Genomic DNA, 144,179 nt, shown 5'->3' on the forward strand with positions numbered 1-144,179 from the left:
TAGGGCTCCCACACACTTGCATTTTTTTAACGCTGAAAAAAAAATACGTTTAAAAAGTTATGGCTCTCCGAATGCAGCAACTCAAAAATGTAAAAATTCCTGTGGCTCTGAAAGACAAAATAGGCTTGGTCCCGAAGGAGTTAAATAAAAATACTAGAAGAAAAAATAAATACAACAATTTTTTGCATAAAAAGCTTTATTTTGTAAAAGTGTTTAAAAAAAACAAACTACGCACAAATAATCACTGCAATTGTTGCTATTCGGTATTGCTGTAATCGTACAGACACTTAGAATAAAATGAACACATTAGTTATGCTGCAAGGTGAACTGCGCAAAATTTAAAATGCAAAATCAATGGTGGAATTTCAATTTTCCTTTCATAATCCACCTTCCTTGGACAAGAGCCTGATAATGTAAAAATTACAGAATTCCTGTGAGCCTTAAAGACAAAATGGGCTTGGTACTTAAAGGGGTTGTCTCGCGGCAAGCATCAAAATTTTACATTACCCCATTCCCCGTCACCCCCCTGGCATAAAATAGCAATTTAAAGCGGTTTTTAAACCGCTTGCTACTCACCGATCCGACGAAATAAGGAGTTTAAAAAATCTTCTCCCTAAGATGGCCGCCGGTCCTTTCCCAGGGATGCGCTGCGGTTTTCTCCCATGGTGCACCGCGGGTCTTCTCCCATGGTGCACCATGGGCTCTGTGCGTTCCATTGCCGATTCCAGCCTCCTGATTGGCTGGAATCGGCACACGTGACGGGGCGGAGCTACGATGACGATGCGGTGACCAGCTCTCCGGCACGAGCGGCCCCATTCACCAGCCAGAAGACCGCACAGCGCGAGCGCGTCTAAAAATGCAAGAAGCCAGCGAAATTAGACAGAGCCATGGAGACGGGGACGCCAGCAATGGAGCAGGTAAGTGGAATAACTTCTGTATGGCTCATATTTAATGCACGATGTACATTACAAAGTGCATTAATATGGCCATACAGAAGTGTATAACCCCACTTGCTGCCGCGAGACAACCCCTTTAAATGGCTTAAAAAATATGACTCAAATCGCAAAAAAACAAGTCTACACTGACGGAAAAAAAATCAAGTTTTGGCTTTTGGATTGCAGAAACACAAAAAAAGTTTTTTAACATGATAGTGCTATTGTGTAAAATTAGTAAACCACCCCAAAAACTACACACATTTGGTATCCTTGTAATCATGATATGTAGAATAAAAGGTAAGACTTATGTCGTACAGCAAGCAGCTGGCAAATGTTCAGGGTCATTCAAAGTCTGCTTTTCTAGTCTTGAATGCAATGTGCACAGATCCCAACTTCTTGAGGTGAATCTCGGATACACCTTTCACAAACAAAGGGCATTTGTATATTTATAAATATAGAAAGGTTTCGTCCTGTGCTTACTTCCCTTTTCTAGGTTTTTGTTGCATTGTTTAGCAGTTGGACTCGTGTTACAAGAAAAGAGCTGCATACACTGATCTATATTCTGTAGCGGTCCCATAGTTTATCATTACATTTATCTGGTAATACTCACACAGCCTCCGTGCTACAAGTTCATCATTCTCTTGAGGACATCTTCATGTATTGCTGGGAAGCATGTGGAAACCTTTTGCTTCGGTGATAAAGTTTCTACAGGCAGTTTACAGTGCTGCTAGATTAAATAGCCGCTCCTCTGTTAGCTTTTATGTTGCTGGGCAATAAGGAAGTACTAGTAGTAAGATTAAATACTTTCACTTTTAACTCCCTTAAAGGGGTTGTCCCACGCCGAAACGTTTTTTTGTTTTTTTTCAATAGGCCCCCCGTTCGGCGCGAGACAAACACAAGGGATGGGTTAAAAAAAAAAAACAGTTTAGTACTTACCCGAATTCCCGCTCTGCGGCGACTTCTTTCTTACCTTAGCAAGATGGCCGCCGGGATCTTCACCCACGATGCACCGTGGGCTCTGTGCGGTCCATTGCCGATTCCAGCCTCCTGATTGGCTGGAATCGGCACACGTGATGGGGCGGAGCTACGCAATGATGCGTAGAAGGGGGCGGAGCCAGAACGCCGCTCGTGCAGAGACCCAAGAGAAGGGAGAAGACCCTTCTGCGCAAGCGCGTCAAATCGGGCGATTAGACGCTGAAATTAGATGGAGACGGGGACGCCAGCAACGGAGCAGGTAAGTGAATAACTTCTGTATGGCTCATATTTAATGCACGATGTATATTACAAAGTGCATTAATATGGCCATACAGAAGTGCTTACCCCCACTTGCTTTCTCGGGACAACCCCTTTAAGTCTCCCTTCTTTTCTGATTTTTGGTTTCTCCTCCCCATTTTTAAGAAATCATAACTCTTATTTTTCCGTCGATGTCTATAGGAAAGGTTTCAACACAGATATATATAATAATAGTATGTAAGCCGAAAAGAGACATATATCTATCAAGTTCACCTCCCAATGTTGATCCAGAGGTAGACAAAAAAAAACCCCAATGAGGTAAAAGCCAATTTTCCCCATTTAAGGGAAAAAAATTCCTTTCTCACTCCAATCTGGCAATCGGAATAATCCCTGGATTAACCTGGACTTGAGGATTTTAGTTGTAAGGTTAACTGGACAACCAGTGTTAGGCAGCTGCTGCCAAGGCAAATAATAGGGTGGATCAAAAGAGGTGTGTGAGCACATGACCAAAACATTGTTCTTCCTCTTTACACGTCACTGGTCAGACCACACATGGAATATTGTGTACTTTTTTGGGCATTGGTACTCAAGAAGGACAGATCAGAGGTTGAGCGGGTACGAAGCGTATTTACGTTACCTTTTGTGCTGCGTATTTGCGCGATTGGAGTTTATTTTCTGTGTGCATCTGTGCACATTTTACTGTATTTTTTTGCGCTTGCATGCTCTGAGTATTTGCACATGCAAAAAAACACGCAAGCGTACTCTTTTTGATTTTAATGGCCAATTCAATTTAATATGGGCTAATTGGTGTATAATATGCACTAAAATAAGGCGTGCATTTTTTCTGTTTGCAACCAAATGTGTGCGCAAAAAATGCATATGTGACAGAACCAATTAAAAACAATAATTCTTTTAACTGCAGATTTTGCACACAAATTTTGCACTAATAATACGCAGCACCAATGCTTTTGTGTGAATAAGCCCTTACTAATGGCTGTACTCCAAAATTCTGGAGTAGAAAAGTCACACATTTATGTGCACACCCCATTTGCGCAAAAAAAAGTGTGTGACTTTTTTTTTTTACTTTCTGTGCTGGCCCACCACTTTTGTAAAAAGTGGAAAGAACTTGTTGGAGGGAGTGGCTTCAAACCAACAGATGTATGTATAATTTACAGCAGAAACTGGTGTACATTATGTCAGAAACCTGGCGTACATTTCCTTATACACTTACAGAGGAACCAAGATGCGTCTAATACATGAAGAGCCATGAGACTAATTTATTACATGCATTATGTGCCGAGGAAATTATACTAACACTGGTGTTGGAAATACCGGTTTTAGTAAATTTCCCCTAATTTTCTCTTCTCAAGGCACACACGGATATATTCCTAGATCTTTCCATCCTCCAATTCACCTTACGTTGAAATCATTGCTAATAGACTTTTCTGCCTTGTAACTCCTTTTTTAGTATTACAACATAAATACTAAATAAGGGAGATGGAACAATACCTCTGCAGCGCCACCTATTGGAAGGCAGCATTCCTGCGAGTCAATGCTAGATTCTATATACAAGCCCTGTAACAATGACTGGGAATCCATACACAGACAGCTGTTTTGGGGTGTTTGCTTCTCATCAGTGTGCAGTAGGTTTCTAGCTTGGCTAGTAAGAGGCCTGTGACATGATGAAAGGCAAACACCCCGAAACAGCTGTCTGTGTATGGATTCTGGCTTGGCTTTCAATTACCAGTCATTCCTACAAGGCTTGTATAGTCTAACATTATTTTGCAGGAATGCTGGTTTCCAATAGGTGGCGCTGCAGAGGTATTGTTCTATCTCCCTTATTTGCATATTACCCAGAGAAGCATCACTCACTCACTCACTTTCTAGGTGATCTCCATAGGGAGAAAAGATAGTGTTCCTGAACGACTTAACTGTAAGGTTCTGTGGAAGCCCAACTTCCTCCTTCCCGCAGGTTTGTTTTCCTGTTAGTCACTATTCTTTTTTTTTTTTTCAAGTTTAAAACTATATTTTTCTGTCATTCCTCATGAGCTGCTGTGATACATACCCAACTCTATATTTACTGCTATGCCAATGACAGCTGCCCTGTTGATGTGTATTTACGGTTCAAACCTAATAAAAAGATACTCTAAACTAATAAAGCTCTTGCCTGTTTTAGTAGAGAGTAATGTTTTCTGCTACTCACAAGAGATGCAACAAAGGCTTGTCATAATGTAACAACTAAAACATGTATATCCCAAGCCAAAAATTACTGCCAAATGTAGTGTTTTAAGATATTGATGTGTTTTAATACTACAAAGAACAGTGGAATGGGTATATTTATTGTGAGACAGAGTTCAGAGCTGCATGAATAATTGAGTAGGTATTAGCATAGCTTATAAGACTGAAATTTAACATATCATGCCAGTAGTATCAGAGTATGTAAGCCCCCCAAAAATATATATGTCCATTAGGGTGGCCCATAGAGATATGGCAAAAAATAAAGTAGCACCTATACAGCAAGACACCATCCCAATTTATTACATCTGCTAATAGTAATCTTAGGGCAAAGTTTTAGCTTTAAATTCCAACAGCAAGATGGTGCTCAAAACTGATGTGTATTATGTATTTCTGTCTGGTGATCACATATCCCTATAAGGTGCATCGCCCTACTTTGGCGTGTTAATGCTGTACCGAATGCAATAAGTCTTGAAATAAAATAAATAAATATAACCTACAGGTCATGACATAATAAGCAAATATGCATAATAAGAGAGGTACCTTGTCGTTGACATAAGAACCTGAAACTCTGCCCCAAATAAAGGTTTGTTGAAAGGAAAAAAATTAGAGGGCGTCTTGCTTTGTAGTTGAAATTTGAGTTTTTTGGGCCACCCTAATTGTCCATCCAGTTCAGCCCATTAACTTCCAATGTTGATTCATGTCCATCCAATTCATCCTATTACCTGCAATGTTAATCCAGAGGAAGGCAAAAATGGGGTAGAAGCCAATTTTCCTCATCTAAGGAAAAAAATACCTTCCTATCTTCAAAGCTGGCAAGCAGAATAAATCCCTAGATCCACCATTCTGTAGTAATCTAGTGATTATAATGTGTAATAAATAATACATTCAAGAAAGACGTCCAGGTCCCTCTTGAACTGCTCTATGTTGGTGTAGAAACCTTCTTTCCTCTAGAGATGTAGAGGATGCCCCCTTGTTACAGTCCTGGGAATAAATAGAGCATGGGAGAGATCTGTGTTAACCCCTTGTACATGTATACATACAGTAGTTACTAAGTTGTCCGTCAGCCATCTTTTTTTCTAAACCAATAACCCTTATTTCTCTGGGTATTGTAGTTCACCCAAACTATTTATAGCTTTGAAAACAATGGGTAATGCGTTCAAGGGAAGTCCCAAAGATAGAACATACTGTGATTTTGTCCCATGCCGCGATGCGAAAAAAACCCAAAAAACGCTTATATGTATGACCCCATCCAAAACAATGGGGTTGATATTTGTGCATTTTGTAACGCACAAATCGTGCACAATTTTCTCAGCTGTGTGAAAGTGGCCTAAGGCAGCACCGTGATATTTGAAACCAAAGTGCAAATCCATAGATGATGTTCATCAGCAAAAGACGAAGAACAGTCTGCAAAGTCAGAACTAAGGATATTGGTAAACTACTCTTCACGAATATTCAGCATTATTATTACTGCTGCAATTAAAGTTGGCATTTATGATAAATACAGTTACTATTGGTTATTACTGATTTGTCTATCCCTCAGCGATGCTTGGTTTTCATCCTTTATCTCTTCTCTCAAGCACCTTCTTATCAGCTAACTGTTTATCAGATAAACTTTGCTGTGATCATAAACTTAGCTGATAAGGAGGTGCAAGCAAGGAGCAAGAAGTGGGAAACTGAGGCCACAGTCACAAAGGCATTCTTTGCAACGTTTTAGCGGGTGTTTCAAACGCCCGCTTAAAACGCTGTTGTGAACCTCCATTAATTTCCATCTGACTTCTCAGACAAGCGTTTTAGCTGCATGTTCTACTTTAGTGCATTGCAGACTCTTGTGATCCAGCGAAAATCTAAACGAATACCATTCAGCGTAAAAGAGCCCTAAAAGTCCTTTTACACGCCATGAATATTGTGTGAATAATCTTTAGATCGGGTGATTTGCAAAATAACTGTTAGGTATAAACGCATGCAGTGAGCTAACAATCAGCGATAAATCGTTAGGTTATCACCGGTTGGAACTTTCATGTAGACCTAAAAATCATTGTTCGTATCCTGCAAATCCCTTTGTGTAAACAGGCGTCATAATGATTTCTTCAATAGAAAGCAGTATCAGAAGGTTGACTAGAGGCATGAATGAACAATCAAACCTGCCTAATTATTGTTCATAGTAAATGCATGCCAAGCGAACAATATAGGACCACAATGTCACCGCTGGTTGCATGCCCATTCCAATTTATTTTGTAGCATGTAAAAGGCCCCCAAGCTGTGAGCTCAACTGCACTGATAGTTTGAGGCTATTGAGGCTCCGACTGCTGTCTCTATCCATAGCGATAGGTAGAAGAGGCAGAAGATAAACGATGCTACATTTTTAATTAACCCCTTAGTGACGGCACTATCGTAAAACTACGTCCTGCTGTTGCAGGACGTGTATGGAGGGAGGTAGCGCTGCTATCTCCCTCCATACAGCGCGGTCGTCAGCTGTTTATTACAGCTGACACCCGTGGGCAATAGCCGCGCTCGGCCGACCGCGGCTATTAACCCTTTAAATGCCGCTGTCAATTCTGACAGCGGCATTTAAATCCCCCGTACACTGTTTGGGGGTCCCACACGGCCCCCCGCGGTGAGATCGGGGGAGCCGTGCAGGTGTCATGGCAGCCGGGGGCCTAATGAATGGCCCCAGGGCTGCCTTAGCAGACTGCCTATCAAGCCATCCACACAGGATGCCTGTAAAAAAGCCTGTAAAAAAGCAGTATGACGTAATGCTATAGCATTACGTCATACTGCAGGAGCGATCAAAGCATCGCATGTTAAAGTCCCCCAGGGGGACTTCAAAGTAAAGTAAAAAAAAGGTCAATAAAGTTTTTTAAATTGTAAAAAAAAAAGTTATAAAAGTTTAAATCACCCCCCTTTTGCCATATCAATTACTAAAAAATCTAAATCATTAAATAAAAATATGTATTTGGTATCGCCGCATCCGTAAAAGTCCGATCTATCAAAGTAGTGCATTACTTTTCCTGCACGGTGAACGTCGTCCGAAAAAAAAAATAAAGAATGCCAGAAATACACTTTTTTAGTTACCCTGTCTTCCAGAAAAAATGCAATAAAAAGCGATCAAAAACTTGTATGTATTCCAAATTGATACTATCGGAAACTACAGGACATCCCGCAAAAATTGAGCCCTGGCACAACTACATCGATGAAAAAATAAAAAAGTTATTGTGCGCACAAAATGACCGCAGAAAATAATTGAAAAAAATTAAATATCTTAAAAAAAAAATACAAGTACTACAGCAAAAATAAAAACTATATAAGTTTGGTATCGTAGTAATCATACTGACGCATAGAATAAAAATATCAGGTCGTTTTTGTTGCAGTTTGTGCGCCGTAGAAACAGGACGCACCGAAAGATGGTGGAATGTCGTTTTTTTTCCCATTTCTCTTCGCTAAGAATTTTTTAAACGTTTTTCAGTACATTATATGGTACAAAAAAAAGTGCCATTGAAAAATACAACTCGCAAAAAACAAGCCCTCATACAGCGACGTCGATGGATAAATAAAGGAGCTACGATTTTTTAAAAGGGAGTAGGAAAAAACTAAAATGGAAAAAAGCAAAAAAGCTCCGTCAATAAGGGGTTAAACCCTATTGCAAAAATGATTGCTTGTGCAAACTAAGTTATGGTTCCATTTGGAGAGAAGATGAGGAGCCGAGGGATGTATTTGTTTTTACTCATCTGCTCCCCCGTTCTGCCAGTAAAGTCGACGCATGGTCTGCAAATCTGATGCTCGGACCACTGTGTGCGCCTTCTCCCATAGACTTCTATGGGACAGTGTGTGCACAGCGCTCTGAAGAGAGTCAGATTTTCAGAACAGGCATGGAGTTTATAGGCAGACACTGCAGAAACAGGAAATGGATGAATATAGAAAATAAAAAATCCCCGTCTCCCTGTCACCTCCCTGAACAGCATCATAACTTGATTTATAGTGCTGTTGGAAGGTGACAGGTTCTGTTTAAGTATAAAAAACAATGCCCCCCAAAAAGTGTCCATAACCTTGAAGGAGCAAAATCTACTGTTTTCTCCATGTTTATTGAGAAAGGGAGGAAGCCAACTTGAACACCACATGGGGAAAATCTAACAACAACTGCTACGACTAAGGACAGGATGTCGAAAATGTATTAGCTGCTTCCTAGTAATTACACATTTGCTGGAATTGTTGTTCTAGTACATTTAATAAAGCTTTGCATTCTCTCAATCACCTGGATGCTGGATATGTAATTTTTGTTTTCTCCATGAGCAGTGTAAGGAGCAGTCTGTTAGGATTAGCAGCATCTGCACTTGCTGCTGCATGTCTGGGATCTGCACTCGCTGCCTTTTGCCTAGGTCTGGCTGCTGGCAGACTCCCCGCCCCAATCAGCTGCTGGGGCGGGAGTTCTGACAGCATTTAAACGTGCCTGTTTCTCTCTAGCATTGCCAGTGTTAGTTTTGGATTTCCTGCTACACCAGCGTACTGCATACTTCTGACTCCTGACTCCGGTTACTGACCTTCTGCCTTTGGACCTGACGTTGCCTTTGCCTGACCCTCTTGTACCGCGTACCCTCTTGTTGCTGACCCGGATTGTCTGACTCTCCTTGCTGTTGTTTGTTCCAGTGCCTGTCTGTTCGTTAGTCCCCGTGTCCCCCTTCCTTAGTGAGTGTAGGGACCGTCGCCCAGTTGTCGCCCTGGGGCGTAGCCCAGGGGGGCAAGTAGGAAGGGACAGGGGTTGCGGGTATTTTCAGGGACCTCCAGTTTCCCGGACCCCGCGTCCTGACACAGTCATTGCAGCTAGTCTCCACCCACCAGCTCAGGGAAGACTGAGAATTAGAGATGAAACCCACAAAGTGGAAAACTAGTGAAAAATGCAAGACACAAGTGTACAATGGCCAGATATAGCTTTACTCTTTTTGTACATACACAAACCAGCTTATTCTGAGCCTTCTGAAGGTGCGACTATGCTATAAAATCTTTCTTAGAGCTCTGTATTCTCTGAAATGCAGAATGATTTTCTTTCTTCTTTAGGCATGAAGCATATTGGTTATCTTTCCTGTGTTAACAGGGAAATTCAAATTGGATGGATGTCGTCTACAGAATTTCTGATAACATATGTGATACATTAATAAGTAATAGTCTGTTTTTATTGTTAGGAAAAAGGACTTGTGGCCTTAGTATTTGTCTCAATGGGCCAGAGATATAAACAGATGGAAGATCGTGTTTGGCATCAGCTTGGAATTCCTAAGTGTTGCTGATAGTAATTCCATTAAATATACCAGCTGTACGAGTGACCTGTATGTCATTAAGCTGACAGACACAGAATAAATGTGTTGATATCTAAAAAGTTCTTTAAAAATGTTAATTTAATTGCTAACTCCAGGCGAATCTTCTATAAATCCTGTCTGCTTTGCTTGTTACTTATTTTTTGATCAAATTAGCAGACATAGTGCTCATTTCAAAGCAAAGGTCTTCCATCTGTATAGATTCATATTAACTTTAAATATATATACTTGGCACCTGCAGTATACAGAGACTAAATGGTCCGAGTGAATCATAGCACTTTGGTCTCATGGATCAGAAATAAGGTGCCCATGGGAATCTGTCAACCCATGCTCTTAGTCCTTGTGCCTAATTTTACATTGAGGCAAATGATTTTTTACTCATGGATTGATTTGAATGTAATATTGCAAGCTGCATCACTGAGGAATGCCCCTAATCATACAGTGGTACTCAGAACCTATGGGTCCTCAACTCCTTAACGCCACAGGGGGTAACTGTACGTCCTGGCAGGGAGGTACTTGGCGCAACAGGATGTACAGTTACACCCTGAGGATAGCGCGAGAGCAGCAGAGATCCCTACAGGGACATAAAATTAATGTAAAAAAAAAAAATGTAAAAAACCCCATTTTTTTTTGTGCTTTTTTCCATATAAGCATAATTTTTTTTAAATTAACCCCTTAATGACGCGGCCATTTTTCTTTTTCCATTTTCGTTTTTTCCTCCCCCTTTAAAAAAATCGTAACTCCTTTATATATCCATCGACGTCACTGTATGAGGGCTTGTTTTTTGTGGGATGAGTTGTATTTTTCAATGGTGCTATTTAATGACCCCATACAATGTACTGAAAAACTTGTAAAAAATTCTAAGTGGAGTAAAATAAAAAAAGAAAAGTCATTTCGCCATTTTTTAGTGCGTCTTGCTTCTACGGCGCACAAACGGCAACAAAAACGACATGATAACTTTATTCTATGGGTCGGTACGATTACTACGATACCAAACTTGTATAGTTTTTTTTTTTACTATACTCCTCTTTTTTTTTTCAAAGACATTAAACTTTTTTCAATTATTTTCTTCCGTCATTTTGTGCGCGCGATAACTTTTTAATTTTTCCGTCGACGTAGTTGAGCAAGGTCTCATTTTTTGTGGGATGTCCTGTAGTTTCTGATAGTACCATATTGGAATACATACAAATTTTTGATAGCTTTTTATTGCCTTTTTTCTGGGAGACAGGGTAAATAAAAAAGTGCATTTCTGGCGTTCTTTATTTTTTTTTCAGACGACATTCACCGTGTGGGAAAAATAATGCACTACTTTGATAGATCAGACTTTTACGGACGCGGCGATACCAAATACATATTTTTAATTTATTATTTAGATTTTTTAATGATAGATATGGCAAAAGGGGGGTGATTTAAACTTTTACAAGTTTTTTTTTCAATTAAAAAAAACTTTATTGATTTTTTTTTACATTACTTTGAAGTCCCCCTGGGGGACTTTAAGATGCGATGCTTTGATTGCTCCTGCAGTATGACGTAATGCTATAGCATTACGTCATACTGCTTTTTGACAGGCAGTCTATAAAGCCACCCTGTGTGGATGGCTTGATAGGCAGTCTGTTAAGGCAGCCCTGGGGCCTTTCATTAGGCCCCCGGCTGCCATGACACCTGCACGGCTCCCCCGATCTTACCGCGGGGGGAGCCGTGCGGGATGTTCGGGGGATTTAAATGCCGCTGTCAGAATTGACAGCGGCATTTAAATGGTTAAAAGCCGCGATCGGCCGCTCGCGGCTATTGCCCGCGGGCGTCAGCTGTTATAAACAGCTGACGCCCGCACTGTATGAAGAGAGGTTGCATCGCAACCTCTTTTCATACATACCCCGCGGCCACAGGACGTACTGGTACGTCCTTGGTCGTGAAGGGGTTAAAATCCCACATATTTGGTATTGTCGTATACGTAACGAAGCATACAATAAATTGAACACATTTTATATCCTGCACGGCAAAAAGCGTAAAAGTACCCTCTAAAAAATGGAGGCAAAATGCTTAATTTTTTTCTCTTTTGCTACGAATAAAAGCTAGAGCTCGTCCTGCAAAGAATAAGCCCTCACAGTTATAGGACTCTGAATGCAGCGATTTAGAAAAAAATACTTTCCAAAAAAAGGTTTTTATTGCGGAAAAGAGGGAAAAAGCCTAAAAAAAAAAATAGAAGAATTTTGGTATCATTGTATTCATACCGACCTGCAGAAAAAAATGTATTGTGTCATTTATGCTGCATGATTAACCCTGTAAAAAAACAAAACCAAAAATCTATGGCAGAATTGATGCGTTTTCTCTCCCTGCTATCATAAAAAAATTAAAAAAAGTTTTACAATATAATGTTATGTACCCAAAAATTGCATGAATGAAAACTACAGTTTGTCATGCAAAAAACAAGCCCTTATACGGCCGCATCGATGGAAAAATAAAAAAGTTATGGCTTTTGAAAAATGGAGATGAAAATCCGCAAAAATTGTTGCGTCCTTAAGCCCAAAATAGGCCATGTCCTTAAGGGGTTAAAAGTGTATTCCCACCACAGAAAGTTATCCACAGAATAGGAAATAACTTGGCGATCTGTAAAGGTCCAACAGCTGAAACCCCACAAGCGATCCTGAGAATACAGCCTTGGTACATTCTGAAGTGTGGGTGATAGAGGATGTATGTGTGTACCTTCCGCCATTTACTTTAGTGGGACCACCAGACACAGCCGAGCAGTTGAACTCTGCTATCTCCAGCAGTCCCATCGAAGGCAATAGAGCAGAAGTGAGCATGCATATCCTCCACTGCCCACACGTTGGGACGTGACAAACCTCCATTCTTGGAATCATTTATGATCCCAGCAATTGGACCCTCACCAATTAGCAAGTTCTTAACCCCCATCCTGTGAATACGGGATAACTTTCTGTGATGGTAATACTTCTTTAACATGGATATATGTGATTTGTACAATGCCTTACTTTTAATGCTCACACATGTACAAAAATATGTAGTGGCCCAGAACAACGGGGCCCCTCCATAATGTCTGCTGTATGTTGTTTGTAATGTCTTGTCTATTGTCCTTAAATGAGGAAAGAATCAGCAAAATGTGTATTGGAGTTTGCAGCGCTGAATGGGGTAATGTCTGCAAATGAGCTGTCTGTCTGGAAATGTATCGTTTTGTGTTGTAATTTTGGAGTCCATGCTTAATATATGTTTTTACAAGTGGTTGTGCAAGAGAGTTGGGAGTCCTGGTTCCAGTCCTAGTCTAGCAAGGAACACACACAGAGACCTGCCATTCTGTGTGGGCCGGAATTGAGGAGGCTCAGAGACATCTCCAGCCTTCCCTGGGCCCATTACACACAGGAGATGCCAATGGTGTTAACCCACTGAGGAACAGCGAGAGAGAGCGTGAACCGCCATCGCAGTGTGGAGTGTATGCGAAACATGAGTGCAGACCAGTAAAGAGCTGGAGAGTAGAAGAGGTGTTTGTGCCGGGCACGGAGCCCTACATATAACTGGGACTGTAGGTTCCTCGGTGAACCCATGATTTCCTCCCTGCCGCACCACTTTGTGATTTCTACACAAATTGTCCTGCTGGTGTGAATTTAATTGTGCTTGGACTGTAAATAAGTTTCACAAGTAAAGGAGCACAGCCGTCCATTCCTGGCTTTGCTATTTAAACCTGCTCTGTAAGATTGGACCAGTTATTTTCATCATCCAGATGCACAGCAGAGGAAGGAACAGTGGCTTAACCCGTGACAACCGATGGCCAAGGTTACCCTTTTTGAAGGCCTTCCCTCAGTTACGTGGACGGGTCCCATGCTATCCTCAGAGCAGGAGATGGTAGAGCCCCGTAACAAGGCCCAAACTGTACCCCGCTGTCTCCTAAGCTGAGGGCCCGCTCCTCGGACGCTGCAAATACTATACAGGTCACTGTACCTCCAGACCCCAAATAATAAGTGAAGTATTTTCAACCATGTGAAATGTTTTGACTAAGAAAGCTTGTTTCCTAAGAACTCCATTTTTTTGGCGTCTAACTCCCATGTCTTTTACCACTGCAAGCAAGGTCAATAAAAAACAAGTAAATTCTGTTAAAGCAAACATTGCATGCTTAATAAGCAAGAGAACATAGCAATCCAATTAACCCATTCAGGATCAAAAGGTCATTAATGTCTTAAAGGTCACCATACTTGTTTTTTTTACAGTGACAATTAAAGCATTTTATTCTATAGTGCCGCTGGAGGAATATTTGCTATTTAAGCTTTGAATGCTGCAGTTAAAAATGACCATAGCATAACTTAGGAAGACTCCCCCCATCAATTGGGTCACCAGGGCTATCTGTATACTAAGTGGCATATTTACTTAGATTGGTGTTTCATAAGCTGGTCTAAGTAAACTAAGTGGCAGGAGCCTCATAATACATTTGGTGGCACCTCCATGGGCTAGAGTCTGAAACCTATGCCAAGTCTGAGCCGTTTCTAGAGTACATTATAGTAAATCTTACAGGCTGTGTACAGACATGCCCCTTAATGACCGACTTTTATATATCAAAATTTGGATTATAAAACCACTATATATGTCCCTAAGCTTGTTGTTAAGCTCCTGTAAAGGGGGTTGTTCAGTTTTTATTGGTTTAAAGAAAAGGAAATCAAGGTAGGCTACACACAAACAGGTCAGATTCCGCATGCTGGAGCCCGCAGCGGAATCCAACCCTGTGCCCAGCCGGCGTCTGTGCCTACTTGTCATTTAGCTTCTTTATCTGTACTGTGGATGGTCCACATTGCTTGCCGTTGGACTTGCGCAGCACATATATTTTTTTTTAAACCCCTGCTTTTCCTGTGTCATCGCCTAGCAATGATTTGGAATCCACGACTTTTCTGGAATGTCAATTGCAGAAGGGCCGCGGGCCAGACAGCTTCTATTGACTTCAATGGAAGCCATCTGCGTACAATCTGTGCAACAACAGAACTGTCCGCTTGTGTGAGCGAACAGGTTTGAATTTGTGCGGGATGCCACAGATTGTTCACGTGGGAGACAATCGCAGATTCCGTAATTCAAACCCAGTCATGTACAGGGGGCGGTACAAGTACTTAAAATTTTGTTCACATACTTTTCTTATACCAGTGCAGTAGGTCACCGTCTAGAAAAAAAGGCACAACCCGCAGATTAGTTAACAACAATGAATCCATTGGGCTAGCTAAATAAACTTAAAGGGATTGTCCCGCAAAATGAAGTAAAGGTAAACACTTCTGTACGGCCATATACATGCACTTTTTAATATACATCGTGCATTAAATATTGGCCATACAGAAGTTATATACTTACCCCCCTGTGCTGGCGTCCCCGTCTCCATGGCGCCGACTGAATCCTTCTCCTGGCTGGATTAGACGCGCTTGCGCAGTCTGCCTCTTCTGTCCCGTTGAAGGGGCCGCTCCATCGTGCTCGTGCCGCACAGCTGGTCTGCGCATGCGCAGAAGACCTCTGCGGCGCGAGCACGCCGCAGCGGCCCCTTCAACGGGACAGAAGAGGCAGACTGCACAAGCGCGTCTAATCCAGCCAGGAGAAGGATTCGGTCGGCGCCATGGAGACGGGGACGCCAACACAGGGAGGTAAGTATATAACTTCTGTATAGCCAATATTTAATGCACGATGTATATTAAAAAGTGCATGTATATGGCCGTACAGAAGTGTTTACCTTTACTTCATTTTGCGGGTCAACCCCCTTAACATGATGTAAGTCAATTTAATAAAAAGAAGAAAAAAAACTACATAATGTGGATATTTTGTATAAAATATATTGGTCCAAATTAAAACTGTCTAAAAGAAAAAATGTCTGATGCCTATAGCAACCACATAACATCGTTTATTTCTTATAATGCACTTGAAAAATGAAAGTTGTATTGTGTTAGTTGCTATGGGCAGCAAAGACTGTTTTTCTTATAGACAGTTTTGATAGATCTGCCCCATTTTCTTATGCATTTATATAAAACCCCCTAAGTAATAAACATGAATGATATAGAAAGTAAAATAAGAAAAAATTCGGAAAACAGCATTTTTCTTTATTCACGCTACAAGAAAATTTAGATGGCCATTCAGGCAGAAATATGTAGTCATTAAGAGGTTAAGGCGGTTTAAAATAATGCAATTTGAAAGTGAAAATTTGATCTTTTATTTTTTTTGATTCAACAACATTTTTAAAGACATATCAGCCTTTCTTATGGCATATCTTAATTAAAATGAGAGCCAATTTGTCATCAACAAGGCAAAGAATTTGTCAAAATGTGCGCTAAGAACCTCAAATTTATTTGCATAGTAAATAAAGCAATTCACATTTGGTGACAACAATGTGCTGTTACACCCTCTTTGCTTCTGCATTGCAGCCACAGTAACGTGCAGCAGCATACATTTATTGCACACCGTAGGGGCAAACCATGCTTTCAGCATTGCACATTTGGGGTTGTGGGTGCCTCCATTGTGAATGTCTCCCCTCCCCCTCACATCTGTCCAAGGCCGATTTTTAGTTTGAGTGTATTGAGACCAGGGCTTTGGGTGTAGTTAAAAACACATTGTTAGTGTACTTAAAAAACTTCACAATTTGATGCAGTTGAAAATCTCCTTAGTTTTTGTGTGCGTTTTTTATTCGGTCTTAATCGCACCCTGAATCTCCGGTCTAAATACACCCTTAGGGCTTATTCAGATGTCCGTATATTGGCCAGGTTTCATGCCCGGCCGATATACATTGTCTCTCTCTGCAGGGAGAGGAGGCAGGATGGGCCGGGAGCAGTGCACTGAGCTCCCGCCCCTCTCTCCGCCTCCTCTCCACCCCTCCCCTCTATTTGCAATAGGAAGAGTGGGACGTGGTCAGAGCGAAGTCCTGGTCACTTCCATTGCAAATAGTGGCGAGGGGTGGAGAGAGGGCGGGGGCTCAGTGCACTGCTCCCGGTCTGTCCCGCCTCCTCCCCATGTAGAGAGGGACAACGTATATCGCCCGGGCGTGAAAACCCGGCCGATATACGGATGTCTGAATTAGCCCTTAATGGGGAATTTCCAGAGACTGGGCAAAACTTTCAAAATTTTTCCTAACACTTCCACTTATTGCCATTATTCTAAATGTCCTTTTAAATTTTAAACTGAACTCCAATACCTTGTTCGCTGACCTGCTCTATCGCTGCTTTCCAGCTAGCTTCCAATTTCAACATTTTTATCTAAAATGGGCGTGGGGAGTACAAAAACGACATGTCCAACAATGCCTCATTGCCAGTTAGTGACAAGAGTGCATTCACAACTGTACAAACTATGTTGGCATTACAGACTTTGAAGGTGCTGAACATGCCTGAGCATACAAGTTGTAACCATTGGATACCAATGGAGAAGTAAGTTGAGGAAGACCAGGGGTTAAGCAATATCCCTGCAGCTTTGTAAAACAAGTTACAACATTGTATTGCAAAGTAACCTAACCTTATATCGCCTTATGAAGCATATAACTTCACTTTTAATTGCCGGAATACCCCCTTATGGCTGCTTCACACATTACGTAAATATTGTGGAATTATCATAGCAGATCTTGCTGTGGAAATTCCGCATCATTTACATTACAAGTCCTGAGGAGGAGATTTCTAAAATCACCGGCACATGGAGCCGAAAATTTTCACACCGAATCTGCAGTATTTCTAAAAAACACTGCATCTTCTAAATCTGCAGGGCGCTTATTTATGCTCTGGATTTCAACACTTGAAATACAAGAGATGAAAACCATGGCAGATCTGCAACAGAAACCGCAGCCTAATCCTCATTGTGAGAAGATGGCCTTAAAGGGGTATTCCCATTTCAGGAACCTAATTCCAAACTGCTGCAAATACGAAACTAAAGCACTTATCAATGATACGTCTCCTTCAAGCCTGAAGACATGCGAGTCTGTTAGTATGGAGTTGGAGTTAGAGTCCCCTTTTGGTGAAGTCAGAATCAGTAGAAATGTACCGACTCTGGTTTATAAAAATTATTATACATATGGTATAATTAATTCAATGTAGAATTTGTTGCATATTTCCTTTCACGTGAATTTAGAAATGTTTTGACATGTCCTATAAATATATGCTCTATTCATCTGAGCCCCTATTTATGAAAAACAGTGACAACGAGGATGTGGAAACAGCAATAGAATATCAGTTATTCACTTGTTCCGAGATTGTATTCCAGCAAATATATTTTATTCTTGATTATTGTATCATAATGATGATAAAAGCCCGAAGTTACCGCCTTATTACAGTAAATTATCACTTAAAATACTATTCATATATGAAGGAGTCGGAGTCTGGGAAAGCGGAGGAGTCGGAGGTTTGGCTTACCGACTCACAGCACTGCTTGCAGGGTGCATTTGCATCCTTTTGTGGACCTTTTCATGTTGCTACTATAGGGACACGGATGCAGTTATTTCAGTTGTTTGTCACATTAGTAGGATCAAGTTCTCACTATGACAGCCTGATCCGGGAATAGTGATGTGCCATTAAAAGCAATCAGCAATCAAACTGCCAACTTAAAGATACAGATTGTAGCCTTGAAGGAGTAAAGAAAAATAAATTAAGAGTTCAAAATCCAATCATGTGGAGAAAATGCTTTAACTGGTGGCTCAAACATTGCAGTCAGTCAAATCATCATTGTTTCCTTGTTTGGACATCTTTTCTGCTTGATTTACTCTGATTCAGTAGCTAAAAAGAGCTGTTTAATATCCACAGCACAAGTTTGGGATTATATGGACACTTGATGGATTAATATTTGCCAAATTTCTAGCGTTGAACTGGGCAGGAATGCTGGTTTTATAGAGCCACATAATAGTTTAGCTGCAAGGATTAATTCCTTTGATTTAGTGCATATGTGATTTTAAGACTGATTAAACCCTCTCTAATTAGAATTTCTGAACATGGCAAATATTTTATGTCAAATGAGGGATTTTATTATTGCCAGTACAGCAGTCACCCAACTTTAGCCTGTTCTCTGAATATCAATTGTGGTTAAATGCAGGCAGCACACTGTTTAATTTTCTCCTACTAATAATGCATTAAAATGATCACTATCTCTATTATTTCAGCAAGAGATACAGTCTGTACAAATAATACAAACTGTGCACATATTGGCTAATATATATAATTGGGCAGAAATTAATGCACAAAGAAAAACCATACAGTGCTGTAAGGATTTGCTCATTAATTCGGAGTAGGTCTCATGTACGCAACTGTACCATGGCTCGTTCCATCAGACTCCATATGTATGGAGGTATTCTCCCCCTGAAACATTGCTTCAGGGTAGAATATTTCTGTATATTATATTCATCCAACAGAACCTGTACAGCATAGTATGTAGACTTTATGGCTTGGTACTAAAAAAAAAACCCTTTCAAGCTGCGTGTCAGTGTGTACAAACCTTCAAACCCAGGGCAGTTACATTGCAAATTTTTCATCTGGTTTTTGCAACATATTACATTAGAAGCAAAGTGGATGAGACTTAACTAAATCTGAGGCTTTATTCCCACTAGCGTATATCGGCCACCATTTTCACAGCCGGCCGATATACGCGGTGATCTGATGCATTGGATTCCAATGCATCAGATCATCTGGCCGTATTCATGAGACATAAAAGCACCCGGCTAGGCCAATATAGCGCCGAGCATTTTTACTTCGGGCCCAAAAGATAGTCCTGGAACTATCTTTTGGACCGGAATATGTTGGCCCCTGCATGGGCTCCTATGGGAGACAATAACAGCCGCCAGAGGTGGGAGGGAGCTTAGCAGCGTGGCTGCTAAAATTCCCCCTCTCTGCTCTCCTCCCTTCTCGTTCTTTGCAATGGGAAGGGGCAGGGCTTTGGACGAGAGGCTTGACGGGGGGTGGGGGGGGGTGGAGCTAGGCTGCACTCCCGCCCTTGTCCGCAGCCAGTTAGCTCTGCCCCCTCCTATTGCAAGGAACGAGAAGGGAGGAGAGCAGAGGTGAGCCTGCGAGCAGGGAGGGAAGGAAAGGAGCGACAGCATGGTGACCTCGGCGTGCATGCGCCGAGGCCCATGGCATGTGAACGGGCACACAAACGGTAGATTTGTGTGACAGTTCATGAGCTTCTACGTCCCAGATGGTAGCGTATATCGGCCGCCCGTGAAAACGTCGGTTGATATACGCTCGTGGGAATAAGCCCTTATCCACACTGTTAAAAAATTTGCAGGTAATTCATATATGGTGTGGATTTCAAATGATCAGCATTTTAATTTAGCTTGTGGATTTGCTATGCAGATTTCACTCTTGTCAATGAGTGACATGAAATGCAGTGAATCTGCAGCAAAATCCGCACGTAATGCACGCACTGCAAAATCTACATATCGCAAATTCTGATTGTAAATTCTTTGCTTTAAAAGACGCGTTTTTCTTCCCACCAAAGTGAGGGGAAAAAATCAGTGCATGTTATAAAGCAAACGTGCCATCACGATCAGGCATTTGTGTGCGTGATTGCGGGTTTAACGCGCAACAGTGCGAACTAAATCGCAGTTGCTCAAACAAACTTGCGATCACGCGAACAAACAAGCGATCATTTAGTAGTTCTCTCTCCTCTGCATCGCCGCCCCTTGTACTGCTGATTGGTGGTGAGCGCCGGCAGAAACTGCCGCTGCTGCCCCACCTCCACCAATAGTCTTCTTCCCTTCCTCAAGCCGTACACGAGTGCTGCTGTTAAGGAGCTCCACTGTCTCAGAGCTCTGCTGCTTCTCCTGTGAAAGAGAAAGTGAAGGCATAGAAGTGGCCCTCCATCGGCATATATCTATATTACACTCAAGTTCGTCACTATGAAGCAATTCCAGCAACCTCATTGGTTCTGATTCACAATTCCAGCAACCTCATTGGTTGTTCGGCTTGTCTGATTCAACCCTCATTGGTTGTTTGGGTTCCCTGATTCAACTTGATTGGTTGTTAGTGCCGAACTTGAGTGTAATATAGATATATGCCCTCCATCGCCCGGGACTATCACCTGCACTGTCAGCTAAAGTCCCTGGGTGAGTTCTAAATATTTTTTCCATATTTTCCTCCTCTAAAACCTGGGTGTGTCTCATCACCCCGTGCATCTTATAAGGCGAAAAATACGGTAGTTCCAGAGGTATCCTTTTTCCAGTAGAACTACGCAGTGTGTAATGCATCTCCTTGCATATTGTGCGTGCATTTGCACTCTCAATTGACTTCTATGGGGAACTTTGGTGCGCAGTAGAAAATGCGGTGATTGTTTTTTGGCGTGTGCAAAATATTTAAAATGTGAATGAATGAACCGATTGAAATCAATCGGCTCTATTCTGTGTATTGCACGCATAAATTTTATGTGCGCAAATACGCCGCGGGAAGGAGCTTTTAGTTTTGTCAGGGCTTATTCACGCATTCGTATATCGGCTGGGTTTTCACGCCCAGCCGATATACGGTGTCCTTCTCTGCAGGGGGAGGAGGAGGGATGGGCCAGGAGCAGTGCACTGAGCTCCCGCCCTGGGGACTAAGTCCCGCCCCTCCCATTGCAAATCGTGGCTAGGGGCAGAGAGGGGGTGGGAGCTCAGTGCACTGCTCCCGGCCCACCTCCTCCCCCTGCAGAAAAGGGACACCGTATATCGGATGGGCGTAAAACCCGGCCGATATACGGACGTGTGAATAAGCCCTAAGACTGAGTTTAAACACAGGAGTGGCAAATATAAGAGGAAGGACTTCTACTTTTCGCACCTGGATCCACTTTTGACTTTGGGCCGAAAAAAACATTAAAAACTGATACAAAAACCTGTGTGAAATGTCACTCCAAATAACACAGACAGTGGAGCAATGCTAAGGATTCCAATACTCCTTGTCAGCCATTTCTACAGTGAAGAATCACCTATTTGGGATATGGCTGGTCTCCTCAAAGCTATGATCCAGCCCATGTGTTGCTTTAAGCCTGGCCTAGATTACCAGAAGTCTAGGAAAGTTCACTGATGCCGTTTCATCTCCCATCCTTGTCACATTTCTGGTGTTACTTTTAAAAAGGGAAAGAACAGATATGTCAAACAACATTTTAGAAAGATGAAGGTCTCAAACTTTTTTTTAACGGTCCTTGGACATGTCTGTGATGTCATCGGCAATCTACTGTGTAATTGCGGAGGGCTGATGCATTGCCATGACCTGTGATCGCTATTGTAATCAATAACACACTGCAGTACAGAAGTATTGCACTGCCTAATCATAGCAATCATAGCTTTTTTAGTTCAAATTAAAGAAAAATGCTAAAAAAAACAAGACGTGACACTAGGGTATATGTTTGGCTGGTATTGGGACTTCATTTTAAATGGAGTACAGTAGGGAACTGATGCAGATTCAATGCTTAGCTATTTAGACATTATTTACGACTTCCTGTAGATACTTGACACAAAGGCCAAATAGAGCAAAAGTCTGACTTGAAGAATAAAGGTGGGTAGGCTGAAATGGAGAATCAAAATCTAAATATTTCTCTTATTAGAATAAAATAAGACAGGATTCTGGCCCGGGCAGAAGTTTGGATAATGTTATTCTCTGGAAAAAGCACAGATTATAGAAAAATTTAGCATGAAGGCAAAGGGTGAAATAGGCGAGAGTGAAGCTGAAGATTATTCTATATTGAAGCTCTAGAAGCCAAGACCGTGGTGATGATGTGAGTCCAGGAGAATAGCAATGCTAATGGAAATATGAAGTCCGCTGAGGTACGAGATGCACAGAATCCTAAACTACAAGCCAGCGGAGGCTCAGTGGGCACAGGAGACAATCAGTGCAAGGGACAAGTGTTCCCACAACAGATCGGTAGCACATTGGGCAACTGGAGAATACTTTACCAGTAAGCATACAGGGTGCATTATCGTAGCACATCAATGTCTGTACATAGAAATACCAGAGTCATAGCAAGTGCCAAGATGGCCCTACTAGCTCCAACAACTGTAGAGTTATCGGGCCAGACGAATCAAGCAGCAGCCATACCAACTACATGTCACCAGCCACACTTCAATCAGTAGTGGTTGGTCAAGTTGGTGCATATGATTGCAGATTTCCTTCCCTCATAAGGTTATCTTCACATGGCGCGGAAACACTGCAGAATGTCCGCTACGGAAAATTATGCAGCCAATTCGGCGGCATTTCCGCATAAAACCCACATCAAAATCTGCACTGTAGGCATGAATTTTGACTAGGAATGAGTTGCGTATCTGCGGGATCAGTCCCCTGGCCAGCGGGTCGGTGCTCACTAGAGGGCTTGTGCATGGAGTGCGCTGATACCGTCATGTATTTCAATATAAAGGGGGGGGGGGGGGGTCGATGTAGCTACTATAGCTGGCTGATGCTTGCAGGACGGATTTTTATGCGGGTTTTAATGTGGAAATGCAGAGGAATTTGACGCAGAAATTCCAGTGTTCCTGCCCTGTGTGGACGTACCCTTAGCTATTCAATTCTGCTATATAATCTGTGTTACTACATGCAGTGGTTTCAGATTAGAAAGGGTTGATTGTCCTTGTTGCTCCCAGTTAGGCTACATTCACATGAGCTTGAATCTTGCTCGAGTTTTGTGCATTGAGAGATGCACAAAACTCGAGCAAATATCATCTCCATTCTTTTGAATGGAGTCATCCACAGGAGCGATGCTGTGAGGTCCCTGGAACGCATCACCTATTGTTTTCAATGGGACAGTCAAACACCTCGCATGTGAGTGCTCTGCAATGTTTCCCATTGAAATCAATGCAAACACTTGATGATCCTACAACAAGCGTGAAACACACGCCGGAGGATTGGAATTTCAGAGAAGTGATGCGAGGCGTTGTTGCATCTCTGTTGGTTAACATGTGCTCTGGTGTGATTTACTTTGTGTTTCTTACCTGGCCTCTTTTCAACTCTGATTTTGGATTTCTTCCCCGTGCTGTCTCTTGGGGTCCTCCTTGTTAGATCCTCTTAGTACCCATTGTTGACTCCTGTATACCCTTTGGCCTTTTCCTTTGACTACTCAGTACTGCCCCCAGCTTGTTCTCTGGTCCATGCTCTTCCTGGCTGCTTGGCAGTTGCTCTGCAGATGTAACCTTGTAGCCAGATGCAACCCCCTCCCTCCCCCTATCAGTTTGGTTAAACTGCGATTGGCTATTGAACACAGTTCAAGAAAGAAGTATTGAACTAATACTTTTTGATCTAAGATTTGCAAACCCAAGTTCACTTGATCTGCGAGGAGAGGTTCAACCTTGAAGAAGTGCATCACTCATGGAGTGTAGTCAGGTCATCTTCCCAGCATTCATAGCAATTGTAATAACATGGCCACTATCCTTTTATTACAAACGTTGCTAACAACAAATGATACGTTTGCTTATTGTTCAGTTGCTGCAGGCATTTAATCAAATGACGAGCGGCCTGTGTAATCAGGCTGTTTACAGTGAATGGAGGGGGACGGTCAGAGCGATCTCCGGTCCAATCTACCTCCATACACTGAGCGATTGTCCTCCGCCTGGGTGAAACCACAGAACTGGTAATTGTTGGGACAACTATCAGGCGCTTAAGCCCCGACAATCATCCCATGTAAAAGGGCCCTATGATGGGTGGTTTCCTTTAGTGTAAGTCTTCATATCATCTTGAAATATCTAACACAAAAAGTGTCCAACATGAAATATGCCATTATCTGTATAATAATGGAGGCTAGCTACCGTTATCATGAAAGTCCTGCACAATACAACTTGCTGTGGGATTTTATTATCCCTTCATTACTGTGAGGTTATTTCTGGTCTTGTGGCTCCCCCTGCTGTTTACAATGCAAAAGATTCTTCCCACGCTTTATTCAGGACCGGGGTGCACAAACGTTTGGATTGACTGTTATAGTGCCAGACTGTAAGACTTGAAAGCAACACAATTACTCAACAAACTTTCTCATAGTGTTTAAGTTTTCACTTTATACATATTTAATATATTTCCCTGCTTTATAGGCATTGTAGGTCACATTTTTAGGGTTAAAAATGAAGGATTCTAGTTTTTTGGCCAATTGATATGAAAAAGAATGTTTAAATTTACCCTATACCCAACCATTCATGCTATTAACTTGATGCAATTGTATTTCTATTTGTAAACACAATGAGGTGCAATAAAGAGGGAGCTGTAATATATGATATTCTATATCCTTGATTCATTGCCTCATTGGCAGAATCGAAAATCACATTTGTTTGATTATAGCATCCCTCACTCTCCACCTCGCCATACCGCGCACATCTCCAGCCTCTTTACCTTCTGTATCCCCCATTACTTGTAGTATGTAAGCTCATTGGAGCAGGACCCTCACCGCTATTGTTTCCATCAACTGATTACTATGTAACTGTGGTTCTGTAATGTTTGTACTTTTGTCTTTCTGTATCCCGCCTGTCTATGTAAGCGCTGCGGAATATGTTGGCGCTATACAAATAAAGATTATTATTATGCAACCAAAATGCACGTGAAAATGCAAAAGTGTGAACAAACCCACTGAACTTAATAGGTTCTACTCCCCGTATATTACGCGGGTAAGTTTTACATGCACAAAAATATGTAAAAGAGCCCTAAAAGGTGCCCTTACACATGGCAGTTTTTGGTGCACATTCTGCTACAGATTTCACCTTTTTATTTACAGATCTGCGTCAAACTCCACCATGTGTGAATGCACCATAAAGGGGCTTTACGACATTTTTTTTGCTTACAATTAGTAGGATAAATATATTCTAGAAAGGTAAAAAAAAACTATCCTCACCTTCTAAAGGTCTTGCTGCTCCTGCAGGGGTCATCATTTCTGTGCCTGCTGGCTTCGTGGCATCTTTTCTCAGTGATTGGCTGCAGTTGTCATGTAAACAAGGTATCGCTGCAGTGGCATGAACTGAACGAGTGGGTCATGTAAAATGCTGTATTTCTGTGTGATTGCTAATATACACGTATCTGGCCTCTGGCAATATTTTTAAAGTATCAGAAAACCTCTTTAGGGCCCTTTTACACGGAGCGATTATTGTTCAGTCTCTGAATTATCATCATTCTGTGTAAATGCTGCTAGTAAGTGGACGACGAGCGATAATTCATTCACTTAATGTTCGGGTACAGCAGGCATAAAAAAACAAGCGCCGATTGGCCTGTATTCGTTCATCTATGAATGACTGCCTGCTTACTATGAATAGAGGCGGATGGCTGGAAGCGTTCTCCAACCTGCTCCGCCTTCGTTCACCGAGCAATAATCACTGGGATGCACCCGACAATCAGCCTGTATATAAAAAGGACAATTAATATATTTGATAAACGCAAATAAAACCTGAATTATAAAATGCAAAAATCAATCAATCAATCTGATTATACCTCTTCAACCATATATTTTCTGGAAGTATAGACCAGGCCTGTTGTGAAATGCCACTCACACTTAGAAGTAAAACGGCCATGAAGACAGCCATGACTGGAAGGATTTTCTTTTTCTAATACTTAAGGGCTTATTTACACGAGTGTATATCGGCCGGCGTTTTCACGGCCGGTTGATATGTGCTTGCATCTAAGCAGTTCCCCCCTTCCCTTACCGGCTCCCTGTCTCTCTCCTCCCCTCCGAGTGGTTTGCAATGGGAGTGGGCAGGACAGGGGCGGAGCCAAGCTCCCACCCCCTCCCCTTATCCATAGCCAGCAATGGGAGTGGGCAGGACAGAGCGGAGCTTACCTCCGCCCCCCATTCCATACGCCCGACTGGAGGAGGGAGGCAGAGAGACGGTAAGGCGGAGGGAAAGGAGGGGGGGGGGGGGGGGCGCTTAGTTGGAGGCGCATATCAGCCAGGCGTAAAAAACCTGACCGATATATGCTCGTATAAATAAGCCCTAAAAACGTACAATACTGTGCAAAAGTTTTAGGCAGGTGTAAAAAAAATGCTGCAAAGTAAGACTGCTTTCAAAAATAGAAGTGTTAACAGTTTGTCAATTAAAATACAAAGGTAAAGCCACCTGCACACGAATGGGTCGGATTTCGCATGCAAGAGCCCGCAGTGGAATCAGACCCCGAGCCCGGCCTGGACTTTTCTGTACTGTGGCTGGTTGCAGTGAGCTGCCATCAAACATGCGCAGTACAGATTTGTTTTTTAAATGTTTGTTTTTCCCGTACCATCACTAGGCAATGATGCAGGTAACTGTGAACTATTCGCAATGTCAACTGCAGATGGGCCGCAGGTCGGACGATTTCCACTGACTTCAATGGAAGCCGACCGTGAGGACACCGCAGAAAAATAGAGCACACTGCGAAATTACTCTGCTCACGGAAATCGCTATTAGTTTCCCTATGTGTGCAGGAAGAATCGATTTTCCATAGCATGCTATGGACAGTATTTGCTGCGGATTCCACAATGCAAATACGTTTGTGTGCAGGGGCCCTAAATGAACAAAAGAGAAATGTAAATCAAATCAATATTTGGTGTGACCTCCTTTACCTTCAAAACATCATCAATTCCTCTAGGTACACTTACAGTTTTTGAACTTGACAGGGCAATTTCAATATTAAAGTTTTTATTTTTCTATAATGGACATAGAAAAAGGATTAAAAAAAAAATCATTGGAGTATCAGAAAACCCCTAAAGTTAGAGCTTCACATTAGGCTTTACTTGCAGCGAGCGGAACTTTTTTCAATGGGTAATGCCTAGAGATGAGTGAGCGTACTCCGAAAAGCACTACTCGCTCGAGTAATTTGCTTTATCCGAGTATCGCTGTGCTCGTCCCTGAAGATTCGGGTGCCGGCACGGAGCGAGAAGCTGCAGGGGAGAGCGGGGAGGAACGGAGGTAAGATCTTTCTCTCCCGCCCGCTCTCCCCTGCTCCCCGCTGCGACTCACCTGTCAGCCGCAGCGGCACCCGAATCTTCAGACCCGAGCACAACGATACTCGGATAAAGCAAATTACTCGAGCGAGTAGTGCTTTTCCGAGTACGCTCGCTCATCTCTAGTAATGCCATTTAAATTCAGCTCCCCTCTGCTGTGCACTCATTGTCCTTAAGTGCTGTCTTACTTTATCCCATAGAGAAAGATGAGGGACATTGGCATGTGACAAGAGAGCAGCCACTGCAGATTCTGCTGGGTAGCACTAGCCTTCTGTACTATTAAGGTTATTTATTTCAGATATTTTCATAATATCTTCCCCGATTTCTAAAGTTTTTGTATGCAATATTTGCTGTAGCTGTATTATGAGGAATGCGATCAAACGGTTCTCGGTCATTAAAACACGAATCAAACACTTCATCCACAGCCTTTTCTGCTGTCTCTTGACTAGATTTGCTTGAGGCCATTATAGAGCGAACCGCTCGGTCCCGCACACAAGTCTATTAAAGAAATAAATACAAACAATGCTTCATTTTACTCTGCTGTACATGAAATATGAAAGCAATTACACATACACCGAGTGTGGAATGGCAGAATACAAAATATTATACATATAAAAGTTTCCTTCAATTTTTTTCTTTAGTTGGTATCAATATTTTGAAGTAATAATAATAATGTCTGTGTGGGGTGTGTGTATGTGTGTGTGTGTGTGTGTGGGGGGGGGGTTGGGGTCGACGACGACACAGTAGCTCACTCAGTCCATGTAAAAGTCTGAATAACTTTATTTTCTTGAATATTCAGCAATAATACAGAAATACAGTGCAAACACAGCAGCCACTGGCAGCACATACACTTCGTGCTATGAACATAAACACTTGCCTGTCAAGATACTAACTAAACAGTAGTCCCCTCACTCACTACTAACACAATGGCCTAGCGCCACTACATGTACCCAACAGGGTGTTAGTCTGGGGGCGTCCTTCTCCATTAGACTCGTGGAGTTACAACAGCCTGATCTCTCACAGACGTCAGGCTTTCAGCCTCCTTTTAGCAGTCCTCTAAAGCAGTGTTCCCCAACTCCAGTCCTCAGGGACCCCCAACAGGTCATGTTTTCAGGATTTCCTCAGTATTGCACAGGTGATGTAATTATTGTCGGTACCTCAGACATTACCACAGGTGTTCTTACCATAGGATATCCTGAAAACATGACCTGCTGGTGGTCCCTGAGGACTGGAGTTGGGGACCCCTGCTCTAAAGGAGTAGCTTTAGCTCTTCTTCTCAGAGCCTGGCATGGCTTTCTGCAGCATCTCTGCTCCAGCTTTCAGCTAGGGACTGAATGTGTCTGGAGATTTTAGCTCCTCGAGACAAACACCTGCACAGCTGTCCCTGCTGATTAGCACACTTTCCAGCACCCTGCGTACAGCGTTGCCATATGTATTACCGCTTGCCACACTCTTGTTGTTCTACTTCATGAGATCTCCACCATGTGAATGCTTTTCCAAGTATTGAATGAGTTCCAAGCTTTACTAAGCACTAAAGATGAGCAAGCATACTCGCTAAGGACAATTACTCGAGCGAGGATTGTCCTTAGCGGGTACCTGCCAGCTCGGAAGAAAAGATTCGGATGCCGGCGGGAAAGAGCAGGGTGGGACGGAGGGGAGATCTCTCTCTCCCTCTCTCCCCCCCGCAACTCACTGCTCACCCGCGCTGGCACCCGATTCTTTTCTTCCGAGCGGGCTGGTACTCGCTAAGGACAATACTCACTCGAGTAATTGTCCTTAGCGAGTATGCTCGCTCATCTCTACTAAGCACTTGTCATCTGGTTGACGCTCTGATCCAGATCATGTATATTGGATTTAGGTCAGGGGACTAGCTAATCTGACAAAGCACTCCATTACTCTTTCTGTCAAGTGGCTCTAGCACATCCTGATGGTATGGTTTGGGGCATTGGTCTGTTGAAATGTGCAAGCCATGCTGGTTAAGTAAATTTATACAATTCAGTATAAATCTAAAATAATGTTACCAGCAGACCCCCTCCATTACAATCATACCCGCTACTCCATGTTTCACGGTGGAAAAGGAGCATCTGGACATCTTCCATTTATCTTTTCTGCACCTAACAAAGATGACTTAGAGCACTACGAAGAGTTTGCTGGCACTTGTGCAAAAGAACATTTAATGGTGGTTCTAAAAACAGCAAAGGAACATTTTGGGCACAGAGTGTCCTTTCTCAAGTCAAAGTGAGACTGGAAGCATGGCAAGAGTAGCCTTTTCACCTAGTCATTATTTTGTGGAACCACCATTAGATGTTTTTTGCACAACCACCAGCAAATCTCTTCTTAGCCTTGGCCCAGAGAAGTCTTTTCATCTTATTTGTCTCTTATTAGTTTGCTTTGCAGCAATTCTACCACAGAGCCCCAATTGATCCAGTCTCCTCTGAACACTTGATATTGGCATTTGTCTGCTGCTTGAACTCACTGAAGTGTTTCATTAGACAATATATTCGGCAGAGTTGTTAACTTCCAGTTTCTGAGGCAGGTGATGGAATAGATTTGTTATGTGCAGTAGCAGTAACTCTTGGTCTGACATTCTTCTGGTGATCCTCATTAGAACTTGTTTCATTAGAGTACTTAAAGTGCTTTTTTTGGCCCCCATCCTGCCTCACTTCACCCTGCCACATCCAGTCCCTACAAGGCTCCGTAACTCCCATAGAAGTGCATGAGAGTTATGTGAACAGTGTAACATAGGGTGTTTAGCCATTGCGAGTGGCGAGAGTGGTCAGCTCTCACCTGCTTCCTAGCGGCGGCGATCTGCTGCGGAATATCGCTACGCCCGTGGACAGGCAGCCTAAAGTGGTAAACCCCTGCTAGTGCCTGTGCTGATAAATCTGCACTGTTAGCCTTAATATCTGCTCAAGAAGTTAATCAGGAGGTAATAGGAGTGAAGGTAATAATAGATATACACACCAGTAGATGGCACCAACAGGCTGATAACAGATAGTAGACCCAGCCAAATAACAAAAGCAGATTTATCAGCACAGGCACTAGCAGTGGTGTATCTCAGACACAGAACAAAGACTATCAGTATGCATCGTTAGTAATAGGGGAGAACCTACCGAGTGTGTTTTATGGTTGTTAGCAAAGGCTACCAAGAGTGCGCTCTAGGGTAAAGAAAGAGCAGATACTGAGCAGATATTAGCAGTGGTTCACCTCAGACAGTGAGCAAAGACTATCAGTATGCATCCATATAATAGGGGAGAACCTACTGAGTGTCCTGTGGTGTAAGCAAATTGCTACCGAGTGTGCTCTGATATCAAGCAAATATCATTATATAAGATACCATCAAAAGTGAAATATCCATCCATCTATCTATCTATCTATCGTTCATACATCATGCACCTTTGAAAAAATCAAAGTGAATCAGTAATGATTTACAATTGTAACAAGAGTGCGCCCAGTAGGGGTGGTGATATATCTGGCCACTAACTTGGATATAGTGAGTAGTTGTGATGGATTATAGCCATTATTGCGGATACCACTCATTACAGCCAGCATATATCTAATGGCACAGATACCAAGTGGGCATTAATCGTCAGTTTTTTCCCTTTCATTATATCTGGAATCGAGAATCTCTGTGGTTTGATTCAATTCTGTCAACATTCATACGATTACTCTTTTACTGAGAGCATGATCGTACAGAGAGGGAAAAGAAAGTGTTGGTATACTGGAAATTACAGGATAAGAATTTATAGTAAAAGTCTCCTCCGTACGATCACCCAATGTGTATAGAGATCACAGCGTGAGCACTGCAGTGGGAATTACCAAGAGCCTGACTATATGTGCGACTTGTCTTTTTGGCCAATAATTTTACTGTAAAGTCCCCTACTTGCGAACAAGTTCCGTTCCAGGAGCCTGTTCGCAAGTCCAAACAAACGGTTGTATGGAGCGGGATCGCGGGTGGATCCTGCATCATACAACGTCGGGTGCAGGCTGTTCTTACAGCGGACACCCGGCGGTAGCAGTTCTGATGAGCCGCGCCGCTTGTCGGAACTGTTAACACTTTAAATACCGCTGTCAGAGCGGTATTTAAAGTGTTAACAGTTCTGACGAGCGGCGCGGCTCATCGGAACTGCTGCCGCCGGGCACCCGGCGTTCAGGGGGCCCGTATAGTGTCCCGCGATGAGATCGCGGGACACTGTGCGGTTGCTAGGCAGCCGGAGACCTCCTGAAAGGCCTCAGTGCTGCCTATGCAGAGTGCCCATCAAGCACACGGCCTGATAGGCGCTCTGCATAGGCAGCCCTGGGGCCTTTCAGGAGGTCCCCGGCTGCCTAGCAACCGCACAGTGCCCCGTGATCTGACCGGACAGGATTCTATCAGGCTTGATAGAAGCCTGCCCGGTCCCTGCACAGTATGATGCTGTGCAGAACAGATTGTTCGCATCTTGCAAAGTTCGTAAATCGAACGTTCGCAAGTCGGAGACTATCTGTATCCATTAAAAGTCCTATTTTAACAAGAGACCTTATTTCTGCGATTCCCAGTTATGTACAGGAGGGACTATCAGAAGAAGCCATGTTTCTATGATAGGTGCGCTCTATACATACCTGATGATGCTGCTTAATACCAAATCTGAACCGTAACATCTCATTGCTAAGGGAGCAGTCTCCACTCAGACTGGCAGCTCGGATCTAAAACACAAACCAAAAATCCACATTTAAAAACATTAGAGATTCGTCTGCGGCTCCTGCTCCCGGGTGGCGGTGCTCCGCCGCGGGATACCACAACGCCCGTGGACAGGGGGCCTAAAGCTGCCTGTCCGTGGGAGATGCATTTTTCGCTAGTGATTTACTGCTGCGAAATGACTGCGTTTTCAACAGAAATGTAATTGCGATTTAGTGCGGAATCGCGGTTTTCTGCAACGAAAAAACACAATTGCAGTGCATTTTTCGTCGCGGAAAAACGCGATCACACCCGTCTCCTAGTAACGCCTGAGCAGGGAGAACAGAATAACGCGATGAATTTGCAATGATATTTGCGATAAAACGCTTCCATTGAAGTCAATGGAAGTGTTGCCGTGGAGAACCGCACAAATTCGCAGCATGTCTCGTTTTTTACAACACGAGTGGGGATTTGCAATGCTTCTCCGCTCGTGCAATGCTTCTCCGCTATGGAAAGCGTTCACTGCGTTCCCGGTGGTCGGATTATCGCCGCAATAAACGCAATTACAATTCGTGGACAGGAGGCCTTACTTATCTTGGTATTATAGTCAGGTGCTGACATCAGAATGTGAGGGGTTACTTAAAATTATTTACAAATATATTAGTGGAAACTGTTAATTAAATGGAATTCTGCTAATATAATCAAATATGCTCATATCTTGTCTTACAAAGCCTCTAATAAATACTGATGTCCAAGGGGAAGTTTAACCCTTTCCAATCCACTGTCTGACGTCTAAAGGCATTCTGATTGAAGGCTGTACAGCTCCGATGTCGGAAGACGTCCGGCAGGATATTCTTACTGTAGATTAAAAGGCCGCTCTGTTGTCGGGGGCCTCTCCAGCATATCACATATCGCAGTACTAGCTCTAGCCAGCAGATGGCACCATTGTATAATGGCAGAAGGAGAAAGCCCCCTAGGAAACACTGAATCCAAAATTGGATTGCAAAGGGTTAAGGGTGCTTTCATTGCAGTCAGTCAGGGCCTTTTGGTCACAAGTCTTTAGCTTCATGACCAAGGGTCCCTGCTGCGTCTGTGTCCAGGTCATATTCTGAAGGTCTGGTATTCTCAGTTTAAAAAAAAAAAATCCTTTTTCATTCTTCTTGTGACATATCTACACGAGGGCTTTTTTGTGAGAAGAGTTGTATTTTTCAATTGTACCATTTAATATACTATATTGGAAAACTTAAACATTTCTATGTGAGAAATGGGAAAAAAAAACAAAAACAAAAGCACGCACACACACACACACACACACACACACACACAACCAAGAATGCAGTTTTAGGGGGAGTGTTCCTATGGCGTTCATGATGCAGTAAAAATGACATCTTTATTCTTTGGGTCAGTATGATTACAGAGATACCGAAATTTATACTTAAAAAAAACATTTCTGTCTGATGTCATCGATTGGGCTTCTGGAGAGTTGTTTTGTTTTTTTTTACGTGGAGAACTTTATATTTTTTTTCTACTAATTTGGGGGTGGGGCGGGTTTGTGGTGTTCAGGACATTTAAATCCCAATTGATTGAGACATTTAAATGTTAACAGCCGTCAAAGTTTTTTCTGATCATGACAGTTGGCTATCAAAGACCATTCATACACACCCACCCCTCCCATAGAGGGAGTGGGTTCAGCTCCCGAGCCCGCTCCATACACAGCATATGCTGTGGACGGCTATAGATGTCCTAACTGCCTGGGGCATGTGCAGTTAAGATGTGTATATGGGGTTAAACATAAAAAGCAGCACATTTACACTAAAAACTCACTAAGATAGTCTATAAAAAATTACATACCTCAGTGCAGGCCAAATGTTGAATATTGCCTAAAAAGTCAACTTGTGCGCGGCAGTGGTCATAAGCGTGAATCAACTCATGTGTGAGCATTTGGTTCATAATCTTTTGATGATTAATCTTGTTCTGACACATTACAATCTAGAAGAACGGTTAAAAAAAAATGAGATTAGCAGAATAAAAACATAAATATATATTATATGCAAAATATAGGATAAGCAGCACAGCTTAAAGGGGTTGTCCTGCGAAAGCAAGTTGGGGTATACACTTCTGTATGGCCATATTAATGCACTTTGTAATGTACATCGTGCATTAATTATGAGCCATACAGAAGTTATTCATTTACCTGCTCCGTTGCTAGCGTCCCCGTCGCCATGGATCCGTCTAAAATCGCCGTCTTCTGGCGATTTTAGACGCGCTTGCGCAGTCCGGTCTTCTCCCTGGTGAATGGGGCCGCTCGTGCCGGAGAGCTGGTCCTCGTAGCTCCGCCCCGTCACGTGTGCCGATTCCAGCCAATCAGGAGGCTGGAATCGGCAATGGACCGCACAGAGCCCACGGTGCACCATGGGAGAAGACCCGCGGTGCATCGTGGGTGAAGATCCCGGCGGCCATCTTGCTAAGGTAAGGAAGAAGTCGCTGCAGCGCGGGGATTCGGGTAAGTACTAAACGTTTGTTTTTTTTAACACATGCATTGGGTTTGTCTCGCGCCGAACGGGGGGCCTATTGAAAAAAAAAAACCCGTTTCGGCGCGGGACAACCCCTTTAAGGCCCCCTGTCCACGGCATTGTATTCGCTGGCGGTAAACCGCTGGCGAATCACGCCGCCCGGCGCTTCCTATAGTATTGCTATGGAAAGCGCCGGCACCTGTCCACGAGCGGAGAATCATTGTGATTCTCCGCTCGCGGCGGGCAATTCGCAGCATGCGATAGGGCTGACCGGCGGAGATTCGGAGGCGGCTCCTGTTCTCAGGTGGTGGCACCCGTGGCGGAGCTTCGCCGTGGGATACCGAATCGCCCGTGGACAGCCGGCCTAATGCTAACTATAAAATAAATATTAATATAACAAAAAAATTCTATTCTACAAACATAAAACTGTCAATAGCCTTTCTAGGTACAATGATTGACCATGGAATTTAAAGGAATTTAAAGGGACATTTTTTATTAATTCATTTTACCCTCCACCGCAGTATATATATATATATATATATATATATATATGAGCTAGTGTAACCTTGGTTAGTTATTTCCTCTATCTGAATCTCCTGGCCTCTGTTTCCTCAGATGGTCATGTGATCTCAGTTCTGACCAGCTCAGATCTGCTTGGGTTTATGTGTACTCAGTCAGTTTCTCAGTCTGTGCAATGCACCTACCACAGAAACTGCATAGAGGGGGACACAAACTCTCCAGTCGCAGTTACTGATGATGATCACACAGCTTCTGTCACACAGTTATAATAGAGGAGATCACAGCTCATCCTTCTGCCTGTATACTTATGGTCTGTAGCTTATTTAAAGCTACAGACCATGTTAAACTGTCCTCCCAGCAGGCAAAAATGCAGACTCTTCAATGTTTACATCCGAATACGATCGTGAGAGCGCTCAGGACGCCATATCTTTATAGCAGCCATTCTCAGTACTAAAGACTTGTCTACTGAGACAGCCTGACTGTCCTCTATATCTTCTACCAAGGGAAACAGGCACCAAACACCCACATTGGATGTCTTTATCTGCCGGATGCATTGCTTCATCCAAGTATGCAAATCTGTCAGTCACTAATCTTCCAGCTCCACAACAATACCAACAATAAGGAGTGTTCTTCAGCACCAGGCAACAAATACTGGCGTAATTAAAAATCCAAAACTTACCAACTTCACCTGTAATTTGTGTTGCCGATGATAACCAATCACAGCTTAGCTTTCATTTCTTACACTGCTGAGGTAAAATGAAAGCTGTGCTGTGAATGGTTGCTATTAGCAACACAGATTTCCTTTTGGACAGCTTTCATCATAAGGGTGCGGTGCTGGGCTTGCACAGCGCCTCATAATCAAATTTTTGCTGAATGAATGATTTGGGACAACTGCAAAATGGCGTAGTAACATCAGTTATTATGTAGAAGGAGGAAAAAACTGTGAAAGCCCAATTTTCAATACCAGTCCCTGCACTCATAGCGCCGTGCAACACGCGGGTATATCACCTAGTTACAAAATAATTCTTTGGCAGCAGAAAAGTTCCCTTCGTGCACCTTTTTAGGACTTGGCGGTAAAGTTTGGCTGTGTTCTATAGGTTATCAAGATTATTAAATAGATGCCTTGGACCTGGTGGGGCTGGTGTACATACTTAGAAAATCCAGGTCAGCATGGCTGTATGATCTTACTGGACCATTTTCGGAGTTTGGATATTTAACAATATGGCCCCCTGTCCACGGCTGTGACAGAATATTGCTAGCGATATTCCGCCACGGGGGAGCAGGGTGAGAAATGACAGGACTTCGCGGTGAGCCTATCTAATAGATAGGCTCACCGCGGAGAATCGTGGCAAATCGCAGCATGCCGCGATTTGAATCCCGTGAGGCCTATCTGAAATAAAACTGGGGACAGATCCTCTTTATCCCACCTTTACACCCGATCCATTGGTCTAAGCATGAATTACCTGAGAGGTAGCGGTATCAAAGCCTCCTCCTGCTTCTCCAGCACATTCTTCACATGCAAAATGTCTGTCTCGGTACGCGGTGCTGAAAAACCAAACACATGCTCCATTTTATTCACATCATATCTGGCTATACTGAAAAGCCGACCGTGCTTATACATCTGGAATGGATGAATGACTGCAGGATAGTGATCCATCATCAAGCGTTAACCCCTAAGGCCTCATGTCCACGGGGAAAATCAGGCCCGCCATGGATTCTTCATGCAGAATCCTGCAGCGTGTTCCTCCTTTCCCCCGGACATGAGGCCTAAAAATAAGAATTATTTACCTGTCCGGACGCTGCGGATCTGCCCTCCGTCGCAGCCGGATCTTCTTTCTTCGGCCCAGCGGATGTGCTCGGCACGCCGGCAGCGTGTCGTGCACCCTTCCTTTTTGTTGAACTCCTGCTATTCCGGAATTCAGCCGCGGGTGTGCCACGGACCCGGACGGCTTCCATAGGCTTCAATAGAAGCCTGCGGAAGCTGTCCCCGCGGGAGACCCACACGAAAATGGAGCATGCCGCTGGTGTTTTCCCGCACACGCAATCCGTGCCTCAGTGGAAAATACCAGCGGGTATCCAATGCATCCCTATGGGGCGCGGATCATGCGCGCGGGAGAAACACTGCGGATTTTAACCCCGTGGACATGAGGCCTCACAGTCACATTAAAACTGGGAGAACCCTCCCAAAAAGGTGTAGATTTTGAATTTGCCTCGTGTAAATATATTTCATGCAGAACTCAGTCGTCTTCTCACTGGCAAGTGACAGCTGTAAATTCAGTCTTCCTGCCCCCACTTAAAATGACTATAAGGCCGGCTGCACACGAGCGTGACGGGCTCCGCCGCGGAATATTCCGCGGCGAAGCCCGTCACGGCGCCCCCCAGAGACCCTATACTTACCAGCGTATCCGGCGTCCTGCTCCCGCATGACGCTTCCCCGCCCACCGCCGCCACGTCACATGACGCGGCCGGCCGTATCATGTGACGTGTCGGCCGCGTCATGTGACGTGGCGGCAGTAGGCGGGAAAGCGTTTGCACGCTATCTTCCGCTGTGTTACAGCGGGAGATAGCGTGAACGGACGGCTTCCATTGACTGCAATGGAAGCCGGCAGCGCGTACACCCGTGGCAAATAGAGCATGCCGCGGGTGAGGATGGGAGATTTCATGGTGCGAAATTCCGCGGTGGAATTCCGCACCGTGTGCCCTGAGCTATTAGGTTCAATAGAACCTAATAGCAGCGGGCAACGCAGCGGATTTTCGCCGCGAATTACGCGGCGGAAATCCGTTCGTGGGAAGGAGGCCTGACTCCCGTTCTCTAAGGGCTTCTGACATGAATCTTAGCTTTAAAATGACACCAAAAGCAGTAAATGCTCTGTTAGAACCGCATCTACAGCTGGTTAAAGTAAAACGAGGTTGGTTTATCCAAAACTGTAATGCCCTTTTCTTGCAGAATGAACAGAGCTTGTTCTAAACTGTTGACTGGTTAAGATGCCTGCACACAGCCGGATTTGCAGAATCAGGAGCAGGCGTCCGCCTCCGGATTCCGCAGTAAATACCGCCCATAGCATGCTATTGAAAAGCGTTTTTTCCTGCACATGAGCGGAAATTAACTGCGATTTTCCGCTTGTGTGGGGAAAAAAAGCATGCTCTATTTCGAGACGACTCCTGTGCAGACAGCTTCCATTCAAGTCAATGGAAGCCGCGGCCCTTCGGCAATCATCATTACAGAAAGGCCGTGGGATCCGCATCATCGCCTAGCGACGGCGCGGCATGATCTGTACTGAGCATGTGCTCCGGCCGGACCATCCACAGTTCAGATAAAGAAGACTGCGGACAGGTATGCAGGGTCACCGGCTGGGCATAGAGCTGGATTCTGCATGTTGGATCTGATGCATCCGTGTGCAGGCGGCCTTAAAGGGAATCCATCATCAACCATAAGCACCATAAACTAAGTTATAGTGAGTGATTATATTTTAGATGACAAGGAGTCATCATACGCACCTTGATTCTGTGGTGCACCCAGCACAGCAAGTTTGACTCTTTCAGAAGGCTGTGCACCCGCACCCCCATTTATCTCTGTGAGAATGAACGTGAACAGCCTTCTGAAAAGAGACACGCTGGCTGTGTCTGCACCACAGGAACGGGGAATAGGGAAAGTATGAAATGTCATCTAATCTATAAGCACTACCACTTAGTTTATGGTGCTTGCAGTTGATGATGGGCCCCTTTAACCTCTTAAGGACGCCCCCCCTCCCCTTTAAAAAAAAATCATAACTTTTCTTTATCCATTGATGTCACCGTATGAGGGCTTGTTTTTTGCGGAACGAGTTGTATTTTTCAGTGGTACTATTTAATATACCATATAAATGTAGTGAAAAACTTTTTAAAAAATTCTAAGTGGAGTAAAATGAAAAAAAAACCTAAATTCCGCCATCTTCGTGTGCGTCTTGTTTCTACGGCGTACACACTGCAACAAAAATGAAATGCTAACTTTATTCAACACCTGGCTGCCATGACACCCACATGGCAACCTGTGATCTCATCACAGTGGGCCGTACAGGACCCCCGAACATTGGTTGGGGCATTTAAATGGCGCTGTCAGAATTGGCGGCTGAATTTAAAGAGTTAACAGCTCCGATGAGTGCGGTGGCTACTTGGATTTGTTGCCGGCGGGTGTCAGCTGTAAGAAACAGCCAGCTGCCGTGTTGTATGGAGCAGGATCGCCCTGCGATCTCCCTTTACACATACCCCGTAGCTGCAGGACGTAACTGTACGCCCTGTGGCTTTTATAGGTTAAAGTCTGATAACAACGTGACAACACTATAAATAAGATTTGTTTACTGTAAATAACGTCAAGGTTGATATTCCACAGCAACAAGAAAATTGCTATTTTTTTTCTTGCCCTGTACGTTTTTTAATGTATAACATTTCCTAAGCCAAGACACTTACCAGCCGGCCCGGCTCATGGCATCTAAGAGTAATCTGACATGTGGACCTAACGAGAAACACAAGAAATAAATTGGATTTTACATGATTACATACATTATGCGATCTATATAAATGACTTTCCAGATTTATGTAAGTAAAGATTAAAAACTGTATAATTAAGGCCTCCTGTCCACGGGCGTGATTTCACCGGCGGTAAATCACCGGTGAATCACGCCATCTGAAGCTTTCTATAGCGTTGCTATGGAAAGCGCCGGCCCCGTGGTCACGAGCGGAGAGTCATTGCGATTCTCCGCTCGCGGACGGCAATTTGCAGCATGCTGCGAATTGCCGCGATGCTTTGCAGTCAGCCTATCTGTCAGATGGGCTGACCGCAGAGATTCGTCTACCGGCTCGTGCTCCCGGGCGGCGGCTCCTGCGGCGGAGACTCGCCGTGGGACTTCGCAACGCCCATGGACAGGGGGCCAAAATAGATTAGAAATCAGTGTAACATTTCATTATTATATATCTTATGATGCTGGAGTTGATGAACACAGATGGAGAATATATGAGGTAGTGTCACAACTATGGCAGGAAGCCACTAATCTCGGTACAATATACATCAACGGACATTTTCTATTGGCATGTCTGTAAAACACTTGTATAAACATTATATTCAGTTGTCAAAATGTGACAATATGAGGCCGGATGCATATGGGTGGGCGCAATATGGATGCGCAATAATTATTTTTAAGTACATTCAAAAGAATGGAGTTCATATTCGCAACGCACGCACAAAATTCGCCCGTGTGAAAGTAGCCTTGGGCCAAATGCACACGGCCGGGTCAGGTTCCGCAGCAGAATCAGACCCTGTGTGTGGCCGGTGACCCCTGCGTACCTGCCCGGATCTGTATTGCGAATGTGTTGGCCAGCACATGCGCAGTACAGATTATGCCGCACTGTCGTGGCCCATCCACAGTTTCAGCTGTGGACAGGTCACGGATTAGACAGCTTCCATTGACTGCAATGGAAGTCATCCAGGCAGAAATAGAACAACATGCTGCGATTTTCCCATTCACCAGCAGAAAATCGCTATTGCTTTCTGTTTGTAAACATGGAAAAGCAATTTTCAATAGCAGGTCTATGGGCAGTATCTGCTGCGGAGTCCAGAGGCGGACGCCCACCCCGGATTCTGAAATGCAAATACACCGTGTGCATCAGGCCTTAAGTGTTCCTACGTATGCAGAAGAGGTCCGTCACCGATTGCTTTTGCAGCAAGTTCCTGTTTCTTTAAAGAAAAGGTTCTTCAGCAGCTGAGGAGCGCATTAATAATGTCAGTGCTCAATCTGCTGTAAAAAAAACAAAACATAATACACAGATCAGATGCTGCAGAACCTCTTTTTGAAAATAGGGATTTCATATTAACCCCTAAAATGTACATATATGTCATTGGTCTGTGAGGAGAGTATGGTGCAGTTTTGTCAACCCACAACTCAAAAACTTGAATTAAAAAATGATCAAGGAGTATGTACCATAAAAATACCAAGAAAAACGTGTTGGTCCAGAAGAAAAAAAAATGCAGCAAAGACAAATAAAAACAAAATGTTAAAAAAATCAGGATGTGGTTACAAAAATTAAACAAACAAAATGTAAAGTAATAAAACATAATAAAAACAACCAACATTTGGAATTGCTGTAATTGGAGAGGCATTATGGCGGCATATATACAGGAAAACGAATCCTGCACCTAGACGGCGTTGTCATTGTGGAAATGATGAGAGTTGTAGTGGGATTAGATGAACCGTCGTCTCACACCTAGGCAGGTCCATTCCGACGACCCCTGGTGTCTGTGGCAGGCAGTTATGTGCACAAGTTGATGTAAAGTACATTGATGGGTAGAAGTCACAGATCGTCACCGGGCTGTATACGGGCACCCGGGCATTTAAATATGAGGACCCCCCATCTGACACCTACTGGTCTCCAGCGCGATCTTCACCCTCGCGTTACATCTCGTCTTTAACCCGTAGAGCCTGGAGAGGAACGGCTCCTTCCTAGGATTGCGGGGGTTCCTCTCGGGGAACAGGTGGTAGCCGTGGTCATCTTTTGCCGATTTGTCGTCGTCCATGGGAACGACTATTTTGTCACCCTTGTACAACCATATACAGCTATCACAGCGTGCAGCTCTGACCTTCAGGCGCAGGTATATGACGTCAGGCACTGGAGACTAGTGGCGGCCATATTTGAACTGGGCAGCCGTTGAAACGCTCTTGACACCTGCCTGGAGGCAGTACACACGCATACAGTGTGGGCCCTGTATGCCCATTGACATCGCCCATCCTACCATTGTTGATTGCCATGGCAGCCAGGGGGCACGCAAAAACGGCTATTAGGCCCTGCCGCCGTCTGCCCTATTCTGGTGCGTGTTCATTAATGTTATACTTGCAATGGATGTTACACAACCAATTAGGCAGGTTTTTTTTATTATTCATTTTAATAAAGCAGTATGTAATGGAAATTTTTTTTCAGTCTTTTCCACAGATTTCATATATATATATATATATATATACACATACACATACACACTAGCTGATATACCCGGCTTCGCCCGAGTTAATTTGGTACTGGTGTTTATCTGGTGTTCACATGGAAAATCTTATGAAGTCGTGGTTACTTTAGAGATACCGAGGAAAAACATATGTTCCCCATTTTGCATAGTTCTCTGCGTTACCCAGGAAATACCACGTGGAGGTAACCATGTGACGTTACCTTCCTATAAAATGACATCAGGAAGTGAGAGAATTAGATTACGTACATAAAATTTGGACACTAATTCTTTTGCGCTTAGAATTGAATAATCGAGTTGGGACCCATTACCTTTTCATATTTATGACACAATCAATGCTCGTGCCAAATTTCATGTTTCTATGACATTGGGAAGTGAGAGATTTGGATTATGTACGTAAAATTTGGACGCTAATTCTCTTGCGCATAGAATTGAATAATGGAGTTGGGACCCATTAGCTTTCCCTATTTATGACATAATCAATGCTCGTGCCAAATTTCCTGTTTCTTTGACACCGGAAAGTGAGAAAATTACATTCCGCATGTAAAATTTTGACGCCAATTCTTTTGCGCATAGAATTGAATAATCGAGTTGGGACCCATTAGCTTTTCCCATTTATGACATAATCAATGCTCGTGCCAAATGTCCTGTTTCTATGACACCGGAAAGTGAGAAAATTAGATTCCGTACGTACAATTTGGACGCTAATTCTTTTGCGCATAGAATTGAACAATCGAGGTGGGACCCATTAACTTTTCCTCTTTATGACAATCAATTCTTGTGCCAAATTTCATGTTTCTATGACACCGGAAAGTGAGAAAATTACATTCCGTACGTAAAATTTGGACGCTAATTCTTTTGCACATAGAATTGAATAATCGAGTTGGGACCCATTAGCTTTTCCCATTTATGACATAATCAATGCTCGTGCCAAATGTCCTGTTTCTATGACACCGGAAAGTGAGAAAATTAGATTCCGTACGTACAATTTGGACGCTAATTCTTTTGCGCATAGAATTGAACAATCGAGGTGGGACCCATTAACTTTTCCTCTTTATGACAATCAATTCTTGTGCCAAATTTCACGTTTCTATGACACCGGAAAGTGAGAAAATTACATTCCGTACGTAAAATTTGGACGCTAATTCTTTTGCGCATAGAATTTAATAATCGAGTTGGGACCCATTAGCTTTTCTTATTTATGACATAATCAATGCTCGTGCCAAATTTCCTGTATATATATATATGTATAAGGGCTCCTTCAGATCGATGTATACACAATTGCGCAAGCTTCAGAGCAATATATTTGAGCCGTAAACAAAGCGCTTTTGCGAACATAAAAGCGCATTCTACTGCACTTTTTGCGCACGCAGGCCATGTTCACATGGGCGCGGGACACCCCCCGCCATGATTTAAGAGGCTATTTAGTCTAAAGCGCTCCAGATGGTTTTTCCCACAGAATTGCACAGTGTATCGCACATTTGCGCTCCTCCCACAGACTGTGAGAGGGACCTTTGGTGCGTAAATGGTCACTAAAATAGAGCATGTTCTATTTTTTTTTCTGCACTCATAAAAAAAGGAAGCTGTAAACAAACCCATTGAAATCGATGGGCTCTATACCCTGCGTACTGCAAGCGCAAATACGTCCGTCTGAAGAAGTCCTAACTGTCAGGCATAATATAGTGCGTGACAGAAGTATTGCAGTGTTTTATAGTAGTGGTCAAATTATCACAGGGTCACGTTTGCAGGAACACTGTTAGGGTGCCTACCCACTAGCGTTTCTTTTCCGCTGCGAAATCGCTGCGTTTTTTTTTCCAATTGTCAATGGGACTTTCTAATCTGAAAAACACAACTTGCCGTTTTTGGTGCGTTGCGTTTTTAACATTAGAAATAGTCCCATTGACAATCGGAAAAAAAAAACGCAGCGAATTAACAGTGGAAAAAACCCACTAGTGGGTAGGCAGCCTAAGGCTGGCTTCACACAGCAGAGCCAGATTCCGCATGCAGGAGCCTACAGTGGAATCCGGCCCTGGCCCCCGCTTGTTTTTAATTGCAGAGGACCACAGCCGCTCGCCGTATCCGAAGCCAATTTGCAATTAACATTACATAAGGGCTGTGGGTCGGACGGCTTACATTGACTTCAATGAAAGCCGTCTGTGTGGATTCCGCACAAAAATAGAGCATGCTGCGATTTTAAATCCGCTTGTGACGATTGCAATCGCTATCCACTGATCTGAGCAGACCTGCAAATGTTTAATTTTCTTTTAATAGGCGCGGAATACCACAGATCGTCCACATTGGTGACAATTGTGGATTGCCCCATTGAAGGCCGGTTGTGTGAAGCTGGCCTAATACATGGCTATGTGCTTACAGAATGAGCCCCCTCCCTTTGTACATCTGCTTACTTGGATGCTAACTTGTGCTTGTCGGATAGCCAGTGTGAAAATGAGCAAAACTGCTATGCGCTTTATCTACCTAAAATGACGTTTTTGTGTTGAAAAATTACTCCAAAGTGCTGTGCCCCTTCCCCCACCTTGCCCTCCACTGCCTGCCTTCATGATTGACAGGACACTAGGACAGCAGAGCGATCATTCTGCTCATTGAACTAGATATAGAGAGGAGGGAGACACACAGACGTAAATGCTGGAGCTAACGCTGAGATATCTGCTGCTGTTTGTACCCATCTACACTGCCAAATCTTGCTGTACACTCCTACAGTTGTGCCTGAAGTTATGTCTGTGTAACAGAGAGCAGAGTCTCTACAGTTTTCTGTGTACAGACTACAGCACACCAGCTTCTTCCACCAGTCCCAATAGGATGAAGAATCAGATATACACACTATAAGGGGAAAAAGTAAAGGCTCCAGCGCTGTGTCCTCACGAAGTTCATGCATGGCAGCAGCTGAAATCTTTCTGCACAATTATCCAATTAATTTCTATGGGAGGTGTGCACATAGAAAGAGTGAAGCTGCTGACTTTGCATGGTGCAGGAGCTGCCCCTTTCCCCTGCTATACAATTATGGCACAGTACAGGAAAGGGGTATCTGTGAGGAGACAAGCTCTTTAAGGCTAGGGCTACATGGCAACTGTGGCTGTTACAGGGATCACACGTCCAAAGATTGCAGTGTAGCCTTGTAATCTGGCAAAGTCAAAAGCGGTTGCATTGCAACTCACAAGTTGGCGTGACGGGCACATGGCAAAAAATCTAACTTTTGTAATTTAGTCCTATTTTTGGCTAATTATACACATACAGACGCGCACACACACAACTGCAGCCAACAAAGACTGGTGTTGACTATGCTGCAGGAAGTACAGGGCATTTAACAGGTAAGTAATGGTGCTATCACATTATTTATATTTCCCGCTGTTGGCCAATTTTTGACTGAACGCCTTTAATTTAAAGGAAACAAGTGTAGTGCAATATGCTATTTGTATTCCTTTGGTGCCAAGTGGCTCGTGGCTTTGGGTGCCACTGTATTACCATAGTTAGAAGTGAACAAATCCAACCCCCTTTAGGTATTTCTAACCCATGTGCATGGCCCATGCTGACTAATGCGGAAGCAATCACAAACAATCTTTAGGATAAAGAGTACAACACAATATATTTGAAGCAAATCATTCTTCGAAATCACAGAATTAAATATAAAAATAAAAAAGACGACAAGAGACGTAGCTGAAAACATTCCATTAGAAGTACTGAGGATTTTCTGCACTGAAAAAAAAATAAATAAATAGATTTTGGATTTGAGGTTTGTAGTCCCGATTCACAATCACTGTCAAAGCAAGAATTCATTTGAAACCTGATTTATATGTCATTTTTGTAGTTCAAAAGTTTGCATAATATCTTCCTCGGTTCTTAAATTCGCTGTATGCCATGTCAGCATCCCTTTTACAATGGGGGATTCGACCAAATGGTTCGAGGTCATTAAAACATGAGTCAAACACATTATCTACGGCCTTTGCTGCTGCCTCCCGGCTGATGTGTCTGACGGCCAATATAGAGCGGAGAGCACGGTCTCTGACACAGTCCTGGGAGGGAAAGAAGGAAGAGTCAGTTTTGTAGCAAAAATCACAATCAGATTTCTTGTATCAACAGCAACATGTTTAATCAACCCTGTAGGGACCAGGCTGTTTTGTACCTTAAAGGGGTTGTCCCGCGCCGAAACGTTTTTTTTTTTTTTTTGCATAGGAAAAGAAGGAAGAAGTTGCAGAGAAGGGATTCGGGTAAGTAAAAATTTTTTTTTTTTATTTCAACACATCCCTTGGGTTTGTCCTGCGCTGAACGGGGGGGGGGGGGGGGTCAAACCCAAGGGATGTGTTGAAATTAAAAAAAAAAAAATTTTACTTACCCGAATCCCCTCTCTGCAACTTCTTCCTTCTTTTCCTCCAAGATGGCCGCCGGGATCTTCACCCACGATGCACCGCAGGTCTTCTCCCATGGTGCACCGTGGGCTCTGTGCAGTCCATTGCCGATTCCAGCCTGCTGATTGGCTGGAATCGGCACACATGACGGGGCAGAGCTACGCGATGATGCGTAGAAGGGGGCGGAGCCAGAACGCCGCTCGTGCCCGGACCGACCAGAAGGGAGAAGACCCTTCTGCGCAAGCGCGTCTAATCGGGCGATTAGACGCTGAAATTAGACGGCACCAGGGAGACAAGGATGCCAGCGCAGGGAAGGTGAGTATATAACTTCTGTATGGCATATATTTAATGCACGATGTATATTACAAAGTGCATTAATATGGCCATACAGAAGTGTTTAACTTGTCATCGCGGGACAACCCCTTTAAGGACCAGACACTTTGTTAGGGATTTTACCCATGTGGTGGTTTTACTGCCCTATTTTTTTTTTCCTTCAGCTGCCAAAATTATTTTTGCTGCGTCTTTTTTCACTATGACATGTAGGGCTATTTTTTTTAAATATCTTTTTCACTGACTTTTTTTCCTGTTTTTTTTTTTTTTTTTTATTGGGGGTAAAAAGCAAAAAAAAAAATTGCTTTAAACATTTATAGTTGTCTTTTTTAAATAGCATATTTACGCTAAAATAAGGTAAGGGAGTGTGTTCCTCATGTTTTGATATATAATATGTATGGTATTTTCTTTTTTATATATGTATTTTTTCGTTTTATTCTGTAGTTTTTTTCTGATTTTATTTTGTAACTATTTTTCTTACCATCTGTGTCCCCCATCAAATCATGTAAGACCTCTGGGGGACATTCACTTTTTTTTTTTGATTATTACACACATTTTTCCCCTGTAGCTGGGGCATCCATAACATCCCAAACATCCCCTGTAAAGACAATAGTCACTGGCAGAGCTGATCAGGGTCTGCTGGGACCCTGCAGATCTGCTGTGCCAGCGGATCCTGGTAATCACGTGACCGCTGGCTCGCATAATGAAAAAAACAAACACTTCCACTTTCAAGTACATAGCGCTCATTGAGCATTGTGTCACCCCATAAGGAGAAGGTAGAAGTGGTTAAAAACAGAAGTGGTACATTACGTGTCATTGCTCTTCAATGTCACCCATCCGATCTACTGGTTTCAGGCCCCATTTTCAGCTGTCTAAAATGGCTTAAGCAATTTTCTAACTCCCTCAATGCACACTGTGCACTGCTCTCTGATTGGCTACTACTGATCACATGAGCAGCTATGGCCAATCAGATAACAGGTATAGTGCATTAGAAGTCCAACACTACGAATGCACTGTAGGAATTGGGTAGTCTGAAGATTGCGTTGACCAATACCGGGACCTGGAACTGCAGGTACTTTTCCCCCAAAACCAGAGGATTGCTTCAAAAGGGGTTTTCCGAGATTTAAAATATCTTAGGGGGCAGATAAGTGGCTAAAAAAAACCTCACCTCTTGGCCCACTTCTATTGTACCACTGTAGTAGTCTGGCGCTTGAAGCTCAGCAGCAATCATTTGCTATTCATTATTCAAGTGACTACTATAGCCAATCACTGGCCCCAATAGTTACATGCCATTATGCACATACTGTATGCCCGCTGAGGCTAGTGATTGGTTGCAGAGGCAACATGAACAAGGATTGGCATTAAAGCAGAGCTGCAGAGGGCAGGACCCCCTTTAGTGGCACGCCCAGAAAATCTCTGGGGATTGCTGCACTAACCATGCAGTTAAACACTGGAAGATTTTCGTGTACAGCTCTAGTGCTGAAATGTGCAGAGCACTGAGCTGTCACTTGAAATCTTCCGGGGGAAAAAAAACACAAACTACTGAGGTTTGATTAAGGCGAGGTGTACACTAGCTTACTGCAAGTTGAATCACTGAGGCAGGAGGACCAATAAAGAAAATGGAATATATTCACTGGAATGATCCCTTAAAATTTAACTTTTATTTAATTAATTAAAATATGGTGCCCCATACACATAACGAGAAAGACAAGACAACATAAAGAAGGATATGGATTGCTGGTTATGTGCCTCTATGGATGTGCAGGCAACTTGATTTATCAATCAACCAGATCCAAATATCACTAAGAAAATACTGGCAGTTTAGAGAAGCCAGATTCCAAACTTCTAAGGGTTAGGAAAAGTCCATTTACAAGTTTCGTATTTATAGAGATACAGGTTTACTAGCAAAATACTGGCAGTTTAGAATTGCCAGCCTATAGACTACTAAGGGTAAAGCGAGTCTGTTAGTAAGTTTCGTATTCTAGAGATTCTGGTTCAAATGCAGGTTCAACGCGTTTCTGTCAGTTGTAGGACTCATCAGGAACCAATTATTTATGCGGTAAGTAATGGATATTACTATGAACAAAGTAGTGCAATAAGAATATACGTGTTGTTTTTCTCAAAATTATTTGTCGCACTAACCCCAAAGAAAATATAATGAACTAGCAATAGGATGCTGATGTATCCTTCCCTTTAAGCTACAATAGGAGATGAGGCCTGGAGTTAGACACACTTTAGATCAAGGTAGTGGTCTAATCCTATGAGGTAAGAGCCCCAAAGAGTACACTAATTCCTTCAGTACTCTACAGAGAACTAAGGCCCCGCACTAAGACCTAATAAAAGTCCAAAAAATCTCCTATAAATCCCTGCCTAACTCTATAGAAATAGCCTCAAAAAAGAGGGGATATCCCCATAGCAACGAGCGCCTCGCCGCGTCACCACGTCACACGGAATGGCAAGCTGACGGTACCACATTGTAAGCTATGCATACAATCTAATCAATCTGCACAGATTTAGCCCATAACGGGCGATCGCTATGCCAGCTACTAGTAGCAGTATTACCAATAGGTAAGGAACATGTACATTCTTCCTTTAAGACTGTGTTTTGCCCATTCTCTATCGCTCCCAATGTGACAGCGATAGTTAAGGCCTCCATTTAATTTCATTGGTCAATTAATTGCACACCCATTAGGGGCGTAGTCCATTAGGTGCTATTTAATGGACACCTCACCCTCTACCTTCATTCATCTCTAGTCCACCATCAGGGCTAGAGATACTGCTACACTTTATATCTCTACCTCTCTAAGGGGCTTTTGCGCCTAGCATTTTAATAGGGCTACTATCTTACTCTATTAGTGCTATTATCTCTAGAACAGACCTCTTATCCTTTGCCTTATGCTCACATTGGAGTATCTAGGCTCTTTCAATCTTTTTTGAGGCTATTTCTATAGAGTTAGGCAGGGATTTATAGGAGATTTTTTGGACTTTTATTAGGTCTTAGTGCGGGGCCTTAGTTCTCTGTAGAGTACTGAAGGAATTAGTGTACTCTTTGGGGCTCTTACCTCATAGGATTAGACCACTACCTTGATCTAAAGTGTGTCTAACTCCAGGCCTCATCTCCTATTGTAGCTTAAAGGGAAGGATACATCAGCATCCTATTGCTAGTTCATTATATTTTCTTTGGGGTTAGTGCGACAAATAATTTTGAGAAAAACAACACGTATATTCTTATTGCACTACTTTGTTCATAGTAATATCCATTACTTACCGCATAAATAATTGGTTCCTGATGAGTCATACAACTGACAGAAACGCGTTGAACCTGCATTTGAACCAGAATCTCTAGAATACGAAACTTACTAACAGACTCGCTTTACCCTTAGTAGTCTATAGGCTGGCAATTCTAAACTGCCAGTATTTTGCTAGTAAATCTGTATCTCTATAAATACGAAACTTGTAAATGGACTTTTCCTAACCCTTAGAAGTTTGGAATCTGGCTTCTCTAAACTGCCAGTATTTTCTTAGTGATATTTGGATCTGGTTGATTGATAAATCAAGTTGCCTGCACATCCATAGAGGCACATAACCAGCAATCCATAACCTTCTTTATGTTGTCTTGTCTTTCTCGTTATGTGTATGGGGCACCATATTTTAATTAATTAAATAAAAGTAAAATTTTAAGGGATCATTCCAGTGAATAGCTTACTGCAAGTTGCACCCAATAAACACTGCCACACATTGAGGACATGCCAGTGATAAGTGTTCAGTTCTCTTTGTAGCAGCACTATAGAAGAAATCTGTAGTGTACATGGAAATCAATGGTTTGTCTGTTTAATGTAGGACAGGACTGGTCCACCAGAGAGAGATGCTCTTCGTAAGCTCTTCTTTGGCCTAAAAAATAAGAGGGGTGTCCTCTTGTTCAGGATCCTTAACTTACAATTCCCCAAGAGGTCTATGAGATGGGTTTGCAAAAGTGGATAGCCCCTTTAACTCCTACTCCCCTGGCAAAAGCTCTATTACCTCAGCTGAAAACTGAACACATCTAAGGTTTAAGGCAGTGGTGGCGAACCTATGGCACGCGTGCCAGAGGTGGCACGCAGAGCCCTCCCTGCTGGCACGCGCCGCCATCGGCCGCTCACCACTTATGAGTACCAGCAGGGGTCGTGGCTCCCCGGTAATCTTGTATTGTCACCACCAGAAGTTAAGGGTGGCGACATAATACAGGGGTTTGACATGTTGTAACACCCCCAGCTTCCGATAGGCTGGGGGCGTGTGTGGCCTTACCAGGGGAAGCGTCGGCGGGGGACCGAACAGGGAGAGCAGCGGCGCACCGAGCAGGGAGAGCAGCGGCAGACCAAGCAGGGACGCTGAAGGGAGCGGCGTCGGCAGCAGGAGACAGAGTGCTGGCGGCATGCGCACAGCCACTGCCAGTGGAGGGAGCGGCGGTGGCAGCTGGAGAGCAGGACACAGAGCGGCTGCAGCACAGACTGGGGGTACGCTGTGGGGTGACTCTATTGCTGTGGGGTGTCAGTACTGCGCGGCGGACCGCTGTGGGGTGTCAGTACTGCGCGGCGGACCGCTGTGGGGTGTCACTAGTATCCTGGTGCAGCTGGGAGGTGGGGGTCACTATTACCGCTGGGGTATGTTTACATGTGGCAGAAATGGGCAGGGCTGTTTTAAAATAGACAGCGTGCAGATTTTGACTGCTTTTTGGATGCAGAAATTGTGCAGAATTTTCCACAGAAAGTTCCCCTGAGGACGTTCTGCAGTTTTTCTGCATCCAAAAAGCAGTCAAAATCTGCACTCTGTCTATTTTTGAAGCAGCCCTGTTGTTTTTTAGAACGACGGGGGTAAAAAAATCATACGTCGTGATAAGCCCCGCCATCACTGGTTTAAGGTCATCCTTTACTGTACGTCTACAATTTGTGTTCTTTTAATAGAAAAGCTCCATTCCTATAGTGTTTAGCAGCACTACAGATGCCAACAAACTAGTAGGACCTACCTGATGATGTTGTTTCAAGCCAAAATTAAATCGGCTGATTTCATTAGTAAGTGCGCAGTCTCCACTGAGATTCGCAGCTCTGATCTACAACAGAAGACAAGATAGGGAACAGTAGTAGTTTTAGTACAAACAGACATACTATCTATCAAGCTTGGAGAGGAGCCTCCAGTTTTGAAACTCTCCCCCATTGCCATCTCTATGGTCAGCTCACCATGGCAGTAATCAGAGGGGCTGATTTATAAAACTGTCTAAAAGAAAATCCATCTTGGCTGCCCTTGGTAACCAATCAAAGCGCAGCTTTCATTTTACTAGAGCCAAATACATAATGACAGCTGCACATTGGTTGCTAGAGGCCACTAAGATAGCTATTCTTTTAGGCAGTTTCATAACTCTGTCTCTTAAAGTGTAATTGCACCTTTGCACTCAAACTTCCATTGTGTGCGGACAGACGCTAATGTACTCTGGCATCGTCAGCACCTGAGTCATGTGCACAGGTCTATGGCTAATTAGAAGGACTCCTGCCTCAGACTCCCCGAGACTTGTACAGTTGCTGAGACGTCTTCACATTGGATAGAAGTGTTGAGGTGAGAGCAGACATTATTGACCCTTCAAACTGCCCACGAGGTTCTGCCCAGTTCGCTAAGCTTATCTACTGAAATCAAAAAGATGGCCAAGCACATTTCCCATGATATGAACCATTATCGTACTTGTGAAAAAGTGACAGCAACAACAGGAAGTGTGGACATGTAATTTGTCACTTTAGTATTTTAGGTTTTGGGTGGACCTCCCCAATATAAGGAACAGATCTTCTGTAATGTTGCTGCAATCGATGCGTTAGGCTACTTGCACACAACGACATTTCTGTCTGATTTTGTATGAATGAATGCAAGTTTTTTTTTTTTTTTTTTAACTCAGTTGAATAATCCAAGTAAAAAATAAAAAATGCAGGATGTCCCATTCTTGTCTAATTTTCGGGTGAGAATAGCACGTGTGAACGTACAGACTCCCGCACATCGGACAACACACGGGTGGGATGTGCATGCGCTGACCAAGGCGCCCGAGATTCCCAGATGCAACTCACAACCTTTTAGTCGCCCGTAACCGTAATCTCTCCACAGTCAGACTGCGCCAGCACTAGCTCACTGACGGGCTGTGGGCAATGCCAGGAGTTTTACCCTGACCCCAATCTTGTTCCCCGGTTTACAGAAATCACCTATGTAACCGGCCTCCAAGATATCAGAAACAAACATGTCGCAGCGATTCCAGCATGATTGGTTTAATGCAGCTACATGGCCAGATTGTCCCACTGTGGAGCGTGCAGTAGACCCTGCCTGACCCCGGAGCAGTGCACATACATTCAGGAAGATAGTGGTCTGCGATAGGCTTACCTCCGAGCACGCTAAATGGCGAACATTATTAAACCAATCAACATGTGCGCGGCAGTGGTCAAACGCATGGATCAGCTCGTGTGTCACCACGCGGTCCATGTGTGACTGACTGTGGATGTTGTTCTGACACAACACAATCTACAAGGAAGACAAAGAGAAAAATGGGTTATTTGGAGAGCTGACGTTTCACCTAAAAATTAACAGTATCTTCACATTTCACAGCAAATCTCTCATCAGGACTAGTCTTACTCTGAAACACCCTACACTCCAATAGCAGACAACCGGCCACATCCTCAGGTCAACTACATAGCTTTACAACCACAGCCCTGCTGACTGTTTCCACTTGTCTTTCGTCTCTGCTTCCCCCCATTCTCCTTCACTAATCTACATTAGATTTGGCTGCTGGCACTTTGAATCTGTCAAGTGGGCGGTCTCCGCCACTGACCACAAACTGATGACGTTAGGTCTCCTTCACATGAGCGTGACGTAATCATACTCACCAGAGGAAGACAGGATTGCACTCCAAATGGAGCCCGATCCCATTCTCTGGCAAGCGGATCCTTGCTAATTGCTCTTCTCTGCCCCGCTGCCGGCCCTGTTCATATGGACAAGGAAGACGCCTGCACTATATTTGAACAGGCGGGGCATTCTAATAGGTAGGCGGGCCAGCCTAATTAGTCCCTGGTGCTATCAATTAACATTGCAAAATTGGGCTGGATTCACACGAACATATATCGGCTTGGTTTTCACGCCGAGCCGATATACGTCGTCCTCATCTGCGGGGGGGGGGGGGGGGGGGAGAGAGAATGGAAGAGCCCTACCCACCTCCACAAATAGTGCAGAGGGGCGGAGAGGAAGCAGAGAGGGGGCGGGAGCTCAGTTCCTGCTCCTGGCTCTTCCATCCTCCCCCCCCTGCAGATGAGGACGACGTATATCAGCTCGGCGTGAAAACCCAGCCGATATATGTTCGTGTGAATCCAGCCTGAGGAGGCCTTCGATTTAATTAATTGGGAACGGTGGAGGGACAGACAAACAATAAGCTGCAGTAGAGTCAGTTGGGCCATGGCTGCAAAGGACATGACACATTCTCCTTAAAAGGCCTTCTGCCATTACCTTTATGCTGGGCTGTCTGAGTGGAGGATACGTTAGCAACAGGTACGCCGATAACAGCGATGTGTCTGTTTATGTATCTGTGGATTAGCTGGTCAGAAACTTACATTGTATCAGTAGCTGCACACAGAGGACTACAGGAAGTAGTCCTAAGTGTCCATGAGCTGCAGCAGCGCCTGCCCACAGTGCTAGCTCAGCCAACCATATTCTTCGGCTATCTCCCTATTACTATGCATAGGGAGACCGCTGGCAATCAATAGCCGGAGGGCCCACAGCTCATGAGTAAGAAGGACTACTTCTTGTAGTCCTGCATATGTGTATTACTACTGATAAAGTATGTGCTTCTGACCAACTACTTCCCAGACACATCCATCAGATCTCACTACATCCAGCAGGCCCGTCACCATCATATCCTGCCCTCACAGAGAACAGAAGCGTGGGGGCACATTTTAATATAAAAGGTGATCACTTACTTCAGATGTCTCCGCATCAAAGCCTCCGCTTACAGATCCATCACAGTCCTCACAAGAAAAATGGCGGTCTCTGGAGACTGTGCTGAGAAACAATTTAGGCAGTTTATCAGAGATTTGTGCTATTATTTTTACATAAAGTCACACATTTTGGTGCATGCCATTCCTGTCCTAAAATTTGTAATGGTTTACTTATTTTTAAAAATGGTAAGAAATGGGAGATGGATTTAGCGGACAGGACCTGGCAGCAGCATGGCGACAATCTTAAGGGGACATTCATAGTGCTTTTTACACCACTTTCTGGTCTAAAAAAAGTCGCAAGTTTTGGTGCAAATGGGGATTTCTGCAAAAATTTGAGTTTTTTCAGCTTTTTGTGCCAGCTTCATCACTTTTGTGAAAGGTAGACGGGACCCACCGTATGTACAGAGTTATACCAGAAACTGGCGTAAATCATGCCAGGTCCAACATGGCGTACATTTCTATGTACAGATGAAGCAGCGTGTGTATTACACGCTCCGTGGAAAATTATACTAAGACCGGCATTGGAAATGCCAGATTTAGTAAGTTTTCCCTTCAGTTACTAGAGCTGTACTTGGCCATCTTCACCCGTCCGTAGATAGAAATGCTGATGCCCCACCGCTGATGCGTGCCCACGTGGCTCAGCAGCCCGCTCCCACAAATGGTTGTGCTAACAGCAGTTGTCCACAGCGATCAGACATTTACCTTGTGGATAGGCGATAGTAGTCTGCAGACCAATCTATTTAACCCCGTCCCGTTTACGTTTTCCTTTTTCCATCCCCCATGTATGGTGGGACATCAGGAAAGGGTTAAATGGGTTTTCCTGCTGATGACAGGTCATCAATAGTAGATCAGTGGGGGTCTGCTGCTTGAGACCCCTGCCGATCAACTGATCGCCCGGCCCACTTTCAGTGCCGCAGGGCTGGACATGTGCATCGGTGGTCAGCAGGCAGTGTAAAAGGTGGCTTCACTCCCATTCTAGTCCTGACCCCGGCACTGCCAGTGGGCCTGAGGATCAACTGATTAGTGGACCCCGCTGACTACCTATCCTGAGGAGAGGTCATCAATAGTAATATGGTAAACCCCTTTAATAAGGCATTTTATGTCCCAGTGTACCCCTCACAGTTAAAGGGGTTGTCCATGGTTAGGAGAAGAGCACCACACTTGTCCACCAGTCCTACATGATATTACAGCTTCAGCCCATTCACTACTATGGGGCTGAGCTGCAATACCAGACACAACCTGAGGGCAAGCGTGGCACTGTATACATAAGTGAGCAGCCATGTCCTTCTAGTCCTGTACGCTTAGCCCTCTGACGACTACAAACTGCAGACAATGGCAACATTACAGCGGTGAAGACCGCCACTTACCAGCCAGAGCGTTTCATGGCGTGTAGGAGAAGCTGCGCGTACGGACCTGGGGGACAGTACAGAGTGACAGTCAGCAGGGGGCTCAGCAGAATTGGGGGACTTATGACAGCTGTCCAAGAGAAAATCTGCCTCAATTACCCATAGCAACCAATCACAGCGCAGCTTTCATCGCTTACACTGCTGAGGTAAAATGAAAGCTGCGCGTTGATAGGTTGCTATGGGCAACCGAGGCAGATTTCATTTAGAGAGTGTCACACATGTACCCAGACACAACACAGCGCACGTACTCGTCTCCATGGCGCTCCGTAGCCTCCTGCGGCACTCCCGGTGTGCTCCGCTGTTCTCGGAGCAGTCATGTACTCCATGCGCCGACCTGTCCTCCTCCATCCGTCCGTCCCCCTCTCACCGTATGAACCCATCTGAACTTGCACAGGAAGCTGCCATCTTGCCATGCCCTGACGACACGCCTTGACGTTATCGGGTACGCAGAGACACTGTCAGCCATTTTTATTTAGGGCAAAGCCAAAATCTACAGATTGCATTTCCACAGTGCGCGTTCTCTGTGTGCCTTATCTGAAAGGGAGCAGTACACGCAATTTATCGCGGGGGGTCGCTGTTGGACGTTGCGCCGCTAGTCTCTATGGTTACCGCGTAGGCGCGGTGCATGCCGGGTTTCAGTGGGCGTAGAGAAGCGGCGGAGCAGGAGGTAAGTAGCCGTCATGTGCAGCGATGTCGGCTGCTGTACGGAGCTCAGGTACTGCAGTACCCAGCATGCCTTCTGCTGCCAGGTGACTGTGGGAAGCGGCGGGCAGTGCTGAGGCCCGTGTGTATGTATTACACAGCACATCCTGATGCTATGGATACAGCCGCTGCCAGAGGGAGAAGAGCATACCTGTTATTACATGTGTTGTGGGTTTATAACCGCCCAGGTCCAGGAAGAGCCCCTTACCAGCATGACTGGACACTTGTGGCGCTTTACACGGGGCCATATCACCCCAAATATGGAGTTGCTGACTTGTCGGAGTCTCCTAGTTTTTAGTTCGCCTATCGGCCGTGTAACCGGGGGTCCTTCATCCGTAAGAGGTCACTCCCCTCTGGACAACTAGCGCTCCTGCGGGTGGGACGGTGCTTGTGCTCCCGCCAGTCCTCCTCTGTAAGGCCGTGTTCACACGGAGCGGAAATACTGCAGGTTCCCCAATACAATGTGTAGCATTAATGTATCCTAACCGGCAGAGTCTGACTAGAAGTCAGCGGTGTATCCGCATATCCACAGCTGATATCAGCATCTACAGCGCTACCCCCACCGCGGAATGCTGCGCACTGGAGGCACACCCCTCAACCCCGCAGCCCCTGCTCGGGTGATGCCACTTCCTCATCACATGGCTGACGGAGTGTGTTGGCAGCGCTCTTACCGCTGGCAGCACAAAGTATTGTGAGGTGAGGGCAGCGGATACTCAGCTGATTCCTAGTCAGCATTCGCACTAATGCAGGTTTTGATGCAGGAAATCTGCAGCGTTTCCACTATGTGTGAACCTATCCGAAAGGTGCCGTCACATCAGCTGTGGCCAGCGCGCCCTCGTTCTCCTGCCAGCTGCCCTCATGTACGCTGGGCTCGGCTGAAGGCCAGCTTCGCACCAACGGATTTTCACTGCAGAATCCGCGACGGGCTTCCACACCGAGGACCCGCAGCAAATACCTTCCAAACCATGCGATGTAAACCTGCTTTTTCCTTCACACTCACGGAAACAAATTGCGATTTCCGCGAGGGAAGGAAAAATCGCAGCGTGTTTTATTTTGCTGCGGGCGGCTTCCATTGAAGCCGGTCACTGGTCAATGGAAGCCATCCAACCCGCAGCCTATCCGCAATTAGTGAGTATAAACTCCAGGTACCTGCGTCCTCGCCTAGCAATGGTGCGGAAAATGCAAATATTTAAAAAAAAAAAAAAATTACTGCACGTGAGCCAAGAGCACGCGTCTGCGGTCATCTGCATTACAGCAAAAGCAGGTACGCAGGGTCACCATCTGGGGTTGGGGACGCAATCTGATGTGGGAACCGGCTCTGCGTGTGAACCTGGCTGAACGCTGCTACTTATCTCCAGCGAGAGCAAAGGGATGGTTATCATGCAACCCAACATGCCTGATCCTTCTTCCCAACATCTGCCGGCAGAGGATGGTCAGGACATCCCATAATCATTAGCCACACCGCCAAAATTGGTGGGTTCAACTAGCTTTCATCTAATGCGTATGGCTACCCTAAAAGTTGCCTGCCAGCCAGGAATTCATTGGCTTGACATCACAGGCATCCCGGTGTCGCTCACCCCTTGAGCTAAGTTAACCAATTCACGAAAAGCCATAACACGACCTTCTGCCAATTCTGCCATCCTCCAGCCATTCCTACCCACATTACTGTATTACATGTGTTACCACAGCCTCAGGCTGGCCTGGATTTTGAACTCTGTTTGGCACTTATTAGCATTGTAAGGCCATTGCATGTACACGCGTCATCACCTAGTGATGGGGTACAGGGAAAACAAAGATTTAAAAAAAAAAAAAAGTACTGTGCATGTGGTCATTCACAATAGAGAAAAGAGAATGTACAAGCGGTTGCCAGCCAAGGTCACAGCAGAATTCCGCTGTGGAATCCCTGAAGCCGAAAGTTGCATGCCGGTTACCGGGAAATTGTCCTCGTAGTTTGACTTCAGTTATTGCCTAGGGAAAAAAATCCAGGAAAGCTGAAACCTATTTTCTTTTCCTCCATACAAAAAAATTGCAGTCGCCCTGCGGCCGTGATTTTCATTCAGCTATTAATGAATGTTTTCATTTAGTTTTTAAAGCAGTTGTACCAATAGGGGATAACTCTATGATTGGTGGGGATCTGACTGCTGGGACCCCCTGCAATCCCAAGAATAGAGGTCCCAACATGAATGAAGGAGTGATCACATATGTACGCCACTACTCCATTTCAAACTACTAACGGCCACTTGTCTGTCTGTATGTGAATGAGTGAGTGATTCTCATGCCCTGCCCCCTGCCGACCTCATAGCTGGTGCTAACACATTGAGAATACAACTAAGCCGTTATTATGTCAGACACAACTCATCGGTCCTGACAGGGGACACCGACCTACCGCCACCACAGAGATCTGGCGGGCTGAAGGACTTGTGGTGACATTACTGCTGTGGGATGAGCCATTCTGGAGTTTGGTAGTACTGTATACTGGATAAGCCAACCGAAATCACCAGGACCTGTAATGATGTCAGCGTTGCGTGATCACATGTGTACGTGGAGCCAGGGATCACATGACCAGGAGTTATGTGTGCAGTCAGCATCAATATAGTAGAGCTGCGAGTGACTGTTTCTCTAATATGCCGGGCATGTAATGTGTATAGTCAGCATGGATGTATGTCATGTAGCACAGCTATGTTTGTGACGCGCATGTCATGTAGCAGAATTGGGCTTGCAACATGTGCATGTACTGTGGCACAGCTGTGTCTGTCATGTGCAAGTCATGTAGCAGAGCTGTGTCTGTCACGCACATATAATGTAGCAGAGCTATTTCTGTGCCGCGCATGCCATGTAGCAGAGCTGTGTCTGTCAGGCGCATGGCATGTAGCAAACCCGTGTCTGTGATGGGCATGTCATGTAGCAGAGCTGTGTCTGTCAGGCGCATGGCATGTAGCACATTTGTGTGTGTCTGTCACATGCCTATGTACCACAGTTGTGTGCGTGACGTGCATGTAGCAAAGCTGTGTGGTGCATTGCGCCACCAGCAACACTGGTACTATAATTTCCTAATAATTACTAGTCTTTTCAATAGCGAATGGAGCAGTGGCACACATATACAGTCACCACCCCATTCATACGGGGACCCCAGTGGTCGGCCCCTCACTGTGATCTGTATATTTTGATATACCCTTTAGAAGTTGACCTGTCAACAGACAGACAGAAAATATTTTCTGGTGTATTCATGAGGAGAGTGCTCCCCTCGCTCTTCAACATGGCAGTTGCCAGACTGCTCTATATATACATATATGTACATCCCAACACCCTGCCGACCACCGCCCTGCCCGTAAGACATGCTCCATAGGTTCTCCGAGCAGTGATGGAGCTGTAGTACAGTTGTACGGATATTGGAATGTAGCGGGATGGGTTTGGATTCTAGACGGTCCTGCTGGGTGGTAGACATGAATCTATATGACATGTATACATTTATATGTTTAAGGCACATCATCACCATGTCTTCTCCGAACAAAGCACTGGAACTGCAGTTACAAATGAAGCAAAACGCGGAGGAGCTGCAGGACTTTATGAGGGAGCTGGACAGCTGGGAGAAGGATATAAAGCAGCAGGATGCCAGGCTGAGTACACAGGCGGGTGTAGGTGAAGAGGTAGGTGTCTACAATACAAGACACCATGTCTTAAAATATCCCAAAACTTTTCTGGAGTCGCCTTTTTCTAAAGTGAACTTTATTTTGAAGTTTCTAACTATCAGGTGGTCCTTCTGAGAGCAGTATCTTACCCAATCACAGGGTGGCAGCAGGAGTAAAGCACTAGGACGACATTATAAAACCCTCCATGGATACCCGTCGGGTTTTACAAATGAATTGTCTTTAGTTTTTCCTACAGGTTATTGTACACTTCCTTTATACCAGGAGTGCTCAATCTGCAGCCGGGGGGCCACAAGTCGTTTGCCATGCCATTCTGTGTGGCCTCCAGGCTGGCACTGCTGTGAGGAGGGAGCAGTACTGTGCAGCTGGCACTCTTGTTGGAGAAACTGTGTTTTATTATAACTTCTTTCTGTGCTGCACTATTAAGGTAACATCATAGTATCACGGAACAGTGATGACATGGACTCAGCTGTGTCCATGCCATTACTTACAAATGCCAGCTGAATTGTGCAACTGGCACTCCAAATTAATGGCTGGAGGGCATTTCTCTTAGGCTAGTTTCACACGGGCAATAGCGTTTTTTGCCACAAGAAAATCTTATCTTTGTTTCCGCGATTTTGAGCCTCTGCGATGCTTTTTTTTTTTTTTCTAGAATAATCTTGCATCACTGCCGCCCACGATACAATCACACAATTTTTTTTATTGCAAAAGCGATAAAAAAGGCTCTATAGGGAAACGTGGGAGACCAAAAAAATCGCACATCGCAGAAAGATAGAGCATGTCACAATTTTATTTTTCTGAACATCGCATCAGTGAAAGCATCGCTAATGGGAAGGAACCCATTGTAAAACATTGGTTTCATAATCTGCTTTTTTGCTGACTCTTGCACTTGGTGAAAATCGTGTAATATTCTCACCCATGTGAAACCACCCTTAGGGTGGCTTTCTTGGGCTGCACCGTGCTATGGGGCATTTTTATCGTTTCTTCAAACCCAACAATTGTTTCGATCACTCCTGGTCACAACGACCATGCATCAGATTTTGATGGTACAGTGAGCATTTCCACTTCCGGTGTGCGCACTACTCTGATCATCTTCCCTACTGGCCTCCCTGCGTTTTTTTTGTCATCTTCCCTTCTAGCCTGCCCATGCTTCCTTGGTCACATGCTGTTTTGGTCACCTTAGCACTTCCGCCATCTCCCCTTCCCGGCCTGCCCTTGTGAGGAAGAGGCGTTCCGTTGGCTTTTTCACGGGCAATGCACACACCACTGATAGACAGTCACTTTCAGCGTGCCTTCGATTAGTTGTGTCACGTTTCTGGGGATGGGAGTTCTGCTACTAGTGAGCAATCCCACCTCTAATTTCCAGTACCTCTCATCCTAGGCACCATTTTCTGCGCTCCACAGGTTGAGGGGTAACCCCTGGACCCAGGTAAGAACTGCCCTAGGCAGCTTCTTGCCACCTTAACCCAATGTAGATCTCAGCCGTTACAGTATGCACACATGCAGCTAGGAAAATTTACCCCTGGACATACAGCTACAATGTTGGATTCTATGGGGGAAGCCTAGTCATCAGAGCACGACCATTGTGACATACTTGGTATGGTTCCGCTGTTGTACCATATTTTCATGCGGACAACTGGAGCCACTTTGCACAAACTGACTGCCTCCTAGACCAGCCAGTGAACCCGTGCCAGGGACATCTGCACCCCAAACCAGAATGGTTTTGGTGGCGATTGCAGACCTCACAAAAGCCTCCAGGTCCATTGTGGAAGCACTGGGCCAGACATCCAGTTAGAACTAGACTGAAGGCTCTGAGGCTGTAGAATAGTTCCTACTTGAATGCGTGCTCAGCAGGACATCTGAACGGCAATGGTGCTCAAGGTTGCATGGTCATACACTGTCATCTCTGCCTTACCATCACCTGCAGCATCCCCTCTAGGGACAGCTCCCGCTCCGATGGTAATATATCGGATTTTGACACTTTAGATGAGGGCCAGTCTTCCAAAGTCTCCGCTCTGATAGACACTTTTAAACAGGCTGTAAAAGAGACGCATGCGCAAGCCCATGATTCCTCTACCACTTCTGGCTCCTTCTCTGCTTGGAGCTACAGATTGTGTTGTGCCATAAGATGTGCAGAGATTTACCAGCACCAACGCTATCGGCACTGTAAAACATGATCACATACCTACAGGCTTGAATCCAGAAAAGACATAAGCTTACAAAGTTGTAAAGTACAGCTGCCACATATGCTGTCCAGTTGGGCCTCAGTTCATAAAACAGATATAGCAAATCAAATGGTTTAGAGCAGTGTTCCCCAACTCCAGTCCTCAGGGACCGCCAACAGGTCATGTTTTCTGGATTTCCTCAGTGTTGCACAGGAGATGTAATTATAGTCAGTGCCTCAGACATTGCCACAGGTGTTCTTACCATAGGATATCCTGAAAACATGACCTGTTGGTGGTCCCTGAGGACTGGAGTTGGGGACCCCTGGTTTAGAGGTTTGAAAAAATCCCAGGTATGACAGAGAGTTGTCGAAACTCATTGTATAAACCCCTATAGAAGGCTGAGGGGGAAAGATATTGTCATACAAATGTGTATGGACGCCATCAAAACTCCCCATACCATTCTGCATATGGTTTCCTGGTAAAAGATTAATTTGAGAATAAGGGGTTTCTTTAGGGTACTAAACATGTGGTGGAAATGGTGAGTATTTGCTGCAGTGGAAAATCCACACCAAAATCCATGTCATTTCCACAGCAAAAACCATGGCTTTTGGCAACGATCCGGAGCAGATTTACCCTTTTAACGGAAGGGTTAAAGTCTGCTGTGCATCCACACCAAAATCCCTACCGCTGGTTTGGATTTAGATGCAGATTTTTGCCTGCGGAAAATCTGCCCCATTTCTGCTTCATGTGAACAGACATGTCAGACTGTCAGAACTGTAAGGCTATGGAATATGTGTCCACTGGAATTTTGTAATAAAAGAAATGATGTATAGATGTAAAAAAGAGGAGAATAACACATATATAGGGTAAATAGTAGCAATAGTGTTGAATTTGTCGCCAGAGATGTTTCCAACTGCCATTAGAAGCTTAGAAAGGTCTTATTTCCACACTACTACTATTCTATTTTCTCTGGATCAAATAGGATGTGAAAATAGAAAAACCTGACCTAATGGTTTTAAGGTGAATTTTTTTTCAAGCAACTTACTTTGTGACTGCGCTGTGATTTTCCATGACGCAGTGCTGGAAGACTCGACACTTTTTCTATCATGCAGTAATATGTTGATACGTTTTCACTTAGACACTACCCCCAATTAGAAACCGAGACTATAGAAAAAAGAAAAAGAGCAGAAGTAAAGTGTCTACCGAAGCGAAGAAGAATGAAGAGAACAAAAATCCTAGACGAAAACTACACGACTACGACTACTGGAACAAGCTGGATGTGGTACGTGTTAGCTATAGTGATTCGTACAAGGCCTGTGGTTTTTGAAACCATGAAGCATGTTCTGTAACCATGTTGTAGGTAGTGCTGCAGGCTGTGAGGTTTTATTTTACTTCTTACCCCATAACTACGTGCCTTAATGCCTTTAATCCCTTAGTGACCACCAGTACACCTTTTTACGGCAGTCACTCATTGGCTTTAAACCTGCACGGACAGGTTTTGTTATGCAGGCTTAACTGACAACTGCCAGGAACGGAGAAACCTCAAATCCTGGCAGTTTAACCCCTTACATGCCACATTCAATAGTAACTGCAGCATGTAAGCAGATAATGGTGAGGGCATTTTCTGAAAGAGCGCCTCAAACTTTGGTGGCCATTGAAAATATTACACCAGGCCATATATTTTAAATTTCCACATACAGACAGTCTGTATATACAGACAGAGTCTCAGATATGGCTTCTCTAGCCCCTGGAGGATAGGTGTCATTGCTGAGGGCTATAGAAGCTGCACACCCAATGATCAGCTGATCTCCACGCTGGCGTTATTTTAAAACCTGTTTCCTTAGGGAGACAACCCCTTTAACGGTATAGGAATGACTTATTTGTGTAATCCTGATAAAGTACTAGCCATTTATGTGTTGCCCTTGTAATGCACACAACTGTATTTTTGTGATCACACACATCTAAGTGTATAATTTATATATGTTATATGGTTTAGGACAAAGCCTTACAGGAGCTTGATAAGGAGGACAACACTAATGAATCAATGTCTGCTGAGTCTGATTCTGGGGAGGAAGATGGCATTAGAATTGATACAGAAAAGGCTTTAAGTGACAAAGAAAAGGTATTTTTTGCATCTTCATTTGCTTATAGTAAACTGGAAGTTCAGTTGTGCTCTGAAATATTATACAGTTATACGAGATACGTTCAAGTTTTAAGGTCTCCTAACTACTTTTCTAAAAAACTACTCGCCCCCAGAAAGCTGAAATTCTTGTCACTTCTGAATATAAATTCCCAGTTGACGTGCGCATCTTTCACAGCATTTACACCATGATTACATGGCTGCTGCAAATTCTTCTTTTGGGGTCTCTTTTTGCTTACTGGAAAATTGCTAATGCAAGAGCAGCAAGACTGGAAAATGTGCAATGACTGAGAGCGTCCTTCATCGTTGGAAAAAGCCAAAAATTGATAGGTGCAAGCAAGGTCAGGAGAGTTGGGAGCATGAGGAACCACGTTAAAGTTGTTGTCATGAAGAAACCCCTGAATGAGGGCGGCCCAATGACCAGGAGCATTGTCTTGATGAATTTGCGGCAGCCACCTATAGGAATCTTTCCACATCTTCAGGTCTTCTCACAGGATGGTGCACACAGATCCTTCTTAAATATTGGCTTTGCAGGCAATCTTCTCCACAGTCAATCAGCGGTCCTCTATTACCACTTGCTTCACTTGCTTTATGCAATAATTGTATCTGAGTTAGACTCAGCTAGTGAGGGTAACCCCACTTTTCTGGCATTATCCTCTTCATAATCAAGCAAGTCTGAATCTCCTGTACTCCTAAAAAGGCATCCAAGGACTGCCACTTCAGAGAACCCCAATTCATTTGATATTCAGGGGATTACCCCAGATTTCTGACTTGACTGGGAACTTGGGGATACAATTTAATATAGCAGGGCTCTGAAGGGTGGACATACAGTAACATAAAGAAACCAGTGCCAGAATAAGGTGTCACCGGATCCTTTAGTGAAGCCCACACTTAGGATCATGTCTGGTTAGAGTATCAGTATATATGATGCAGTACTGTCCAGACGTGATCACCAACCTGAATGTATTCCTATCTAAGTGGGAGGAACCGTAATTTCATCTCCCATCCACACTCTTTAGACAGTAGTCTTATAACCTAATACAGCGATCCCAAGGGATCTGTGTGTTGATATAATCCCATATTAGATTAGGATAAGGCATCTGAAAAAGTGGGGCTGTACTTGGTACACACACAGTTTTTTGTGACTTAAACAGAGGCATGGACGTTCTCCTTGCTTAAGCCCCTTTTAGACACAACGATTTTTGCTCAAAAATCGCTCAAAGCTGTTTTTGAGCGATAATCGTATCTAACTGCACTGACATTATGCAGTCTTCATTAGGCCATCGCTGATCTTCCAGCATACTGAAAGATCAGCGATCAGTTATCAGGGATTCACAGCGGGATACAGCTGATACTATTGTTTCAGCTGTATCCCGCTCCCTGATGACAGCTGGGTATGACGAACAGAGCGGTCCAGCTGTGTTCTGTATACCCCGCTCGGAGCGCTCAGCTGTATTTGAGGGACTACACCCACCTATCCTCACTCCCTTAGGAAGTGAACGCTAATTGCATCTATTGACGTGTGCTCTCAGAGATATGTGCAGTTTACATCCACTTATGGGGCATTTCTAAAAACTGCAGAATCTGGGTAATACATTCTGAGTTTTGTTCCTCTGCTAACTCCTGCTGTGTTAGGCAGCCTGTCCAAGGGCATTGCGTTTTAACGCAGCGGAATTCTGCTGCGGTAGCCGCCGCGGGAGAGCACTAAAGTCACCGCGACTTTCCATGATGAACCTATCATTATGATAGATTGATCATGGAAAATTGCAGCATGCCGCGATTTTTATATGCGAGCAGATTCCTGTTCATGTACATCAGGCTATGCTTTCCATAGTTATCCTATGGAAAGTGTTTCATGTGTTACCTGTGTGCGGATTATCGCCACGGATAGCGCAATGAAATATCGCCTGTGGACAGGCGGCCTTATAGAAAAAAATGGTTGTAAATTGAAAATCTGCAAAAAATAAACAAAAAAAGCATTTCTCATTTCTGATGTATTTAATACCTGTGAAACATGTAAAGGGTTGATAAACTTCCTAAATGCAATTTTGAATACTTTGTGGAGTGAAGTCTTTAAAATGGGGATTTTCTGATAGGTAGGCTCTTAAAATCCATGTCAGAACTGAATTGGTCCTTTAGAAATTCAGCTTTTGAAATTTACTAGTAAATGTGAAAAAATACTGCTAAATTTAAATACTTTTGTAGAGTCTTAAAAAAAGCACTTAAAAAATGATTGCAGTATAATGTAGGCCTATGGTAAATGTTCTTAACTATTTTGTGGTGTTTGACTATCTGTCTTAGGGTGACTACCCACTACAGTTTTTTTTCACTGTGAAATTCGCAGCGTTTTATTTTCTGCAGGAGTCTATGGGACTTGTAATGTTAAAGTCGCGATCGCGCAAAATCGTGATTTCGCGGTAAATTGCGATTTTTGCGCGATCGCGATTTTAACATTACAAGTCCCTCTAGCCCCTGCAGGAAAAAAAACGCTGCGAATTTCGCAGTGAAAAAAAAACTGTAGTGGGCAGTCACCCTTACAAGGAGAAAAACGCCATTTAAAATTTCAACATTCTTCTACATTTTCAGTGAATTCAGTTTTTTGTTTTTTTTTTGTATTGATAAATTTACCACTCACATAAACTACAATATGTCTCGAAAAAACAGTCTCAGAAAGACAATAAGTAAAAGCAACGTTCAAACGTTATTACTACATAAAGTGACAAATCTTAGATTTGAAAAATAAGGCTTGGTCCTTAACCCCTTAACGCTGTAGGATGTACAATTACGTCCTGCAGCTGCAAGATATGTATGTATGGAGAGAGATTGCGGAGAAACATTGCGGCTGTCGGCTGTTTCTTACAGCTGACACACGGTAGCAAGAGCTCCGATAAGCCTCACAGCTCATTGGAGTTGTAAACCCTTTAAATGCCGCTATCAATTCTGCCAGTGGCATTTAAACCCCCTGACCAATGTTCCAGGGTCCCGTACAGCCTCCCCGCAATGAGATCGCGGAGAGCCATGCGACTGTCATGGCAGCCGAGGGCCTTCTGAAAGGCCCCAGGCTGTAATAGCTGAATGCCTATCAAGCCATGCCTGTGACATGGCTTGAGAAGAATGCTGTATGATGCAATGCTATGACATTACATTAAACTGCAAGACCGATCAAAGCATCGCAAGTTCTTGTTCCCTCTGGGGACTAAAAAAAACAAAGTAAAAATAAGTTTAGAAAAGTTCTACTAAGTCTTTAAAAATAAAGTAATAAAAGTTAAAAAAAAACAAAAAAAAAACTTTTTCCATATTTATAATAAAATAATCCAAATAATAAAGCAAAAATACATATTTGGTATTCCTGTGTCCGTAAAAGTCCGATCTAGCGAAAGAACGCAGAATTTACCCCGCACGGTGAGCGTTGTCAGAAAAAAACCCCCGCCAGAATTGAACTTTTTGAACTTTTTCGGTCACCCCGTTTCCAAAAAAAATGTAATAAAAAGCGATCAAAAAGTCGTATGTATTAAACAATGGTGCCAATGGAAACTACAGGACGTCTTGCACAAAGCTCTCGTTCAACTGTGTCGACGGAAGAATAAAAAAGCTATTCCGTGCAAAAGGTGGCGGCAGAAAATAATTTAAAAAAATTAAATATCCTTGAAAAAAAAATACAAGTAGCACAGCCAAAAAAATCAATGTTGGATATCGTAGTAATCATACTGATCCATAGAATAAAGTTATCATGTCATTTTTGCTGCACTGTGTACGTTGTAGAAACAAGACACACTCAAAGATGGTGGAATTTTGTTTTTTTCCATTTTACTCCACGAAGAATTTTTTTTTCGATTTTTCAGTACATTATATGGCACATTAAATAGTAACATTAAAAAATACAACTCATCCCGCAAGCCCTCAGACAGTGGCAGCGGTGGATAAATAAGAGTTAAGATTTTTTTAAAAGGAAAAGGGCGGGGAGAGAGCAAAAAAAACGAAAATGGTGGGGAAAAAAAGGGCCATGTCCTTAAGGGGTTAAGACCAGAATAGTCCATGTCCTCAAGGGGGTTGAGTATTGAAAATGCTTCAGCGGCTGTGAGATGGGTTCTGTGCGCTGGACGATGTTGCCATCTGTCTCACTCTTCCCCAAAGAATTCCTGTGTCTTCTACAGCGTGTCCTATGTTTCTATCTGCTCCTATTCCCAAGTAACTAGAAGCCCTTAGAACCTGAATGCAGCTCGCACATTAATGCGTTTCAGGTAATGCTTGCCTGCTGTTTATTTGCTCAGCTATTCTATTTGCTATATTCCGGCTCAAGATACTTTACCTATAGTATAGTGAAATCCACACTTGTTTCTGAGGAATTGAGACCCTCAGACTGTGGCTCTGTCCCTTTTTCATACTGTGCACTACAGCTCAGCTTGGTGTGATCGCGCACTGTCTGCAAGCACCACCTCGAGGATGTGGGTGCACAGGGAGCAATTATTCTTTGTTTTTGGAAAGATGTAATTATTAGAAACTATGATCAGCAAAATCAGTAAATGAATTTATCAGGTAATTGACACACCTGCGATGAAGCCGATAAACCTTGTTGAGCTCTTATGGACTTCCTTTTAGTGTATCTATGACTTAAAGTGCCAGAGCTTATAAGGACCGTAGCACAACTTTCATCAGTAAGGAACTATCCTAAATCACGTATGGCTAAAGGCCCATTTACACGAGCAGATAATCGCTTAAAGATGGCTCAAATGACAGTTTGAGTGACAGCTTTGAGCGATCATTTTGGATAAAGTATTAAGTAGCTGCTCAGTTACTTAAGTACCAATTAAGTGTGCAAGTGAAGCCTTAGCTGAATGCAGTTAATAGCCTGAGGGCTCTTATCTGCTCTCAGATCCTTTGTTCTCCATGGGGAAACCATGCTATCAGCACTCCCTGTGGAGAACTGCTGATAAGAGTGAATGACGATTTTTAGGTAAACTTGAATTTAACGATCAGCCAGCAGTGCCTGAAAAGAGGATGATGGGCGCACATTTACACGCACCGATTATCGTTAAAACGATCGCCGATTAGTGATTTTTAAGCAATCATCGACTGGTGTAAATGGGCCGTAAGCCCTTATTTAGACATCCACGTATAGTCAGGATTTTGCATCCGCAATTAAAAGTCTAACCTGAGAAGCCAAAGAGTATAATGGAAAAATTTGCATCTCTTCCAAATTTGACGGGGGTTCCATCCTGATTTGGCTTACAAATACTGATGCAAAATACTGACTACGTTTTGCCGTCTGAATGGGGTCTTTTTGAAAGTTGTCTCTTTATTTTCATGGCAAAACATTTGGTTCAAAAATCAGCATTTTGATTGAACCAGCTCTCGGCTTGATTAGTGCTGGGGTGTTTATACATTGCTATCTATGGAAAGTAACTAAAGCAGGCAAAGCTGGAAAAAAATGTTGTCTTTCATGGTAATTATGCACCTTTATTAATTTTTACTCCAGGGAAATAATTATTTTAAAGCTGGGAACTATGATGAAGCTGTGCAATGCTACACAAGAGGCATGAATGCTGATCCGTACAATGCGGTCCTGCCTACTAATCGAGCATCTGCTTTCTTTAGGCTAAAGAAGTAAGTATTTTGTCCTGGTGGTTTTCCTGAACAAGCTGACTTTATGATTTGTACGTTGCCTTGAAGCTCAGAAGGTTTTCTTTCCATATGTTCTTTTCTTTTTGTTTATAGGTATGCTGTTGCTGAGTCAGACTGCAATCTGGCTATTGCTTTAAACCGTAATTATTTCAAAGCGTATGCACGTAGAGGAGCCTGTCGTATGGCATTGAAGAATTTCCAAGGAGCAAAAGAAGGTCTCTCGAAGGCTGTTTTTTTTATTATCTCACAGAAAATACAAAATAACAAGCTTTTTGTACTCGCCATAAAAACTCTTTCTTGTTTTGTTCATTGGGGAAGACAGCTGAAGGCTCTGGGTATAACCACTGCCACTAGGAGGTGGACACTAAGCAGAAAAAGTGTTAGCTCCTCCTACTAGCTATACCCCTCCTGCATGCACCAAGCTAAGCAGTTTGTATGCAATCAGTAGAAGCAACCAAGTAAGCTATGAAAAAAATCAATATAAAAATATGCAAAACTGTAACTAGTAGTAGAACCATGTGCACTGCAACAAGGAGGAATATATGTAAACGTACTGGGTGGGTGCTGTGCTGCCCAATGAACGAGACGAGAAAGAGATTTTACGATGAGTACAAAGATCTTGTTGTTTTGTCCGTATCGTAGGGTTATGCAGCTGAAGACCGTGAGATATTCCAGAGCAGTCCCCTCGGGGGCGGGTAAAATATGGAAGCACACATGCAGTCAATTTAAATTCTTTTGTAAGGCTTTCTCTTTGCCTGAAAAAGGCATCCGCGGATGCAAAAGTATGCACTTGGCAAAACTTTGAAAGGGTGTGTAAAGAGGTCCATGTAGCAGCTTTACACACTTGAATGGTGGAAGCACTGTTGCGTACTACCCACAAGGCACCCACTGCCCGAGTAGAATGCACCATAACACGGAATAGAGGTGCTCTGTCCTTGGCTTGGATCCATCTTGCAAGCTGCAAGGCCACGTCTTAGACCATCAGGGATCATGAACAGAGATTCAGAATGTCTGAAAGAGGCCGTCTGAGAAGGGTAGTTCTATAAGGCTCGCACTAGATCCAGTTTATAGATTCTCGCGATGGGAGACACAGCAAAATGGCTCAAACTGACCACATGTAAATTTTGTGTTCACAGCAGGAGCACACGTATTATATTGCTCTGGCTGACCGCTGACTAGAGTCTTCCGCTCTGGCATCGGACATGGTGCTGAAAATGCAGTGGATAGTAATTGAATAAATAATTTATAGTCCTACTGCAAGTGGAGCAAAAGAACAGGGCAGCTAGACCCTAGGCAGATCCTAGCAAGCCTGCATAACAGGGTAAGGCTGGAAAACAGGAAAAAAACCAACCACCACCACATGCCGCACTGCACCAGCACAGCCCCCTAAGCCAAAAGCAACAGGTGAAGAAGTGGCAGCCCACGGGACTGGCCGGACACAGCAAGGAGCTGTGGTCAAATGAGCTCTGCCTTCCTCCTGGTCAGACCTTAACAGCTCCAAGTGGATCTCCTTCACCCACAGCAATTTCAGAGGAGCACCGCTGATGGGGTAATCTGCACTAGAAGACAGTGGTAGTAGGGAAAAAGGAAGATTGAAAAGAGAAAATGATTCCCAGAGCCGTGATGTGGGATGGCGATAGAGGGTTATCATCATAGGGGATCCCTTCTCCCCAGGAGCAGTGCCATAGCCCTGTGCCTTCCTGTGGGGTATGATGGGGATTTTAGTAGGAGCAAAATGCTCACCTTACTGTTGGAAATACTTACCCTTTTTCTGAGAAAGAAGGGTTTCTCCAGAGCTCCAGCAGTGTAACCCCTGTACTCGCCTGCCTTTATGTAGGAAGGGAGTGCTTCGATAAAGGGGTATACTATAGCTAGTGTGTCACATTTAACTTAGAGCTTGTACGTGTCTCTTTTTCTTCTGAGATCAGGGCAGGCAACAGAGTGGTTATTTCCATTCTGTTCGCCCTCCCCGGTTGGGTAACAGGGAGAGGCCTGCCTGCCCTGCATTCCCAGAGTCCAAGTTTGGTTCTTGAGGACCAGCAACAAATCGGTCTGCATCCTACGGACACTAAGCTAAAACTGTTGGTGCCTGCAGGAGGAGCTAACACTTTTTCTGCTTAATGTCTGCCTCCTAGTGGCAATAGGTATACCCAAGGTCTTCAGCTGTGTCCCTAATGATATGGACATGAAATGTAAATAAAATCACCATTACAAATGTTTTTAAGCTGCCATATTCTTCTGTGTAGCTGCTAAATAACCTTCCTTCCTTATGTAATATGTAACTATTGGGCTACATTCATGCTTCAGGTAGGGCTGTCAGTCCTGTCTCTCTATGGGAGCGCCGGGCGCTCTCGAGATTTCCAGCAGGATTCCGCCCTGTGAGAACCCAGCCTTAGGCCTCCTGTCCACAGGTGATATATGACTGCGTTATCCACAGCGATAATCCGGCCGCAGGTAACGCAGTGAACGCTTCCCATAGACGTAACTGTGGAAAGTGCAGCCCGATGTTCACGAGTGGAGAATCATAGCGATTCTCAGCTCGCGGGATTCAAATCACTGCTTGCTGCGATTTGCCGTGATTCTCTGCGGTGAGCCTATCTATCAGATAGGCTCATCGCAGAGACCTGTCAGTTTCCCCCCCCTGCTTCCCTGCGGCACATAATCGCTAGCAATATTTTGTCACAGTCGTGGACAGGGGGCCTTAGAATTTATTTTCAGGCTCCGCTGTAGCCGATAGTGTTCTGTTACAGTAATATGCCTTAGGAAGCATCAGGCACACAAATATAAGTGGCTTTTATAAGTTGTTGTATAAAGTGTAGAGTAAGAAGCGCTATTCATGTAGTATTTATTTCATGAAATTGTTTTTATTTTCTGCATAGATTATGAAAAGGTCTTGGAAATGGATCCAAATAATTTTGAAGCCACAAATGAACTAAAGAAAATAGCCCTGGTAATTCAGCTTAACCTCAATTAAGTTTAGTGTGATTTTAGTGTTTCAGTGTTGTGTTTAGTATAACACATTTCTGGTGTCTGGTCTTTTTTTATAATTATGTTGTATCTTTCCTTTATTATTCTTCAAAGAAATGTATGACTAAATTGACAGCGGGGTGCTACCATTCTTTGTCAAAGGGGTGTGTCCCTTCAGTCTGACACAGTCAGCACTGATTGGACAATGTCTGTGTGCTGCCTAGGGACACCTCCAGGCGTTAACACCCAGTTGCCAAATCGTTCATAGATTTTCTAGGACGAATAACAGAGGAACCGCACACCGCAGAGATATTAGAAAACCTATTGCAGAAGTATTATTTGATGATGAGCAGACCGGTCCTCTTTAATTAACTATTTGTATGGTTTAGGAACTTCAATCATCCTCAAGTATTTTAGATGAAAAAGTAGACGTTGGGGAAAACATTCAGGAGAAAAGTTCCGAAGTATGTGAAGAAGAAAAAAAACACATAGAAGCCCAACAGTTGAAACAAAAAGCTATTGTACAAAAAGATCTGGTATGTTCTTTCTTAATCCTTTATACTCTCTAAATTGTAATTGTATCAACTACACAGCTCACAGAAGTACCAAGTTAGGATGAAATTGATGCACTCCCTGATTCTTTGCACCCATACAGTCTGTCACGTGATCCCTTTGAGTCGCAGATTGTGCTTTGTGATCCTTTCACTTCTGGAGGGAGCATATGATACAATATGTGAAGGCAGGAAGGACCTATTTTTCCAGCCCCCTATTTGACCACTAGTACTTGATGATCTTATTTTAATAGGTTTGTCACAGTGATATGTTCTCTTTATAGACTACTCAGTGGCCACATTAGGTGCACTTGTATATATTAATGCAAATGCCTAATCCTAATGAGAAAATAAGGAGACCTGGACACGCTGTTCAGTTGTCTGGCTGAAAATATATGATCTCAGCGATTTTATTCATGGTGTTGGTGACGCACAGAAACCGCTGCATCTTTTTGAAGAATCCACTTTTAGGTTATGTTCAGACAGAAGAATTCACTGGAATTTTCTGTGTGAAGCCGCATCAAAATCTGTGGCTTTTTGCTGTTATTTTTATGTGAATCCGCACACTGATTTAGCACTATCAATGGCAAAATCTGTGTACTGTATTCCGATGTGGAAATAAGCATATCCGTGTCAACAAGAAACATGTCACTTCTTAATGCGGAAATGCGACATCCTGCCTCCTGCCACTAGGAGGTTGGATGCCACATAGAATGCCTTCATCTGTTGTGATCTAGATGTTTGTACTCTTTCAGAATGTTAATATGTTGTCATTGGCACAGGGAAATGCCTACTTTAAAGAAGGAAAGTATGAGCTTGCAATTGAGTGCTACACACAAGGAATTGCAGCAGATGGCACAAACGCGTTGTTACCAGCAAATCGCGCCATGGCCTACCTGAAGATTCAAAAGTAAGGAGCAATTTCCACTTAAATCTGATATGCTTTTTGATCTGATTTAATGTTATCTGTTCAAATGGAGATCTGGTCGTCGTTACTCTGCATAGGAAGGGGATAAGGTCTGATGTCTAAGGGTTTATTCACATAGGCAAGAGCAAGTCACGCCCGACATCTTCGGGGACAACTCGTATTGCACAGCATATGGACAACCCAATTTGTGTGCTGTGCTACATGCAGGAGGCCGCACATCTGCATGCTCTATTCTCTTGCAAGACTCGCACGAAAATAGAACATGCCGCTGCCCTTCTGTCTTGTACTTTCGTACATGTGAATGCACCCTAATGCTGGGTATACACATAAAAGAGCAGAAGTCCTCCTGGTGTCTACAGAGTTTCATCATTAACCTCTATGCCTTTTGTAGGAGATTTGCCATTCTGTGTCAGAAAAATCTAATATGGCTCCGGTTGCTATATAGATTAACCCCTTAAGGACCTGGCCTATTTTGGGCTTTAGGATGCACCGATTTGTGGCGGATTTTCATCTCCATTTTTCAAAAGCCATAACTTTTTTTATTTTTCCTTTGACACGGCCGTATTGTTGCTTGCGTGGTGAACTGTAGTTTTTATTGGTGCCATTTTTGGGTACAGTACGGGTCAGTACAATTACCACGGTGCCAAAATTCTTATATTTTCTTTTAGATTTTTCCACTTTTCCGCAATAAAAACCCTTTTATTAAACTTTTTTTTTTCTAAACTGCTGCATTAAAAAAGTCCTATAACTTTTTATTTTTCCATGGATTGAGCCCTGTGATGGCTTATTTTTTGCGAGACGAACTGTAGTTTTTATTGGTACCATTTTGGGGTACATATGGCTTTTTTATCACTTTTATTGCATTTTTTTGAGGCAAAATGAAAAAAAAATAAGCATTTTGCCTCAGTTTTTAAACATTTTTTTTCTACGCTTTTTGCCGTGTAGGATACAAAGTGTGTTCAATTTATTGTACGCGTTGTTACAGATACAATGATATGTATGGGATTTTAGTTTAAAAAAAAAAATTGTTTATGCGAATATGGTAAAAAGTACAAAAAAAAGTGAGTGTTTTTACATTTACATTTTTTTTTTTTTACATTTTTTTAATATTATTTTTATCTTTCATCTTTAGTTTTTTTGTTTTTTTTTTACACTTTTTATGTCCCTGTAGGGGACTTGTACAATCACACCTATGATCGCTATGATTAGGCATTGCAGGACTCCTGTCCTGCAATGCCTTATCACTTGTTATAGCAATCATAGGAAATGGCAACGCAGGATGCCTGTATCTGGCGTCCTGTTGCCATGGTATCCCGTCGGTCTCTCTGCGATTTCATCGCAAGAGTTCGATGACGTCACGTAAACCCTTTACATGCTGCAATCTATATGTGTGTCAGGAAAGGGGTTAACAGCGGGGGTCGCTGTCCTGATGCACTCCGCTGTTGCAGTGGGAGGCCGGCTATCTGTGACAGCTGGCTCTGGCTGCCTGATATCGCGAGATGAGGAGAGATCTTGTGCTATTTACAGGATGTTAGCACATGTCCTTTTGCGTTAAGTACCCCTCTGCCAGGACGTATATTTACATCCTGTGGTGGGAAGGGGTTAAAGGACCACTGGGGAATTTATTTTCCATTCATTATGTAACAATTCCCCTAGTATGTATACATGAGCTGAAACTCCTGGAGGCCTTCTCCTTAGGTAGTCATGTGATCTCAGTCCTGACCAGTTCAGATTCGGGTTTGTGTTCTCATACTAGTCAGTTTCTCAGTCAGCATAACTCTTGTGTGATATTACATGGAGGGAATCATAGAATGGTATAGTTCGAAGGGACCTCCAGAGTCACCGGGTCCAACCCCTTGGTCAATGCAGCATCACTAAATACTCCCAGACAAATGTCTGTCCAGCCTCTGCTTGAAAACTTCCATTATAGAATCATAGAACACCCCGTACCACACAAGCTCTTCAGAGGGGGAAACAGACACATCTATCACAGTTACTGATGGTGATCACCCAGTTATAGTAGAAGTAATCACAGCTCAGCTTCCTGACTGTATACAGTACTTATGGTCTGTAGCTTATATTGACCAATACAGATGGTCAAGGCAGAGGTTTCCCTGCAGCAGAGATGGTACAGTCTCTATCTGCTCATGTACTTCTGTGGTGATGCATCATATTATTAGTAGAACAGAATAGTGAAAGCAAAAATCTCTGCATCAGGATGGTATCTGATAAGTATCAGACAAGAGGCTATACAGCATGGAAGTGACTGCAATCAACTTAGGGGGGCAGGGATGGAAAAATGTCAGTTTAACCACTTAAGGATGCTGCCTTTTTTTTTCCTTTTTCAGTTTTTCCTCTCAATTTTCCTCTTTTATTTTTCCATCGACGTCGCTGTCTGAGGTCTTGTTTTTTGCGGGACAAGTTGTATTTTTCAATGGTACTATTTAATGTGCAATATAATACACTAAGAAACTTTAAGGCCTCATGTCCACGGGGAAAATAAGAATTAAAATCCGCAGCAGATTTTAACTCTTCTCCCGCCCGCGGATCCGCACCCCATAGGGATGTATTGACCACCCGCGGGGTAGATAAATACCCGCGGATCGTCAATAAAAGTGATTTAAAAAAAAATGGAGCATGAAAAAATCTGGACCATGCTCCATTTTCATGCGGGTCTCCCGCGGGGATGGCTCCCGCGGGCTTCTATTGAAGCCTATGGAAGCCGTCCGGATCCGCGGGAGACCTAAAATAGGAATTTAAAAGAATTTACTCACCCGCAGCGGGCCGGGAAGGTCTTCTCTTCCTCACGGCCGCATCTCCCTTGCTTCGGCTCGGCGGATGTGCCCGTCGGGGACGTGCCGCCGGCGTGAGGAATTCATCCGCCGGCCGAAAAAGAAGATCCGGCCGTGAGGAAGAGCAGAGCATCCCCGCCCGCTACGGATAGGTAAATTCTTATAAATTCTTATTTTCAGCGCTCATGTCCGCGGGGCAGGAGGGACCCGCTACGGATTCTACATGTAGAATCCGTAGCGGGCCCGATTTTCCACGTGGACATGAGGCCTAAAAAGTCGAGTGAAATAGAAAAAAAATGTAATTCCGCTATCTTTGGGCAGTCATGTTACGTACTATAGTGTACATACTGCAGCAAAAATTGCACGGTAACTTTGTTATATGGGTCAGTGCCTTTTTTTTCCAAAGGTATTTTATTTTTTGCCGTCATCTTCTGACAGCCATAACATTTTTTATCTTTCCATCTACATTGTTGCCTGAGGGCTCGTTTTTTGTGGGAAGCCCTGTAGTTTCTATTGGTACCATTTAGGAGTACATATATATGACTTTTTGACCACTTGTTGTTACATTTTTTCTTTTAGACAGGGTGACCAAAACGCAATTATGGCGACGTTTACAGTGTGGATTAAATAATGCGCTACTTTAATAGATAAGACTTTTTTTATGTTTTAGTTTTTTTCTATTTTTGATTTTTTTTTTTATTATTTATAAATATGGAAAGAGTAAGGGGTTAAACTTTTGTTCCATTTTTTATTTTCTTTTAAAAATAGCACTTTTAAACTCATTTTTACATTATTTTTATTTTTTTTTAAGTGCATATAGTGGGCTTGAATATGCGATCGTTTTATCACCCCATAAAGATGAATATCCAAATTCCCCCACAATACCTCTAAAGAAAAAAATGAAAACCTCATATGTACTCAAAAGTGATGCCATTAAAAAATACAAATTGTCCTGCAAAAAAACAAGCCCTCACATGGCTATGGCTACTGGAATGTAATGATGAAAAAAAACTGGAATGAGTTCAGGCACTGCAAAATGCCTGAACATCTCACATCTCTTTTTGCTTGTCTTCACTATTATCATTACACTGCCTTATTATTAAAGACCTTAAAAGGCTCGGCCTAAGGCCCTCTGCACACTACCGGGTCGGATCCAGCATGTGGATCCTGCGGCAGGATCCGACCCTGTGCCCGGGCGGTAACCCCGCTCACCTGTCCGGATTCTTCTTCGTCTGTACTGCAGGAGCGATGGCCAGCGCGCATGCGCAGTACAGATTGTGCCGCGCCATCGCTAGGCGATAACGTGGATCCCGCGACCCTTCTGCAGTGCTCACTGTGGAAGGGCCGCTGAATGGACAGCTTTCATTGACTTCAATGGAAGCCGTCCAGGAGGAAATCCACACAGAATGGATCATGCTGCAATTTTCCTGCCGCGAGCGGAAATTTCCGCTCGTGTGCAGGAAGCAGTGCTTCTCTGTAGGAGGCTATGGGCAGTCTTTGCTGCCGGATCTGGGGGCAGATTCCGGCCCCAGATTCATCAAATCTGCCCGTGTGCAGGAGCCTTAAAAGGGGTATCCATTGTCAGATGCATCTTCTGCCAACTATAGGAAGGCCAAAAGGACACTCGTTGGGCCTCCGTCTAACTGCTGGACCTCTGTGGACACACTAGGCATGTACATGCTAAACGTATTGCAAAAATGTGATGTGAATGGGCGTTAACGTAATGGCACAAAATGATTTGAAATTTTAACTGTTTGATTTCTTCTTTCCTTCAGTTTAACCCCTTCCCACTGCAGTCTTTTTGCTTTTATAATTTTCACTACTTTCAAAAAAAAATCATAACTTTATTATTTTTCCAGTGGCTTCTCTATGAGGATTTGTTTTTTTGCCAATTAAAGTACCATATAATGTACTGGAAAACTTTTAAAAATTTCCAAGTGGGGCAAAATAGGGAGGGGGTAAACAATTGCCCTTTTCTTTTTATGGCTTTCACGGTTCTTTTTATTCTGTGCGTCCGTACTATTACTGTGATACCAAGTTTATATCGTTTTTTTTATATTTAGTACTGCTTTCTGTCGTCATCTTTTGATCTCTTTAACTTTATCTTGAGGTTGCGTGGGGTACTTGAGGTTGCGATTGTTTGATCGCTCATACAGTATAATGTATAGTATTAAATTATACTCTATTCTAAACAGCAATGTAGGCGATTATTCATGACAACCCTGGGGGCCTTTGGAAGGCCTCCGACTGCCATGACACTATGACGGACTTCCTAGAACGCTGATTGGGGCATTTAAATGCCACCTTCAGAATTGACCACAGCATTTAAAAGGTTAACGGCTTTGATTGGTGGTATCTTTTGTGGGCAAGTGTAGGCTGTCAAAGATGGCTGAAATAACCATGTATAGAGCGGGCTCAACTTCTAAGCTCATGCCATACACAGACACCCGACATGTGCCGCACATGCTAAAAGCAAAATATTGTTTCATTTCTTTAAGCATTTCCATGTAAGACTTAACTTTAAAATATTAATATACAGAATGTACAAAATGTATTCATTTGTTTTTGGTTTCTTTCAGATACCAGGAAGCAGAAGCCGACTGCACGCAAGCAATAGCTTTAGATACTTCATATGGAAAAGCTTTTGCCAGAAGAGGGACTGCAAGAGTAATGCTTGGAAAACTGAGGGAAGCAACAGAAGGTGAACTTGTTTTGTATACATACTAAGAATAAGGGCTCATTCACACAAGCATATTTGAATTGCTTATTACGTGCATGATGTACCCGCACTTTATATGCGGTACTTCGCGGCAATTCATATGCATTCATTTTCGCATATCCCACTAACATTAATGGTTTTATCATTGCGTATAGTACAAACATAAAAAAGAACACAGTGTATTCTATTTTACCGCATATTACACGCGATCGAGCCCATTGTTCTCTATCATTGCATATATGCGGCTTTTAATATGCAATGCCGCTATGAGACAGAGAGAGGAATTAAGAAGACGAAACTAGGCATACTGCGCGTGTGAGATACGCTGTCATGCGCACTGCACAATTGCTGCCCTATGCGTCAATAGCTGGCTTACACAATGGTAAAGTGCTGCGTAATACACACAGCGGTTTACGCAGAAGGCAGTGTGAATGAGCTCTAAGTCTGTTCCCATTAATGGAGAGCATGTATTGACTTTATATTCTTTCACGTTTCTGGCTCATGCAGCAAAGACAGGAAGTGCGGCTGTAGTGAACACTAAAGCTGCCCGTACAGGAGATCAAAGTCGGCTGAAATTAACCTAAATGATTTTTTAGGGTGAACAATGGCAGACTCAAATCTACTAAAAATTGGATTTTCTAGGTTGGAAGAGTTTGGATGTGGTTGGCTGAAACTACATTTGTCTGGCACAATCGGACAAATTTGGGTGATGATTCGCCAGTATGCACTTGCTAACTTTAAAAACTGGCTCCTTGATTGGCCAGTTTTGTCTATCATGTTGTTGGTGGGATCATCAGTGCAAACGATCCCACAGACAGTTGATCAGCCACATTACAACCAATCCTTCTCTCGTGTGTCTGATAAGCTTAAAGCTACTTGTTTAACCCCTTAACGTCACAGGGCGTAAGTGTACGTCCTGGCTGCGGGGTACTTAATACAACAGGACGTACACTCACACCCTGGGGATAGCTCCAGATCAGAAGAGATCCCGCGCTATTCGGCAACGGGAGGCGGCTGTCACCGATAGCTGGCCTCCCGCCACAACAGCGGGACAGCGACCCCTGCTTTTAATCCCTCACACGGCGCTCCCTCTATGACATCATCGGACCCCCGTGATGTTATCGCAGAGGGCCAAAAGGTTGCCATGGCAACAGGTCACCAGATACAGGTGTCCTGCTTTGCCATTGCCTATTATCGCTAATACTATCGATAAGGCATTGCAGGAGTACGTGATCACACTGAATAATGTTCCATCTTGTGTTTGTACATCCTAAAGTTAGTTTAGATATCAGGCATATTTAAAACAAGGTAGTTGGGCATAAAATACACGAGCATTGCTTTTTTTTACCCTCAAATTGTTCTAATTTTTTTGTACCGTGCTCCATATAATGTAGTCCTCAAATATGTATATTAACCCCACAACAGTCACATTAAAACTGAAAAAACCCTCCCGAAAATGTCAATTTTTTAATTGTAGATTTTGAATATTTTTCACACAATACTTTGTCGCCTAAACTGCATTTTCAACCATTTAGTGACATAACTGATTTTGGCCTTAAAAGCCAGAAAATCATATCCCCCTTTTGTGTTCCAGCGGTTATAACTCTCTTATTTTTTTCATCAATGTAGCTGTGTGATGCCTTGTAGTTTGTGGGACGAGTTCTAGTTTTTATAGGAACGAATTTGAGGTGAATAACTTTTATTCAGTTTTTTTTTAGCTGGTGGTAATGGAATAAAACAATTTTACCGCAGTTTTTTATGATTTATTTTAATGGCACTCTCAGTATGGTATAAATATTTTGTTGACTTCATTCTACAGGTCAGTACGACAACTCCAAATTTTATAGAGGTTTTATTGTGTTTTACCACTTTTGCACAATATAAAACTTTTTATTTAAAAAATACTTTGTGTGGCGCCACATTCCAGGACGAGCATTTTTATTTTTCCGTTTTGACAGAGCTGTATCTCAGGCCTGTTTTTGTGGGACAACTTGTAGCTTTTATTGATACCATTTTAAGATATATATGATAATTTTCAAATGTTTTAAATAACGTAATATTTTATAGTATGGGTTGTTATGGATGTGGCAATATCCATTATGTGTAGGGTTTTCTTTTGTTTTTATTTTTCACCATTTAAAGCCTTGTGTGAATAGGAAAAAGTTAATATTTTTTTCTCTGTAAAAAGGTTATTTGCCATGGTCAGCAATGACTGCCACATTTGGGGGGTTAAATGGTGTAGGGAAGTAATTGGATGAGCAAGTCCTCGTCATTTCACTTCTTTTCTGGGAAAAACCCATATGTGACAATCAGTGAGCAAATATGCTCACTGATTGCTGGGGGAGTGATAACATGAACAGAAATTCATGCCACCCCTTCCCTGGGAGAGGCAGATATACAAGAGACTTACAGATCTTCCCAATGCAGGCGGTCTCCCCTCCTCCTCCTTCTCTCCTCTGCACACATTGACTAAAAAATGACTGTGCTTCAAACAGCTCTAGCTTCATTTCTGTAAGGGCTATGAATCTTAGCTTTCAAATACCACCAAACGCATTTTGGTAGCCCTGATAGAACTGGAGATAGTCAAGAATGAGCTCTGTAACATCCTTTTCCTGCACAATGAACAGAGCTCGTCTAAAACTGCTAGAGGGTTAACCCCTTAATGACAAAGCCAGGCTGTCTCCTATCCTGTTAATAGGGGATAACTTAATTTTGTGAGACTGCCCCTTTTAATAACCTGTTTTCTGTTTTTCTTGTAGATTTTGAGATTGTTTTAAAACTTGAACCTGGAAATAAGCAGGCAATATCAGAACTGGCCAAGCTTTCTCAGGTGTGTACAGTGCTGTATAACTTGGTTACTTTTCTTGAATGATATATTGTATGTAGCATAAACTAACTAAACAATAGAAGAGTACTGTGGGTGGATTTATAATATAACATGTTCGGAAACCTGTAAGAGTCACTTTGATATACATGAGAATATCACGTCCGTTTAGGGAAAGGGAGGAGGACTAAGGGAGTTCGTGACCATAAAATGCCTGAACAAGACAATGAAGGAAGGTGATAAATGGGTACCAACAGTTAGTAAGATGTAAAGTGAATAAGAACTGTTCAGACTTGGCGGTAATTGAAAAAAATATTGTTTGATACTCCTTTGAAAAATCACAGATAAGTGTGGGACTACATATCTATATGCCTCTTTATGTTCGTCTAGGAACTTAATGGAAAAAAAGTGAATGTAAGTCAACAGTCTGCAGATGAAAGTAAAGAACTCGATAAAAGACACATTATAAAGGCAATAGATAAGCCTCCACATCTTCGGTCCACTGTAAGTATATGCATAGTCATTAATATGTGTGTTTTGCCTAATTGCTAGCTATTAAAAGATAATCAGTGATATTTCAGTATTTAGAAGGACTCTGTCACCGTCTTTCTGCAGTCCTTTCTCAGCGCAGCACCAGGTAGTGCCTTTCGCAGTGATGTCTGCTGTATGGGTCTGTGCAGTAGTTTTGGAGAAACTTGCATTTGATTAGAAGCAGCCAGACACAGAACCAATCTTGCATATTCATGAGCTGCAGGCTGGACACACCTACTTTCCCTACAACCAATGATTGGCAGCTCTCTATTTCTATGCTGCATAATAGGCAGAGAGCTGTCAATCATTGACTGGAGAGAGGGGTTGATGTAGCTAGCTTGCAGCTCATGAATATCCAGGACTACTCCAAGTCCTCTATGCATGTGCTGCTACTGATAAAAGACAAGTTTCTCAAAGACCTACTGCACAGATCCACACAGCAGACATGTTACTGTTATCAGTGTGACAGGCACTAACCTATCATGAAAGTATCATCTCCTAACTAACACAGCCCAGTATCCAGCAACAGGATTCATCCAGAGTCCTATAATCCCTTCTATGACCATGATAGTGATTGCACAATATCTGTGTCCAAGTCCAATCAGTGCTCCACTCTGCCAGCAACCTCCATTGCCCGTTTTGGATTGGGCTAGTGATGGGTGTGGTATTATGGTGGAATGGTGATTGGTGTGTTTTCTTCCATTCACTATTTAAGCTGTACTGTGATGCATGTGTGTCATTGACATGATAAAGACTGTGGATAGAAGTCACAAAGTTGTCTTTTGGGGATTGAAATAAAGAAGCATGTTTTAACAAAGAAATATTCAGTGAAGGATTCTGTTTGCACCCCGTATGCTGCTCCGCCTCTGAAGAATTAAGTTTTTTAATTATTTCTAGATAAATTCTTAAACTTTAACCCTATACTATATAATCACCTGTACTAGCTAAGTAATGTAGGAGATTGTAATAGGAGTACATGTGTGGAAGGGGTTAATATCAAGTTAATGTGTGCTGTTCTCCTTCTCTGTCCTCCAATCTCACACTGAAGAGCAGGGAAAGGATGCTGATGGTTACCGCAGTGACACGCCAGGAAACTTTCCCAGCCAGCGGCAGGATTGGCTATCAGTGATGATGTCCTCAGGACCTGCATCAATCGTGTTGTTCAGGCAGCAGGGACGTAAATTTACCAGCAGCGTTCTCGAAGGGATTAACGAAAGTACTTCTCAAAACCATGTAAACAAAGAATAGTGTTAGGCCCAATGTCCATGGGCCATTGGGAAACATGAGCGCCTGCAAATTAAATACAGCATGCAGATTCGGTTTGCGGACCTTTTGGTCCGGAAAAAAAATCGCAGCTTGCTCCATTTCAGTGCGGATCCTGCAACGGCGGCTTTCATTAAAGTCAATGGAAGCCATCTGATCCATGGCCCATCCGCAATTGAATTGCGGAAGGGCTGCAGATTCTACGAGAAAGTAGGAGTTTAAAAAAAACAAAAAAAACTCCACTGCGCATTTGCACTCACCCACAGTGAATAAAATCAAGACCCGGACGGGTAAGTAGAAACCGGCAGTGTCCTCAGCCACAGGCATGGTCGGATACCGCTGCGGGCCACCGCGTGCGGAATCCAAACTGCCTGTGGACATGAGGCCTTAAGTAAACTGAAACACTCGAACCCTGTTTCCGGTCGAACTTTGATAACCGTTCAGTTTGGTGCTAACCAGAACCTTGCTGGCATTAATGCTGAAATCTCTTAGCTCACCTAGTATGTCCAGAGCTGCTTCTAATGATGTCTGCCAAGGGGAGTTTAGCCTTTAAAGTGCTACTGTCATGACACTTTATATACAAGCAGCTGTACTGCAGACTGTCCTGGCATTCAGCACCTCTCCTACAATCAATATGGGTGAGTGACAAGTCTCTCCTCCACAAGTGCCATCCACCTGTCCTTCTCCAAGGCACTGTGGAAGTGATAAACAGCAGTGGCGGAGTTGTCCTAACTGCTCATAGACATCTTACATATACCTGGTATTTTTAGTTACTGAAATGTATGTTACTATATGTGATATAATAAATATATATATTTATTCATTTTAGAAACCTTTGAGAAGGATGGAAATTGAAGAGATTGGAGGTATGTTACTAACTCCAGCAGATGCTGTGACTGAACCTTATGATGCTGGCAATGCCACTGTCTTGATTCAAACTGAGCAACCTGCAAAAGGTGAAGAAGACTTGAATTCTATAGAACCAGTTTCCATTTACCCAGAAGCCCCACGTGCAAAGATGTTAAAGATTGAAGAAATCTGTGACTTGCCAACAACTCCGTAAGTCCTCATATTAACCATTTTGTATATTATGAATGTTTTTTAGTAGTGAAGAAATCTATCTTTAGTATATCAACCTCTTATTAGCCTCACCAAGATCCTCTGTCCAGAACTAGCTAAAACTCGCATCAGTCATTACACAGATACATGTCTGTGTGATGCCCGACACCTGCAAGCTGTGAAGATTACATGATACGGACCAGATTAGGACATTCTGCGTTTTGGGGGGTAGACCATTTTGTCCTAAAACCGGAGGGTTTACTACGTGGACCTTCAAACTAATAATTATAAAAATATAACTTTTATTAACATATAGCTAAAATAGGGAAGAACAGACACACATATATACTGAATAAGGTGGAGAGAGATCAAAAAGGATGTATTCCAATTTATGCCACTTTCATAGGTGAAAAAAAGACCAATCAGGCTGAGTAAAAGTTTTTTGTACTCAACACTTGCGTATTGTTAGTCTTAAAGAGACTGAAAAAGTCTGCAATGGTTTCGCAGTTTCAAGGCGCGGGTGTCATCCTGATGGTATAGAATGACCTTTTACAAGAACCAGAGCAAATTGCGTGACCCGCAATGATTTCGCAGTTTCAATGCGCAGGTGTCATCCTGATGGTATAGAATGACCTTTTACAAGAACCTGAGCAAATTACGTGACCCTACGCGTTTCCCCCACATACACTGTGGGTTCCTCAGGGGTTCCAATACGAAAATTCTAGAGTGGATGCTAAACTGACTTGTGGCTTAGATACATAAAACTGACTAGTGGCCTAAATGCATATAGCCTTAAATTGAAGTCCCTTCTAAGTCGTAGGGAATAAGATAAGAATCTGCTCTCCTAGAGAGAATAGGACCTAGATAATAGTTCTTGGTCAAAGTTTTCAAATACAAGTATCCTGATAGACAACATTCCCCCCACAATAGCTGGGAATACTACCGAATAAGTTGACACAATACAAGCAAGAGGAGTAAATAATAAATTTACGTAACACTTTATTTAGATAAGAAAATTGCCCCTTTAAGATGAAGTTGGTTTTGCTTTAAGAAAGCTCGCTTCCAAGTATTTTCTAAAAGATAATTATACAGCGCTTCATGTTTCATTTTAATTAGTTCTACATATTTCCAAGCAACGTTATTAGGCTATTATAAGCCATTATGCTGGGTAGCAGTTTATTTTTGTGCGCAGGCAATAGAGAGAATTGTATATAATTTTTGTTATATTAAATGTGAATATTTTTAGAATCCTATTTTTGGCTTTGGATTTGTAGTGTCGTATAATTGCCACAATAGAACAACTTGAAAGCAATTCACATGGATCATCCTTTTAATTAAATCCATTTATGCTGCTGTGTAGTCTGTGGTTTTGCTTTGAAGTGTAGGAATGCCCTTTTTCTAACGAAACGACTGCGCTTTTATTAGATACAATGGCTATAGAAATTGCAAGCCCGAGTGCTGCATTTAGATCTTATCGGAGATGTTAATTATTTTTTTACATAAAAGTTATTATAAATAAATATTTTTTTGTTACATACATTGCCAGATGTAGCGCATAAAAAGCATAGCCTGTTTACCAAAACACAACCCAGAAATGGCCACTCTTTTAGCATAATTCAGACAAGCTACAGCTGTCATTCTTATAATTCTTGTATAGAAATACTCATTGTTCTCCATGTTACATTAACACCTCAATCTCAAGGCTTTCAATGAAGTTTCAAAAACAGCATTGCTTTTTGTTTCTTTTTGATTCATTCTTGACACTTTGCATATTGGCTGTACGTGTAAATATGTGAACATAGTGGAAGACATTTACTAGGACTGATGCACCTGTGAAGGCCTCATGCCTGAATATGATTTTGTCTTGTCTACCACTTCTTGACACAGCTAAACAGGATTTTCTGGGCATACTGCTAGCAGTACAACTCAGAGAAAGTTACTAATCGCATATCCTGTTTAGCTGGAACTTACAACGGAATGTAACATTGGAATTTGAAAACACAAGTTACTGCTCAATCTAAGATAACCTCTCTAACCAACAATGTGTGCTTATGTAAAAACAAGTTCACCGGGCATAAAGCCCGCCCTGCGTCACGTTACTATCTAAGTTGTGACATATGTAATAAAGGTAGATTGCTTTGCACATAGATCTGTCTGTGTCACTGCTTTCTACCGGCCAGTCCTACAAGCTATTTCAATTTGGAACCTGACAGCATATGAAGGAAACCATTGAATTTCCCTAATGCACCCTATAAAAGGCTCATCGATTTATTAAACAAAATTGCGGTGTGCACTATATTCATTAACATTTTACTCTCTTCGAAACTCTGCTTTTCACTGTTTCTACCTTATAAAATGTTAAAATGTTAAAAATGTCAGCAAAAGTGACAAGAGTTTTCTAAATGCAGCATTTAGGTCTCATACTATATTTTTCAATTCATTTAAGGGTAACTAATTTGCTTCTCTGTGATTATGCATATAGCTTCAGTAACCTTTATTTGTGTGTGCTGTCTGTAATGAAGACTATAGATTATCCGGTTATTTTCTCCAGTGTCAAATGTTATGTTTGCTTTAATTTAGGAATAACACTGACGGCCGCATTCCAACTCCGACCACAATAGCAAAAGTGGAAAAGCAACAGTCTGATACATCTCCATTAGTGGACGGTGGTGTTCCAGGAGTTCCTGCAAATTCTTTTCAGCTTGAGTCAGATCTAAGAAGACTGAAAGGGAACCCTGATATGTTATACACATACGTAAAGGTAAGAGCCGACTGAATAACGTTGCTACTTCACCTACTTCCAATATCACATGACTGACAGTGTAAAACCAAATCCACAAGTGCTGGTATTGGAGAAATTTGTTTCCCCAATATGCAGATCTTCTGTGAGACCATTTTTGTTAATGTCCAGCTATGTATGTATGTATAAAAGTTATATAACACATTATATGTACCCCAGAGTGCTGCCATTAAAGTATGCATCTCAAACCCCCCCCCCCCTTCCCCCCAAAAAACCCAAAACACGCCCTCATACGGCTATGTCAACGGGTTAGGACTCTTGCCATGTAATGACGAAAATTGTTTGGTTCTTAAGGCACAGAATAGGCTCATCATTAAGGGGTTAATGGTTTGGCTCCTTCTCCCCCCAGCTTCCCCTTTGCTGCTTTACATTTTTTTCCTCTCTCGTGCTTGCTGGGTAGGCAGGCACGTCCTTGTGTGATGTGTGCTTTTGGGCCCCTTTCACATCTGCGCTGCGGCTCTGGGTGATTTCTCTAGTTTGGCTGCGTCCTTGGAGCCAAACGACGAAAATACTTGAACGGCTGGAGCTGAACAGACCCCATTGCCAATTACGGGGTCCTTCAGGTTTCCGGCACTTTAGCAGACAAAATAGCACAGCATCCTGCTGTCTTTCATCTGGGATTTTCTGCCAGATCTGCACCAGTGTCTTCGAACAGAACCTGCGCTACACGTGTGATTGTGCCCTTAGCCAATCAATATACTCCACCTGTGCTCCACCGCCTCCACAGCATCTAACACACACACACACAAAACTTGGGTACACCTTGCATCAGACCGCACATGGACATCCATCTGTGTGCTGTGGGATCTACATGGACCCTGAACATTGTTACTCCTATTCTCATCTGTGGAAACGGGCAAGAATAGGACATGCCATGGTTTGTTTGTTTTTTTGGCGGATCTGTCTAATTTAAAGGAAGGAAGAAAAAATTGAATAGCCTGTGCTGGAAAACACAGACTACAAACAGCTTGAAAATACAGCCTTGTGCCTTTGGCCTAATGAAGAGCCTGTATTCAAGGAAAGGTGAGCTGCAGCTAATTGGGATATAAGGGATTTACCACCTCCTTCCAATAGGGTATAGCACAAAGTTTATGCTTTTATTAAACCAACAGGTATGAATGGATGCTAAGGCTATTATTAATGAAACCATATGTTGTAATATGTAATTATATGCTTATAAACTTATTTTTTTCTTGTCTGATTTTTAGCAAATCGAGCCTTCACTTTACCTCAAACTGTTTCAGAAAGCTTTAGATCCAGATGTCTTCAATGAAATAATAAAAATTCTACGACTTAAATACATTGTGTAAGTAACAAGTCAGCCATTTATGCTCAGAGGTGTGCATTTGAGGTCCGCACTGCGCCAGGTGGGAATTAGATGTTGATGTATTTGATGACCTGTCCTATGTGACTTCAATATTGTCTGGTATGTTTGGAGTTTGCTGTATTTAATCATTTTGGATCCACATGTGGCCTCCCTGAGAACACTGCAGAAGAGGACGTGACTTCAGAACTGCTCAGGGGTGCACCATTAGGGTATCTTCATATTGCAGAATGCGACCTAGATTTTCACACTAAAACCATGGCAGAAATACGCAGTTAAGCCACATATTTTTGCCGCAGATTCACGTACAGCTTTTGCCCTTGTTAGTGGACACTATCCATGTATGGAATTTCCAAAACAGATCTGCATTAACAAGTAACATGTCTCTTTTTTTCTTTTTCACCATAGACAAATTTATGTCAATTCGGCATCCCATTCAAATAAATGCGATGCGTATTGTAAGTGGATTTTGGCATGGATACCGTGCTAAAATTTGCTCAATGAACGTACCTTTAGGCTTCCCCACTGTCAATGCTTTATTATTATTTTTTTAATTTTTAAACCAGAAGTTATGTCTTCTTTAACCTCTTAAGGTCAAAGCCAACTTTGGCTTTAAAGGGGTTATGTCCTTAGAAAAAAAAAAAAATACTTACCTATTCCTCTCCAGGCAGGATCCTCCTCTTCCTGTAACGTTATGTACATTCATGGCATTCTCCTTACTGCAGGTCACTGCCTAGCAGGAAATGCCGTATCCGATGCTGGGCTACTGCCACGACAATAGTATATGAATAGAGATGAGCGAGTATAGTCACTAAGGCACATTACTCGAGCGAGTAGTGCCTTAGCCGAGTATCTCCCCGCTGGTCTCTAAAGATTCGGGGGACGGGGAGCGGCAGGTGAGAGCAGGGAGGAACTGAGGGGAGATCTCTCTCTCCGCCCCCCGCCGCAACTCAACTGTCACCCGTGCCGGCCCACGAATCTTTAGAGACGAGCGGGGAGATACTCGGCTAAGGCACTACCCGCTCAAGTAATGTGCCTTAGCGAGTATACTCGCTCATCTCTATATATGAACACTCACTCTGAGACAGCACACATGCACAGTCGCAGCAATAGCCCAGCATAGTGTTCGGCATTTCTTGCTGGGCAGTGAATGTTACATCACTAGTGACGTAGCGTACATTGACCTGCAGAAGGAGTTTTTTTTTTTCTCTTTTTTTTCAATTTTTCGTTTTTTAGAGTATTCACCATATAAGATGATTAACAAAATAATTTTATTGTCCAGGTTGTTACGGACATGGTGATGTCAAATATATGTACACTTATTTTTCACTTTTAGCTATACAGAGCTAGTTTTTTATGGGAGAAACATGTTTAAACATTTTTTTAGACCCAATATGCGCGGCTATCTGATTGTTCCTATAAATTCCATCAGTATATTACCATCAAGAGGTTATACATAGATTATAAATTAACAGCATATGTAGATATATATAATGTAAAACTTTATAAAGCATGTGCAAAAGTATAATAAGTGAGAAATAGTAAACTCAATTGTCTAGGGTGCTTCACGCCATCGTGTCAGCCCCAAAGTACGTTTCTGCATATATGCCTTCGTCTGGGAGTGGTGGCATGGTGTTAACTTTATAAATTTATATAAACTCTAACCAATGAAATTACAGAAACACAGCTGCAATCACTAATGCTTACTGGGCGGATGTGTTAGGGCTTACAAACCGACTCGTTTCTGTTCTGCGTCCAGGTGGGTCAGGTCACATATGAATCACTCCCTTATTCTTCCTTGTTATATTTTTGCTCATGTATTTATGCTATTCATTTATATGCTGCTTAATTAATTTGCTTTTTAATTGATATTCTGTATATAACCGCTTGTGTGTAATATATTGATGTATTTGTCTTGAGATTCTTCACCCATGGCTCAGTGCTTTTCCTATAGTGACTCCTCTTTTTAAGATTTATTTTTTAATGTGTTTACAACAAAGTATTATTTTAATATGGCATTTTTGTGCTCATTTTGTATTGTTGGTTCATGATATTTGTGCGGCAAATTACACCGGTTTGACATATTGTTGTGATATGGCAGTTTTGTGTCCCTCTATATTTTCTATAGATTTTATTTATTTCTATAATACACTGCAATTCTTCTGTATTGTAGTGTATTACCCTCATCAGTAAAAGCCAACATGATTCCTATTAAGCCCCGTCTCATGCCTAATAAGAGTTCAAAGATGACGGACCTGGGAAACTTTTATTAGGTTGTCGGTTGTCAAAGAAATCCATCAGTACTTTGCAGTTGTGTAGCATAGGGCTGATGGGGTGACAGCAATTCTCATTAATAAAAAGCAGTCAGGAAATATCTCTGTATTCTATACGAGTGTACTGACATAAGCACTTAAAGAGAAACTTCACTTTTAGATAACTTTTCACATGTTAGAGCGACATGTCAAAGGTTTTGATCAGTGGAGGCCCAGGTGCTAAAACCTGAGCAGATCCCTGAAGTGAAGGGGCTGCAGGGCTCACTAGAGTGCTGTGCCCCTTCCATTTCAGCGGGGGGGCCTCAGCACCTGTACGTACACTGATCCAAACTTTTGACATGTGAAAAGATCTTTTAAAAGTGCAGTTATTCTTTAAGATCTAAAGTTTGACTGGTCTAATGATGTGCGCAGTATAGTGCTATAACTGCCATGGATATTGATTCGCATAGCAGCACACAGTCTCCAGTCTAACATGAATGTGAACAAGTGGGTTTTCTAGTAACTTTGATTGGACACTAGTAACCAGCATGACATTCTCCTAATCTATTCTAAAACAGTGTGGTAAAATGTTGGGGTGCTTTTAGATGGAAAATTGTTCAAACGAGCGAAAGTGAGCAATAATCGTTCAGTCTAAACACAAGCCCACAACGAACAAGAACTGTGCACTTCTCGCTGCTTGTTCATTTTATGCTGGCTTAAAAACCTTCATTGGCTCATTCACTTCTTGTTCCATTTAAATAGCGCTTCTTCAGTTTTTTTTTACATTCACTAATGTAAAAGGCTGAACAATACTAAACGATTCTCGTTGAACGCGTCAGCAATGAATCTGCAGTCTGAACAGGATGCAGGAGCGCAAATGAGCTGGCGATGACACCACCCAACCGTGCAAACAAGAATCAGCCCGCCTGGAGGGAGCCCTGGCCATGTAAGGGTATTAGGTGATAGCATTATTGGCTAACAAGAAACATATTTGCAAGCTTTTGGAGCTCCGAGGCCCCTTTGTCAGGCAGGTAGTAAATGAACAACCAAGAGATAAGTACAGTAATTTCAATGATGTTATATCCAGTTGGGGTACATGGAGGGAAGCATCATCAAGATAAGCCAGAGCAATAAAGCTAAAGTTGTTTATGCATAAGACGAAAGGTTAAAAGGTGATGACTGAGGAGGTCCCAGGCAGGTCTGATGGGTGTGATAAATTAAGAAAAACTGATCATTTTGCGCTCTTTTTTATTACCCAAGATTTGCAGCAAGTTTACTAAAAAAAATTAGTAATGATTCCTTATAAGCCATTTTGTTTTGTCTAGGAATGAAGACGCCGATGTTGTCTTGGAAATTTTGAAAACCTTTTCTGAGCTGAAGAGGTTTGATATGGCAGTAATGTTTTTGTCCGAATCTGAAAAAGAAGGTACGTTCATATAGTTAAGATACTTAAGTTCTTCTAATTTAGTCACAAAGTTTAACAAAACTTGAAATGGTTCAGTCCTAAACTATTTCAAGCTTTGTTAAATATATAATACAACAGGCAGCTAACCTGAATTCCAATATCGATGAGAGGTGCACAGTAAGTATTGGTATCCACAAAAGTCGAAAGTCACCTAAAATAAATCTAACTGGCTATCTGAACCTCTTTAATGCTATAGCATATTATTTATTTATTGAAAAAAAACATAACCATAACCAATAAGAGCGATGTCTAAAATGTACATTCACACGGGGCTCTAGCGACAGGGTCACACATCAAAAAATATTACCAGCAGATAGTACTCCTGGAATGACCAAATAACAGTGTAAAAGATCACTATTAAAATCGCACTACCACTCTCAGTATGGCCAAGGATTAATTGAAGTGACCCTCTTCTAGATCACTATAGACTTAATATTAAAGGGGTCTTCCAGGAAGTATACTATTGATGACCTATCCTCAGGATAGGTTATCAATAGTTGGTCGGCTGGGGTCTGTCACTTGGGACCCTGACTGATCAGGTGAGCGGGCGCAAGCTGTCAGCGCCGTAAATACACAGAGGTCGGAGCAGAAGCAGCATAGGTCTACGCGCCGACTTCTGTATTGTGGCCGGCGCTTGTAAATGCAGGCACAGCTCTCATTGAAATCAAGCATCACTCATTGAAATCAATGCGAGTCGTACCTACCTTTTACCAGCATCGGCCACTACACAGATGTCGGTGCTGAGGCTTCCGCTCAGTGTTCCGCTCAGTGTATTTGTGGCGCTGACAGCATGCACCCTCTCAACTGATCGGTCGGGGTCCCGAGCGACGGACCCCAGCCGATCAACTATTGATGACCTATCCTGAGGATAGGTCATTGGTAGTATGCTCCTTGGAAAACCCCTTTAACAAGCAGTCCAACTATGAAGATAGATTTTCACCATCTTTATGTCGTTAATGGCTGCATCACAGTGCATGCACACAGCTTAATAAGACAGAATTCCTTGTCAAGCTTGAGCGCTTAGTGTGTGTGTGTGTGTGTGTGTGTGTGTGTGTGTGTGTGTGTGTGTGTGTATATAATATAGCGTTTGCTCTGCTCAGTCAACCAGACCAGCACATGGGCCTTCGCCCATCATATTCAGTTAAAGGAGATGTCTCGAGGAAGCAGTTAATTTTTTTTTTTGCCCAGTCCCCCCCATTAAACACACATTACTAAGCCCCCCTGTAAATGACATTTCTAGCTGGTTCGTACTTACCGTTCCAGCGTTTCAGCAAGTTATAAAAGTTTCCTCAAGATGGCCGCCGGCTCTTTCCCAGTCGCTCGCTGCAGCCCGACGTGCGCGCTCCCGAGACGCCGCCAGCTGTGTCTCCATGGCAACCGGACGCATCGCAGCCGCCGACCAGACGCCCCGCAGCCGCCGACCAGACAGCAGGTAACCGGCGCTAGCCCCCGGCTCCCCAGCGCTAGTTCCCCCGGCCTAGCGACAGCCCCCCCGGCCTAGCGACAGCCCCCCCGGCCTAGCGCTAGCTCCCCCGGCGCAGCGACAGCCCCCCCGGCCTAGCGCTAGCTCCCCCGGCGCAGCGACAGCCCCCCCGGCCTAGCGCTAGCTCCCCCGGCGCAGCGACAGCCCCCCCGGCCTAGCGCTAGCTCCCCCGGCGCAGCGACAGCCCCCCCGGCCTAGCGACAGCCCCCCCCATCGCAGCGACAGCTCCCCCGGCCTAGCGCTAGCTCCCCCGGCCTAGCGCTAGCTCCCCCGGCCTAGCGACAGCCCCCCCGGCCTAGCGACAGCCCCCCCGGCCTAGCGCTAGCTCCCCCGGCGCAGCAACAGCCCCCCCGGCCTAGCGACAGCCCCCCCCATCGCAGCGACAGCCCCCCCGGCCTAGCGCTAGCTCCCCCGGCCTAGCGACAGCACCCCCCGGCCTAGCGACAGCCCCCCCCATCGCAGCGACAGCCCCCCCGGCCTAGCGCTAGCTCCCCCGGCCTAGCGACAGCACCCCCCGGCCTAGCGCTAGCTCCTCCGGCCTAGCGACAGCACCCCCCGGCCTAGCGACAGCACCCCCCGGCCTAGCGACAGCACCCCCCGGCCTAGCGACAGCCCCCCCGGCCTAGCGACAGCCCCCCCGGCCTAGCGACAGCCCCCCCGGCCTAGCGGCAGCCCCCCCGGCCTAGCGACAGCCCCCCCGGCGCAGCCCGGCGCAGCGGCAGCCCCCCCCCCCGGCGCAGCCCGGCGCAGCGGCAGCCCCCCCCCGGCGCAGCGGCAGCCCCCCCCGACCCATCACTTACCTGGGAGGCTTCTCGGGGCTGCTGGGCTGGGCTGGTCTTCTCCGCTGGGCAGCTCCAGTTTCTGCACCTTCCTCTAACAGAGGATGGTGCAGAATGGCCGCTTCAGCGCGCTCCCGAGCAGTGACAGCTCGTCTGCGCATGCGCAGAAGAGCTGTAGCGGGGAGCACACTGAAGCGGCTCGTGCTGAATGGAGAAGACCGGACTGCGCAAGCGCGTCTAAAAAAGCAAGCTGCCAGCGAATTTAGACGGAACCATGGAGACGAGGACGCTAGCAACGGAGCAGGTAAGTGGAATAACTTCTGTATGGCTCATATTTAATGCACAATGTACATTACAAAGTGCATTAATATGGCCATACGGAAGTGTATAACCCCACTTGGTTTCGCGAGACCACCCCTTTAAATCATATGTGCTGTAACTTAAAGTATGCAAATAAGGAAGATGGAACAATACCTCCGCTGCCCCACCTGATGGATGGCAGCATTCCTGCAAATCAATGTCTAACACTTTTATATAGGTCTAGACCTGTTCAAAGGGTCGGACACTGATTTACAGGCATGCTGCCATTTAATAGCTGATGCTGCAGAGGTATTGTTCCATCTTCCTTATTTGCATATACTTCCCAGAGGAGCATGGATGGCCTTATAAGTCTCCTCACTCACCTTTTAGGTGCTCTCCTTAAGGAGAAGTGATACCCTTCCCGACATAGATCAAAGTGTCACACTAAAGTTCTTTAGTTCCAAACACTGACTCCGTATTACACAGCAGCTTGTGTTCATAGTACTTGGAGTAAGTGACTTTGTGCCCATGACACATATACAGTGTCATACAACAAAGTTACTTAAAATGAATGCCCAACCTTCACATGGAAAAGTGTATAATATTTGGATGTACAAGGTTAGGGTAGAGGGATATAGCATGCAGAAGCCATCACAAGCCCCCATCTACAGTACATTCCCTAGCTATGGATCTCTGGGTCAGACTATGAGTTAGTGCTTGCCAGATGCAGGCACAGATTGACTAAGCACAGCAAATGCTGCAGATGGTATGTACGGGAGTCCAGCAAGTAACTTTTTGTTGTATCAAACTGTATACATGAAAGGTGATGTAGGTATAATCTGTCACTTCAAGTGTTACGAACACATGCTGCCGTGTAAAAGACTCTATTGTGACACTTAATTTATAGCCCATATGATCTCATTGAATATGGAAGGCTAAAGCCCACATGCTGGTCTGCTTGACTGAGCAGAGCCACACGCTATATATACAACAAGCACTGGAGCCTGACAAGGAATGCTGTCTTATTAAGCTGTGTGCATGCACTGCCATGCAGCTCTTATCTATATGAAGGTGGTGACAATCTATGTTCATAGTTGAACTGGTCGTTTGCCTACAACTTGGAACACTATAGAGAACTTTTATAATTCAATTTGTATTCACCTATTGGAGGATATATTGTTTATATTAAGTCCATACTGATCTAGGAGAGGGGGTCGTCAATGAATCCTTGCCATATTGAGAGTGGTAGTGTGATTGTTAGGCCAATACACATGGGCGGAAATTCTGCGTCGGGCTTCCCACAGAATTTACGCCTGTAGACGCCTGCATAGGATTGCATTACTATATGCAATCCTATGCAGACGGAAGCAATTTGTCTGCGCGAAATCACGCGCAGAAAACAAAACGCGGCATGCTCTATTTCTGTGCAGGGCTCACAGAGCCCCGCACAGAAATGTCACTCGCCGACTCCGGTTTGCGCATGCACCGGCTGCTCAGCAGCTGGCACATGAAAGATCCGGAGCCGCGGGAGCAGGTGAGTGCTGTGCTACTCTCTGCAGGGGCTCGGATCCCGCTGCGAGAATTCTCGCAGCTGAATCCGACTCGGCCATCTGCAGGCGGCCTTAATTGTGATCTTTTACACTGTTTGATCATCTCGGGAGTACTATCTGCTGGTATTGTTTTTGACATGTGAAGCTGTAGTGAGGTCCCCTGAGTTAGACACACTGCCTTTAAGATATTTTAAAAAGGCACAACAATAACCAATATAAATGATGTAGAAAATTCACATAAGTAATGTTATAGCATTTAAGAGGTCTAGAAAGCTGGTTAGATTTTTTTTTTCTCTTTTTTAACTTTGAGAGATTATTCATTTTGCTCTGAATCTGTTGATTAGGCTTCAAATCAGCAAACCATATTCACTTAAAAGGCCTCTGCCATCACATTTGTGTCCCATTAACTACATTATAGGCTCAAAGGTGAGGGGACAGTGGGTCCATTTAATATCAATGGAAACAGAAATTCAAACACATATAGCAAAACTGTCTAATAGTAAGACTGTCTTTGTTGTTGAAGATCCGGAAGGGGGGCACAATTCGGAAGTGCTACCCCAGTGTTAAGGAAAAAGGTTGCATCCATAAGCATTCATCCGTCTACCTGTAAGCGTGGAAACGGAGGCGTGTGTCTGTACAATTTTCACGCAACATCTTCAGAAATCTACTGCAAGAGTGTGCAAACTAATGGAAAGTGATGGTTTCATGGAATCTTTTAGTGTTGAAGCCGCCTTCCACTCTTTGTGCAAGGTTATCAAACATGCGGTCAGAAGCTTGAGGAAGGGAAACCCATATGCCTATGTGAAGTATATGCGCGGCTTCCTGAGGGTGCATGTGATAAGTGCTATAACCTGTAGGTAAGTGTAGGGCCCCTTTTTTTTTCATGGAGAAACAATTATTGGCACTTCGTACCTGGACGCTACAGATTTGGCTACTGCTGCAACTGGAACAGGAAATCTCAGGTTTGATTTTTCAACAGAACAGGCCTTGCACCATTTTCACAAGGAAGTAATAAGTGAGCTCAACAGGGGGCTACCAAACAGATGGATTGACTGTGCAGATTTTGACGATGGTGAACTTCTTCCTTGGCTTCCACGTTCCCTGGACCTTATGCCTTGTGGGTTTTTTTCACTCGGAGAGTGTTAAAGATGTAGTCTACATGCCACCATTACCACTCACCATGCATGTATGGCATGAACCTGACTGCAAGCTCGGTGTATGTCGAGTGACAAAGGCGATTCACGTGGAACACCTCTGGTGTGGAAAACCTTTTTGATGTTGTGTAGCAAAACTTTTTGAGTTTCTATTTCCATCGATACCAGATTTATATATATGAGTGTCATTAAGCGTGAGGTATGAGGGTTTTAAATTAGGAAGATCATTTGGAATAACCCTGTATTATAATTTTCTTTGTCTACATTATTAAGAATACCTCATGTTTAATTAAATGAAACATGTGGAACCAGATATTGAGATATAAAGGCATGAATTTTGACCCAAAAGGTTTGTATGTATGCACAGTCCAAGGATGCTTCCTACTTACCACACTTAAAGGGTTTGTCCTGCAAAAAAATGTTTATAGTTAAATCCAACCAATAATTATAAACATTTTTTTGTATTCACACTTATCTAAAAAGGTTATATCCCCAGATATTCAAGAACTAATGTTAGAATATTGCCATCTGCTGTTTCTGCTATGTGTCCACCTCAGTAATTGTTCCACCTGCTCAGTCTTGCTTCCCTCTCTGCTTCACTGGGTATGTGAAGAGATCCTTGTTGTTGTGATAGGCTGCTTCTGGAGTTGCTGCGTCTTCTCTGATGTCAGGAGAGATGCTGCACAAGCGGCGGGAGGGAGATAGCGTTACTTAACCCCTTCACGACCAATTACGTACCGGTACGTCATGGAGCGTCGGGGTATGTATAAAGAGAGGTTGCATGGCAGCTGACACCCGCGGCCGATTGCGGCTATTAACCATTTAAATGCCGCTGTCAATTCTGACAGCGGCATTTAAATCCCCCAAACGATGTTCGGGGGTCCCGCACGCCCAGCCCCCCCCCCCTTCCCGCGCGGTGAGATCGGGGGAGCCGTGCAGGTGTCATGGCAGCCGGGGGCCTAATGACAGGCCCCAGGGCTGCCTTAACAGACTGCCTATGAAGCCATCCCCGTGGGGTGGCTTGATAGACTGCCTGTCAAAAAGCAGTATGACGTAATGCTATAGCATTACGTCATACTGCAGGAGCGATCAAAGTATCGCATGTTAAAGTCCCCCAGGGGGACTTCAAAGTAATGTAAAAAAAAAAAAGTTGTAAAAGTTTAAATCACCCCCCTTTTGCCATATCCATTATTAAAAAATCTAAATAATAAATTAAAAATATGTATTTGGTATCGCCGCGTCCGTAAAAGTCCGAACTATCAAAGTAGCGCATTATTTTTCCCGCATGGTGAACCTCGTCCGAAAAAAAAAATAAAGAACGCCAGAAATGCACCTTTTTAGATACCAGAAAAAGCGCAATAAAAAGAGATCAAAAAGTCGTATGTATTCTAAATTGGTACTATAAGAAACTACAGGACATTGCGCAAAAAATGAGCGCTCGCTCAACTACGTCGACGGAAAAATAAAAAAGTTATTGCGCGCACAAAATGACGGCAGAAAATAATTTTTAAAAAATTTAATGTGTTTGAAAAAAAAGGAATATAGTAAAAAAAAAAGCTATACAAGTTTGGTATCGTAGTAATCGTACCGACCCGTAGAATAAAGTTATTTCGTTTTTGTTACCGTTTGTGCGCCGTAGAAACAAGACGCACTAAAAGATGGCGAAATGGCGTTTTTTTTTTCATTTTACTCCACTTAGAATTTTTAAAAAGTTTTTCAGTACATTATATGGTACTTTAAATAGCACCATTGAAAAATACAACTCGTCCCGCAAAAAACAAGCCCTCATACAGCGACGTCGATGGATAAATAAAGGAGTTACGATTTTTTGAAGGGGGGAGGAAAAAGCGAAAATGGAAAAAGAAAAAGGGGCCGCGTCATTAAGGGGTTAAGGGAAGCAAGAAAGCAAGACTGAGTCGTCGTGTCTACTTTGGAACATTTACTGACACGGGACACAGCCTCTTCAATATAAACAGCAGGTGGCACTATTCTAACATTAGTCCTGGAATATCTGAGGATAGAAACATTTTTTGTAATAAGTGTAAATACAAAAAAGGTTAATAGTTATAGGCTGGATTTAAATATAAATAATAATTTTCAAGGGACAAGCCCTTTAAAGTACAATAAGGTGACATGTAGTCCCATCCTGTAAGTTAAATTCTGTGATTAATTTTGAGCATCTCTGTTTTTCTGGACATAAGAGAAAACAAATGAATTGTTTAATGGATAAATGAAAGCTGTAGGTATTAGTTTGGGGTCTTCCAGAGACCATTTATCTTTGGCAAAGCAGGTATACAGTAATTATGGGGTGTGTGTTAAATTAAATGTATAGATTTGTGTAATCAGATATCTAAAATTTGAGATTGGAAAGGAGACGACCATTCTTTGATCACTACCAAGCAACATATTAGGAGAGAATGGGGACATATATTGTCCATAAATGCTTATTTACACGCAAAGACAATCTTTCAGACAATTGAAAGATTGACAGTTTTAGTGATCATTTTGCATAAAGTACTAATAGGCACCAATGCCTATTAGTACTTTATCAGCTTTATTTGTGGGCAAATGAGCCTCCCAAAACTGCTTGCAGAACTCCGCATGTGGTCTGAGCTCTGCTATTAGCTCCTTTTTGTTCTCACACAGGCTGATGCCATGAATACAATGTAATCAGCTGCTCCCGTGCAGAATACAGCGTGCGGTCTGTTTTCTCACAAGAGCTTCAAGGAGAATACAATGTAATCTCTAGCTCCCGTGAAGATAACAGCCTGTGTTACGTTTTCTTGCAGGGCCTGCAGAGAGAATACAATGTTATCTCCTGCTCCCGTGGAGAACACAGCGTGCGGTCTGAATGATTTGTTTTTAAACCCACCTAAAATCATCGTTCAGGCGAAAAGTGCACGATGGTAGCACTTACACTCAATGATTATCGCTCCTATGCCATCGTTTGAACAAATTTTGAGCGATAATTGTTCCGTGTAAATGACCCTTTAGAGTACAGTTTTCTTAATTTGCTTTACCTTTAAAGTGCATCTTGCATTTGCTTCTTTTGTTGTTCCCGGCTACAGTGTAGACAAACATTGAATAATAAGATTTATATAGTGATTAGTCCTATTTAAAATAAATACATCCTCATCTGATGCTTTATAGCTTGGAGGAGTTAGCATGGTGACAGAAGGTATTTCAAGGAGAGTTGGCAATGTGATTTTTTTTTTTTCCTGGACAACTGATCCAAACATTAAAAAATGTTATCTGTCTTAAGACAAATTGAAAAACTATTATGAATCATAAGTGATATGTCCTGAACACATCAGCAGCATACTGTCAGCTGTAAAGTAATTCTATCATAACTTGTACGAGTTCAAGCACACAAACTTTTACACTACTTCAAGAATAGTTTGATTTAGCTCTTATTTTTTCTTTTCAGATGTCCGCACCTTATTTGCTTATATAGAAAAGACAAAGACTAACGATACTTGTGCAGCTCTAAAGAAGAAATATGGCCTCTGAGTATGATGCAGACAGGAAAAAAACTGAAAAAATGCTTGTGTTAAATGGACATTTGATGCAATCCAGTGTTAAATAACTATATGCAAGATACCTGGAGAAATTCACTGACTTATGTACAAAATAAATTTTTAATTTGTATGCTTTTTGTTTTGTTTTATTTCTATCTGTCCTGGTACCGTGTTTCCCTGAAAATAAGGCACCCCCGAAAGTAAGACACATTAAGAAATTTGCAGAAATCGCAAATATAAGACACACCCCGATAATAAGGCATACTAAAGTGTGCCGGCAAGTCGAGAGGCCTGTTCCCTGCTGCCATCCCCGTTGTCTCCTACCTCCTCCTGTGCTGTACAAGTGTGCTGTTGTGGGCTCCCCTTGCTGGCTGGAAAAGTCCATACTGTCATTCTGTTGCTGCTGTACACGTCTGCTGTGATGAGCTCCCCCTGGTGGCCGGAAGCTGCAATACCATCCCTGCTTACAAGTGGTACAGGAACTTCTGTCTGCAGACAAGTACGTTACTTAAATTACAGCCCTTATTTTTTTTATGGCTCTGTGTGTGAGTCAGGCAACCATATGTGTGATTCTTAAGGCTGGGTTCTCACAGAGTGTATTTCCAGCCTTAGGGGGTGAGCATTACAGTCTCCAGACAGTGTGTGGGAGCAAGGTACTTTACAGCCCTTATTTTTTTGTGGCCCTGTATGTGAGTCAGGCAAATTTTCTGTGCCAGAAAATTATGACATAACTCATTGAGTAATTTTTGCTTTGTTTTCACAGTTTGTCTAGCTATATTGGTTTGTGGTGACAACTACAGTACTGTGCAGTATATACAGTAATAAATGTTCATTTTTTTTGTTAAACAATAAATGGGAATTCTTCTTCATTGAAAAATAAGACACCCCCTGAAAATAAGACGTAGCGCATATTTGGGAGCAAAAATTAATATAAGACGCGTCTTATTTTCGGGGAAACAGGGTAGTTATTGAAAAATGGAACTTTAGAAAGGCTTGGTAGGACAAACATGTATTTTGTATCATGGAAAGATCTTCTGATTTCAGATATATTGCTCTGAATTTGTCAGTACTGTTTAGGTCATATAATTTGCTATTAAAAGGGTTATATCAGGCAAAACAATATATACTGATCTGCTATAACATTAAAACCACATATCTAAGACTCTGTTCATAGCTGTGTTCATTGAATCCATTTTCTTACTCCATCATGGGAGCAGGAGAATGGATCCCCTTCTATGATGGCATCCAACAAGCCTCATTGACTAGAAAGGGGTCCTTCTGGCATTCTTCGTGCCCTCCGAACTTTTTCCTTTATCCATGACAGCACTAAGAGCGTCTGCCCCCAGGAGCAGAAACCTGCAGATACAAAAGGGTAGACCTTCCTAACCCTGTCTCGGTGGTTTCCTGTCCTGCAATAGGAATGTAGGTTATCCAGGTGCAATTTAGGTCCATCCCCAGGATAGGAAATCTGAAGGTACAAAAGGTAAGACCTCACTACCCTGCCTTAGTGGTTTTGTGTCCTGTAGGTGCTGTCATTGGATTAAAAGTAGGGAGCAGGTTAAGGGATATGGTGTATATTGGATATGGTGCAGCTAAATTTTAGATTCTAGCTGTTACAGCCATACAGTAAGGTATCTAGCAGAACAAGTGGAAGCGATACTGTCTATTAGGGCTCCCATATCATCAAAGTGCAAAGCAGCTTTCTTGGATACTCTAGCAGTGGAGAAAATGGTAAATTTTTAACGTTTTTTTTGTTTTGTTTTGTTTTTTTAGGTGCATTATCCCAAATTAAAACGGGTGTTTATACTTGACACTCCTAGGTTCATAGCACGGTTTATCCATTTTTTCTATATCCATTTAATTAAGGTGGAAAAATTACTGTGAACTGGAAATGACCATTTCTTGTGCTGCTCTGAACCCTGAAACACAATCGGAATTGAACAGTTTGTTTTTTTTGGCTGCTTATGCCATACGTACAACTATGGGCAGTTAAGTAACCGATCTTCAGTAAAGAAAGGCTTTATGCTCTTACAGCCATCCAGGACCCCAATTCCCCACTCTCGGAGAACTAAAATTCCTCTTCAGAGCTGGAATCTTCAGACACCTTCCCTGCAGAACCCCCTACATTTAAAGAGTGTGACTCATATAGCAGCCCTGGTCCCCTCACCTCCACCAATTTTCATTGGACATCATTAGGGTAGGATTTCATGCACCAGTGCCCCACTTCTGGCAGGAAAGAGCACATCAGATCTGCCTGATTGCCCCTCTGCACAACGTTGGCAATAAGGACCTAAAGCACCAGGCTCTGACCGGAAGTCAGCAGTCACGAGGTAAAAATAACCCAGCGGTATCAGACCAGTGCTGCTAGGGTGGGCGGATAGTCCCTAATCCAGGAAGCTCCCAATTCTTCATCCAGTGACAGCACGTGGACAACCTACATTCCTTCTGCAGGATAGGAAAGCCCTGAGGAAGGGGAATAGGGGCTTGCCTTTCATAACTGCAGGTTTCCTATCCTGGAGGTAGAACACATTCTGGTGCTGTTATGGACTGCGGAAAATCAAATTGCTGATGAGTAATTCTAATTTTTCCATATGAAATAGCACAGTGTGCCGCAATAGTTTTCCGAGGATCTTGGGACAGATCTTTGCCAGAGGCTCTGACTCAGATGTGTACGGAGCCTAATACTCTGTAGAGCCTCATTGTACTACGAAAACAACTCTGACCCATTGAGGCATGGACTCCACAAGACCTCTGAAGGTGTTTAGTGGTACCTGAACCAATATGTTAGCAGCAGATCCTAGCCTTGAACTTTATGTACATCAAACAATTCTTGAATGTTTTTGCAATATGTTAGGGCACATCATCTTGCTGAAAAAAGCCACTATCATTGTTTGATACCTTTGTCATGAAGGGGTGTACTTGGTCTGCACTAATGTAGATCGTACGTGTCAAAGGAGCATCCACATGAATACCGCAACCATAGGTTTCCCTGCAGAAATTCATCCAGAGAATCCTACTGTCTCTGCTGGTATGCCTTCCCATAGTGAATCCTAGAGCTATGTCTTCCCGTGCACCTGGCCATCTGCGCAAGGTTTAAAAGAAAATGCACTTTTTGTATGACTCTCAAAAGAAAACTTCTAAATTTAAACTACTTCCACAAGTGACATTTGTATTGCCCACAAAATTTTTGCAAAATTTCCCTATACTGTACATTTACCATTTTTAATAACCTGTGGAATTAACAAAACCAAAAATGACAGATACGTATGAGGCGAAGTGTAAAAACTCTCCAGACTCCAGAAAAACTCTACTCCTACGCAGAGTCCCTGAGCTCTCAAGCACATACAATAAAGAAAACAAGGGACAGCAGGAAAACAGACTGTTGCAGGTAAACTTCTTATGTATACGGTATTTTTAAATGTCACAGAAAACACCACTGGAATCAATCTGGGGAAGCAACAGTGTTGCGAGTGTAAGCTCTTTGTCAGGCTTGGTAGCAAAAGTGTGGCAGTCCTTTCTTTTCCTCATTGTATATGTATTGCATGCTGCATTGGTGGTTTACCACCTGCGTACTGGCACCCAATAAACCCAGTTATGGGTGCTGCCTGAACTAGTCCTAGATTGAGCCATCACAGCACTCAGCCCAGTGATAGAGAGAACTGTGCAGCAGTTCAATCACAATCACACAACCTCTGTCTTTGCCCTACTTTGTATGACCAATGCCTAAAGAATCAGTTTTCAGCTTCCTGTTACAGGAACAACACTTAGGGCCTGGAGATGTGAGTAAACCACAGGGCAGCAGGTATGAAATAGTGTCCCCATTCAGGGCCCTACAAGCAGGGATGTAGTCATTAACACCTTAGTGACCACCCCATAGAATTTTTACGTCCCGCTTTGCTAGGCTTTAATCCCCTGGGCCATTAAAACACGATTCCTCTGGGGATTAAAGCTCTGCAAGCTGTGGATGTGACAGCTCCATGCTGTCAGCTGCCTGAGGTAGCAGACAACGTGGAGCTGTCATGGGGGCGCCCCGGTAATGCAATCATACATTGGATCCATGAGGGCAGCTAAGGGTACTCGTCCCACGGCAATCTCAACCAGAAAGGGCCTGCTACGCTTGCGCGCCAGACTGTGGCGTCACATGCGGAAGGCCTGGGAGATTTGAAATCTGAAGGTAGCCGGGAGGCAGGAGATGTCACCGGGGACCAGTCCCTGGGCACATGATCGTCATTATCCAATGGAAAAGTGAAAAAAAGATAGAGTTTCAGCTCTCTTCATGGATCAGATCCATGAGGGCAGCTGAAAATACTCACCTCCGTCCTCCCGTGATGTCCGGCGGTGATCTGGACCTGCCGCAGGCTTCTGCGCATGCCAAATTTATAATTTCCCTGCTCGACTATCAAAGATGGCAGAATGCAGGGGGATGTTCCCGGTCTCATGATCACTGTTATTCATCGGATAACAGCGATCATATGTTAAAAAAAGTTAGTTTCATCTCCCCTTACGGATCGTATCCGTGAGGGGACATGAAATTACATACCTAAGGTCCCTGGATGGGATCTTTATCCGCGGACCTTACCCCGGCTCCTGCATATGCGTCCTTCCGCAAAATGGCGGACGCATGCGCAAAAGTAGAGGATTGCCCAGGAAGTTTTTAAATCTCCCTGCTCCTGGCTACCAAAAGTAGCCAAGAACCTGAAGATTTCACAGGGGGCTGCGGTGAGCGGTCCCTGGTCTTGTCATCGCCATTATCCAATGGATAATGGAGATCACGTAAAAGTTAAAAAAAAAAGTTGGTTTCATCTCCCCTTACCGACGCGATCAGTCATAGGACATGAAATCTCTTACTGGAGGCCTCCACGTTTGAACCCCAACGCGATTCTCCTCCAAGGACCTTCCCTGCCTTCTGCGCATGCGACTGCCGGAAAAATGGACACATGCGCATGAGCTTGGGAGGTCAAGGGAAATTTGAAAACTCTCTGCTCCCTGCTACCAAAGGTCCCCAGTCACATGATAAAATCTACTACGTCGGTCTTGCAAGAACGATTGGGAACTGCGGATTCCGCAAGCGTTTGATCTCCGGTAATGCGCGGATCAATCAAATGCACTGGATTACACAATTCCGCTCACATTAACGAGTTGGAATTACGTAATCCACTTGCAGAAAACAGAGCGCAGCAGGTTCTATTTTACCGTGGATATCCGCAACATAGAGCCCATTATGCTCCATGGTCGCGGATATACCCACAGCCCATACATAGCTACTTTGTGTATGGGCTGTGGGTATCCGTGTGATCGCTAAGCGACTGTGCAGGAAATACAAACAAAAAAGGTGTACTGTGCATGACCGCCTGTGTGAGTACGCAGTTATGCGCAGTACATTACGCCGCGCCGCGGCTGAGCTCACAGCTAGGATCCTCTGCGGGCTTCCGCAAGCAGATTCCACATATGGCCATGTGAGCCCAGCATTACTCAGAGCACTACCTGTAATACGTAATTTACAAGAAGTCCCTGGGAATGCTCGCCTTCCTGCAGTTCCAGGAGCAGCTTGTTGAGCGCCTTCTGTGTGAGACCCCCACACCTCAGTGAGCGCACAAAGCCTCACGGAGAGCCACTTTATACACCCCAACCCTGCTGCTGGGAGGAGGAGGCCACTGTAATTACCCCTGTTTTCAGCCATATCACACAGTTTACATGATTACTTTTATCTAAGACTTAGGGAACGCCAAAAAGGAAAAGGGAAGGGGAGATTCTTAGGGAGTCCATCTTTTTTCTGCACAAGTGTGCAATGGGGCCTGGAATTTATTCAGTTGTGCCCTGAAATCCAACGGGTGCTCCTTCCATTATGGACCTAGCCATGTGTCCTGTAAGTAATTATAGCCACAATGGGTATGTTTATGAACACAGAATAAACAAGGCTATCCATTGTGGTGTGAAAGTCTTCCTTTATATGTGTGCTGTGCAAAAAAAACACTGTTTTTAAATTGAGACAATTGCCAAAAAAATGAAAATCGTAATTTTTTTCTTCTGCTTTGCTTAGATTTATTCAAAAACCCACACGAAATCCATGTATACTGTGTGCGTGAGGCGTAAGGTCTCTTGTCCACAGGCAGATCGGATTCTGGATGCGGATTTTCACAGCGGGAGACCTGTGGAAACCATTTGCGGGAGATCGCGGATGTATGGTCATCCGCGTGTAAAAAAAATCCGCAATCCCACCTCCCAGCCTTTTTCCCACCTCTATAATTGATTTTAACCTTCAAATCCAATTGCAGATGCACTGCAGATCGTCTGCACCTATTGACTTCTATTGAGCCCATATTGAGCACGGAATCCTCACTGAAATGGAGCATGCTGCGATTTGTTTTCCGCACCAAACGGTCCGCAAATCAAATCTGCATGCTTGAATTAAGTTGCGGATGACAATGCTTCCCTACAGGCACTTTGCTGGTGGATCTTTTGCAAGGGTGACCCGTGCAAATTCCACAAATCAAATCACCTGTGGATTAAGGGACTTTTCACATGGGACGGAATATTTTACAACAGCGTTGCAGAATATGCTGTCCCTTATTTTCACACTGCTAACTGCAGATTTTGATGCAGAATTGTAGGCAGGTTTCTGCTATTTTCAATTCTGGACCAAAATCCACACATTAGCAGTTGGGAAATATTCCACCCTTTGTGGAAGGTCCCTAAACTAACAGTCCTGGAGTATTACAATCCTTCTGAAAATGACCCTGGGCACTAGGCTAACGTGAAAACCTGGGAGGGTTAAGTGCTGACGTGTCACGATGACACTTACCATGGGCTGATCCTAGAGGGATGTCATGCTGCCAAGGCCAGTGTAGATTGCTGGCCAAGCTTCGATACTCCTTTGGCTGGGAGTGCCAATAAAGGTGATGAGGGGGGTTGTAGTAGATATCACTTGTGACACCACCGTTCCCATACACCGTTAATCAATGCGATGGAGTAAATAACACAGAGACTTGTGTGTAGTACCTCGGGTCCTCAAGAACGGTTAAGGCCCGGTATAACTTTACTTGAATACTTCTAGCAGTTACAGGCTATAACTCCATGGTAGGGAGGATACACAGGAACAACACGGCCCTATAGTCCATGTTATCTGTATGCCACCGTTTCCGGAATTGGGAGCACTCCAGAGGACGAAAAGGGTAGGGGGTCACACCACAAAAAGTCTGGCAGACAAATTACTCAAGAAGATGGCTTAGCCTAGATACACCCCGCACAGCATCTACGTGGGTGTCACAACTAAGTACCTCTGTGCGGTGATCCTAATGGCGGACGGCCGCACAGGAAAAACGCCTATGTTGTGAATAGGTACCTGTTTCAGTAAACTAAGGTTGCTCTCTCTCTCTGTTGCTGGGACTCACTGCTCTCACATCCATACTCCAAGCGCTATGGGATGTCGCTCCTCTTCCTCCATCTTCACCTACATGGAAGCTAAAGGTGCTTCCATGTGGCTCTGTGCTAGCACTCTGTAGCAAGCAAGATGAAAGACCTCTTCCTGCTCTCAGACACTCTCATTTATAACCTCACTTGTACCACATGACACAAGAGAATAGATAAAATGATTGCCTGTCAGCTCTGTCTGCTGGATGTAACAGTTAACCCTTCAGACGCCAGAGCTGTGTAACACACATACAGAAAATGACAGGACAAGCTTTGCACAGTGCATCCACATAAGACAGAACATGTGTGACATTTATGGAGGGGACCAGAATGCTGTTCTGGGACACTACTACAACGCTATCAATTAGGATTTCCTCCAATCTGTGTTGCTGAAAGACTACCCACTAGTTTAAATCTTCATTGACAGCATGTCTTGCAGCAATACCATTCTGTGGCAGAAATAATGCTTAACCTATGCATAGTGCACAATATAGATAATATTTTCTAAGGCTATCTTCGTACAGGCATTGTGACTTTGTTTTTACAGGATCCATGATGTATAGGACAGAGGTGTTATAAACAATCATAATGTCCTATGAGGAATGGTTCAAGGATCTGGGATTGTTTAGCTTGCAGAAAAGAAGGCTGAGGGGAGACTTAATAGCTGTCTACAAATATCTGAAGGGCTGTCACAGTGCAGAGGGATCAGCCCTATTCTCATTTGTACAAGGAAAGACTAGAAGCAATGGGATGAAACTGAAAGGGAGGAAACACAGATTAGATATTAGAAAAAACTTTCTGACAGCGAGGGTGATGAATGAGTGGAGCAGGTTACCACAGGAAGTGGTGAGTTCTCCTTCAATGGAAGCGTTCAAACAAAGGCTGGAGAGATGCAGTGACCGAGGGGATGGCGGAGTAGCTGAAAGAGATGTCACGGTGGCACTACCATCTCCTTCCCTGAGAAACATGTGCAACCCTTGGCCAAGGCCCTGACAGGCCTCTCCAGGGAACGCTATTGACGCACAGTTACCTGTATAAAACTCTGCATTAAAACTTCTGTATTTGTCACGTTTGACTCCACCGTTCCATCCACTACGGTGAACTCCGACAATGGTGCAATAAATAGTCCACACACACAGGGTACTTTAAATAGACTGAATCGGAACAGTTGGTAAAGCCTTTCTTTACTAGAACATCCAGCAGGGATAATACACAACACTTCTTGCAATAGAGGATTGGCTTAGAGGCAACTTCTATTTGTGAGGAGGCAGGGAGGCAACTCGGGGTATCTTTGTGCATATAGTCCTAGTTATCTGTAGCATCACTCTCCCGTACGACTTCTCTCACTCTCAATCTCTCTACCGGCCAACACTTCCATTTTGGTTGTCTGTTATGACACTCCCTCAATCCTTCCATGGTAGCCTCTGGACTCCATAGCAACATTGGATACACACAAACTGTTACATTTCCCAGACATTAACCTTGTATGCGCTACAGCTGTGCAATCCACATTGAAGACATGACACACATTTAGGCCTCATGTCCACGGGCACGCATGGATTCTGAGTGCAGAATCCCGCTGCTGTGCCCACAGACATGAGGCAAAAAAAACATATTACCCACCTGTCCGGATGCTACACTGGTCTCCTACATCGCGTCCGGAAATTCTTTTTTCTGCATGACGGATGCGCCGTGCCTTTTTTAAAATCTTCCACTTTCCCACGGACCCGCAGCACGTCTGCAGTGTTATCTGTGGGTGTGCCGTGGACAAGACATTGAAGTCAATGTAAGCCATTCCTGTGGAATCCACAAAAAAATGCAGGATGCTGCGGATGCCCAATGATAGTCTATGGGCATATTGAACTGCGGATCGTCTGTGCGGGAGACCCACGCAGATTCCGCAATTCAATTATGCCCGTGGACATGAGGCCTTAGGGGCACATCTATTGGACATTTATGAACGGTTATGGAGGGGCCAGATATGTATACCTCTGGCCACTACACAGACATTTGCCTGGGATGATTTACTAATCCTGCACTGAGCAGGGGGTTGGACCGGATGACCCTGGAGGTCCCTTCCAACTCTACCATTCTAGGTCTTCACCACTGACTTACAGATATTCATTATTTTTACTGCATAGTATAGTGGAACATGTTAACCTAAGGGCTTTTACCCACTAGCGATTTCTTTAACGCTGCAATATTGCTGCGTTTTTTCAGTGGGACTTTCTAATGTCAAATCCCCCCTCCCATTGCAAATAGTGGCGAGGGGCGGAGAGGGGGCGGGAGCTCAGTGCACTGCTCTCGTCCCGCCTCCTCCCCCTGCAGAGAGGGCAGCGTGTATCAGCCGGGCGTGAAAACCCAGCCGATATACTCACATCTGAATAAGCCCTGAACTAGATGGACATTGTTTTCATTCAGCCTAACATACTATGTTACTATGTTTTATGTTACAGGTGGATATGTTTATCTATTTTTTTTCTATTGAAACAACATGCGCTTTTCAAACAAGTGAAAATCGAGCATACAAATAGCTTGTTGCAGGGATGCAATGCTTTTTTTTCTAACAAACTGCATTGCACTCGCAGCAAAAATCACAGGTTTGATAATCACCCATATGAATGCACCATAACTATCAAGAAAATGCAGATAGAAAAGAACAGGCAAAAACAGAACTCCAGGGTACCAGCGTGCAGAACTAATGAAACTCTGTGTGTCCTGTACTGCAACAACATTTAGGCTGGATTTACATGGGTGAGTGCGATATTCTCGGACCGATATCACGCACTTAAGAACTTATTTACACGAGCATATATCGGCCGCCGTTTTCACGACAGGCCAATATACACTACCATCTGAGATGTCTTCCCCCTTCTCTTTCCTCGCTGGATCACCTCCTCTCTCCTCCCCTCCAACTGTTTGCAATGTCAGGGGTCAGGGGCGGAGCTACGCTTCGCCCCTGTCGGGCCCGCTCCCATTGCTGGCTACAATGTCTGCAATGTCACAAATAGGACATGCTGTGTTTTTTTCATCTTGCACTATCAGTGTAAAAGGAAAACACCCATGTAAATGAACCTGTGTAGGATTTATTCCATCTCCCTTATTTGCATATTACCCAGATGAGCGTGCATGGCCATTTGAGTCTCCTCACTTAGTTTATAGTATAGTTGCTCTCCATAAGGAGAAAAGATAGCGTTTCTGACCCCCAATGAACCCACTGGAATAGGTTAATAAATCGTGCAAGTTCTATGCATAACACAAATGCACAGAACTCATGCGATTTTCTTGGCTGTGTATATTCGGCCTTAGGGCTTATTCAGACGGATGTATATCGGTCAAGTTTTCACGCCTGGCCAATACACGCTGCCCCTCTCTGCAAGGGGAGGAAACAGGATGGGACAGGAGCTCGTGCACTGAGCTCCCCCCCCTTGCACTGTTTGCAGTGGAAGGGGGCGGGATAGGGCAGAACTTAGCTCCACCCCTGTCCTGTCCTCCCATTTCAAACAGTGGCAAGGGGCGGAGAGGGGGCGGGAGCTCAGTGCACTGCTCCCATCTGGTCCCGCCTCCTCCCCTTGCAGAAAGGGGCAACGTATATCAGCCAGGAGTGAAAACCCGAACGATATATGCCCGTCTGAATAAGCTTCTTTTTTTTTACAAAAATGATTTTAACAAGAAAAAAGTTAACGTACCAACCAATAGGATCTCTTACTTAGTTTTCACGTGTGCTGTGGCAGTTTGCTTGCAGGAGGGACAATGATAAGCTTTCTTATTAACAGTGTGGAAAACAGTTCTACCCCTTATAGCTATGGGACACTAATGCTGAACATGAAAATGCAAAGTTATTTCTAGTACTGTTGCAATTGTTTTTTAAAAGTGGCAAGCTATATTGATTTAAACAAAACTGTACATTAACATTACATTAAAGTGAACCTGTCACCACCGAACAGCCCCGTAAACCGGGTTATGGCGCTGTTAGAGAAAGTGACAGGGAGCTGGGGTTGTATTTTTTATACTTATCTGCTTCCCGCTCCCGTCCACAGGTGAAGTCTGAAGATGGTCTGAAAATCTGACTTTTTTCAGACCACTGTGCATGCACTCACCTTTAGGCCTCGTTTACACGAGCGTGGTTTTAGCGCAGAATAGGCGTGAAAAAATATCGCAGTTAACTGCACGAAAAAATAGCATGAACGGGTGATTTCCACCTATCAAGTCCCAAGGCTAATTAGCGGTGACATTGCCCATTCACACGATTGGGAGCTGCGTGTTGCAGGAAAAATGTGCTGCTGTTCGGAATTCTCTTGATTGGTAGAAATCCTCCTAATGACTTCTAAAGTCTAAACTACAGACACTGGTCTGCTTTTCCGACTGTTGGACACAGCTAAACTCCCCCCCCCCCCTTCCTTTTAGGGGTCTATGGAAACTCCTGCACATCACGCACCAAAGATAGGTCAGGTCCTATCTTTTCATGTAGCACGGACCTTAGGCTGGATTCACATGAACGTATATCGGCTTGGTTTTCACGCCGAGCCAATATACGTCGTCCTCATCTGCAGGGGGGGGGGGGAATGGAAGAGCCAGGAGCAGGAACTGAGCTCCCGCCCCCTCTCTGCCTCCTCTCCACCCCTCTGCAGTATTTGCAATGGGGAGAGGCGGGACAGGGGCAGGGCTAATTCACATAACTTAGCCCCGCCCTGTCAAGCCTCCTTTCATTGCAAATAGTGCAGAGGGGCAGAGAGGGGGTGGGAGCTCAGTTCCTGCTCCTGGCTCTTCCATCCTCCCCCCCCCCCTGCAGATGAGGACGACGTATATCGGCTCGGCGTGAAAACCGAGCCGATATACGTTCGTGTGAATCCAGCCTTAGATCCGGATATTGTAGCCACGCATGTCCTATCTTTTCAAGGTGCGAGTTTTTTGCGCATCTAAAATTTCTTCATTTGAACGCTTCTATAAGAAACCGTTGGTTTTAATTGATTTTTTTCACGCGCCTATTCTGCGCTAAAACCACACTCATGTAAACAAGGCCTTAGAAGTCTATGGGAGAGTGTGCACCACAATCTAAAAAGAGTTTAAGACCACCTGCAGACATTCCCAGCTCCCCGTTACCTCCCCTAACAGCAGCAAAACTTAGTTAATGGTGCTGTTTGGCGGCAACAGGTACTTTTTAAGAAAAAAAACCTTCCCAAAATCTAGTCCAATCTGCAGGCAGCATGTCTTAAAGCCAATTGGGCTGAACACATATATATATATATATATATATATATATATATATATATATATATATATATATATATATATATATATATATATATATATATATATAAAATTATGGGTAAGGATTGAGTAGAACTTGTGATTTATTCATTCAAATCTCTGCTCAGTTTGAACCTAGATGTCCAGTGGGTTTTTGGGCGGTGAAGTCTGTTAACCACTGGCAGGCCTGTTTATTGTACCCTAAGGGCTCACACCTACTGGCGTTTTTTTCTCCACTGCGCTGCGAGAGTAAAGGAAAAGTCTCACAGCGCAGTGCGAGAAAAAAAACGGCATCACAACGGGATATCGCCAGTCTTTTCAATGGGGCCAGCGGCAGCAGCACTAGCCCTATTGAAAAGAAATGGAGAATGCCGTGGACTTCTGCAACAGCTGTCCGCGGGGATGAAGGAAACTCCTACCACAGCTGTCACAGCTGTCACAGCTGTGGCAGAAGTCCGCGGCATTCTCCCTATGTTTTCAATGGGGCTAACGCTGCTGTCGCTGGCCCCATTGAAAGCACTAACGATATGCCGGTTCTATTTCGGCGTCTTTCTTGCTCTGCGAGGCGAGAGTTTTCCCGTGCTCTCGCAGCGCAAGAAAGTAAATATCGCCAGTAGGTGTCCACCCTTAGGGTGCCTTTCCACTAGCGTTTTTTTAACGCTGCAATATCGCTGCGTTTTTTCATGCGATTGTCAACGGGCCTTTCTAATGGTAAAAACGCATCGCAAATTGGATTTTTGTGCGATGCGTTTTTAACATTAGAAAGTCCCATTGACAATCATGCAAAAAAAACGCGCAAGAAAAACGCAAGTGCGCAGGAGCCCTTAAACCCACAATGAGCAGAGATTTGGGATATGTTCACACATGGTGCATTTGGTGCGGATTTTGATGTGGATTTGGACAAATAAAAACTCCAGCACGAAGCAGGATGTGCAAATTAAATCAACTTCTTCATTTACCACGATGTGACAAAATAACCTTCAATTGAAGGGGTGAAGTCTACTGCGGATCTGCGTCAAACAATGCAGATTTGACATGGAGATCCACCAACTATGAACATACCCTCAAGTGGATAAATTAACAGTTCTGCTGAGGGTTTTCCCACAAACATGTATATCAATCAGCTCAGATCATCCTACTCTATAACATGGTGCCTGCAGATTGGACTGGATTTCCCTTAAAAACATAATTGCATTCAATATGAAGATATACAGTAGAGGCATGATAGTAAAAGTGAACTTTTTAATGTGTTAATATAAAAATGTTATTTATAAGGCAGTAAGAGATAAAGAAAATGTTGGAGTAATGACAACTTCTCTGTCAAGTCAAGCTTTAGCTGCAGACCTGAGTAATTTGAAACAGACTGGTTGCTAGGGACATGCTGCCTGACAACCCTATCTAAAAAACTGGTTGTTAAGCAACTTATCCATAGTAACTAGAGATGAGCGCACATACTCGCTAAGGACAATTACTTGATCGAGCATTGTCCTTAGCGAGTATCTCCCCGCTCAGGAGAAAAGGTTCAGCTGACGGCGCGGGTGAGAGGTGAGTTGCGGCAGTCAGCATGTGGGGAGCTGGGGGGGGGGGGGGGGGCTTCATTCACATGAGCGTATATCGTTCGCGCTTTCACGGCCGGCTGATATATGCTTCCCATCTGATGCATTGGCTTACAATGCATCAGTTCAGATGAGCATATTCCCCCCCGGCCAAGATAGCGCATATGCCCGGGCACTTTACGCCAGGTAGGAAAGATAGTTCAGGAACTATCTTTCCAGACGAATACAGACGCTGCTATATAGACTTCTATAGGAGCCTATGACAACGGCCGCAGAAGGGAGGTAGGAAGGAGTTTAGCAACGTGACTACTAAACTCCCAGCAACCTCCTTCCTCCTTTTTGCCCCTTGCCGGCTGTTTACAATGTGAGGGGATGGGATGGGGCAGGAGCTAGTTGCTAAGTTCCCGCCCCTTGTTGGCTGCCAGCAATAGCAGCTTAGCACACTAGCTCCTGCCCCCTCCCCTTGCCGAGAGCTGGAAAGGGGGAGGCAGTTTAGCAGAGCTAAACTGTCTTACCCCACTTAACGACATTGCGGGCTCAGTGTTTATGCACCGGAACCAGGCTGTCTGAGCAAGCGCACAAACGACAGATTTTTGCGCCCATTCACGAGATTTTCGGTCGCACTGTGGCCATGACACGGCTGACTGAAAATCGCTTTGCTTGTGTGAAAGAACCCTAAAAAAGATTTCTACATTATCTTACAGATGTCTCCACAGGAAATCATTGTGTTTAGGCATATAACTTCATGAACTCCTTCCCAATACTAGTCAGCAATGCTAAATCTGTGAACCCTGCGCTTGCCATGTATCCCTCTTACAAACAGCTAAAAAGCAATTATGGAACATTACTATATTTCCAATTCACATTGAAATTCATTTTATTGTGTTGCAATTTTTATTGCTGTTTTGTGCTTAGTATCTATTCAAAGCTTGCAAAGGAGCATCATTGCCGACACGCATAATATAAACAAATTGCACAAAAGTTTAAACCCTAGCAACATAAGATGCCATACTGAATGTCAGGGTTAGAAAGTTATTCTGAACTCATCATCTAGAACATAACCCCAATGCAGATATTCCTATGGCTGCATCCATGATGTAAAGTGGCATATGCTGCCAACTGTCCCTACTTCATATAAAAAGTGCTTGTGCCTTTACAGTAAACATTTAAGACCCCATAATCATCTGAATAACACTATTTTCCCTACACAGGTTACCAAAAAAAGACAAGAGCGTTCATATTTTATACAAGATGTGGGGCCAGTGCCCATGTAACTACCTGACTTAAGGTTAAAGAGTAACTACTCTTGTTTCAATAGGTGATTCCAAACATTTTTTACAATAGGTTTTATCAGCCTATTCTATCCATTTTTTGTACAAACCCCTCCTTCAGTTATGCAGCTAGGTGAAGATAGGCTGAGAAATCTGGCTTGACCTGACTGCACAGCAGAAAATAGAGTTCCAGCTGTGCCTGCACTGTTCTCTCTAGTGCAGACACAGCTGTTCCAATGTCAATAATTTTCAATCCTCCTGCGCCCAAAAATGTCTGTACGCAGTGCTTGCATTATTACTGTCCTGCCTTTGCTTCTGCTGTTGTCCTCAGGTGCAGTGTAAGAAGCCATTCTGTACTGCAGATGGCTTTTCCCCTTCACAGCATCTGTTTCCCGCCTGCCCTGATGCACTGTCATGGCCTCAGTGCATCAGTTGGTGACATATAGTAATGTACACCCATTGCATTGAGTACCTGATAGTACATGGGGTCAGACAGCGAACGGGCACTCTTAAGGGGAGAAGCTGTTTGCAACACAAAGGCTTTTCCTTACACAGCACCTGGGAACGATTGCAGAAGCAGAGGCAGCACAACACTGACACAAGCACTGGGAGACAAACACATCTTGGGGGCACAAAAGGATTAAAGATCAATAAACTATAAAGGAAACATTTAATAATTTGTGATATGGAAACTGCTGTGCCTGCACTAGAGAGAACAGTGCAGGCACAGCTAGAATTCAATCTTCTGCTATGCAGTCAGGTGAAGATGAATTTCTCAGCCTCGTTTTCACTTAGCTGCATAGCTGAATAGGAGATTTTGTTTAAAAAATGTACAGAATATGTAATAAAATCTATTGCAAAAATGCCTAGAATCGTCTATTCTGTACATTTAAAGAAAAGTGCAACTACTCTTTACATGTGTCATCAGGAGGAATGTTCATTTGGCTGACCCTATACTGTTACCCTGTCTAGGACACATCTGCATACTCTTAAAGCCTTCAGTTGAATCATGTTCCAACAACTCTGGAGTTTCTTCCAAAATTTGGCCTGGGATTCTGAAACTCAAAGTACTTTGATTAACAAGCAGCCTAGAAGTAGACGAAGTAGGAAAACTATTTCTCCTCTCCACCACACAGTTAGTTCTTTGGAGAAACTGGAGGAAGTTCTCCTCTACGGATCCCTCATGGCTGGACAGGCCTAGCTGCTCATCCAATGACTGTTTTAGGAAACATTTTGGGATCCTGGCGAGCTCAGTTCTGATTTGCCTATTGAGACAGCCATAAAAGAAGGGGTTCACCGTAAATGAGGTGTAGGCCAGCCATTTCACTATGTTCTCCCACTTGCTGCTTGAACCTTTATAGGAACTATTTCCTAGAGCATTGTGAACATGATAGACAAAGTAGGGGAACCAACACATGACGAACTGTCCGCCTATGATCATGAGAGTGAAAGCTGCTTTGGCACCTCCTAATGTCCTGTCTGGTGATCCCCGGTGAGACCTGTTGACAATGTTGGTTTGGCTGCCAGTAGAGTTGGACCTGTGGCGAGGACTTGCTGCCCAGGAGGGTAGGGGTCCATGCTGCATGGCAGCAATTCTGGCCACTTTAAATACATTACAATATACTGTCAATATAATCACAAGAGGCAAGACAAAATAGACCAAGACAAAGAAGGTGACAAACACTTTCTTGTGCCCTCCTGCATTCCTCTGCAGTGAGCAGCGAGTGGCATTCACCAGGCTGGCATTGCTGCCTACATGGTGGCTGAGGAAGGGCACGGTTGAGGTTAAGGATGCCTGGAACCAGATGAACACCAGCACGGAGACAGCCAGCCCCAAGGTCATCTTCACTTCGTATCTCATGGGGTGGACGATGTAGTAGTAGCGCTCGATGTTGATGGCAGACACGGTGAGGATGGACGCGCTGCTCAGGCACACCTCCAGGGAGATGTAGGCTTGGCACAGGGACTCGCCGAATGCCACCCGTCCCCAGCTGGCCACCATGCCCAGCGGCATCACCGTCAGGGCGGCCAGGGTGTCTATGATGCACAGGTGGACCACGAAGAGGAATTTGCGGAGTCGCGGCGTCTTGAGAATGACCGCAGCTACGGCCACATTCCCGGCCACGGCTACCACGTCCAGCAGCAGCATCAGCAGCAGCCCGACGTACCGGGGGATGGCGCCCTCCGAGCAGTTACTGCTGCCGTTCACACACGGAGCCTCCATCCCTGGCCCTGATACCGGGGGAGCGATCCAATGCAGCAGAGAGCCGCTCATCTCTGCTCAGACCCCCGCAGCAGCCTCACCTGAAGGAGGGTGCATCCCCGCAGCATCCAATGCCGCACCTGGAACGATCCGCTAGCTGCAGCTCCCCCCCACAGGCGTGGACTGGGGTAGTGCCAGGGGAGGAGGAAGCCGCTCATCACACTTGACGTCAGGTGGCAGCAGTTTACATTCCTCATGTGCCCCTCAGGTCGGACTGCCACCTGTGCCCAGCTCCGTGGTGGGGAGCGATCCTGTCCCACGATCGTGTGTGATGAGGCTGTGAGATCCAGTCGCAATCTCAGCTCTGCTCCAAGTCCTGCGATCAGGGACCATACGCGATTATAGCACGGGTGACCTGCTTGCATCCATGCCAGTGAGATAGCAAGACTTGTAGGCTGGGTTCACACAGGGCTGATTTGCTGCGGAAATTCCGTCCGGAATTGTTCTGCGGCACATCTGCCTGTGGCTGCTAATCCCGGGATTAGCCAGTCATGTGACGAGATTTCTCAGAAATCTCGTCCACACGGGATGGCAAATCCATCGCAGAAGCTGGTGTTGCGGCACGGATTCCCCAGCCGCAGCATGTCCATTCTTTTTTTTTTTCTGTTGCAGCCGCGCTCTCCTCTATAGGAGCGCTGGCCGCAACGGAAAAGCGTGCGGCCCAGCCAATCCAAAACCCGCAGCTAAGTGCCGCAGGTTTTGAAGCAGCGCCAAACCACGAGATTTCCGCCGGAAATACGACATGTGGGAACCCAGCCTTATGGTCCTGGTTTTATTTAATTGTTTGCTAGATGGATTTCTACAGATTGTACAGAATTAAACACAGATGATATATTGTAATCTGGCCAAGCATGGGTTAACTTGCTGTGGTATTTCCTACTAAGCTGTTAAAGAAGTTTTCTGGGCAAAAGTTATTGATGACCTATCTTCAGGATAGGTCTCCATAGTCACATAGTAATATAAACATAGTAACATAGTATGCTAGGCTGAAAAAGACAAATGTCCATCCAGTTCAGCCTGTTTCCTACACATTCCCTTGTTGATCCAGAGGAAGGCAAAAAAAAAAAAACAATGAGGCAGAAGCCAATTTACCACATTTTGGGGGAAAAAATTCCTTCTTGACTCCATAATGACAGTCAGAATAACCCCTGGATCAGCGTTTGAAAAGTTCCTACCGGACTCCAAGTCCTGTAGTCGGAAGATCCCTGGAACAACAACCCATTCTGACTATTTAATGTCTATATACTGTAATGTGCTCTAGAAAGGCATCTAGTCCCCTCTGAAACTCCTCTATCGCATATGCCATCACCACATTCTCAGGCAGAGAGTTCCACAGTCTCCCTGCTCTTACAGTAAGGAACCCCCTTCTATGTTGGTGATGGAACCTGCTTTCTTCTAGAGGTAGTGGGTGCCCTCTTGTTACCGTCACAGTCCTGGGTATAAACCGATCATGAGAGAGAGCCTTGTATTGTCCTCTAATGTATTTATGCAGTTATTTGGTAGCCCCTTACCGTCTTTTTTCTAGTGTGAATAATCCCAATTTTGATAGCCTCTCTGGGTATTCCAGTCCTCCCATTCCATTTAATAATTTAGTTGCCCCTGTTTGAACCCTCTCAAGCGCTGCAATGTCTTTCCTGAGTACTGGTGTTCAGAATTTTACGCAGTATTCCTGCCATGCAGGATCCCCGGTAGTGTTAAGTGATTAATAAAATATTGGGGGCGGGTATCCCTGACTCAATTTTCTAAAGATTATTGTGAATTGGGATTGAAAATTCCAATTTCCCTTGAAATCAAAGGAAGTAAAAATCGACTTTAATAACATACATGTGTGTTTTCTATTAAAGTGACTCAGTTGGTAGCACTCTTGCCTTTCCCATCAAGGATAACATCTGTAGCAACTTTGACAAACTCTATAAGATGTTGTCCTCCATCAGATTTGAATCTACAACTGCAGCAGTGCTAGCAGCTGAGCCACCATACTGGTCCCTTCTGCTCTGCACAAGAAGGACAATAATAACAAGAATAAACACAAAAAGAACATAAAATACTCTTTAGATGTTGCCCTTGGTCATATTTGAACCTATAACTTCAGCACTGCAAAACAGCTGTGCTAACAACTGAGCCACCACACTTATTTATTTTGTACCAGACAAGAAGAAGAACAAGAAGAATAAACACAAATCTTAAAGGGGTCCTGTCTTTAAAAAAATTCTATACTCACCTATTGCTCCCCCATCAGTTCACTTACCTCATCTTCTCCTCGCTGATCTTCTCCTGCAGTCCCAGGGACGAGGGGTTAAAGGAGAGTGGTCACCTCACCTCCAGCTGGCTGATTCTTCTGCTTCCTGTGACGCGGCATCTCCTTCCTGTCTGTCAATGTATGCTATATCACTAGTTCACAGCCTGGCAGGGAGTGCTGAGCTATTGCAGAGACTGCGCATGTGCGCTGTCTCTGCAATAGACCAGCATTCCATTCTAGCCAGTGAATGCGACATCACAGTGATGTGACCTTCACTGACCTACCGGAAGAAGAATACAAGAAATGACAGTTTGTGGTGAGGTGACCTGGGGCCTGGAGAAGATCAGCGAGGAAAAGATGCGGTAAGAAGAGTGCCTGGGGAGGAATAGGCGAGTATAGAATTTTTTTTATGACAAAACCCCTTTAACCACCCCATCCTCCCTCCCGATGTACCACCACGCTTGTTTGTCCTATTTCTTCTTCTTGCGGATGAGGAGAAAAAGAATATAGTGAAGGAAAAGAAGAATAAGGAAAAGGACTAGTAGAAGAAGAAGTATATGAAGCAGGAGACGAAGGAAAAGGAAGAAGGAGAATAAGATCATTGCTTTTTTTCTCTTTTTTTCTCCTGCTATTCTGGATAAGAAGAAGCAAGCATCTTGGTGGCTCAGTTGCCAGTACTCTTGCTTTTCAATGCTGTGGTCCTAGGTTCACATCCATCAAGGGTAACATCTGTAGGGACTTTAAAAACCTCCATCTGTTTGTTCTCCTTGGTTAAGGCCCATTTACGTGGAGCGATGATCACTCAAATAACAGTTGAGTGACATCTTTGAGTGATCATTTTGCATAAACTATTAAGTAGCTACTCAGCTACTTAATAGCTATTTAGTGTGCAAATGAAGCCTTAGCTGAATGCAGTTAACCCTTTCCAATCCAATGTCGGGCCTGCCCCGACATCATCATTTCCCTCCACAGCTCCGATGTCAGAAACATTGGGTGCAGATGCACTCCTGCACTGATCCTCATGAAGGACCCCCGAGGAGAAGGCAGAAAGGGTTTTTAAGCCTTTCTGCCTCCTCCTTTACACATTACATAGCGCTCAATTAGCGCTATGTAATGTAGATCGATTCCGGCCGGCGATCATGTGACCGCTGGTGTTACCTGACCCCCAGCGGTCATATGAACGCCAAGCCGGGAGCCTGAAGGGAGAATGCGGAAGTATTACTTCCGCATTCTGCCCGGCGATCATGTGACCGCTGGGTGCCACCTGACCCCAGCGGTCACATGATCGCCGAGTCGGGAGGCAGAAGGGAGAATGCGAAAGTACTTCCGCATTCCCCCCATGGTGCAGTGAGTACCTGCATCCTCCTGCACTCTGTCAGATCAGGGGGGGGGGGGGGGAACGAAAATGTATTTTTTCTCATCTATTCTCCCCATCTCCAATTTATTTGGAGCTGGGGAGAATGGATGAGAAAAAATAAACAGATTGGAAAGGGTTAATAGCCTAAGGGCTCTTATCTGCTTTCGGTTCCTTTGTTCTCTGGCGGGAAACAATGTTATCAGCACTCCCTGCGGAGTACTGCTGAAAAGGCTGAAGGACGATTTTTAGGTTGGACTGAATATAACGATCAGCTAGCAGTGCACAAAAAGTGCACAATGGCCCCTCGTTTAGACGCAATGATGATAGCTCAAACGAACGCTTTTTAGCGATTTTTGAGCGATCATCGCTTCGTGTTTATTGGCCTTTACATTTAAACCTACAACTCCCGCACTGCAAAGCAACAGAGCTAACACTTGAGCCACCACACGTATCCATTCTGTAACGCACAGTGCTAAAATCCCATTAATTTACATTGGGACATTCAGACCTGCATTTTTCACACGTGCATTTTACAAGTGTGAAAAAAAATAGAGCATGTGAAATTTTGGTGCATAATACGCCCATTATAGTATTTGGTTTAGTAAAATACACAGTGAATGTGCATGTTACATGCTTAACATGCAGCTAAAATGCGCTTGTGTGAGTGAGCCCTTGCTAGGCCTCATGTCCACGGGGACAGATCCGCAGCGGGTCACCCGCACGCGTGATCCGCGCCCCATAGGGATGCATTGGACACCCGCAGGTAATTAAATACCTGCGGATGTAATTTTCCTTTGAGGCGCGGATTGCGTGTGCGGGAAAATCTCCCTTATTTGCATATTACCCAGAGGAGTGTGCGTGGCCATTTGAGTCTCCTCACTTAGTTTATAGTATATAGTTGCTCTCCCTAAGGAGAAAAGAGCGTTTCTGACCCCTGTCCCAGGCCTCTCACTAGCAAAAGCCAGACTCCTACTGTACACTGATGATGGGCAATAACCTGGAAACAGCTGTATGTACATGGAGTCTGGCTTTGCTTTTGATTCCCAGTCATTGTAACAAGACTTGTATAAAAAGTCTCACTTTGACTCGAAGGAATGCTGCCTTTCAATAGGTGGCACTGTGGAGGATTTATTCCATCTCCCTTATTTGGAAAACACCCGCAGCATGCTCTATTTTAGTGCGGGTCTCCCACGGGGACAGCTCCCGCAGGCTTCTATTGAAGCCTATGGAAGCTGTCCAGATCCGCAGCACACCCACAGCTGAATTCCTGCTCTCTGGCGCAGCAGTCCGGGAGAGCAGGAGTTAAAAAAAAAATGGAGTGCATGGGGCATGCGCGCGGCACGCTACTGGCGTGCCGAGCACATCCACCGGGCCGAAGAACGAAGATCCGGCCGCGACGGAGGGCAGGTCCGCAGCGTCCGGATAGGTAATTAATGCTTACTTTTTAGCCTCATGTCCGTGGGAAAGGAGGGACCCGCTGCGGGATTCTGCATGAAGGAGTATAACCGATCTTCTGCGACATCACAGTCACATCATCAAGGTCCCACGTCCAAGCATCACTACAGATGTCTCCCACTCTTTCTCACAGCACCAGGAGGTCTGGTGAAGGTGACAGCAAGGCAATGATACTTCTGTCTGCTTCAGTTATCCGGCTGCCTTCCTACTTTCAAAGAATCATAACTCTCATTTTTTTGCCAACAGAGCGGTCTCAGGACTTGTTTTTTTCAGGACGAGTTGTTTTTTTCAATTGTACTATTTAATGTATTATATAATGTACTGAAAGACTGTTGCAAATATCTAATTAAGGTGAAATGGAAAGCAAACTGCAATTTCGCCATCTTGGTGTATGTGTGTGTGTGTGTGTGTGTGGGGGGGGGGGGGGGTGGAGTTGTTTTTTCCATGTACATACATCAGCAAAAATTATACAATAACTTTATTCTATTATGATAATTTCAGATTTATTTAGTTTTTTGGTGTACTACTTTTAAAAATTAAATACGTTAAAAAAATTAGTTTTTCTTGCCATCTTGTGGCTGCGACAGGTCTATTATCTTCCTGTCGATGGGGTTGTGTGCGGGCTCATTTTTTGCGAGACAACCTGTAATTTCCACTGTTTCCATTTTGGAGTACATACAATTTTTTTCGTTCACTTTTTATTAATCTTTTACTTGGAGAAAAGGTGACTAAAAAAGGGAAGTTCTAGGATTGTGTATTTTTTAACTCACGATATTCACCATGCAGGACAAATAATGCATTAGTTTGATAGAACAGATCTCTATCAACATGGCAATATCAAATATGCTCTAGGTTTTTTTTAAATTTTATTATAAATACAGGCAAAGTTTATTTTTTCTATTTTTTTTACTTTTAATATCCTTTATTTTTTAATTAATACAAAAATTCTTTTTACACTTATTCTTATTTTTTTAGTCCCTATAGTGACTTGAACTTGCTATTGTTTCATCACTTATAGTTCAGTATTACAGTATGTGGTATTCTGCAGGCATTCTATTAAGGCTAACTTCACAGGGGTGAGTGCAATATCGGGCCATGAATCGCGGCCCGTTTTTGTGCTCGCCAACATGTCTTTTTTCTGCGGATGAGAGGCGTTTTTGTTTCAAAACCTCGCATCACGTTGGGGAAGAAGTGATCCTTAGAACCGTGGCAAAGGATTGCGGAGTTTCTCCCATTGTTTTCAATTGGAGATCTCTCATCATATGTACCTGCATCGCATCGCTGCACGGTACGGGAAAAAAATCACTCAACTGTATGACCCCATTCAAAAGAATGGGGTTCATATGCATACGATTTGTGCGCCACTGCAGTAAGTCCTTATATGATGGACAGAAGGTTTTAGACATCAGGCAGCACCAGGAACTAGTGCAATAGTGCCTGAAGGTGATGAGGACCTAGTGAGGAGTAGTAAGTAAATGGTGGGGTCTGGTGTGGGGGTCTGGTTCTTATGCACAGATCACAGTTTTGTTCATTGGAACTGTGGGCAGGCATGGGTTTTGCAGTAGACTGAATGGTATTCTCAGGGGCGCTGCCAAACAAAGTTCTGGAAAGGGTGTCATTTGTCGTAAGGCTGGCTCAGCTTATATAAATTGTGTCCCCAACTGTGGCCACTTACAGTAATAGATCGTGACACACCTCTAGCTAGCGGTGCCATTCTGTCATATCACCTGGCAGTATCAAAGCCCAATGGCTCCCCTGTTTTTCCAATGCTCGGACTGTGAGTGCTGGAGAAACAGGGAAAGGATCGAGTTTTGATGCCGTTGGATTATCTTGTGACTGAGCGGCACAACAGGAATTGGATGTGACAGAATTGCACCGCTGGCTTGATGCGGGCTGCAGCAAAAGCAATCATAGTGTGGCAAAGGAGGACCGTGGGCCTCCCTAGTTTAGGGGGCTGGTTGCAATTGTGACTGCTGTGACTCCTATAGCTTCTTAGGGCTTATTCACACAAGTGTATATCGGCTGCTGTTTTTACGGCCGGCTGATATACGCTACCATCTGATGCATTGAATTCCAATGCATCAGATCACACAGGCGTATTACTGTGGTGTAAAAGCGGCTGGCTGGCAAATATAGTGCCGGTCTCTTTTACGCCGGGCAGGAAAGATAGTCCTGGAACTATCTTCCCGGACGGAATATATTGGCCGCTGCATAGGGAGCCAATGACAGCGACCTGAGAAGAAAGGTGGGAGGGCGTTTAGCAGCGTGACCCCCCCTTCTCCCCCCCTCTTTCTTCCTCTCCGGCTGTTTGTAATGGGGGTGGGGGTGAGGGGCAGGACAGGGCAGAGATAACCTCTGCCCCATCACACCCCTCCCATTGCTGTCTGCTGTGGCCAAAATTGCTGTGTAGCCCTAGAATAATGCAGGATGTGATATCTGGAAGATTTCAAATTCCCCACACCAATGCAAAGTAGGAGTTCAATGTTTTCGTTTACATTGCTGTGTTTCTTGCACATCGTAATACTACATGTGACAAAAGATAGGCCTTGCCCTAGTTTTTCTACGTGTGAAAAGAGATAGGGCAGGACCTATCTTTCTGCTTTTCTGTCACTTGCGTGCAATAGCGCAAAGTTTGAACTGTAAAAAAAAAACAACACTTTTGACAGGTTCATGCGCTAATATGCTCCATAGCGGCTGGCATATTTGCACATGCGCCCATCTGAAGAAGCCCCTAACAGGACAAAACTAAACCATTGACATCAATGAATATCAGTGGTTTAGTTTTCAGTATCGAGATACTCGCCCGTTAAGTGTATGGGTGAGAGAAGATAGTACCTGTCTAGAGATGAGCGAACGTACTCGTCCGAGCTTGATACTCGTTCGAGTATTAGCGTGTTCGAGATGCTCGTTACTCGTAACGAGCACCACGCGATGTTCGGGTTACTTTCACTTTCATCTCTGAGACGTTAGCGCGCTTTTCTGGCCAATTGAAAGACAGGGAAGGCATTACAACTTCCCCCTGCGACGTTCAAGCCCTATACCACCCCCCTGCAGTGAGTGGCTGGCGAGATCAGGTGTCACCTGAGTATAAAAATCGGCCCCTCCCGCGGCTCGCCACAGATGCATTCTGACAGAGATCAGGGACAGTGCTATCTTGTTGGAGCTGCTATAGGGAGAGCGGTAGGAGTATTTTAGGCTTCAAGAACCCCAACGGTCCTTCTTAGGGCCACATCTAACCGTGTGCAGTACTGTGGAGGCTGCTTTTTGCAGTGTTGCACATTTTTTTTTTTTGGTATATCGGCCGTGCAGAGCATTGCGCCCTGCAGTAATTAGACATAGTGCAGGGCCAGTAGTGGTGAGGCAGGGACAGAAGACATATTATTGATTGAATATAGGCAGTGGGCCTTTGCAAAAAAATTTGTGGGAAAAAATCTATTTGGGCTGCCTGTGAGTGTCCTCAGTGTTCTGGGTCTTTGCTGGGTGTAGTAGTTCTCCAAGTTGATACGCAGCCAGCTAAGTGTTACAGCAGGCTTGCGCAAAATTATTTCCTGGCTCTGTCTGGGCTCTGAAATCACCGCTGTGTTGCAGTTCACAGTGCAACACTCTGCAGTTCTGTGACATACTCCAGGGCCAGAAGTGCTTAGGCAGGGACAGAAGACATATTATTGATTGAATATAGGCAGTGGGCCTTTGCAAAAAAATTAGTGGGAAAAAATCTATTTGGGCTGCCTGTGACTGTCCTCAGTGTTCTGGGTCTGTGCTGGGTGTAGTAGTTCTCCAAGTTCATACGCAGCCAGCTAAGTGTTACAGCAGGCTTGTGCAAAATTATTTCCTGGCGTTCCGTAAGCGAAGTCAGCCTCCAACCACAGGCCAATAAGCGGCACATTTAATTACAGCGTTCTGTTTCGGCATTACTGGTAATACAGCATGCTGAGGGGTAGGCCTAGAGGACGTGGGCGAGGACGCGGAGGCCCAAGTCGGGGTGTGGGCACAGGCCGAGCTCCTGATCCAGGTGTATCGCAGCCGACTGCTGCGGGATTAGGAGAGAGGCACGTTTCTGGCGTCCCCACATTCATCGCACAATTAATAGGTCCACGCGGTAGACCTTTATTAGAAAATGAGAAGTGTGAGCAGGTCCTGTCGTGGATGGCAGAAAGTGCTTCCAGCAATCTATCGTCCACCCACAGTTCTGCGCCATCCACTGCTGCAACTCAGAATCCTCTGGCTGCTGCTCCTTCTTCCTCCCAGCCTCCTCACTCCATTACAATGAGACATTCTGAGGAGCGGGCAGACTCCCAGGAACTGTTCCCGGGCCCCTGCTCACATTGGGCAGCAGTGGTTCCTCTCCCACCAGAGGAGTTTATCGTGACTGATGCCCAACCATTGGAAAGTTCCCGGGGTCCGGGGGATGAGGCTGGGGACTTCCGGCAACTGTCTCAAGACCTTTCAGTTGGTGAGGAGGACGATGACGTTGAGACACAGTTGTCTATCAGTGAGGTAGTAGTAAGGGCAGTAAGTCCGAGGGAGGAGCGCACAGAGGATTCGGAGGAAGAGCAGCAGGACAATGAGGTGACTGACCCCACCTGGTTTGCTACGCCTGCTGAGGACAGGTCTTCAGAGGGGGAGGCAAGGGCAGCAGCAGGGCAGGTTGCAAGAGGCAGTGCGGTGTCCAGGGGTAGAGGCAGGGCCAGACCGAGTAATCCACCAACTGTTTCCCAAAGCGCCCCCTCGCGCAATGCCACCCTGCAGAGGCCGAGGTGCTCAAAGGTCTGGCAGTTTTTCACTGAGAGTGCAGACGACCGACGAACAGTGGTGTGCAACCTTTGTCGCGCCAAGATCAGCTGGGGAGCCACCACCACCAGCCTCACCACCACCAGCATGCGCAGACATATGATGGCCAAGCACCCCACAAGGTGGGACGAAGGCCGTTCACCGCCTCCGGTTTCACCGCTGCCTCTCCCCCTGTGCCCCAACCTGCCACTGAGATCCAACCCCGCTCTGAGGAAACAGGCACTACCGTCTCCTGGCCTGCACCCACACCCTCACCTCCGCTGTCCTCGGCCCCATCCACCAATGTCTCTCAGCGCACCGTCCAGCCGTCGCTAGCGCAAGTGTTTGAGTGCAAGCGCAAGTACGCCGCCACGCACCCGCACGCTCAAGCGTTAAACGTACACATAGCCAAATTTATCAGCCTGGAGATGCTGCCGTATAGGGTTGTGGAAACGGAGTCCTTCAAAAGTATGATGGCGGCGGCGGCCCCGCGCTACTCAGTTCCCAGTCGCCACTACTTTTCCCGATGTGCCGTCCCAGCCCTGTATGACCACGTCTCCCGCAACATTGTACGCGCCCTCACCAACGCGGTTACTGGCAAGGTCCACTTAACAACAGACACGTGGACAAGCACAGGCGGACAGGGCCAGTATATCTCCCTGACGGCACATTGGGTGAATTTAGTGGAGGCTGGGACCGAGTCAGAGCCTGGGACCGCTCACGTCCTACCCACCCCCAGAATTGCGGGCCTCAGCTCAGTGGTGGTATCGGCGGCGGTGTATGCTTCCTCCACTAAAGCACCCTCCTCCTCCTCCAACGCAACCTCTGTCTCGCAATCAAGATGTGTCAGCAGCACGTCGCCAGCAGTCGGTGTCGCGCGGCACGGCAGCACAGCGGTGGGCAAGCATCAGCAGGCCGTGCTGAAACTACTCAGCTTAGGAGATAAGAGGCACACGGCCCACGAACTGCTGCAGGGTCTGACAGAGCAGACCGACCGCTGGCTTGCGCCGCTGAGCCTCCAACCGGGCATGGTCGTGTGTGACAACGCCCGTAACCTGGTGGCGGCTCTGCAGCTCGGCAGCCTCACGCACGTGCCATGCCTGGCCCACGTCTTTAATTTGGTGGTTCAGCGCTTTCTGAAAAGCTACCCACGCTTGTCAGACCTGCTCGGAAAGGTGCGCCGGCTCTGCGCACATTTTCGCAAGTCCCACACGGACGCTGCCACCCTGCGCACCCTGCAACATCGGTTTAATCTGCCAGTGCACCGACTGCTGTGCGACGTGCCCACACGGTGGAACTCTACGCTCCACATGTTGGCCAGGCTTTATGAGCAGTGTAGAGCTATAGTGGAATACCAACTCCAACATGGGCGGCGCAGTGGGAGTCAGCCTCCTCAATTCTTTACAGAAGAGTGGGCCTGGTTGGCAGACATCTGCGAGGTCCTTGGAAAGTTTGAGGAGTCTACCCAGGTGGTGAGCGGTGATGCTGCAATCATTAGCATCACCATTCCTCTGCTATGCCTCTTGAGAAGTTCCCTGCAAAGCATAAAGGCAGACGCTTTGCGCTCGGAAACAGAGCCGGGGGAAGACAGTATGTCGCTGGATAGTCAGAGCACCCTCCTGTCTATATCTCAGCGCGGTGAGGAGGAGGAGGAGGAGGAAGATGAGGAGGAGGGGGAAGAGACAGCTTGGCCCACTGCTGAGGGTACACATGCTGCTTGCCTGTCATCCTTTCAGCGTGTATGGCCTGAGGAGGAGGAGGAGGAGGATCCTGAAAGTGATCTTCCTAGTGAGGACAGCCATGTGTTGCGTACAGGTACCCTGGCACACATGGCTGACTTCATGTTAGGATGCCTTTCTCGTGACCCTCGCGTTACACGCATTCTGGCCACTACGGATTACTGGGTGTACACACTGCTTGACCCACGGTATAAGGAGAACCTTTCCACTCTCATACCCGAAGAGGAAAGGGGTTCGAGAGTGATGCTATACCACAGGACCCTGGTGGACAAACTGATGGTAAAATTCCCATCCGACAGCGCTAGTGGCCGAAGGCGCAGTTCCGAGGGCCAGGTAGCAGGGGAGGCGCGGAGATCAGGCAGCATGTACAGCACAGGCAGGGCAACACTCTCTAAGGCCCTTGACAGTTTTATGGCTCCCCAGCAAGACTGTGTCACCGCTCCCCAGTCAAGGCTGAGTCGGCGGGAGCACTGTAAAAGGATGGTGAGGCAGTACGTAGCCGATCGCACGACCATCCTCGGTGACGCCTCTGCCCCCTACAACTACTGGGTGTCGAAGCTGGACACGTGGCCTGAACTCGTGCTGTATGCCCTGGAGGTGCTTGCTTGTCCTGCGGCTAGCGTCTTGTCAGAGAGGGTGTTTAGTGCGGCTGTGGGAATCATCACAGATAAACGTACCCGCCTGTCAACCGACAGTGCCGACAGGCTTACACTCATCAAGATGAACAAAGCGTGGATTTCCCTAGACTTCTCTTCTCCACCAGTGGACAGCAGCGATACCTAAGCAATACGTAGGCTGCACCCGCAGATGGAAGCATCGTTCTCTATCCCCATCAAAAACGGGGACCTTTTTGCTTCATCAATCTGTGTATAATATTCCTCCTCCTCCTCCTGCTCCTCCTCCTGAAACCTGACATAATCACGCCGAACGGGCAATTTTTCTTAGGCCCACAAGGCTCAGTCATATAATTTTTGTAAACAATTTTTAGACGTTTCAATGCTCATTAAAGCGTTGAAACTTTCACCTCAACCAATTTTTATTTTAACTGGGCTGCCTCCAGGCCTAGTTACCAATTAAGCCACATTAACCAAAGCGATTAATGGGTTTCACCTGCCCTCTTGGTTGGCCATGGGCAATTTTTTTGAGGTACATTAGTACTGTTGGTACACCAATTTTTGGGGGCCCTCGCCTACAGTGTAATCCAATTAATTTTTTGCCCACCTGCATTAAAGCTGACGTTACATCAGCTGTGCTGGGCACTGCAATGGGATATATTTATGTACCACCAGTGGCTTCCTGGCACCCACCCATGCTGTCGGTCCACACGGAGTTGTAACTGCATGTGTCCACTTCTAAAGAACCCCAGTCTGACTGGGGCATGCAGTGTGGGCCGAAGCCCACCTGCATTAAACATGACATTACCTCAGCTGTGTTGGGCAATGCAATGGGATATATTTATGTACCGCCGGTGGGTTCCAGGGAAGCCACCCATGCTGTGGGTCCACACGGAGTTGTAACTGCATGTGTCCACTTCTAAAGAACCCCAGTCTGACTGGGGCATGCAGTGTGGGCCGAAGCCCACCTGCATTAAACATGACATTACCTCAGCTGTGCTGGGCACTGCAATGGGTATATTTTTTTACCGCCGGTGGGTTCCAGGGAGCCACCCATGCTGTGGGTCCACAGGGAGTTGTAACCGCATGTGTCCACTTCTAAAGAACCCCAGTCTGACTGGGGCATGCAGACACCTTGACAGAATGAATAGTGTGTGGCACATAGGTTCCCCATTGCTATGCCCACGTGTGCAGCTCCAGATGGAGGTGGCACAGGATTGGATTTCTCATTGCTTATGTACAGCATTGTGGACTATCGCCCCGCCCCTTTTAAAGAGGGTTGCTGCCTAGCCGTGCCAACCTTCTGCAGTATGTGCCTGCGGTTCCTCTGGCAGACGCACTTATAAATAGACATGAGTGTGGCGTGACATGAGGGCAGCTGAAGGCTGGGCAGGGACAGTTTGGTGTGCGCTGTGGACACTGGGTCGTGGGGCGGGGGGGGGGGTTGGTCAGCATGTAACCCAGGAGAAGTGGCAGCGGAGTGTCATGCAGGCAGTGATTGTGCTTTGTTGGAGGTAGTGTGGTGCTTAGCTAAGGTATGCATTGTTAATGAGGGCTTTTCAGAAGTAAAAATTGTTGGCAGGGGGGGGGGGTACCACTCTTGCCGCTATTGTGGCTTAATAGTGGGACCTGGGAACTTGAGATGCAGCCCAACATGTAGCCCCTCGCCTGCCCTATCTGTTGCTGTGTCGTTCCCATCACTTTCTTGAATTGCCCAGATTTTCACAAACGAAAACCTTAGCGAGCATCGGCGATATACAAAAATGCTCGGGTCGCACATTGACTTCAATGGGGTTCGTTACTCGAAACGAACCCTCGAGCATTGCGAAAAGTTCGTCTCGAGTAACGAGCACCCGAGCATTTTGGTGCTCGCTCATCTCTATACCTGTCCTATCTTCACTGCGGGTAGTGGATACCATGTGCGGGAAAGATCGGGCAGTGCCTATCTTTCACTCGTTCAGGCACAACTGTGCTCTGTGATGGTGAGTGTAGTTGGGCCCACGGCAGTATGAATAATCCCCAGTGCACAGTGCTGAAACCCCATAGACTTGCCTTGGGATATTTAAGCATCCGTTTTTTATGCACATGAAACAAATTGCAGTTTGCCTTATTTGGGTCCACATCACAGACCATAATAGCCCATGTAAGTGTATGGGAGCAGTAAAAATACACAGTAAATATGCATGATACGCAGGAAGAAGACATCTCCTGCACCTTCTTGCCTTTTTTATTTTTATGCATCTATAAATACGCAGTAATCACTGCATATATACATGCAAAAAAAGCTGGAATACGTGTATTTCAGCCACATAAGTACACTGCATATTACGCAATTGAAATATGATACAGTTGTGTGAGTAAGCCCTAAAAAGATAATGCTCATATTTTACTCCTCTGCTCCTCCTTGAGGGGAATAAGGAAGAATTAGCAAGAAGAAGACCAAAGAAACATTATGGCACAGTGGTTAGCACTGATGACTTGCAGCGTCGGAGTCATGATTCAAATCTAACCAAAGTCAACATCTGTATGTTCTTTGTGTTTAATGGTCAGCACTTTTGACTTGCAGCGCTCGAGTCCTAGGTTCAAATTCAACTGAGGACAACATCTGTGCAAAGATCAGGGTAACATATATATATATATATATATATATAAAACGTTACGTAGAATGACAGGTAATTAGGGGAGTTGTAGTTGTCAGTTCGTGACGCCACCTTTCCATACACTGGCATTCATACACGGCGCATTAATAACACTGGACAAGTGTACCGTACCTCGGGTCCTCTGAAACGGGGGAGGCCCAGTAAAAACGTTACTAGAGACTCTTCTAATACAATACAACAAACTTCAGCAGGCAGAGTTTACAGTGCAGGAAATAACTAAATATTCAGCAATACTTGACATGAAAGTCAATGGCCACGGAAAGGCAGTAATGATCACCCCGCTATCATAGACTTTAGCACGTGTGGGTGTCAGGTAAAGGTGTACCACTATACTGGGATCCAGACTTTAGACGGCCGCATAGGAATCATAAAACATACTTAGAATTATCTTCAATGATTTGGTAGACTTCGGCACTGATCTTGTAGAAAATTAAATTGTCACTAGCTGGGGTAGTTACTTACAAAAGGCTCTCTTGTGGTGGTTCTTTTGGGACGGGACATTTAATCTCACTCACTCCCATGTGCTTCACACAGGTTGGGTTATCTTTCCTTCTCCTCCATCTTCAGCGACACAAGGGCTGATGGTGCCCTCATGCGCCTCTGTGATAGCAAACCCTCAGATGGTAGATGGGTGCTCTTCAGCCAGAAAGATGGATCTCTGAACCCTTTTACAGAACCCAATCACTCATACTTATAAATTCATCCCCACCACGTCACATGACACAGAAAGATAGATACATGTGACATGCAGCCAAGCTCACAGGCAATGATTTTTAATGGAATTAACCCTTCAGATGCTGCAGCTGTGCAACACATACAAAACATAGATATGACTGTTTTGCACAGTGCATCCACATAAGACAACACATGTATGACAATTATAGAGGGGACCAGAATGTTGTTCTGGGACACTACATCTGCATGGAGTTTTACAAAGTAAATAGCCCATAGCAGATGCTGTTCTTGGTCAGATTTGAATCTAGGACCCCAGCATTGCAAAGCAACAGAGCTAACCACTGAGCCACATCCATTGAAGAATAGAGATGAGCGAACGTACTCGGTAAGGGTGATTTCGCAATCGAGCACCGCGATTTTCGAGTACTTCACTACTCGGGTGAAAAGTACGCGGGTGCGCTGTGGGTGAGCGGGGGGTTGCAGCGGGGAGTGAGGGGGAGAGGGAGAGAGAGAGGGCTCCCCCCTGTTCCCCGCTGCTACCCCCCACTCCCCTTTGCAACCTCCCGCCCCACAGCGCACCCGAGTTCAAGAGTCTGAACTTCCAGTTCAGCAGAAACAAACTGCCTGAGGTTCAGGTTCTTGTCAAGCCAAATTTTTAGCAAAGTTCGACCTGCAACAGGTACTGCTGATCAGTTCATTCTACACTATTTAGCTTCTTTCAGTAAACAAATTACACATGGCAGAAATTTCAGATTAATCTTATCATTCGTGGGAGTCATAAAAAGTAACGAATTCCATGAGAATCAATAGAAAGAAGAATGTCTGTTACATGATATGTAAGTGTGTTTCTGATATACTAAAAGGACAGAAAACAAATAAAGCAGGTTGCAACATTGCAGGGGAGAATTTATGTGCCACTCAGCGCGCTTCGGTGTACTTCTCACAAATCTATACAAGTGAAAAAGTAACTCCTTATTCTTTAGTTGTGTGAGGCCAAGATTTCCAGGCAACAGCATTATAATATCGGAAAGCAGCAGGTAACACATAAAATTGGATCGCTACTGAAAGTGTTATTACAAAGAATCATGCGGAATTCATTTTTCTTGAGCTACACTTTACACATTGTTGTGCTTCCGATGGCAAGGATTTAGTGAGATGATAGAAAATAAAACAGCACCTACCCAGACCCACTATGTGCTGTACCTGGCACCGGCGGTGAGTGAAGACTGTGTGACGAGAGGCCTCATGCACACATATAGTATGGAAACATAAAATGGCGCATACGATATCTCATTTCTTCTCAACAAGCTCCATCACATCACTTGTAACAGATATAGTCTTCTCTAAAAGCAGCAGCTAAAAAATATGTGAACAAGGAGTTAACTTTTCTATTTAAATTTGTGATGAGGAAGTACGTTTTCAGTCTCAACTGCAGAGATACCATTTTAGCCATAGATTATGATATCCTCACTTAAATACATGATTGTTAAACATAGTTATCAGTTATGTCACCTTTCTTGATCTCATCATCATCTAGTTCAGGAGTATTAAACTCATTTTCACAGAGGGCCATATCAGCAATATGGTTGCCATAAAAGGGCTGTTTATAAGGACTCATTCACATGGTCGTATTTGCTAATCATATGACGTGTGTCTTTTTAATGCATGTAATACAGACAGCTTAAACACCATTGACTTTCATTGGGGTATTCATACATGCATTTTTTGACGCGCTTGAAAAAAAATCACAGCATGTCTCATTTTGGTCTGTATTACGTACCAAAATTATCTATTAAAGTCAATGAGGTTATGCAAATATACAGTGATTACTCGTGACACATATGTATTCCCATATTTATGTATGAAAGCAGGAGAAATCTATGGGACCTTCTTGAGGTTTTTTTTCCCATGTGAAAAATTCAATGAATACACTTTTTTTTAAAAATGCGTCTAAATACTCTGTGAATACGCAGTTTCAGCCAAAAAATGCTGTGTATTTCATGGACTAAAACTGCATACGCTCGTGTGAATGAGCCCTAAATGTAACTATTTCTTAACATGGCTATGTTGCTCTATGCACTCTGATGGCGTTTCTCCCCTTCCACCTCTTCATCACTGAGTTTCTGTTAGAGGGTTCTGCTTGGATCTGTTGTTTTACATGTTTTCCCATCAGCTCAGCTCCACAGGTAGGGTTGATTGAGCTGGCTGGGTGTGGATTTTCCCAGTCAGCCAATCCCCTAGGTCTGCTGCTCATATATACCAGATCCTCTGCTGTGGCTGGTGGTTTGTCCTCTGTTTGTTCAGTGTTATGTTCCTGTGTGTCTGTGCAGCATTCAGTGTGTTTAGGTATGAAGTGTCATGTTCCTGCATCACTGTGCAGGTTTCCGTATGTGTATTGTGAACTGTGTCCTGCTGTGGAACCTTCATCATCTAGGATGCAGGCAGGTCCCTAGGTTGCAGTGCGGGGATGATTGCCCCAAATGCAGGCAGGTTTCCTGGGGTTAGTTGTCTCATTAGAGTAGGTACCCGCGAGACAAAAAGGACCCGTGAAGTGGGCTCGTGGGCTTAAGTATCTTGGCCAAAATATGAACGAATACCTCATACATCCTATAGTTATTCCATCTGGCTATGTGTGCAAGTATGCAGGTGAGTGTTTTGTGCATTTGGAATTTCTTTTAAAGCCAAGGGTATTTTTTAGTTAAAGAAGTGGAGTTGTGTTTGTTTAGATACATAATGAATATTTAGAAAGTTTGATTTCTACAGGTAGTATTGAACTTGATGAAGGCTGAATTAATCTCATGCAGTAAACTGTGTGACAGGAAGCAAATGAAGTTTAGTGCTGTGTCCTCTCCCACAATGGAGCCCATACTAGTTGCATAACCTGCCTCTATAAAAGATACTACCAGCTGTATACAGATGATTAATGTATGTAATAGACGGTGGGTAGATAAATTATAGTTCTAACCCCAGGCTATGCCAAACCTCTGGTCTTGGTGCTGCAATGATTTCACCAATTTTTATTTACCCAGTTTTACTACCGGTAACATTTGTGATGTTTTCTGTGGTTATCGTTTATTTATCCATTATGGGTTAAATTAGTAATTCTTACATTTTTATGTGTTAGTATAAATAGCAGGTATGTATTTTTACTCAGGAGAAATAACTATGACCGAACGTTATTCAATGTGTATAACCCCCTTATCTCATATTTCTTTTATATACGTATACCTGTATCTAAAATATAACTTTTAATGAAGAATACTTAAAACAAGAAAATGGCGGCTTTATGCACAGACAACACAAATATTAGTCTACACTGACAGGCACTGTGTATAGTTCCTGGACCTGGGTTGGCTATGTCTATAGTGTGTAGAAGACAATAAAGCCAAATTTGTAGACAAATGGAAGTACAAATACTCAAAGAAAAAACAATAATTCAATAGGGAAGGCAGCCAAAGGGACAATAGCACTTTACCACTGAGGTAATGCCTATCTGCCCATTGCTGTGAGCGTCTAGACCTGTCCACTCAATAATAGAGGTGAGGATCAGTATCTCCAGCCTTGAAGGTAGGCTGGAGACATATGAGCTGAGTGAGACAAGTGCTGTCTTATAAAGCCGGATATGGTAACGCCTCCTTGGGGGTAGGTGCCCCTTCATCCAATCCTATAGTCCGTAACTGCCCATAGTCCTAATCATTCATTGTACCTACTGTATTATGTAGATCGCCGCTACGCTCGGGGAAAGAGAGTGGGTGCCGTCCCTATATAAATGATGTCAAGGCTGCAGCTGGTGTCTGATCAATGCTGGCGACCCCCGATGTTTAGAAAGATGGGGCCTTGTAATACTATTTGCAGCCGAAGTTCCGGGTATGCGGTCACGTGATGCCCTACGTCATAGCGGGCATTCACGTGATCCCAAGGAACTCCCACTCAGGACATGTGATCCAAAAGAATGCGATCACATGACCATGATGCCTTACGTCATAGAGGGCATCTGAATGATCCCAGGGAACTTCCACTCGGACATGTGATCCGAGAGAGTGCGATCACATGACCGGCCATGGCAACCGTCGCTAGATGTGCAGGGATGCGTTGCTGGCGGTGGGTATGATCCTGTGAAGGTGTTAGGTGGCGTTAGGTGTCCCAGGGGCAAGCGGCCTAACCAGGGAATAGATTAAGGACATGATCACAGTATATAATTAGTGTTGAATACGACCCAATACATGATGGCAATGAATAGAGGTGCTCATGGGGGGGGGGGACACAGGTGGCACTAAAATCCCGATCCTGCCGTAGTAATTCAAAGCAGGGGGCTAGAGATAAATAGCTATATTGGGTGCGGAAGCCAGAGGTCCGAAGGATGGAAACACATAACGGACCTCATTGGAAACTCGTCATCCTGTGTGCTGATGTGGCATCAGAGGAGGGACATACAGGTGGAGAGTAAGACTAGGAAATTGAGGCGCAATATGTCACCACAGTTACACCCGGTGGAATACCGGTGGCTCAAAACACGAAAATCGAAAGCTAAATTTATAAGAAACCACTGAATGAAAGAATTTCATTTATGCCCTGAGGTAGTTGGCAGCCCAATCTAAAAATCCATTTGGCTTCCTTTTGAAGGAGTCATTTGTTAATATCCCCTTTTCGGTTATAGGATCGAATGGACTCAATGCCCTGGAATTTGAGTTTTTGTAGATCCCCACCCTGGAAGTCTCACATATGACTTGCTAGCGGGGTCACCTCGCCTCTTCTTATATTCCCTACATGGCCTAAGATAAACTGTTGGATCGTTTTCCCCATGTAATTCCGTGGACAAGAGCATGAGGCCATATAGACGACGTTTGAGGATTGGCAGTTAAGCAACTCCCTGTTCTTAAAGATTTGACCTGTGGAAGCACTGCGAAAGCAATCTCCCTTTAGGATAAATTGGCAAGCTAGACAATCACTGCATGGATAGGTACCACTGCATATATAGATTGTAAGCCCCCAACCAGGTATGGTGGGGAACTGGTGCAAGATGGCTTTTGACAACCCTATCCTTCACATTCCTACCCCTCCTAAAAGTAATAAGAGGGATCTCAGGAAGAATGTCCTTCAGATCAATGTCTGATTTTAAAATATGCTCATACTTTCCTAGTACTTTTCTCGTCACAGGTGCCAATAACCCAAATAGTGTGTTCCAGTTCCTTTTTGCGCGGAACAAGTAGCTTGTGTCTATTTTGTTGTTGGGCAAATGAGACTGAATATAACTTTCTCTTACCAACCCATCCCAGAACTGCCACCTTCTATGCACTACCAAAAATCCACAAGGGCCTAGATCCACTTAGGGGTAGACCTATAGACTCAGGAGTACACAGCTTGACCCATACGAGTGGAGTCTATATCGATAAAATCTTACGCCCGTTTGTGGAGGCGTTACCCTCTTTCGTACAGGATACCACGAACGTTCTGTGTCGATTAGAAGGGATCAATATTGAATCGAATGTACTCTTAGCAAGCATGGACATAGAATCCCTGTACAGTTCGATCCCCCATGACGTAGGGTTAAGATCGGTGGACCACTTTGTAAAACAAAGAGGGGTCGCTTGTGCTAGACATAACATCTTCATCAATCACCTTCTCTCCTTCATACTCACACATAACTATTTTCTATTCAACGGCAGATTCCTCCACCAGCTCAGGGGCACCGCGATGGAAAGCCCCTGTGCCCCATCCTATGCCAACTTGCTCCTGGGCTGGTGGGAGGAACAAATAGTGTTCTCCAAGACCAATGCCATCTGGACCAATCAGATCCTATTATGGATCCTTTATATTGATGACGTCCTGTTGCTATGGAATAGGTCTGCTGACTCCTTTTGACAATTTGTACAAATCTTTAATCAAAATGAAGTTAATCTGAAGATTACTTCAGAACTCCAGGACACCACCATTTCATTTTTGGACATTAAAATCTCCAAGTCTCCTCACGGTACATTAACAACTACCCTCCATCGTAAAGAAACAGCTACCAATAGCTTACTTTCCTGGCATAGTTCACATCCACTTCCCCTCCGCAGCGGCATTCCAAAGGGGCAGTTTCTTCGTATCAGAAGAAACTGCTCCTTGGACCAAGACTTCACAGTGGAAGGTATGAAACTCCGGAACAGGTTTCTACAACGAGGCTACCCAATTGGGGTAGTCGATGAGGCTTTTCAATTTGCCCAACAACAAAATAGACACGAGCTACTTGTTCCTCGCAAAGAGGAACCGGAACACACTATTAGGGTTATTGGCACCTTTGACGAGGGGGTACCGGAGATTAGAATATTACGAGGAAAGTATTGGCGTATTTTAAAATCAGACATTGATCTGAAGGACATTCTTCCCGAGATCCCTCTTATTACTTTTAGGAGGGGTAGGAATGTGAAGGATAGGGTTGTCAAAAGCCATCTCGCACCAGTTCCCCACCATACCTGGTTGGGGGCTTACAAACATCTTGGTACCTATCCATGCAGTGATTGTCTAGCTTGCCAATTTATCCTAAAGGGAGATTGCTTTCGCAATGCTTCCACAGGTCAAATCTTTAAGAACAGGGAGTTGCTTAACTGCCAATCCTCAAACGTCGTCTATATGGCCTCATGCCCTTGTCCACGGAATTACGTGGGGAAAACGATCCAACAGTTTATCTTAGGCCATGTGGGAAATATCAGAAGAGGCGAGGTGACCCCGCTAGCATGTCACATTTGAGACTTCCAATGATGGGGATCTACAAAAACTCAAATTCCAGGGCATTGAGTCCATTCGATCCTACAGCCGAAGAGGGGATATTAACAAACGACTCCATCAAAATAAAGCCAAATGGATTTTTAGATTGGACTGCCAACAACCTCAGGGCATAAATGAAATTCTTTCATTCAGTGGTTTCTTATAAATTTAGCTTTCGATTTTCGTGTTTTGAGCCACCGGTATTCCACTGGGTGTAACTGTGGTGACATAATGTGCCTCAATTTCCTAGTCTTACTCTCCACCTGTATGTCCCTCCTCTGATGCCACATCAGCACACAGGATGACGAGTTTCCAATGAGGTCCGTTATGTGTTTCCATCCTTCGGACCTCTGGCTTCCGCACCCAATATAGCTATTTATCTCTAGCCCCCTGCTTTGAATTACTACGGCAGGATCGGGATTTTAGTGCCACCTGTGTCCCCCCCCCCATGAGCACCTCTATTCATTGCCATCATGTATTGGGTCGTATTCAACACTAATTATATACTGTGATCATGTCCTTAATCTATTCCCTGGTTAGGCCGCTTGCCCCTGGGACACCTAACGCCACCTAACACCTTCACAGGATCATACCCACCGCCAGCAACGCATCCCTGCACATCTAGCGACGGTTGCCATGGCCGGTCATGTGATCGCACTCTCTCGGATCACATGTCCGAGTGGGAGTTCCCTGGGATCATTCAGATGCCCTCTATGATGTAAGGCATCACGGTCATGTGATCGCGTTCTTTTGGATCACATCTCCTGAGTGGGAGTTCCCTGTGATCATGTGAATGCCCGCTATGACGTGGGGCATCACATGACCGCATACCCGGATATCCGGCCGCAAATAGTATTACAAGGCCCCATCTTTCTAAACATTGATCAGACACCAGGTGTGGCCTTGACATCATTTATATATGGACAGCGCCCACTCTCTTTCCCCGAGTGTAGCGGCGATCTACATAATATAGTAGGTACAATGAATGATTGGATTATGGGCGGTTATCAACTATAGGATTGGATGAAGGGGCACCTACCCCCAAGGAGGCGTTACCATATCCGGCTTTATAAGACAGCACATGTCTCACTCAGCTCATATGTCTCCAGCCTACCTTCAAGGCTGGAGATACTGATCCTCACCTCTATTATTGAGTGGACAGGTCTAGACACTCACAGCAATGGGCAGATAGGCATTACCTCAGTGGTCAAGTGCTATTGTCCCTTTGGCTGCCTTCCCTATTGAATTATTGTTTTTCTTTGAGTATTTTTACTTTCATTTGTCTACAAATTGGCTTTATTGTCTTCTACACACTATAGACATAGCCAACCCAGGTTC

At 44.2% G+C, this 144,179-nt stretch overlaps 4 protein-coding genes across 4 annotated transcripts; 1 reads left to right on the plus strand and 3 right to left on the minus strand.

Annotated features, from left to right (window-relative positions):
• Nucleotides 1–27,219: 27,219 nt before the first annotated feature.
• On the minus strand, nucleotides 27,220–41,835 carry LOC136610666 (mitochondrial inner membrane protease ATP23 homolog). Its single transcript, XM_066589877.1, has 7 exons — nucleotides 41,624–41,835; nucleotides 39,674–39,719; nucleotides 36,691–36,772; nucleotides 34,047–34,184; nucleotides 32,141–32,224; nucleotides 27,674–28,039; nucleotides 27,220–27,366 (listed from the first exon to the last, which is right to left on the minus strand). The coding sequence occupies exons 1-6, from the start codon at nucleotides 41,772–41,774 to the stop codon at nucleotides 27,836–27,838; spliced, it is 705 nt and encodes a 234-aa protein (XP_066445974.1). The 5' UTR covers nucleotides 41,775–41,835; the 3' UTR covers nucleotides 27,220–27,366; nucleotides 27,674–27,835.
• Nucleotides 41,836–45,796: 3,961 nt separating this feature from the next.
• LOC136611820 (mitochondrial inner membrane protease ATP23 homolog) lies at nucleotides 45,797–56,781 on the minus strand. Its single transcript, XM_066591710.1, has 6 exons — nucleotides 56,549–56,781; nucleotides 56,262–56,307; nucleotides 54,877–54,958; nucleotides 53,294–53,431; nucleotides 51,906–51,989; nucleotides 45,797–46,240 (listed from the first exon to the last, which is right to left on the minus strand). Exons 1-6 carry the CDS (start codon nucleotides 56,646–56,648, stop codon nucleotides 46,037–46,039), a joined length of 654 nt encoding a protein of 217 aa, XP_066447807.1. The 5' UTR covers nucleotides 56,649–56,781; the 3' UTR covers nucleotides 45,797–46,036.
• A 21-nt stretch (nucleotides 56,782–56,802) lies between these two features.
• RPAP3 (RNA polymerase II associated protein 3) lies at nucleotides 56,803–102,970 on the plus strand. Its single transcript, XM_066591709.1, has 17 exons — nucleotides 56,803–56,967; nucleotides 60,484–60,649; nucleotides 63,953–64,096; nucleotides 64,811–64,936; nucleotides 70,431–70,558; nucleotides 70,670–70,791; nucleotides 73,456–73,526; nucleotides 73,933–74,079; nucleotides 74,877–75,004; nucleotides 80,394–80,515; nucleotides 83,293–83,363; nucleotides 83,748–83,861; nucleotides 85,981–86,210; nucleotides 88,791–88,971; nucleotides 90,219–90,316; nucleotides 93,912–94,012; nucleotides 102,745–102,970. Exons 2-17 carry the CDS (start codon nucleotides 60,497–60,499, stop codon nucleotides 102,825–102,827), a joined length of 2,019 nt encoding a protein of 672 aa, XP_066447806.1. The 5' UTR covers nucleotides 56,803–56,967; nucleotides 60,484–60,496; the 3' UTR covers nucleotides 102,828–102,970.
• Nucleotides 102,971–119,259: 16,289 nt separating this feature from the next.
• Nucleotides 119,260–120,546, minus strand: LOC136610036 (G-protein coupled receptor 61-like). The gene has a single exon (XM_066589306.1). The coding sequence runs from the start codon at nucleotides 120,544–120,546 to the stop codon at nucleotides 119,260–119,262; it is 1,287 nt and encodes a 428-aa protein (XP_066445403.1).
• Between the last annotated feature and the right edge of the window lie 23,633 nt (nucleotides 120,547–144,179).

The sequence above is a fragment of the Eleutherodactylus coqui genome, chromosome 2, assembly GCF_035609145.1.
Source record: "Eleutherodactylus coqui strain aEleCoq1 chromosome 2, aEleCoq1.hap1, whole genome shotgun sequence".
In the NCBI taxonomy this organism is placed as follows: domain Eukaryota; kingdom Metazoa; phylum Chordata; class Amphibia; order Anura; family Eleutherodactylidae; genus Eleutherodactylus; species Eleutherodactylus coqui.

Excerpts from the sequence above, each read along its gene's own strand:
- LOC136610036 (XM_066589306.1), bottom strand. The coding sequence starts at position 120,546 with ATGGAGGCTCCGTGTGTGAACGGCAGCAGTAACTGCTCGGAGGGCGCC.
- RPAP3 (XM_066591709.1), top strand. The coding sequence starts at position 60,497 with ATGTCTTCTCCGAACAAAGCACTGGAACTGCAGTTACAAATGAAGCAA. Across the intron at positions 60,650-63,952 it reads AGGCGGGTGTAGGTGAAGAG|ACACTACCCCCAATTAGAAA; the intron begins GTAGGTGTCTAC and ends GTTTTCACTTAG. Across the intron at positions 88,972-90,218 it reads TGTTATACACATACGTAAAG|CAAATCGAGCCTTCACTTTA; the intron begins GTAAGAGCCGAC and ends TCTGATTTTTAG.
- LOC136610666 (XM_066589877.1), bottom strand. The coding sequence starts at position 41,774 with ATGGACGACGACAAATCGGCAAAAGATGACCACGGCTACCACCTGTTC. Across the intron at positions 34,185-36,690 it reads TTGATACCGCTACCTCTCAG|ATTGTAATGTGTCAGAACAA; the intron begins GTAATTCATGCT and ends CCGTTCTTCTAG. Across the intron at positions 28,040-32,140 it reads GTATTAAGCAGCATCATCAG|ACTTGTGTGCGGGACCGAGC; the intron begins GTATGTATAGAG and ends TTTCTTTAATAG.
- LOC136611820 (XM_066591710.1), bottom strand. The coding sequence starts at position 56,648 with ATGGAGGAGGACAGGTCGGCGCATGGAGTACATGACTGCTCCGAGAAC. Across the intron at positions 51,990-53,293 it reads GCCATTTAGCGTGCTCGGAG|ATCAGAGCTGCGAATCTCAG; the intron begins GTAAGCCTATCG and ends CTTCTGTTGTAG. Across the intron at positions 46,241-51,905 it reads GCTTGAAACAACATCATCAG|GACTGTGTCAGAGACCGTGC; the intron begins GTAGGTCCTACT and ends TTTCCCTCCCAG.